Raw genomic sequence first — 139,474 nt, 5'->3', positions numbered from 1 at the left:
GTTTAAAGGTGTTAAGTTACACATGAAGTGAATCTAAGTAGCCAGATAGTTTCAGTAGGGAGACTCAGTAAGTCCTCTCTTACTGTGGTTAAGAAGACGTAACTCAGAAAGTGACTCTTGGTTCTCCATGGTTTGTCCCAGGTGTCCTCCTGATAGGTCGAACAGAGGACGGATTTGGTTTGATGTTTGGCGTCAACCATCTCGGTCACTTCCTGTTAACCAACTTGTTGCTGGATCGGCTGAAGGAGTGCGGACCAAGCAGGGTGGTGAATGTGTCGTCTGCGGCACACAACTGGGGAAGAGTCGACTTTGACTGTCTGAACACGCACAGAGATCTGAGAGTAGGAACAACAGGGTTAGACTGCTTTGGGATTTATGGCGACAGTAAGCTGTGCAACGCTCTCTTCACCCACGAGCTCGCCAAGAGACTGAAGGGAACCAAGGTCACTTGCTACTCCCTCCATCCAGGTAAGAACCAATCAAGCGTTGGTAAGCCAACTGAGTTTACCACAGTCAATTTTTAAATTGTGTGCAACTTTGTTAAAATGCAACTTTTTTGCAACTTCAAGAATTAGACCATAACAAGGCCTATTAAAACCTTTTCCACAACCAATGAGGCCTTTATCCTCCAGTCAGTTTGACTAACCTGATAAACCTCCATTGTCCTGGTAGGACTTTCTGGGTATTGGCACAGTTGAGTCTTTTAGCTAAAGCCATTGTTTGCACATAAACTGGGAAAGCCCAAAAACATCTAATTGTACGATTAGGAGAAAAACACAAAGCACTTTATACTAGAGCCAGATTCACTCATAAGTGACTTGCCTAGTGGAACATTGACATATGAGAGAAGAGAGATGCAATTGAACCTACAACTTTCAGGTTGCAAGACAACTACTCTCCCCACCGAGCCACAGTTAAGATTAAAACTTAAGAAGCTGCAGAAATTTCTGCTTAGTACTACTAGCTTCTGGGACCATTTTTTCTTTCCTATTATGATTTGCATGGATAATGCAACCAGGAGGGATCACAAGCCAGTGATTAGTTGTGCCGGTTCCAAGACTAGAAAAACGCAGAGGGTTGTGTCAGTGTGGACTGAGAAAGAAAAGGGTTCAAGTCGTTCCACCATGGTGTAGATGGAAAGAGAAATTGAGTAGGAGTCATCCTGAAAGAGGAGTTTGAAAGTAAAAAGTGTCAAACTAGACCGGCTGATGAGACAGAGCCTATATTTAAAGGTATGGTGATCAATGTTGTTAGTGGTTAATCCTTCCAAATAGAATATGAGAATCCCAAGAGTTGAGAGTGACAAGTGGTGCAGACTTTAACGAACTTGTTGGTTAAGGGAACAGGGGTCATGAGGAAGCAATGGGTAACCAGGACAGGAGCAAAGAGGGACAGAAGGTGGTGGACTTGGTGAACAGGACATAAAGTTATGTGACTCCAAAGCACAAATGTTCTGGAAACTCACCCTAAGACTCACCATCATTCTGTCCAGTTTCACTCATGCCTGGACTGTTCCAGAAACTACATTCATACAATAGCATGTTTCACAAAACACTTCCTGAAACAATTTCCGTGATGCATGCTCCTGCAGACCCCATGTCACTTCCATTTAAAGCACATATTATCTATTACATTTTAGAAAGTCACAGTTTCACATTATGTGCTGTGACAATTTGTGTTGGACAGAGAAAGCTGCATACTAGCTTCCCCATTACAGTGGTAAAATAAGTTAAGCTTATTGTTTCCCCTTGACTGTAAGACCAGGTAACCAAAAAGACTTTGTTCTCACAGGAAGCATCTTGACTGAACTGCAAAGGAACCAGAGCACAACTGTTCAACTGATACTAAAGAACATTGAAAGGTTTTTCTTCAAGACCCCGCTCCAGGGAAGCCAAACCACTCTGCACTGCGCCCTGCAGGAGGGCATCGAACACCTCAGTGGGGGCTATTTCTCCAACTGCACCGCAAAAAACGTCTACGCCAAGGCCAGGGACGATGCCGCCTCAAAGAAGCTGTGGGAGATCAGTGAGAGGTTCTGTGGCATCTAAAGCGTGTTTTAATCCTTTTTAACTAAAGTTACACATTTTACCTGAGATTTATTTTAAGCAGACTTTAAACCAAGCTCTCCACCAGTGTTTTGTTTCCTCTAGAGAGAGGAGCTCTTGAATGACATGAATGTAAACCGCTCACATTTAGAAGTCAAGCCAGCATCGGTTTTATTATCTGCACTTCCATTTGCCCTGTTAGGTGTGTATTGTACCAAGAGATTGTAAAGACAACTTTGTACAAATCTCGTCAGTTCCCTTGAAGCTACTTATCCTGGAAGAGTAAAAATAAAAGTTTTTAATCAACCTGTCTGTATATCTCATATTGACATTAAACAGATATGTACAGTGCAGGCTGATGATGAATGAGTAGCTGCATTGTCATTGACTATATAATTGCACGACCTGCAATTACAAAAATAAATCTGTTTCATCGCCAATTTTGAAAACATTCAAGTTTTTCAATACAATGTTCTCGCACATGGATAGGGTGGTCTTACAACTGTATTGAAATTAGTGTATTTTTTAAAAACTGCAATGGAAACACATGACATCATGAGTCATGTGATCAAGGAGGATGATAGCATGGCATGTTTTTTTTTTTTGGAGTGACTTGGCACATGAACAAACTCATCCACACGTGATTTTACTGCCACCACTTCCTGTTGTCTTCTTTGTCTTTTCGTCAGCAGTAACATTTGATTATTGGTCATACGGTTATCTCAAGACTAATGGGAGTTCTTTTTTAATTGCTGTATTTCCATTAAGCTAATTTATTTTCATAATTCCAACTTGCGCAAGTGTATGGTCAACAGGAACGCAACTTATGTTGGTCGTTGGCAAATTTAAAAACAACAAAAGCTTCACCTGTAGACATATTTTCATCTAACACACAAACAGACATAAAACAAACTGACCTAAAGTAACACAGGGAACTGAAATACTGGTTCAGCTAAATCGCATGGGCACAATAAGGGAAGACAACATGGCTGCCACATAAACAATGCAATAAACCCCCCAAAACACTCTCTGGTATGAAGCAATGAGGCCACCAGCAGTACTGCAGGAATCTCAGCCCTTAGTCAGGAAGAAGAAGCCAAAGCAGCCCAATAACTCAAAGACAGAGATATTATTACAACATAAAACTGAATTTTAACCTCACACTGTTGATATGTGTGCACTCCACATGGACAGTGTAAGCTGTAATGAAAGAAATAAATGTATTGTATAACAGTTCAAGTAGTGACAACAGAGTAAAACCAAGTTGTGGTGAGGTGTGGACCTCGCCCTGTGTGGCTCGCCGTCACCCTCAGAATGAAAATGTCACTTTTCAAAAAGTCATGCTTGTCTCTTCAATAAAGGTAAAAATACGTCAAGTATTTTTTGAGTTTCATGTCAAAACTAGATCAGGAGCATTCTGGCTTATCTGCTTGGTCTGTTTCTTGTCTCTTTTTGCTGCTCTTAGTCTGATTCATCCTCACTTATGAGCCTGTTTGCCATGGAGAAGCAACCAGGGGTCAACCAGGGGTCAACCAGAGGTCACCCAGAGGTCAACCAGAGGTCCTCCATGGCAAATAGGATCCTGACCTCAGTGGGACACTCAAAACCCTCCACCCATAAGGTGCCAGCCCACAGAGGGGAAAAAAAAATAATTTTGTTTTGTTTCTGAGTGAGGCGTACTGGTTGTTGTATTTTCATCATTTGTCATTTTGATCAAATTTAGTCAGCAAAGCCTAATACAAAAATAACTTATAGTACAAAAAATGTTGGCCAAAAAATATCTGAGACGACAATATAGAAGGTGTGCTACTGGCACTGTGGTTATGAATATGAATACAAAGGTTGGTGCAAGAAGAAATCACATTATAGCAGTTTGTTCGCCTTGAAGCATTCACACTAATAAAGAATAAAGAGAAACTGGAACTCAAAAGTGAAAAGGAAAATCAGAAAACGCTGCAGCTAGATTATTACTGGTTTACGTTCCAGACCAAGACCTGCTGTTCTCATCCTTTAAGATGACCGGACTAAAGGCTGATGTGGAAAAAACAACAGAGCAAAGTTGAACGATTATCCTCCTACCTGCCTAAATAAACACAGCTATTGTCAGCAGCTCAGGTGCGCCAATTTATCTTCAAACATGACACGGCACAGTGGAGGAAAGTGCATTGTGGGAAACTAGAATAAAACTCCTTCAGTCATTGCTGCATTTGTCATTATCTTTGGTATGAATGAGAGGATAGACGTGGTTCTCATTTGATCTGGGTAGGGGTTAAATGTGCTGACAATGTAGATGCATAAACCTCATACCTGACTACAAAAACTAACAAAAGTTTTCTAAAAATTCTCCATATTGGGCTACAGAGCACAAGAACAGAGATAATCAATGCTAAAGAGCTATAAATAATCTGGCATTGATCAGAAACTTGTTTGGAAATGAAGCAGTGGATGCGATCAGCTGCATGAAGTGGTCGTACCGCGTTTCATATTTTTAGGGAGCAATAATCTGGGACATGGGAGTGAACATGAATTAGCACTGTGTATCCAGTTAGGCTAACTAATAATCATGCACGTAGTTCAGCCATGAACATGAATTATTACCGTGTACGTGGTTCACCTATGAGTAAACTAACCTTTATGCTGCTTTTTGAAGATTGCACAACACTGCCAACAACCAGCAGCAGATTCTTTAAGCTGAGAGATACAAGCTTGTCTTTTCTATTAGGGTATTAGATAACTTTAATAATAAACTGTTAAACAAGCTAAAATTAGCGCCGTCATTCACAATAGACTCATGTCCATGAAATCAGATTAGATCATCTCAGTAGTAGTCATTATCTCCACTATTCTGGCATTTATATAATTTGTATTATTATTTGTTTATTTCATTCATTTACAGTTTAAAGAAAAAAATATCTTACAGTGGCTTGCAAAAGTTTTCATGAACTTTTCCATATTTTGTCACAGTTACAACCACAACCATGAATATGTTTGGTTGAAATTTTATGTGAACGACCAACACCAAGCCGAGTGCAACTGAACAGGCTTACAAAAGTATTAGCAGCCATCAGGCATTTTCTGAAGGCAACTGGTTGCACTCAGAGAAAATGGTTCTGAATAATTTTGCACAAACTTTTCAGGTTTTTTTTCATCTGTAAAAATGTTTTGAATCATGCATAATTTGTACATTTAGCCTCTCCTCACTCAAAAGTGAATTTGCAATTCTAAACGTTGTGTGGATGCATCTTTAAACACAAAACAGGAAGTGTTTATATCTAAAAATAAGAAAAAGAAAATCTTTGTAATAATACAGAACTCTACTGAATCAATGTACTTCACCATAAGTTGATAAGAAATGTTTTCAGTTCAATAACAAGTACAATAAAATTGGCAGTAAAATACCAAATAATATAATACCAATAAAAAACAAGATATACTTAATTTCAATTGCAGCAATTTCCCTAAAAACTCAATGCAATTAACTTAGTCGTTTTACAATGGTCACTTCACAGTCCATACCTAAGTCCAATTCAGATTTGCATTAAAAAAAATAAATTAAAAATGTGCGTCACTTTTCTTCCACTTCACACTTTTGGATTTGTGTTGGTCTGTCTCAGAGTTCTAATCAAAGATGCTGAGATTTGAAATTCTTCTAAAGTAAAATGTGAACAAATTCAAGGGGTGTGAAAACTTTTGTCTCACATACAGACATTGACTGTTGTTCCTGAACAAGCAGCTCCCCAAAGATAAGCAGTGACACTTTTTATCTCCTTCAAAGCTGAAATGTGAACTGCGTGTCACCGACTACAATTTCTACTCAAAGCTTTGGCTTGGATCAAAAACAAACAGGAAAAAAAAACACTTGAGTATTATAACAATAGAATGAAATTAAATATTGCTGCAATTTTACTCCCAACTTCTTCCAGTGTTTTTTTTTATAGTCCCAGACAACTGGAGCTGAGTTCAACTGTAGTGTTCTGGCATGATTCAACAAAACACACCCAGCATTATGGCAACAAGCAGCTTCGTGGGCCGGGCCACTCTTAAGAATTTCCGTTTTGTGCTCTGCTGCAATCTGATTACCTGGAAATCAAAGTCCAGCCCATTCAGGAAGAGGCTGTTTGTTGGAATAAGAGCCAGTGAACTCTGCAACGGCTCCCGCTGCTTCCTCAGTGCAGCTCCAAGGCAGCAACAATGTTCTACATTCTGCTGGTGCCGGGACTCGTCGTCCTCGCTTACGTTTTCCGTCAGGTTGTGGTAATAGGAAGGAGCTGCAAGAGCAACACAAAGCTGCATGGGAAAACTGTGATAGTTACCGGTGAGTAATGTTTCTGCTTTGTAGCGATGATGTGCGTTTGGTTTTTGACCGCTTTCCGCCTGCAGGCAGCAACACTGGCATAGGGAAGACCACGGCCATAGAGCTGGCCAAGAGAGGAGCCAGAGTGATCCTGGCCTGTCGCAGCAAGCAGAGAGGAGAAGCTGCTCTGCAGGACGTCAAGAGGGTGAGAGTCTGCTGGTCATGTCTTTGTTTCTCAGTGAAGCATGAAGCTGAACAATGAGGCAGGATTAGACTGAATATAGAGGGAGAGTTTAAATGACTTTAGTACTGGTCTGTACAACGGCGTATTAGGACCAATGTAGAGGTGGGGAAAAAAATTGTAAATTTCTGTTGAAATTGAGATTATGCTGCATTTTCTTGAAAAAAAATACTAAAAATCTCTGAGTTTGAAAAGTGGGAAATTTGTTAGAAAAAAATGTCATTTCAAAATGTTGACTTTGTTTGGCAGAAAGTTTTTAAAACATTCATTAAAAAGGTTTTATAAAATGCACATCCTCTAGGAAGGAATAAATAACACAGATATTCTCATATAAAATGGGCATATTAATCTATGTGCGTGTTGGTAGATCATGACTCATCATTTTAAAGGAGTTTTCTCAGACATTTAACTTGGTGACTTTTTAAAGTGAGCGTGAACAGTATGGTGAGATATAAAGTTGAACTGGGCCTCTAGACTCTCATAGTAAGTTCAAATCAGCCATTTCCCTGAACAGGAAATAGAGGAGTCTATTCAAAACTGTTCAATCCTAAATGGGCTAATCAGCCCACTTAAGCAAATTCACCCTGCCAGCGAACCACAGGATCGTAAAATTAGTCTTCAAAAACACCCAGATGTTATCACACAGCCCCAGGCTCTTGCTGCTGTTTATGTGAAATATCATTCCTGCACAAACAGAACTTGGTTGCTTCTCTGGCATAAACTGACCTTGCCAACGCCACCATCTTCTCTCATACAACGTCTCCAAAAGACTTTAGTGCATTTCTTCCGGCCTGGATGTCACTGGCCTCATCTACAGATGAGTGAGGACAAGGATTTATCGACATCGTGTCACGACTTTCAGGCTTCAAACACTGCAGAAGCTGCTATGTGGTGTTGGACTACCATGGTTGGTTACGGTGCGTCTTCTGCTAAGGAAAGCAGGACGTAATGGATACGATAAACATATGTTTTCGCTGAGACGAGGACCTTTGGATTTGACTGGTCTCACCCTTTTCTACCAATCCGTGTTAAATGCTTGGAAGATTCTCTCCTTCGAGAGAGAGAGAGAGAGAGACTGACTCAACAGCAAGAATGTGGGCTTTTGAAGAGCCTCCGTTTGAAACCAGTTTCTTCCCGTCACGGCTCCTCTCATCTGGTACTCTAAGACCTAAGATGAGGGAAGCAGGCTGTGTGAAGCTGGGTCATCTGATGCAGCTCTCTGTGGCCAGTCTAGTGGAGAATCTAGTGATACCGTCCAACAGACTCGTGTGGAGATTGAAAGAAGAAACCCGAGCCTCTCTGCCAGATTCCATCAGAGCTTTTGCTGTTAATAGTACTCTGTCTGACCAATAGGATGATGATTATGAGTATACGTTTCCTTCCCTAATTGTCTCTCCTGCAGTGGATCAGTGGCAGGATGAGCCAGAAATGTTGCTGTCTCTCCAAGATACACCTTTAAGTTGTTCTGAAGGCTGGGGAAGAAAGTTTTGTATAATGTCTGTGTGAAGGTGCTGAATTTACACTCTGGCAGAAGTGAGGGTGTCAAAGTGGCTTGAGTTCTTTGACTCCAGCTCTACCCAGAGAGGCTGTTGGCGGTCCCTGTATAAACCCCCCAGTGAGAAGCGGGTGGGTGACCTCCAGTGGAGGATTGCGCGTGGGGCCGTAGCTACACACAGGTACCTGGCACACCTTAATCCTGGCGTTAGTGTTTACTATTGTTATCGTTCTCAGGATGAAACATTGTCTCATTTATTTTTTGAATGTTTAAGATTGAATCCTCGTCTTGTTCTTTTAGGTCATTTGTTTGGTGGGTTTGGTGAAAAGTTTTCTAACTGTATTTTTTATTTATGGTCCACGGTATTGTACAAGAAAGAAATCTATTCATATTTTTTAAACTTTATTTCTGGGACTGCAGAACTGGCAATATGGTTGTGGAGAAAAAACTAAAAGAACGGCCATCAAACGGATGATGCTGGTGTTTTATTTCAGAGGCTGGTAATTGCTCGAATCCGTGTGGAGTTTGAGTTTTTCTTAAGTTGACACAGAATATTGATGTCTTTGTAAGCAGGTGGAGTATCAATGATGTTTTGTGTTCGGTTGATATGGCATCTTTAGTTTTTCCTTTCTGATTTTGTATTAACGTTTGTTTTATTGTCTGACATTTGGAGTGTGAAATAAAGGCAATTTTGAACTCAACTCTCTCTGGTATGTAGGCAGAGAAGTAAGAGTTGTTGCCAGATATTAGCTGACTTGTCAATGTCCGTTTCAGGAGAGCGGCAGCAACCAGGTGGTGTTCATGCAGCTGGACCTGGCTAGTCTTAAGTCGGTCCGCAGCTTTGCAGAGAACTTCCTGAAGACAGAACCCAGACTGGACATCCTGATCAACAATGCAGGTAGGAGTTCTGTCCTCAGCCTGTTGCAATTTCAGCAAAGCCATCAGTAAACCCGATACTTTATCTGCACTGTGTCACAAATTCACAGTTGACATGTCAATAATCAGAGCCGGGTAGAGAACCCAAAAATTGTAGCACCACTTCAACATATTTTTACTCACGAAAAGGTAACAAGTTTTTGTTAAAAAAAAAAGTTTAGTTATTGAGTAACTCATCAAATTATCAATCATTTAATATTTTAAAATTGCATCATCAGAAGGAGGGAATCAAAATATAAAGTTAGGCAGAATTTCTGTTTTTTTAGGGACCAAAAAGACAATAATTTATATAAGTAACAAAAAATAAAGTAAGGCCTCATCAGTGTCTTTCAATGTAAATCTTATGAAACTTTAACAGAAACTGCAGCTGTGTGTCTACGTAATGACTTTTTGGGATATTTTGCGACATCTAGGTTTATGGCAGAGTAAAGAATAAATGCATTAGTTAGTAAATGATCAATAAAATAAATGAATTCTTATCCAAGAGACCTGCGGTAATCCTGGAGGACCTGCAAGGATCCACAGAAATATTTTTATGGGACAAATTTTGTGTTATGCGTTCACCAAATATGACCCTAATGGAAAAGGAGCAAAAGAGTGGAATTATTTTTTTTTAAATTAAAACAATCATTAAAAAGTATAATTTCAAATGTGCCACAAGCAATGTGGACACAGAAAACATAAAAGCAGGAGTTGAACCTAAATCCACAGCATAGTTGGGATTTTTATCTTTAAGAAAATTTTAAAACCATGTATTCCCGTCCCTCCGTTTCATAATTACGCGGTGCTGTGTTTGGTCCTATCGAAAAATGACAACTGATATTAAATATCAACGTGGTTTGTCCTAGGCCTCTACATGATGGGCCGAACGGAGGACGGGTTCGGGATGATGTTTGGCGTCAACCATCTCGGTCACTTCCTGTTAACCAACTTGTTGCTGGACCGGCTGAAGGAGTGCGGACCGAGCAGGGTGGTGAATGTGTCGTCTACGGCGCACAACTGGGGAAGAGTCGACTTTGACTGTCTGAACACGCACAGAACTCTGCGGAAAGGGACGTCTATGTTGGACAGCTTCGGAATATACGGCGACAGTAAGCTGTGCAACGTTCTCTTCACCCACGAGCTCGCCAAGAGACTGAAGGGAACCAAGGTCACTTGCTACTCCCTCCATCCAGGTAAGAACCAATGCAAGCGGTTTGTGCTCACCACAAACGGTGGATCTCAAACGTTATGTCCACACTGCAGCCTGAAGTGACCCAAATACAATATTTTGTGAAATCGGATTTGTTTGGGGCGGTCGTTCATATTTCAAAATATGTGCGATTTGTAAGTGATCTTCAGTGTGAACTCCAAACGACCTGAAAGTGTCCCACATGCACAGTAGAGGGCGCAATAACGTCACACACACAGAGCGCGCTAAGCGTTTTGCCAACTGCCATGTAAAAGAAGAAGTAGTGCTCAGTGTGTGTGGAAGTAAATGTAGATGCTAATGATTCAGCACAGCTTGCGATTTTGAAGTTGTCGCCCGACCGGAGCCAGCAGGTTAAAGACTTGATCCGCGTTATCGTCGCCATGGTTGTTGTTTTTTTCCGCTTGGGCGTATTAGTATGCAGAATGTGGACATTTGTTGAGTATCACTGACGTTCAGGTCAGATAAATGCGACCCAACCGTACAGATATTTGAAAAGATCCAACAATTTTATGATTTTAATTTCACTCATTTAATGAAAAAACTGTAATTGCGAAATTGTGAGTGTTGTTTTTTTTACATTAGCAGAATGTATAAAAAAAGCACATTTCAGAACATTTGTAGATGAAATCCAGCTAATGTTTGCCATTGAAAACGCCACAGTTTGCGAAGGGATTACAAAGGACTGAAAGCATCTCACTGTACAAAAGTTATCAATCTGGAGAAAGATAGAAAATTTCACTGTAGTCTAGAGATGCCTTGGAACAGAAAATAATAATTTGGGACGGTGTGATAAACTGGGGATGTAAAAAAAAAAAAAAAAATTCTGGGATTAAGAGAACAAGATAGAAACCAGACAGTGAGATTGCCAAGACCTCAAGAGCAACCATGAGGGAGCTGCAGAAATTATGTTCAACGTGTAACAGCAGTCTGTTGTCATTTTTACACGTCTAGACAAATAAAGTTATAGGATAGAATCGTTTTTACATCAAGGAAAACATCCAGGCCAGACTAAAATCTCCTCAAACTTTGGCTGAGAATGTCTTTCAGTCTAATGAAACTAAGTTGAACTCTCAGGACTTTTTTTTTTTTTGGAACTGGGATTTCTGTCAAAGTGAATGAAGTTAATAATTCCAAATGTCAGTCGGTGTTGAACTCTGTCAGGCTAGAAATTCATTTGGCAGCATTGGAGCAAGTCGAAGAATACATTTTTTAAAAAAAGGGAAACTAAACTAAATCCAAAAGAAAATCACACACAAGTCCGCAGGCCATGTCCTGGCTTGTGGACATGGACGATGTGGAATGCAGATAAACTCATCCAGAAGAATAATAAGAGCAGCATCAGCTTACCAATGTGTCTCCTTCCCCGACTCGACTGTTTTATATTTGATAAGTGACATTCACAGTGTAGTGTACCAATTCCCTAGAGTAGAGTTATGCAGATTTTTAGTTTTAATGAAAGGAATGTAGAAGAACTGCCACGCCTCAGGTTATTCAGAGTTTTTAAAATATATACTCAATTTGTAATAAATTTGTTAAATATACACTTATACCAGAAAGTTGTGACAATGAATTGGAAAAGTCTTCGACTTGTTGCCATATCTGTCTTTTTTTTGGCAAACCTTCCAAACAAACCATGTTGTTCATTTTGCAGATTTTGTTTTGCCTCAAGTTAATCGTTTCTCACTCACTTGAACGATTTTCACTGCTTCCCAGTACTAAGAAGCAAAAGTGCTTGAAATTATACACTGTAGAACATGACCATACAGCTTCTAGCCACACAGGAATCAACAGCCTCAGTTGTTTACGTTGAAAGACCAGGTAACCACAAAAGACTTTGTGTTCTCACAGGGGGCATCAAGACTGAGCTGCAAAGGAACGCAGATGCGACCGTTCAGATGATTCTATCGAACCTTGGAAAGTTTTTCTTCAAGACCCCGCTCCAGGGAAGCCAAACCACTCTGCACTGCGCCCTGCAGGAGGGCATCGAACACCTCAGTGGGCGCTATTTCTCCAACTGCACCGCAAGAAGCGTCTACGCCAAGGCCAGGGACGATGCCGCCTCAAAGAAGCTGTGGGAAATTAGCGAGCGGTTCTGTGGCATCTAAAGAGTGTTTTGATCCTCTTTAACTAATGTTGTTCAAATAAAATCCATTATTTCTTAAAGAGTATGAATACGCCGTTATCGACATGTAATCCTTGCAAGATATCTTCTTTAACTCAAAGTTTAACTTACAATTCTTGAGGCCCATCATGCTGGCAAATCGCAGAATTCACTCTTTTGTATAATAGCAAAGGTGAAACTGTGAGTTTATTAGGACATGGATACATAAGAAAACACCAACAACCCATTTTCCATGATAGGCCAAGTTTATATATACAGCAATTTAAGCAGCTAAAGGGAGACAAGAATGGAATTAATATAAATCTGTCACATTTTGCAACTAAAGCATTATCTGCACATGTGCACACTGCTGAATGAGCCTTGTATTAAAGAGAACGTATAGAACGTATAAATCTCGATAATTCCTTTGGGACTACTGATCTTGGAAGAGTACCGCTGAATGAATCAACCTGTGTATATCTATAAGTTGGTGATGAACGGAGGTCGAATTTGCAAACTACAAGAATTTCCTGTTTTCAAAACAGATATACAAAACTTTCACTGTTAAAGGCATCGGCACACCTGCAGGCATAAAGTCGCAATCATTTAACAGTGAGCAGCATCTACTTATCAGATGGTAGTTAGGATTTATATAGGCCGTGTTGGTGAAAACTGGACATGTTAATCAGTTTACTTCTTCTCTACCCTTATTGGAAATGTATTGCAATTAAAAATGAATTCTTGAAAACCACAAACTGTGGCTTGTCCTTTGACACTTTCATATTCATTTGACATTTTTTCCAATGATAGGCAAGAGATCATCCCTAATTGGCCGACTGCTGCAATCCAATTCTTACAGTATTTCAATTTGTCTAGGCAACAGAAGCATTAAGGTTATTTTGCTAGTTCAAATATGAGGTAAGCTAATTTCTTAAAATTTAGAAAGACTTTTTAGATGTTCTCTGATGTCTTCTGGGGGGGAAAATCATTTTCTATTTAAATTAGAAAATAGATAAAATACTGTATATTCAGCTATCACATGCACAGCTAAAAAAAATTAACATGCTCATGTTTGGGACATTCCTGGCATGTACAGCGATGTTGTCCATGACTTTTGGGTTAGGTTAAAATTGTACCCAAGCAGACATTTCATCTGACATGTGAAAAGCAGATCAAAATTCATAGCAAGGTAAAGGCTTTTCTATTTGCCATTGTTCACAGATCAAGACACAAGCAGAAAATGTCTGAGGGAGCTAAAAAGATGCAACACTGACACTCATGTTATGTCCCAGAAATGTGTCAAGGAAAAAAGCAGGGGGGAGAAAAAGACCACCCAAGGCCTGCAGGCAGTCCTGAAACAACTTGAAGGACTCTAAGAGACAGGGATGAATCACTGCCACTGCAGATGAAGCCTGCAGTGTTGAACGCCTTAACTTTTCATTTCTGTGACAAATCTTGTCCGTTTCCATCTGGACCTGTGCCACACAGCTACTGCAAGAGGCAGAGTTCTAGGGTTCGTCCTGTTCGGGTCGCCAACCCATTACGGTGCAACACAATTTGACATTTCGAAAATAAATTTGCTAATTTAAACATGCCAATTTAAAAAAAAAAAAATTTAAATCCTTTTTCCAATAAAAAGTTTTTGCGCTAGGATGAGGTGTGTTTTTTTTTAACCATATCCAAATTAGTTTATTTGGCAAAATTGCAATGGAAAAAATTTGCTCTCATCACACGAGTCACATGATCAACAACTGGATGTTGCTACTGCAGCAAACCACGAGGAAGACGGCAACAGGAAGTAGATGGAGGATCATGGTATGGCGTGTTTTTATTGACTTGTTGCATTAATAAACTTATTCACATGTTACTTTAATTATGTTTCTTCGTTAACAGAAACAACGCAATAGCAAAATTGTGTTTTTCCAACATTAGTGGAATATCAGCGAAGTTTTGCACACATTTGCGATGGAAATGAAGCTACAGAGAATATAGAATCAGGCACACGCACACACAGCCAAGGTAAATGTAGACAGACGAATCAGCATAATGGTCATGTTTTTGGACTGTGGGCAGAAACCAGATTACTTAGAGAGAACTCCTGCATGAAAACTTCACGCAGAAAGACCCCAGAACCAAAGAACTAAAGCCTCTTCTCCACTGTCAAGTCTCAGCCTAGCCGGTTAATGTCTGGGTTGGTTCTACCCAAATCAGGTGCATCTCCGTTGGCAGTGTGTTCCTCACTATGTGGACGTGAACATAGGCAGGTACATGGGCAAACCAAAGAGCATGGTCGACACTCTAATGATGTCATTTTGAGCGCGTGCACTCGGGTGGAAAGTTTGTCTGATGTTCATTGCAGGTTGCCCCGTCCGGTTGACGATGTATGTTAGGAAGGTTTGAACCTCAAGGTCTGACCTTGGCATTATCGATTTGCAGCTCGTCTATTATTATGGCGAGGAATAAAAATGGTGGTTGTAAATTCATGGCTGGGCCAATCAAGGAACGCAGTCTGTTGCCAATCCAATCACTTGCACACTCTACCCTCGCTAGGTTAGACTAGTACCAATCCTGAGGTGGGTCCACAAAATGGGGAAGAACCAGTTAAAGCCACGCCCGTAGAGAAGCAGCTCTGCGTGCTGTAAAGCAACATTCCAACACTTTGTCATTCTTGACTAGCTAAAATACTAAATTATGATGATCAAATAGAATTAGATTAGATTAGCACACTCAAAACAGCTTCAACTACTAGTTAGGGTTTGTCCATCTGTCTCAGTTCAGTCAGACAGCAAGAAACGTCACCTGCTTTGTCTGCTGGTGGAGGCCAGAAGGTGGCGCCAGTTGATGCTGCCTCAGGGTTGCTGTGGCTACAGCGTAGCTTACTACCATCAGTGTGAGAATGTGTGTATGAATGGCTGAATGACTGATATGTAATGCAAGCTTTGGATCTTAGAGTCCTCTGACTTGATCAAGTGCTACACAAGTGCAGGCCATTTACATTTTTCTTTTTCTAAAGCACAATGTTTATCAACATTTAGATTGAATGTTATGTTTGAGATGCAAGTAAAACAGTTCATTTGGTAAAATAATCCCTTTTGAATGGGGATCAGGACAAACAGAGTAAACAAGCTGTAGTTTGAGGGGAAAAAAATGAATTAATAAAAAAAATTCCTCAAATTGAGCAGAACATGAAGTGGAAGGACCAGACTTTTTTCATGGTGAGGTACAGACCTATTCAGAAAGTCATTTTCACAACAAAAGTGCAGAAGTGTAAGGAATGAACATTTTGGTAACGGCTTAGAAAAATAAAACGTCAGGATGATTTATGGCTGAATCAGAAGCAGTATAGCAACATGGAGCATTTTTGGGATGGATTGTCTTAAAGCTCCGTGGAGATTTTCTGCAGCTCCTCGCCACTCAGTAACTCAATACTTGTGTAACCCGATAGCCTAGAGGGCTTAAATTGTAAAAGAACCTTCAGAAATGGGGCTTCGTCCTGAGACATTTAGAGCTTTATAGAGCAGCACTCCAAACGTTTCACCCAAACACACCGAAAGTCTGACAATGGCTTAGATTGGGTTTTCTCTCTTTTCTTTGGAGAGCCGCAGCAAAACTCTACAGGAGTCTCATTCATTAAACCCCGAGCCAACATCACATTATTATTTGAAGATGACAACAAGTCAGTGAACGTTGATCTGAAGAGAGCTGGAAGCTTTAAACCAACATTCAGGTAACGGGAACCAAAAATAAACTCATTTTAATATCCGACAATTTGGCTAAATACAAAACAGATTTTTCAAACGATCTCATTTAGTGATGGATGAAACTGTATGTTACAATATGATTCCCCACACTTTCTGAAGAGTTTTGTTCAGTTTCACAGGCTTTAGAATCAAGAAATCACTGAAATAGACGGTACATCAAAAAGCAACACATCACGCCTTGATATCAAAAAATTCAACAATGCATTTAGACTTCACAATTTTATTCAAACAAAGCCAAAAACTTGTCATAGAGATCATTTTTAGATGTAAATCAATAGCACAGTTGGCATCATTGGGGTACAAGACGGTACTTTCCAGATTGTACATATTCTGTGGAGTACAGAGTCTCAAAGCTTAAAGAAATGTTGTGTCATCCAGCTAGTTTTCCTGTTGCTACTTGCTTCTAATCTAAAACTTTAGAATTTTCTCCTCAGGTTTTAATCCTGCAACATTAAATGTCAAACAGATATTGCTGCTTCCGTTTGGTTGCCTTTATTATGCAACACTTATTCCATTGCTGGTGGGTGAAAAGAGTTTGGGTGTTCTAAACTCATCTAGATTTGTTGGCAATAAATCAACAGAATTTCTTCCCGTTATTATTATTTTTTGGTTTTGTCTAAACCCAACTGTATATTTTCTTTACAGGAGTTTGCATGTCGTGTTTTATTTCACTTTTGCGACATAACATGAAAAAAACAGGATCATTGTCTTGGGGGAAAAGTTGGAGATGATCTTGGTAAAAACGATCCTGCCAGAGCAAAAATAGCCCCTCAACGTTAGATCATGATTAATGCATGTCGGATCCATCCAACAACATTAAATGGGTTTTTGTTTTATTAATTACACTTCCTGGATTAGCTCATTAACATTTATTATTGTCAGTCGTTTTTCATCTAAAGTTTAATCCAATACCCAGTGACTAAATAAATTACATGTTCATCATGTCCAAGGGAATTTAAAATGAGGGGGAAAAAACTCAGACTGTAGTTTAAAGAAAGTTAGAGGAGCAGAGATTTTTTGCAGCTTGCAATGTCTGATCAAATATATATGTCTATTATATACATAGACTAAATTGTAAAGTTATGTGCTAACTCTGGAATTTTAAAAGACTAGCATTAAAAAATATAACAAAATAAATTCAATAAGAAATCATTTTCCAAATAAATGTTCTTCAATGTAAATTACATGTACGCAATACTTACAGTAGGTAATGTATATATTAAGCTAGAATATGTAGTATTTAGTGTATGTTAATTTGATTTCCAGCAGACAGAAAATAACTGAACACATTTTGCTCTTCATTCAGTGAAGTCATATACAGTCGGCAGAATATCCAAAAATTAACTCAAATCAGAGTAGCGATAATTTACAATAACATTAAATATGGTCTAGTAAAACTACTCCTAGAAATAAAAAAAAACATTTCCCAAAAAGTTACTGTAAATAAAACTAGCTACTTCGTACCTCAGAGAAAGCAATGTCCTCAGCCTGGTCACAGCCTCCTCTGTCGTCTGCATGGACACGTAGCTGGTCTTCCTCCCAGGTGTTTACCACGTTTGAGCCTCCTTTCTTCCAAACTTATTCCCAATCGGCATCCGAAAGTACCGGCAGTTTGCAGGCAGCGGTCTCGTGTAAACGTAGTGTGTGATTGTATCAATCCACCTAAAGTATAAAAGTTGATACTTAGACATGTTTAATCTGTGTTTGCTGCGTTAGAGAGCCGTTTCCATGTAAAAACAAATACTGGTCCTGAAGATGCAGGTAGAATTAACACAAAGCATTATGGGTTGTAGGAATAAGATGGATAACACCTTGCAAAAATAATCTTTTTTTAAAAAAAATAAAACCCTTTGTGATGAGGAAAAAATAAATATATATAATAAACAAGTTCTTATGTAGAAGCTGGTATGGATGAAAAAGCAACTAATGGGTACACAAGGATCCAAATTAACCTGGAGCTACTGTATATTGGAGCATAACAGGAAATGTATCATAATCATAACAGAAGTTGATATTTCACAAAATATGATTCATTTCTTCACGTGTGGAGCAAGATAAAAAGGCATTTCAAGATATGCTTGGCATCATTAAAAACTGTGTGCTAGCAGACTGACTCACATTTTTGTGTGGCAGCCGTATTGACTTCAGCTGCATTTGTGTGTTACAGTTCTTTTAAAACCCACTTGAGTTCAAGTAGATGTAGAGGAGAAACAGAAGGAGTGAATGTGTGCATTTAGATCGTCAAGATTATTTATTTAAAATAAATCAAAACACACGTAGCTTGGTGTGAGAAATATGTAAACTTGAATACAAACACGGAATTGGATTTAATTTGAAAGCAAACGTGCAGCACTGCACATGCAACTCTTTCCTCGCTCCCCACAGGCAGATCTGTTCACGGTTCTTCCTAATTATCGTGTTCACCATCACTCATCCGTTCCTTCACTTTGAAGTGCTGCTCTTGCTCTCCTCCAGATCTTTTCTTTTTTTTTTTCCCCTCTTTGCTTCTCCTCACTTCGTCGTCGCCACCGTCCCCCATTCAGCCACGCATTTGACCTAGATGCGTTCGCGCTTGTCACGCTGTAGTACAGTACACCCTGCAGGCAGCGGTAAACAAACCAGATGTTTATTTGTGGGAGCTAACACTGCTAGCGCTGGAACACAGATGGTGTTCAGGCTGAGGAGCAGATGGGAGAGAAGTTCAATAGTCTCGTTTTACCAGTGCTTCTTTTACTCGCTGCACATTTAACAAAAACCAGAGGCAGCAAAATGTCAAAGCGTTGCTAAATGTTTTCCCCTTGATTGTATAATTGTGCAAATTGCACTCTTGGAGTACCGTATTTTCCACACTATAAGGCGCACCTTCAACGAATGGCCTATTTTAAAACTTTTTTCACATATAAGGCGCACGGCATTATAAGGCGCATAGAATAGACGCTCCAGTAGAGGCTGGGGTTACATTATGCATCCATTAGATGGAACTGCGCTAAAGGGAACGTCAACAAAACAGTCAGATAGGTCATTAATAAATTACAAACCAGCGTTCTGAAAACTCTGTTCATTCCCAAAATGAATGAACAGCTGTTTTATTATTTCCCCGAGGTAAAGTCAGTGACGTGGTATTTTCGTGACACAGTTTATCTTTTAACAACAGCAAGGTATAACATATAGTGGAGGGGAACTTTTCCTCGATTCAACAAACACGTAAAAAACAGTCTGATACTGTTACGGTAAATCAAACGTTAGTGCAATCACAATATATATCCACTTCCGCACCATTGATTGGTTCATGTTAAATTCTCTGACTGCTGCTCTGTTCCCATGTTCTACTGCGTGACTGATCGCCTTGAGCTTAAACTCTGCGTCGTAATCGTGTCTCTTAATAGGAGCCATTTTGGGGTCTTTACACAAAACCCAGCATGCACCGCGCGCTTCTTCTTCTACGGGGGAAAATGAAGTCGGCGGCTGCTTACAGTAGTTGCGAGACCTGGTGTGGCTCAATATTGGTCCATATATAAGGGGCACCGGATTATAAGGCGCACCGGATTATAAGGCGCACTGTCGGCTTTTGAGAAAATTGAAGGTTTTTAGGTGAGCCTTATAGTGCGGAAAATACGGTAATTCTTATAGGACAGCCACTTCTGTGAAGGCTCAGATTTTTTGACGCGTTCTCCTTTCGCGGAAAATAGTCCTAACGTTGATTCACTTGGTTCCCAAAGTTTTCTCAACATTTCACCAGACTGACTGATGTCAGCGACTTTGTTTTGCAACTAGAGTATTCTCAAATTTCTGTTTGTGGGACATGCTATATGTGAGCAAGTATCAAATGTCATAAGTTGTGAGTTGTTTGACATGGCGTTGGTGGGACCTTTGTCAAAGAAATTTAGGAATACAATAAAGGAACTTCAAATGGTGTGTTTAACTCCAAGTTAAATATCTAACAGAAAACCTTAGTGGATTTGAATTTACTGATTTTTTTCCTCTACATTGATGTTAGGTTTAATAAACCAGAGGGACATTTAATCCCTTGTGGACTATTGTCACAGATTTGCATCAAACTGCTCCACAGCCAAAGTGGTGTATGAGTAGCACTAATGCCAGTTGTTTGGGTTTTGGTTTTCACATGTTTGTTTTCTGATATGTCATGATCAAGTTTTTCCTTTTCAGTTCATTCGTTTGTGTTTAGTTTCTTATTCTACAACGTCAGGTTCTAGTTGTGTATTTTAGTTAATTCTCTAGTGTTAGACTAGTTTTAACCTCCCTTTGTGTTTTCAATGGTAATCAGCCTCGTTCCCTCTGTTCAGTCGTCTCTCGTAGCTGTTTAACATTCCCCTGATTATTGAATACATGTCCTCTGTATTTAAGCTCACTGGTTTCCATAGTTCACTACTGGTCTCTTCCATTATGTCATGTCCTGTGTTTTCGTTCTGCTTCAAACACAACTTCTGACGGTTGATGCATATTCAACACACACTAAGGATCAAGTTGGAGGTAACTTGCTGCCATCTAGTGGCTGAAGTCTAATTATGCATTACTAAGCTAACTTGCATACTAAATATGCATCTTCAGTACACTCTCCACTTAAGACTATAAAAGACTCTTAGCATAATTGTATATAAACCAAAGCAGGAGAAAACATAAAGAGGATCAACATTTATTTCCCTGTTGCCCTAAATACATTTTTGTGGATTGTATCCTAATTTTTTTGTCCTTTTTTTATTATCTTTTCATTTTGTGCCAGAAATGAACACATAAAGACAGTCACCTTACCTCCAGCTGATCTTCTGAGGAAACTCAAAATGACACGACACTGCTGACATTTCCCTGAGGCACCAGGTGGTGGACACAGTCAGTGTTTTAACTCTGCGTCTGGACCGCCTGACCTCACGTACGCCTTTCGGTTTGTGTCTTGCGGAATCATTACCATCGCCGCCCGAGTCGCCACTTGTGCTAAAGTGAAGAGGTTAATAACTCTCCTCTCGCCATTGCATGTTTACACAACACAGACGTGTGTTGAAAGGCCCCCGTTGAGCCACCTGAAGGGCACGATGTAATACAGCTTGACTGACAGATGGCATTTGGAAGGGCCACCCAGGGAGGGGGAGGGGAGAGGATATGTGCAGCGGTCAGCGTAAAGGACGGGAGGCGATGAATCACCAAACACAAACACACCGAGACACGTGGCGGCATGCTAATGCTCATATTTAATAAGTCAACAATTAGCAACATTTCAGCTCCACGCTTTTACCGCGAGCGCCCTAATGAGAAGTTTTTTTAGAAGATAATTGAAGACCTCACATGAGGACAGCACAAGTGTGACTAAGCATGTCTGAGTGCATGCTAATTTACAGGGTTTCTACTGAGCTGCAAGCAAGTCCGTCTGAGACTGGCGCCTTCTTCACAATAGTTCAATTAAGAAAATGTAACAAACTTTTTAAAATGCAGCACTAATTGGCAACACCGAGGGGGAGCCGAATCAGGAAACCACTCACGCGCGATTAGCGCCATCCAAATGTGAGCAGATCGTACGAGAAACGAACAGATAAGGCTCAACTTAACCCTTCATCTCACTGCTTATTAATGTGATTACCCAACTTCTTCTACAAATGTTGGTATCCCATCATATATTTGCAAGACAACTGGCAAAATATGTGGATAATTTTTTGTTGCATACAACAGTGGATTTATTTTTTTTGGTAAATTCTTTGGATAGCAGCTCACGCTCAGTCAAACTGGTTGAAGACGTCTATCCTCTATTTTCAGGTCAAATTCTTAATTCAATTAGAGCTGGACATGCAACTTAAACTGGCAGGTTTGATTCCAGCTGGAGTTCGTCGAGCGGCAATTAGGTGCAGTACTTAGAGGAGCACCAGATGATCCCATCACTGCAAATGGTAAGCTTCAGGTAACAATGACCTTCAAACTCACCTTGTTTCAGTTCCTGGTTGATCAACTCTTCCTGATTCCAATTCCTCATCACCTCCTGCATCTCTGACGGTCCCTCTGGATTCCTTCCTCCAGTTTCTCTCTTGGACTGTGTAAACAACGACATGTTTGGCTAGAGTTTTAACATTTGCTGAATCTAAAAGTGACAACACCACATTGATGTATCAGGGCATTTGCATATGGAAGAGGAGTAAAGTTCTGCCAAACACTTTTAGATTAATCTCAGAAATTGTAGAAAAACAAGAAATTTTCTGAGCTTCAAAAGTTAAAAATTTGTGAGAAAAAAAAGGATTGAGTTTTAGAGCTTGAAATATTTCGATTTTTAAAGAATTTTAAAAAAGTTTAAAAATGTTACTTTTGAGAGTCAGAAGTTATTTTTTTCCCAGAAAACTTCTGAGATGCATCTCAAAATGTAAGTATTGTCTAGCAAACGGTCAACTTTTCAAGCTCTACGTTTTTTGGTGGGAATTTACTCTTTTCTTCCGTCTACAATGACCCTAATATGTCATCATACAAAACTCAAACTTATACATAAATCCGTTCCAGCAATGACATTTATACAGCTTTTATTTCAAAAACGTGTTAGAAAAGTTCCTCACCACATAAGCCTTTAAAATACTTTGTAAAAAAGTGTAGACAAAATCTATCTGGATTGTTCCAGAAATCTGCTAAAGTGGTTTCCAGTTTTGAATCGTCACCCGATTTGAGAACATAAATGGCAATAGACAGAAAGAAGGCATTTTCTGTGAGACATTCAAGCATTAAAATAATAGAAATATTGCATTTGGAACAGAAACAAAAAACACACAGTTGTGACTAGCAAAAGTAAAAAAAAAAACCCAGAATGATTCAGACATAAGGCCTTAAGCCCACCAGAAACTAATTCTGCCTAATCTGGCCCACACACATACGAGGGAAGAAAACAGCCTAATGACTTTCCAAAGTAAAGACAGTGTGCGACGAGAAAAGTGGGACAGAGACGAGAGACGAGACAGACTGCAGCTGAGATCTGAGGGAACTCCGGAAAGTGGAAGGGCGTGATAAGGAAAATAGGACTGATATCCAGTCACCAAAGTGACTGGATATCAGATTTAGGAGCGTGCAGGAGGAGCGTCAGGGGATGTAATGTGAATTCACCATCAGCCTCTTGACCTCCATAAACACACGCCACAGCGCTGACACGGGTATGGAAATCAAAGACATGTTTGACGCCGACGTTAGCAAAATAGAATAATTGAGACACAGAAGACGTCAATTTGTAACTTTTTAGATATTCATTTAATATTTTTTCAATCAAGTTTAAACATCTAACAATTTGCTAAAGTCCAAGTTGTAAACCTGAAAGAAATGGATGGAGGTAAACATTACTGGATTACATCATGTGACTTATGTAATGGCACAACTTATGCGCCATTACATTGAGTCATATGAACTGTGTGATGCTGTGATAGAACAAGTACATTGACAAAAAAAAAAAAAACACACGCACCACATCATTCTACCACTTTCTATCATCTTCTTTGTGGTTTGCACCAGTAGTAACTTCCGGATATTGATCGCGTGTGATTTGAAAAAATCAATAAAAATTTCCATTTGTTTTTCACTACGGCTGAAAAAAAACTCATGCTAGCGACAAATTAAATATAAAAAAAACACGAGTTTTTTTCAAAATCGGAGCGTCTCCATTAAGCAAATTTTTTCTTGCAGCTTCAATTTGTGCAATTTTATGGTTCATGAAAACCCAGCTTGTGTTCTTGCAATCTGCCTGACAGATCAATTTGAGGTGCTAATCTTCTTAAGAAGGCTTTATGGATTACATATTCATACAGATTCTGCCGTGTGACTTTTGGACTTTGGCCAAACAGAAATAGTTCAAATTTGACTTGAATCTCTGATTAATCGTGATAAAATCAAATGTGCCGTGGTTCCAAACCAGAACAAATGTTCCTTTCATTAACTCTTCAGAACACCACCAAAAAAAAGACAGGCAGAAGCATCTTCACACTTCAATTTGTGTTTTTAAGATTTTTTAAAATTAATTTGAAAAGTACTCATTTCATCATAAAAAAATGATGAAATGAGCTTAAAATTTTACTTTTGATTCCCAAAGCCAATTAGTGTAGTTTTTCAGCAGGAAGCAGTTGGGACCCTCAGATGATGTTATGCATAATATATTGGGAGTAAAATGTGTGAGCTCTGAATTGCTTTGATGTGTCTTTACGTTCAGTCTGAGCCACGATGCAGTGAATGCAGAATAAATCGAGATCTTATGTAGAAGCTATTTTTAATATCTTAAACTGGTTGAATATGATTTTTCTCAAACGGCGTTCAACTACAACACGACTAAACAGTTGAGTAAAATGGTTTACTAGCAAATGTTGCTGAAATAATTACAATTTTCCCTAAACAAATTATGTATCCTTTGAAAAAGATTTGTGAAAAGTTGATAGACTCTTGTATCACCTCCTGAGCAACTCTAGACTAATCTTACACCAATCACCCAGATTTGTATACTATGAAGACAAATTTATAAATTTATGATCATATTGGAGCTAAAAAATTATCATTTGTATGATTATTAAATGTTTTTTATTATAAAAAGAAAAGGAGGGCGCATGTGCCAACGTGTATGCAGATTGTTGCGGTTGCCCCTGCTTGTAATAACCATTGATTTCTTTTTGACCGTTACAAATAAATGTATTTACCGTTTAACACACGTATTAATTTATTTAGTCACATTTAAATCGCTTACAATATCACACATACATATTTTTCATAAATTTAATATCACTCAGATTAGTAAATATTTGCATTTACTAATTTTTAACACCTTGAATGGAGTAGCTTGTCAACAAATAAGGAATTTCCCCTTTTAACTCATATTCTGGTCAAACTATATTGAATTTGTTAGTATTTTGTCAAAAAAAATTAACAAAAACCACTTCAATCTGGAGAGACTCAGACAGAAAAAACAGCGATTAAAAAGGTTTATTGACATGCATGAATTTAAAGTTCTTTGGCGTTCGGGCCCCGGCTGAGGACATTGAGCTGTGAATTGCGATCAGCTCGGATGAGCATTCCCGATGTAGGTTAGGAATGTCATCCCCGGGACCCGACACTGGTGGTGGGGGTCGGTGAAGGATGGGAGCCTGAAAAGTGGAGGTGGAGAAGGGTTGAGCGCAGCTGGAAAGCGGAAGATGCCATGGATGGAGGTCCTTATCAACTGGGCCTTGGTCGGTGATTGGACGTGACGTGGCTTGGTCCAGCGTTGATAGGTCGGCGGTGATGAGCGGGACACGCCGACTGGATGATGCAGGTGGGGCTAAAGAGTCTTCCAGTTTGAATTTGCGCCTAGGCTTCATATCAAATTATAAGGGGGCCTCGTTACGCCACCGCCGTTCTATAGAACTTCGCTTTTAAAAATCCTAACCTATCTCTCGTCATATTTAAAATGTAAAAACAACCATGAGACAGTTGTCCCGGTGGTTGGATTCTGACGGACGATGATCTAAAGGACGGCGAAGTGCTGCTCGTCTCCTCTGCGTTTCAGTCGCATGCTTTCACAAAGCCTTCATTCTTCTACAAAGCGCTTGTCGACACAAAAACAGGGAAATGAAGAAAGAATGTAACTTAAGTTAAACCTTAAATTGTTGAGATTTTGCTTTTGTATAATGTGTGTGGGTTCATGTAAACTTAAATCAATGCATGTATGTGGGAGAAAAACAAAAAACATTCCACTAAACAGGTCACATTACCACATATTTAAGAGGCTGATGTATAATCGATCACACCGTCGGAAACCAGACAAGTGAACCGGTTCGACAGAGTGGCATCAGAGAATATGTGATGGCCGTTGATTTAAATCGGGGTCAGAGGAGAATACGAGACGGGAACGGAAAGATGTTCTTCAGCTGGGAGCTATGGGTAATCCTGAAGGGGAAGTGGGGACGACTTCCCACAGTACGGTACGTTCGCATGTTTCTTACATAAGCAAGGATTTCTGCATCATGGCTTTGCAACGTGTGTGTGGCAGCAGCTCCGGCCAGATTAATCAAAGACATGGACATTTTATTACTTTTGGAAATTGTCTAGGCCTCAAAACTAACTTCAAGAATTGAAATCTTGATGGAAAAAAATTGTAATCGTTTCAAGAAAAATATAGAAATGTTAAGGGGGGAAAAAAGTGTTTTGTGATTGAAATTAAAATGTTTTGAATAAAGTGGAGGTAATTATTTTTGTAGATGAAATGCTGAAACTGTGGCGTTCCTCCTGAGCAGTGTGCATCTATTTTGCTAAAGAGAAAATATATCTTTGCCGTCAACACTCGTCACGCCTAATCACATTCCTCTAGAGGCCGCTGAGGTGTATTATGCACCGTATCACAACACAAAGTTGTGAACTACAACAACTCTTGATGTCAAGATGCTGTAGTTCACCCATTTCCACCCCAGGTCCGTTTACCAGTTTCAGGACCCGACTAAAACCCCAGTGTTGTTACCTTGAGAAAAATTAGATTTGGTTAAATATAAAAACTCTAATGCCGAAAATGATCAAATGTTACACATCATCCAAACGGAACAGGTAGAGTTACATTCGCCGTCCAGCGCTGGGCTCCACTTAACTCACCTTAGGAGTGACACCAAGTTCAGCTTCATTTTCTCCTCATGCTGCTCCCTCTCTAAAGGTGTTGGCCTGCCTTACTCAAGTTTTTACGCGCGACTGTTGCCAGCCTTAAATGTTACGGTTATGTCAGCGTGCAGCCATGTGCATGTGAGCAGATAAAACAGATAGAGAGAAAACAAAGAGTCCTTTTGTGCATAACAGAGTGTCCCTGATTAATTTCTTGTAACATTTCTGGTTTATAAAGTCACAAGATTCATAGTTTCTTTCATGAAGGACATTTTAGTTCCATTGGTCTTTTTGTTCTTCACAATGTAGCGTCAAGGTTTTTTTCTATTGTATTCATGTTTGTCCTTAGCTTGATGTCCGTTAGCACATTAGCTCCACTTTACACCAAACAAACTTTTAGCCGCATAAAACAGTTGGGCTTTTTCCGAGTAGCAGATGTACAGTAGGGGCTCAACTACAAACTTTCTGAGGTTTATGCTAACACATCATCAGTCCTCCAACCCCTTCCTGGCCCAGGTTTAATATGTCCATAAAGCTCTTCCTTATTCATGCACTTATAAAATACAGTTATTCTATTATGGACTTTTATTTTATGTTACATATTTCAGTATTGTTATCTATTTTTAGTATCATTTATCTAAATCACCAAAAAAAAGTTTAGTAAAATAAAAATATGTAACTCATATTTCACTCATCGCTCTGGTCAGGCGTTTTCCCCCAGGCTCTGAAAACAGCAGTAATCAAACCACTTATAAAAAAGAACAATCTGGACAAATCACTAATGCAGAATTACAGGCCGACCTCTGACCTCCCATTCATCAGCAAAGTTATTGAAAAAGCTGTGTAAACAATTAACTAGCTTCCTAACTATAACCAACCTCTTTGACTCCTTCCAGTCTGGTTTCCATGGTTACCACAGCACAGAGACCGCCCTCGTAAAAGTCTTCAATAACATCCATATAAATACAGACTGTGGCAGAACCACAGTGCTGGTTCTGTTGGACCTCAGTGCAGCTTTTGACACTGTTGACCATGACATATTACTGAGTCGACTGGAGAGTTGGGTCGGACTCTCCGGTCCAGTGCTTAACTGGTTTGAATCCTACATAAAGAACAGGGATTTCTTTGTTTCAATTGAAAACTTTTCATCAAAGAGGTCAAAGGTCACATGTGGGGTACCCCAAGGTTCAATCCTAGGGCCCCTTTTATTCAATATTTATATGCTCCCACTAGCTCAGGTTATAACAGGAAATAATATTAGCTACCACAACTATGCAGATGACACAGCTCTACATTACGATGTCACCAGGTGACCTTTGACCCCATCCAATCACTGAACAGATGCTTAGAACAGATAAATGTGTGGATGTGCCAAAACTTTCTCCAGCTGAACAGAAACAAAACTGAAGTTATTATTTTTGGACCTAAAGAGGAACGATCTAGAGTTATAGATCTAGAGTCAATGCACAGCTTCAGTTATTACAACTGAAAACCAGCGATCAGCCCGAAACCTGGGAGTAGTGATGGACTCTGACCTGAACCTCCAGATCCACATAAAGACAGTTACAAAGTCGGCCTTCTATCACCTGAAGAACATTTCCAGGATTAAAGGACTAATGTCTCAGCAAGATCTAGAGAAACTCATCCATGCGTTCATCTTCAGTCGTATTGATTATTGCAACAGTGTCTTCACAGGTCTGTCCAACAAATCAATCAAACAGCTGCAGCTGATCCAGAATGCTGCTGCTAGCGTTCTCACTAAAACCAGGAAGATAGAGCACACCAGTTTTAAAGTCCTACACTGGCTCCCTGTGGCTCAAAGAATAGACTTTAAAATACTGTTGTTAGTTTATAAATCACTGAACGGCTTATCACCACAATACATTAAAGATCTGTTGTTGTTGTATCAACCTTCCAGACCTCTCAGGTCTTCTGGTTCTGGTTCTGCTCTGCATCCCCAGAACCAGAACCAAACGAGGAGAAGCAGCTTTCAGCATCTATGCACCACAAATTTGGAACAAACTTCCAGAAAACTGTAAAACAGCTGAAACACTGACTTTCTTTAAATCTCGACTAAAAACCCACCGGTTTAGGATTGTAATTGAAATGTAATCAATTACAAATTTATTGATGGAACTTGACTTAATGCTTTGTTTTGATTATTGATTCTATATTGCATTGTGTTTCTGTGTTTGTAATGATGTAAAGCACTTTGAAAATGTCTTGCTGCTGAAATGTGCTATACAAATAAAATTGGATTGATTGATTGATAGTGATCAACACATTTTCTGTAGTGAAAATATGAAATCTGAACAACAGTTTAAAAACTAAACTGTTACATTTCGTGTCTTTGTACTTGCCCATTTGTCAAGAATAGCATCAAATGAAATAGACGGTACCCATGTTCTAGTAGATTAAGTATTAAATAAGCACGTGCAAAAAGCATTTGGTAAAAAGTAAAGTACTCAAATACTGAGTTACTGATCATAATAGATGATTTAAAAATGTTGTATTCATGTCATACAGCCAAAAGTAAGTTCTGAGCAAATTCTGGTATTTTAAAGAGTAATATTAAAATATTTATGCAAATAAGAAGTTCTATATCACCCACAGAGGCCAGTGTTATGGGGGAACTTAAAAAAGAATGAAAAAAACAACAGAGCAATATTTCATTATTTAAGTCAACCAAAGAGTCAGCCTGTGTCTAGAACCGCCTGCTGGCTGCAGGTCTGTGTCTGAGGCCTTGGTTAGCATGTTTTCCCTTCATTCTTATAGCTTGATAGGAAGTCAGGTTATTAAATTAATTAAACAGCAAAATAATATTGACCACTGAGCACTGTATAAATATCAACATTTTTCTACACAGAAAGCCCTAACAAACTTTTTTAATGTGAGACAAATAAACAATATTTACTTTTCTATTATTAATCTACAGTAGTAAGTTATTTAAATGGTCATGTATATGATTTTGGCTAAAACCAGCACGAAAAACGTATCATCCAAACTCAACATCCTATGAAAATAATCAAACCATAATAGTCTACTAAAAGCACAATAGGAAACTTAATCTATCATAGAAAAATGTACGGTGTCGTCAACGAGACACTGATGTCTGGTTCTTCAGGTTCTGCACTTCCTTTGCTGATCCATTGTCTCACGTTTGTACTTCTGCCAGAGTTTTTGTTTCTAAAGGCCCCCACATACTGTGCACACTTCATGAACCGCACTGTCCGCGGATGGTTGGGTCTTCATACTCGAGCGTATGATTACCTAAAATTCTCTCATGAGAAATTTCTTTATTTTACACAATTCTAATGAGAACCAGCAAGTTTGATGAACTATTTGGGCGCCTAGCTCTATTTTTTTTCCTCCATCTGGGAAGCCTGAACTCACCTGTCAGTGCGGGACAGAGAATGGCAATCACATGTCGGTTCAACCCGCAAAGTCAGGAAGTCACTGCTTTATATATATATATATATATATATATATATATATATATGCATAATCATGCCAATGTTTAAGATTTGGCGTGTTTTGTTGACAACTTGACAGCTAAAACAAAAGACTGCTTATAGTGAGCGTTTTTTGGGTTTTTTGCCATCTTGCGCGTGTGACCTCATGTTGTAACGTGCCTACATAAAACTTTAAACGACAGCATGGTTTTCTTATGAACCAAAGTACACAAATATTACAGTAACAAATTACAGAGAATAAACCTAATCTTGTGTGCAAAGGCTGTCTTGCAGCGGGAATACACAGTATAATGCTACATTCACAAACAAGCGTTAGCATTGTCTGCTATGAGCTACCGGCTAACTGGCTAAACTTCATCTATTAACAAGAATAATGTGCGTAAATATCATTCACGAGCCTTGTAATAGTTAGGAAAGCCACATATAACATTACAGATAAGTTTTTGAGTCAACTCATACCTGAAAAGGGGAATAATTGAACAAATGAGCCACAGACACGTTCGTTCTCCTGCTGCAATGTGAACTGGCTGAGGAAGAAGCTCCATGCTCTTTACTATTGCTCACGAGCTCGCAGCCATCAATTTCAGGTAAGGGAACTATTACAAATAATAAAAAATTGAAACTAGCCTTTTAGGGTGTGCTGCTCCAGGTCCTGTTGGAATTTGCTCTATGTGGAAAGTGTGTTTAGGAAATATGTTGTCATATCTCCCAGGCTGTTTGCAGATTGTGTGTGTTTCAGTGTGCAGCTCTCAGATGTTTCTTTCCTCCAAGCTTCCTGTCAGGCTTGTTGCCCACAGGTGCAGCACATCAGGCTGATTAGATGACTGGCATAAAAGGAGCATCAGAGCCTGGAGAAGGCATCGTTTTGTTCTTTGACAGAGTAATAAACTGGCTCCCTGTCGCTCTGCTTTTCGTTGTTAACTTGTGACTTTTGCTTGCGCCTTCCTCCTCAGGTCAGCTCTACAGCTTTATCGTGTCCGAAATATTAATAATGTGTAAATTGTTAGGAAGTCTTCACCAAAACAACCTGTGCAACTTGAACAACATGAACCAAATATTAATTAAATAAAAATATAAAAATAGAAAGTTAAAACAATATAAGCTATTTAGAAATATCATTTATTCATCTACAATTTAATAATTTTAATATTGCTTTCTCAGTTGATGGGTCTTCTCTGAAAACTGAAATAATTTATTAGATATCAATGTTTATATTACCTTTATTGTGTTGGTGTTGTTTATGAAGGTAATAGAGCAGCAATTGTGCACTTATGAATGCCTTCAACAAAATATTGTAATTGTATCTTTATGCAATAACAATAAAGAATTTAACTACTTCACTTCAAATGAAATCAGTCTTCCATAAAACACATTTAAAGCTGCGTTGATATCCAACGCATGTTCGCTTCAAGTTCCAAAGGTCTGCCCACAAAACGCGCTTTGGTCGTCAGGTTTACGTTCAAACATGTGGAGTGTCGGACGCTCCACACAATTCAAACCACGCCACGCTAAACAAAACGCACCGCAACAATTCTCGACGCGATCCACATAGACTTTGATTATAAACCACAGGCGCCTGACAATCAAAACGCACCGTTTCTATTACCCACACAACTCCACTCCACTGAGCTTCCTGCCCCTGCTCTTAGTTTTCTGGACACCACCATGGTTTATAACTTTTTAATACTTGCCTGTCAATTCTCCCGTGTTGGCCGGGAAACTACGGTTTATTTTACCCACCTTTCCAGCCTGGCTCAAAAAAATAAAGGGAACACTTAAACAAAACAATATAACTCCAAGTAAATCAAACTTCTGTGAAATCAAACTGTCCACTTAGGAAGCAACACTGATTGACAATCAATTTCACCTGCTGTTGTGCAAATGGAACTTTGTACAGAACAAAGTATTCAATGAGAATATTTCTTTCATTCACATCTAGGATGTGTTATTTGAGTGTTCCCTTTATTTTTTTGAGATGTGTATTTTCCCGTGTTGCCCGCCTCCCTTCCATCTTACGTTGTTCGACCCCTGGTCAAACGCTTGCGTCTCCCTCCCACATTGCATACTTGACTTCTTCTGAAATACACACAAAAAGACACAATACATCTGATATCAACATAAATCTAGTTGTTGAAACACACAAACAGTTTCCCAAAAATACAAACAAGATCACCTGTTAAACATGTGAACATAACACTCAACAGTATTTACTATTTGTATTCCTGACATTACAATACAAAGATTCATTAATTTTGATGAAAATTTATAGTATATTATAAATCATCAGTCACTGTATAGAAACTATATTAGAAATCCGCCAATAGGGGTAAATATCACTCCACCAATGACAAACGTATCAATGAGAAAACAGAGTTCTCAGAGAAATAACTTGCATCACACAGAGAGCTAAAGATGATGAATAACTACACCAGTAATTTGCCAGTAGGGGTCAGTGTTACTCCACCAATGACAAAGAGATCGACGGAGAAACGTATATGGTTGTCTCTAAGTCATCATCATGCATCATCGGATTTCCACGTAACTTTTTATGATCGACTCTTGTGAACCTCCAAGGAGCCCAATTGCAATGAATTGTAAGTTGACTCCACTGCGCCCCCTAGGTTAATCCATCAGCTATATCTCCTCGCCGCATCAGCCGATCTGCACCAGATTGTTTGTGCGTCGTTGGGAAGCGTTGCCCTAACGCATCGATGCGTATCGCCTGGTGGACGGGTGGGGGAACTGCTCGAGAGCATCTGCGGTGGCTGGGGGGCGGCGGTGCCGGAACCCCCGCGGTGGCCAATAGGCCGGAGCGGCGCTGAGCTGCGAGAGCCGCTTGCAGCTTTAATTAGTGTTATATCTTCCTCTTTCCTGAAGTCGTCTATCGCAGTGAGTTCTTTGTGGAGATGTTCACTTTAGAGCGATCTGGAATAGCTTTGAAAGCCCACCAACTTCAACAAAGCTGTGCTGTGGACCTTATTTTATGAAAGCATAATTTAGCATAAAAACCCAACATAATGAAATGTCTTTTCATTCTCTCCTGCTGCTCTGGCAGACGGAGCGTGCCCAGAGACTGTCAGGAAGCTGTCAGTCAAACAAATGGAAGACTGTGTATTGTTTGCATGAGAGAGTAAATAAGATTGTCTGCACAATGCAGCGTGTTCTCGTGCTGCTCCACTGCGGACACATTCAACAAAATCTTGGCCGGCTTGATGTTGCGTTCGCCTGCCATGGAAACAACCTGTAGTTGCTCCACTCATGACTGATACTGTATTGATGGACTGAGATTGACTGCTAAATGGGCTGCAACATGGAAATTGAAGAAAGCAAACTGGAGTCTGTTCTCAGTGACCAGCACAAAGGTCACCCGCCTCACTGAATGTGTCCAACTGTGTGAGAAAATAACATTTTGAAACATTCATGTTTCAAAAGCAACTCTTAGCCTCAGAACGTCTAATAGGAACCTGCAAATACAGATATAGACAGATAGATTCTATATATATTTAGATTCTAAGTTAGAGATGAGGAATGTAAAACTTTCAGCCCATGTGAATAACAGTGGGGTGATTTGAAGTCAATCGTCGATTTGTGTAAATCTGTGCTCCGTGCTACACAGGACACTGAAATTACAAGCACCACTTTGGCCAAAGTTTTTATATCAGGGAACATTTCTGCTAACAAAGTGATCTGAAGTCTGCAAGACGCTCTGAAGGACGGGACTCTCTCTTCTCGCTTTGCTCCAGTTGGGTAAAATTGCTGCTGTGTTTCAGCTGCATCAAACAGGTCGGCGATAAAACTGAGATTTATTTGAACAGTTTAGTTAAAGGCAAAGCTGAGGAAATTCTTTCCCTCACTGACGAGCGCGTACAGAGGAACTAGACGTGACAGCAGGGAAGGAAAAAGGGTTTCAAAACAAGGGTGAGATTTCAATCTCTTTGGAGTGAAGTATCTAAAAGAAAATGAGACTTCAAAATAAGAGTTTTAAATGTATACATGATGAGGTGGAGAGCTTAAAACTCTTGAATGTATGTCCTACTTCACTTACCGTACCAAGTCATGCCTAGACAGCTCACTTTGTGAGCAAATACTACGGTGTTTTAAAACTGCAACAACACCCCTAATGTTTAAAACTTGAGGGACAAGTTACTCGTGAATGTAGACAACATGTTTTCACATCTCGGCCGAGCCCTGTTCAACGGATATCTGTATTTGCAATCTCCACCAGCTCTCCTTTAGAGACTACAGCTACCATCTGGAGCCATCCTCTCTGCTCCCAGAAAGAGTTCAGCTGAATACAAATGGAGGAGAGTAAAAGGTCTTGAAAGGTCAGCGATCCTATTAGAAGTTCTGAGGTGTACAGATGACGCCATTTGATGCATCCGCAGGCCAGCGGATTGACCAGGAGTTTCACCTGTAAAGATCTGACTGTCAAACACCAACCTGAGAAAATGATCATTTGTTTTTGAAGCCTAGCTCTTCCCACTCTGTGTCCCTATGTGTCATTTCAGTTTCAGGCAGCTGTTGAATTCATTTTGGAAACCAAGAAATCGGACGCAGAGTCGGCCAAATATCAACTGAATGATGCCGTACTGGGCAAACCTCACAGCTTGTGTTTTCCAAGGTCCTCTGCTCCTTTTCATGTCTTCAATATAGTTATATAAAATGCAACATACATTTTTATATACACATTTTTATGTTTATTAGTATAAAAGACAATTACCCCCGATACTGACGTAATGCAAGTAAACTTTTGAATAAAAAAAAAACTCAAAAAGAAAATCTCCAAAAACAAATGTTCTCGCTGAGTTTTCTGGCAAATGAAAATAGTTTTGGTTTTTCATTTTACCTACAAGAGAAAGTTTAGTTTGCTTTAACTTCAGACAGTGAGAAGAAAGAAAAAAGAAAAGTCTTTATGTTGGTTATGCAAATATCTCGTTTCAACTCCAGCAAAATATTGCCAGACTGTGAGTTGCAGATAATTTATCATTTGGATCTTGCATTTTCAAACAGGTCTCTGGAAATGTTGATGGAGGAAATGGAGAACGAGCCCCGCAGGAAACCTGGAGGCACAACAACACAGATCAGCCCTGATGGTGTTCAAAGTAAAGCCTGGCTTGTTGTCATGTGTGGCCAGAATCTGGCTGGCTCCAGCAGAAAACATTTACCAAGATGTCCAAGTACATTTTTTTTTTTCCATCCACATGGACCAACTGTTCGTGTCCAACAAATACAAAGACGTCGCGACGTCTGCAGATATTCTGAGAATGGCATTTCATATAACTATATTACATTTTTTTTGTTTACTTTTTAATAAGCCTGACTCTCTTTTGTTGTGCTGCTGTTGTGACTTTTTTTTCCTCTGTAATACACAAACCAACCTTCTTTAACGGGCCTTAAAACAACTTAAAAAGTTCACTTCGAGTCTTGTTTGTGTGTTCATTCCCCATCATTATACCCAAAAGAAAAATCCTGACACCATCTCTTGACAACTCTGTTTATTGTATAAACTGCCAGATTATTCTCACCATTTCTCCTGCAAATTTATCTTAATGGTACCGCGGCAGCGGGCCATTAATCAAATTCAGACAGAAAGGTTCCCGACAACAGCCAGGTGTGTACTGTAACGAGTCAGGATGGTATGTTGGGGCGTGCTGTGACATGTCCCTGTAGAGTGGAGGAGCTGGTTTCTCTCCGTACATCATTAGGACCCTGTTGGACCCTTTTAGGGTTTGAAATGAATCAGAGCAGATGAGGAAACATGAGGTGAATGAGAGCAGAGCGAAGAGAAGAGAGTGGAAGGAGAAAATGTTTCTTCGCAGAACTTTTCCATACTTCCCAGAAAGTGTTCCTCCAAACTCTGGCTTAGCGGGTTCACATGTTTCCTCATCTATGGCTCATAGATTTCAGCCACAATCCGTCACAGGGAGTGACAGGAGGGTATTTTCGCAGAACATTTTCTGAGCTGATGTCTGGAAATAAATGTAGGCTTGAAAGTCTTAAAGACAATCCCCAGTCTATTTTCCTCACATTTTCATTTAGTTTCTACTGCAGGTTCCTTTGGCAGAGCTGAACATTGTGCTCAGTCATCAAATCCTGCGTACTGAAACGTCCTTTAACAGAGCTTCATTAGACACCATTAATCAAAATGATCCATCAGTGTCCGATCCGGACAGTGTCTCTTTCTGTGTAGATTTTCCCCAACAAAATCTATTGTTTTCTCCGAGTTCAAAGGTCAATTGTGAGGTAGCCACTTCATAATCGTATTCAAAATATGGGTTTAGGGTGTGGACTTGAACATCTGTACCAAAGGTGGTGTAAATACATCACATAATTATGCTGATGAAAACTGTTTTCAGAAACCTGGGAGCAGTAATCAAAACCAGCTTTTGACTTTGTCCCGATAAAGCAGATTGTTGATTTTGGGAATTAATCATTTACTTCTTTATGATGTAATTGTAGGACACTCATAGACAGACATGTACAGGGTGGCTGTTATTTTGACTTCACAGCTGATCTGACTGCACTGGATGGTAGGAAGTCAGCAAAGAAAAAAAATGTCTGGATGCAATAAATTTAACATTACAAGAAATCCTTCAACCTAACAGATCTCAGGTTGACTTAGCCTAAATTGGTGTGGAAATATGTAAATCCACTCCCACTGCCATCTGAAAATCTGTGTGTAAAGAAATGTTGAGGGCCACGGATGATCTGGAGGCAGCTCAAACGCCGCCGTCATTCATCTTAATCCTGTTTGTCAGCCGGCTGGCGGAACTGTAATCAACTCGGATGAGTTTCAAAGGATAATTTCCAGCTGCTGACCTCAGACAGCCTGGAGTGGATCTAGCGCTGGAGCTTCTCCGCTGATCAGTGCTGATTGTACAGTGGCTGCTGCTGAGCCACATTTCTCCACAAATAATTACCTGTTTGCTGCTTGTAAAACAAATACATTAAAACATTACACTGTAGCTTAGAGATGTCAGAATGCAACCTGTGGGCAGAGATGACATGTATGTTCTGGAATTGATTGATTATAGTACAGTTTTTGCTTTGAATCAATATTTTTTTTTAGCTGAAAAAGCTTCATTCACTTTCTCCTGCTGCCATTGCTGAAACTACAGGCAAATTCTAAAACGGCGCAAAAGGTTTACGTCATTGTTGACAACTTCTCCTTATGTTTGCTGATTGGCCTGGTCGAAATTCTACCGGAGAGAATCCACTTCAATAGGAGAAATTCCAGATGGACCAGAGAAGGGAGATGAGAATTGAGTAGGAAAGCCGTGGCCATGCTAACCATGTTCAGAATCTAAAGCTGTGAAAACACGCAATTAAATAAACGCAGCAAAATATCAACACAGTCAAAAATTATATAATCAAAAAGGTTATTTAATAAAACAAGTAGGTACGTTTAAAACAAGGGGGGTGTGGCGTGTATTTGTTAGTTATTTGGGGTTGACATTCTTGACATTGGTTCAGCATCCTGACAGCCTGCGAGAAGAAGCTGCTGCCATGGTAACCGTCATGATGTAGCTGTCGTTCACAGCCAAAGTGTCCTAGAGTTTAAGGACGCAAACTGATTGTGGGACGTTCACCTTTAGCATTTTCAGGCTGAAAGCAGAATTTATGGCTCCATCAATCGAAGCAAGTCAAACAGGTCTATAAAAAGCAAAGCAGTCCCACTTCATCCCACTATCACCATGTTCTTATCAATGTGCTTGAGAGGTCCAGGGAATCATCGAGATGTCTTTCACCTTGAGACAGGTCTTCTTTTTGGCCAGCAGTGATTTTCACCTCGGATCTCTCCCATGGACGCCCAGATCCTCCTTATTGTTGCAGCTTTAACGCTTAACACACAGAGACAGATTTAGAAATAGAGACTGAAACCTTTACAGAGTTGCAGTGCTCTGTATTGTTCTGGGTTTTGTCACTTCCTTGATGAGTTGGGGATGCTCCCTGGAAGTAATTTGGCTCTGTGTGTTGCAATATTTTGAAATGCAGTCGATGCCAGTGACTTTTCTTGTATGTTTTTGAATTTTCATAGATCATGGGAAGGTATTTTGCTTATGAAAATCTTTTTTTTTTGCTTGTGGGGCAGCTTGTATTTAGGTGGTGTTCTAGAATATAAGTTATTTAATCAAAATTCAACACATTGGTTTTGGTGTGGCTAGTGAAATGTAGCAATCCTATAGTGGGAAACCCTTTTTTTTGGTGCAACAGCCTAACAGAAGCTAGTTCTCTGCTACTAGTCAATCAAAAATGACAGAAGATTTCTGATGTGATTCAATTCAGAAATACTTGAATTAAATTAAGTATTTAATTTTATTGTTCTGGGAGTCAACAGTTATCTTTCTATCCTTATATTGATGATATGTTTTATATTTGCAGGTGAACCATGTTATTACATCCATGGATTACGTCATTTTTGTCTAAATGTTGACCAGCAGACCAGAATGAAGCTACACTATAAATATAGATTGAAGTTAAAATTGACAGCTTTTGTAAGTGTGCTGCAGAGAGAGCCACTTGTATAAGCATGTCTTCCAGAGACGCTTCCGCTGCAAGGGCAGGCCAAGATGAGGAAAACATGACAATATGTGACTCATATTGCCAAGAGAGAATACCCTTCATTCTTTCTTTTGTGACTGGAGAAGAGAAAATGTCAGCCTGAGATTTGTTGTTTGACTAGTTTCTGCAACAACACAGCCAGAATGCACACCTGGAGGCTAAAGGTTTCTGAATCCCGTTCATCTGCTCGCAGGAGTGGTTTTATTTGATCACAAATGCTCGGAATGCGACTTCTCTTCAACAAAACTATATAAAACTAACGCTTGATAAATCCTTGACATTAACAGACAGACAGACAGAGTGAGTACTTCTTTTCCCAGGAGAATTGTTTCGGAGCAATTTTGTTTTCTTTTGTAACCATGTTTCAGTCTGGTAGCAATAGACCAAAATTACACTGCTGTCAACCTAAAGTAGAAATTCTTGATTTATGAAGCAAATGTTAACATGTTTGAGTTGAATAGCCTTTATATGGTGAATATCAGATACATATAAGCTAGTTTCTTCTGATTTCCCATCAGACTGTACGGAAGCCAAAAGCCGACATTTTTCACTTGTACTTTTTTCCCAATGGTTTTCTCAAGACAAGTTAATTTTCCACTTTCCACATTTTTCGCAATGGTCTTCTCCAAATAACAAGTGTATGTGTGTGTGTGTTAAATCTGATTTCATTCTTCAAATGCATGCTTGTGTTTTGTGAACTCAAGAAAACAAACATTCTTTTCTTCAAATTAACTCATTATTTCAAGAAAATCATTGGGAAGAACAAAAGTATATTTTCCACCCTGCTCATCATCTTCTAGTCAGGGTCATGACTTCCTGGATTCTGGACACAAACTGTTTAAACTTTTACCTTCATGTTGGCACTTAAAGGCACTATTTGTAAAAACCAACCAGAGGAAGTTTCTTCCCTCAGAATGTGTTAGTAATGAGGGAACATTCAAACTGAGATTTCTTGTCTTCTTTCATAATTTCCAAATTAAGATCCTTTCTATCTCTCACCAAATTTATATGTTTACATGCAATTTTATGAGTGGAACCAAAGTCAAATTCCCTGTTTGTGTTCACAAACTCAGCCAGCTTTCTCTCGATTCTGAAGACAGTTGGGAGAACGAACTTTTCAAACATGACTGCGAAGTCCTGAGCCTATTTCTCCCTGTGGTACCTGCTTGTAAAAATTATAGCATATTATTCGATTAACATAGTGGAACAAGTCATTAGCAGACTGAGTTGAGCGCTCAGACAGGAGTCTCAATCCCTTTACCATTTGCTAACATAATCTAAACTGATTAGCTCCGCATCCCGCTTCAAAGGCTTCGTGGCTGTGACAACACGGCGGCAGAATGCGTCCTGTCCCAGGCCAGCTTCTCATGTCACCGAAACCATCCATCCTCTTTGATCGATGACTTTCTCCACTCTCAGTCTTAGCTGTCATTTCCCTCGTGTTCGCCCAGCCTTACACCAGCGAACTGGACTGAAGCCCTAATGGAGATCTGTTGAGGATGAAGAGGTCATCACGTCCAGGTAGAAGACATTCAGCCAATGTCAGTAAGTTCCTAAGTTCAGTTGGTGCAGAAGGCATTTTCAGACCCTCTACTTTTAGTAGAACTGAACTTATACAGCGCTTTTCCAGTCGTTTTGACCACTCAAAGCGCTTTACACTAGAGTCACATTCACCCATTCACACTCACAAACACACACACATTTATACACCGATACGCAGATCGGTAGGCAATTTGGGGTTACGTGCCTTGCCCAGAGGCACATCGACATGTGGCAGGAGGAAGCTGGAATCGATCGCAAGACTACTACTTTACCATACAGCCACAGTGGCTGTCGCCCTAACCGACTCTGTTCGATTGGGGACCAAAGTTGCAACATTTGCTCCATATTCAGATGGTGCAGTTTGTTTTCACAATGCAGTGTGTCAAATGAACTATAACCTTTGAAGAACCTGTTTCCTACTTCACCAGTGGTAGTGCTGCACCAAGAATTACTGAAGGAAATGACACAAAAACCTTTACAAAGCACAACTTCCTTATTCATGAAATGTAAGCAAAAATGGAATAGCATCAGATTTGACCAGTTGTAGGATTTCTCTTTTGTCTTTGGCAAAAGACCACGAGCCATTTCTCATGGTACTGCTTGACTCTTGCATTTGTTTTGGTTGTGTTTTCCCAGAATGCCGTGCACTATAGTCCATTTCCTGCTTTTGAAGTGGTCTCCCGTCCGCTTGGCATTCACATTTGCATTCGAACCACACCAGACTTCAGCTTAACCAAACCGAGAACAAGGATTATAGGTGGACCACAGTTTGCTTTTTTGGAATTTGATTACGCGTTCCCAAATGAACCGGACGTTCTAGGCAAACTAGAGTTTTATTAAAAACGGACTAAACAGGGCTGGTATAAATGCAATGCACCCTACAATCCATGTCAATACTGCCTTTGTCATCAGTGTTGCAATATTAGTAAACTCAAGATTTCCTTCTTCTGAGTGGAAGTTCAGGGTAACCTCTTCTTCCTCTTTGTCAGTTTTAATAATCGCACTTATCGACTTGCCCCTGCTAACTGGACATGTTCAGTTGATGTTTGCTACTGCAACCAAACTCTGTCAGAGACATACTGTAGCATCAACAGGTGTGTCTTCAACATAAGAACATCTACTGGTGTGAACCTCATGCTTTTCCCCTCACTCCAAATAAGACAAGTCGTTTCATAACAATGGAACGTGTTTTCCATGGGACTGTAACTCAGATCTACAGTCCTTCCTTATTTCCATTCACAAACAGTCCCACAGAAAACATTCAACTTTTTAACTCTCTCTTTGAAGGATCTTCTAACTGAAAGGATCAATGTATCTGTTGGTGACTGACCAAAAAAAGACACACTGACATCATTCATGAATAATTTGCACAAAAGCTGTTGGTGATTCTTCTGATGCTTGGTCATCAGTTTTTGTAAGGACTGGCCGCCCTGGAAGCTACTAGGATGGCAGCGCTCCAATTATTTAATCTAATGTAATCTCGCCCAGACGCTGAGATGAAGAAGGCATGTTTTCCAATTAAAAATGTGCTGCAAGCTCTTTACACAGATATGACTGTGCACTTTGCTTGTTTCTCCCCAGCTGCCACCAGCTGGGGAGAAACAAGCAGTGATATGGAGAGATTCCTGGGGGAATGAGAGAGGCTATCAGTTCATAATACTGAAGTTTGCCAAATAATCGTTGTGTGGGATTAAGCAATAAGAAGTGAGGAGCAATAAGGCCCAGCAGCAAGTCAGAGTTTGTAACAACTTTAGAATAATTGCATGGTGGCTCATAAAAACAGTAGTGCAATACGGTGACATTTGAATATTTATGTACTTGGGACTTCTCTTAAAACGCTCATAGCTGCCTACTTTAATGATTCAAACCCAGATGTACATTAGTATGCACCAACACACAGTGGAAACCATCAAAGAACTACTGGATAAGCTATCTATAGTCCTTTCTTATTTCCATTCTTGGGGGTACAGCCAATCAGAGGCCAGGAAAAAAATATGGCGCTCCAGGATTGGCTGTTTGACAAATGGCAACCAATACCGTTTCATCTAGCTTTAGTTTTAGCTGTTTCAGCTTCCTAAGCTGCATTTTGTTTTAAATATTTTAGATGCATTCAATGAAAAAAAAAAAATCAGAATGACTTACAGTCATGTTCCACAAAAAAAATTAAATAAATACTGAACTGCAACTAGACGGCATCCACAGCATTTTTATTTTTGCTTTTTAATTCAGTGTAATCGATTTTTACTGTAAAATGTTCAACGGATGTTTATTTGATTCCAACTTTCAGAAATATAAAAACATATATGCTTAATATTTACCTGTTATTAGGTCGCACTTGATGATTGAAGTCCACCCTGGTTTTTCATTCAATTCATTATAAATCCAACAAATCTATATTTATAAAAATATGGTTGAAAAACAAAATACATTTACAAATGAAGCAAAATTCTTCATAACGTACTTTTCTTCATTTGGATTTTATTAGAAATTGAACCCATGTGTATCAGTTTACACAACACACTGACTAACCCTGCCATTCTAGGGCTGCAGGTTCTGAATCGTAACCATGAGTCTTTCTGCATGTCCTCCATAATCCTCCTCCCTCTGTCTCATCATTTTCTCCAAATTCATTGTCAGACTTTGAAATTTCATTTTTGAACTCCTCCCTCGGCGTAATTGCTATAAACTTCACTCTGTTCCCAAAATCGATTTCAAGGCGCTGTCAGCAGAGGAAAAACTCGGGCCATCTCGATCGATTGTGATAAGGAGCCGCCGTTGGTATAGCTATATTTACTGTGCACCGCCACCGGATGGTGGCTGGGAGAGAAAATGAGAAAAAGAAGATTGGCTCCCGTGAGACACTAGGCAAAACGTGCAGGACTCTGAGAGCACGAGTTGGTGTCGGTCAATGGGATTCAAGCTGATCTGTGACACTGTGGTGGAAACACAAAACTCACACATTAACGTCTACACCTATCCCACTTTTATTCAGGGTCCAGCAGAACCAAACACAGTGAGTGCATTCATATCCATACGTTAAAATTGTGCTCTTGTTTTAGAGAAGAAAACTAAATCGGCTGCTGCCATCTGGTGGACTCAATGGGGAACATTCCCGAGGCCCCAATAAAAGGCTTGTGTGACAAATTCTGCTTTAAATGCAGTCCTCCAGCTCACATTGGCTGAAGGCGGAACCATAATCATGTTGAGACGAAGGAGTTTATGTGAGGATGCTGAGTGAATTGAATCTGTTTTGTGAGGGCAGTGGGCGGACACGGGAGGCGATTTGAAACGGTCTAATTTAGGAAGCAGCTGCAGGACGAGAGCATACCGCCGTGCTGCCTGTGGTTCAATAAGTGGTTTACGATCCAAATTGCGCTCATCGATGGGTGAAGATGGCAGAGGAAACAGATGATATGAATATGACGGAAAGACGCAGGATGTGTGAAAACAGACATGAGAGAGAGAAAGAGAGAGAGAGAGAGGTGTGAGCAGATAGATAAATATGGGCTTGATGTGAGTGAAATGAGGCTCTACAATTTCAACATCTCACCAGGGTTAAGCTAATTTGAATTTGCAGTGGTTGAATGTGCTGGTAGAGTGGAACAACATGTGATCATACCTGAGAACCAACTGCTTTAAACATGAACATGGCTTTGCATTAGCATTTATAAAAACCTTCATCATTTTCATATTGGGTCACATTACAACCAAAAGCTTTAAAGTATTTTGCTGCGAATTTTTTTTTTTTTTTTGGACAAATCAAAACATAGATGAAGAGGAAAGAAAATGATACAATTTTTCAAGAGTTTAATAAAAAAATCCTAATTTTTATTTAAGAATCTTACATCTTACATCAAAATGTTGAATGTGCTTCAACATTTTGTTAAAGCACGGTTCTCTTCCAGCTTTACACCTATTTTTTTTAAAAAAGGGCAAACCGCTATTGAATTTTTTTTAGATGCATTTTTATATTTTTAATTTCCTGTGCCTTTTTAGTAAAATTTATTTTTACATTTTGTGTATCTACTGTATGTCAATTCATTCTGTGTCTATTTGTATTTTTCTAGTTTGACCAGTATTTTTCGTAGCATATTCATACTATAGTATTATATCACTGCACAGACGCTCCCGACCACTTGTCTTTTTTTCTTTCTAAGGTTCATAAGAAGGTCCATCTTATAGTTCCTTATACCATCGGAAATGAAAACAGCAGGATGTATTTTTTCCCTCTAATTTGGCGCCCTCTGGTGTATAAACTCGTTCAGCGCGTCTCAAACTGAGGTTGGGGGCGGCTCTGTGACGTCACGACGTTAAACCATTGACGCTCTCTCGCCCTCTGCTGCTTCTAGTTGTGGAGTTAGCAAAGCCAGCCCTCTTTTTCCGTGCAAACCACAGTGATTTCTTCAGGTATGTTAAAGAAATTATGCGTTTAATTTGTCGGCTTGCTGCTTCACGAGCCTCTCACTGCATTAGCTGCAGGCAGCCATTCATAAAAAGCAGCTCCAGGTATTAGCTAACTGCTAACTTTACTTGCTAATTCCTGCACGCCCCCCAACATACCACGCGCAAAACTCTTGTTTAAATTTGGACCGTTTTCTCTCTTTTCTCCTGTTTATGTCTTTGCGTTAAATATATTAATGGGAATAATAAGCGCGTTAAGACTTTGACAGCAGTTTGAGCAATTCGGCTTGAATAAAACGCTCCCTAATTAAACCTCGTCTGGTTTATTGTGCGCTGGAGAGTGACTGGGACGGTGGAAATTATACAAGCGGTGATGTGTTTGACAGATTTTTTGCATTGTTTGTTGTTGTAGCATTGCATGTGTTGCCTCACGCCGATTTATTTAGAATTGATGGTTGTGGAGCTGTTAGGATCAACACGTCACTGTGTGATTGGGATGGACAGAGGTTACCATAACTTTCCTGAGAATTCTCCTGCTTGTGTTACAGACAGGTGGGAGCTGCTCTTCACCAGCATGAACATGGAGATATTTAAAGCTGCATTAGCCCTCGTATTAACTTCAGTCACTCTGAAGTTAATAAGTGACTTCAGTCACTCTGAAGTTAATAAGTGACTTGCTATGGCATTTGTTCCAGGAAGTCTTACGGTGACAGCTAGCAAGTCATGTTCATGCTTCATACTGCATTAAATGAAACACGCGATAACTTCTAAAATATTATCATAAAAATAATTTAAAACCGTTCTGGACGACACAAAGTAATCTTGGATATCCGCATTAAGACCACTGTTTATGTTCTCTTCTGGGTAACAACATTCATTGCTGAGTCCGAATGAAGCTCCGTCACTTTACACCAGTAATTGGGCTCTTGCTCTCCAGTGACACATTCAGTCACTTTGTAATTACGTTTTTTTTTTCCTGCTGATGAGTCACATTCTTCCGGATTATTATTCAGAGGAAACTCGGTTATTAATAGGAATGGCCTTATTAGGATTTTTTTTCATTGCCCCAGAATCATTGAACATTAGAAATGTAACTACTCTGAGTCCCAGTCAAATGTTTAGTTAAAGGTAATAACATAATTGTATGCGTTTTAAATTGGGGATACACCGATATGAAATTTGGGGCCGATATCGATATCCGATAAATGAAGACATGGAGTGACCTCCCTGTCTGCAGGTCAGCGATGGCTCTCACACAGGTGTCCTCCAACAAGTGTGCCGGCGGCTTCCAGAAGGTGTTCAAACATGACAGGTGAGACAAACGACTGTCCTCACCTTTGGCCGAAAATTCAAATGTGTCTTAAAAAGTTGAGCTTCACAGATGTCTGTTAAATCCCTGCCTGTTTTCTCTCCACAGCACTGAGCTGAACTGTAAGATGAAGTTTGCCATTTATCTTCCCCCCAAGGCTGAAACGGACAAATGTCCCGTACTCTACTGGCTTTCTGGTGAGTCTCAGGCCAAAATATGGTGAAAGTCTTAAATTCATGTATCTAAACTGAAGGCCCTATGTATTCAGTTCATTTAAAAAAATGCAAGTTGGCCTTTATTACATCAACGTAGCACCTTTGAAAGGTTCTTTATCTCAGTGGTTTGTACTGTTGGACGTTTACCAATCGTTGGAGTATTTTGCAGATTGTGGAACGTGATGGAAACGTTCCTGAGGTGTGTTTTCTCTCTGCAGGCCTGACGTGCACCGAGCAGAACTTCATCACCAAAGCAGGCAGCCAGCTGGCTGCAGCCGAACACGGCATCATCATCGTGGCGCCGGACACCAGCCCACGTAAGACGACACTCGCCACACACTCAAAAACACACCACAGCGGGTTAGAAAGTGAGTCTGTGGAGCAAAGTGACGGCGTTCCTGCCTTCCTGCCTCAGGTGGCTGCGACATCGAAGGTGAAGATGAGAGCTGGGACTTTGGGACAGGAGCTGGTTTCTATGTCGACGCCACCCAGGATCCCTGGAAAACCAACTATCGCATGTACTCGTACGTCACAGAGGAGGTGCTCCGGATTCCTTCCACCATCTTACCACCAAACACTCACCTCTTCATCTTCCTGTCGTCTAAACCAACATCCGTGCTCCATTTCAGCTCCCGAAGCTCATCAACGCAAACTTCTCCACCTACCCGGACAGGATGTCCATCAGCGGGCACTCCATGGGTGGCCACGGGGCGCTCATCTGCGCCCTGAAGAATCCGGGAAAATACAAGGTAACTTCCTGTTTCTGCTCAGATAGGAAGTTGGATTGTGTTTGCTGTTCGACGTTGATTCCTCCTGACGTTTCCCCTCGCAGGCCGTGTCTGCGTTAGCTCCCATCTGTAACCCCATGCAGTGTCCCTGGGGGCAGAAGGCCTTCACGGGTTACCTGGGAGCCGACCGGTCCACGTGGGAGGTGGGAAACCCTGCGGCCTTCTGCTACAAAATAAGAGCATGTTTCAAAGGAGAATGCACTTCGTCTACAACGCTGCGTTTGTTTTCCAGGAGTATGACGCCACCGTGTTGGCAGCTTCCTACTTCGGCCCTCAGCTCGACATCCTCATCGACCAGGGTCGAGACGATCAGTTTCTGTCCGCCAGCCAGCTGCTGCCCGACAACCTGATCGCCGTCTGCTCAGAGAAGAAAATCCCCGTCGTCTTCAGACTACAGCCGGTCCGTCCCCAAAGCTTCACGACGCTTCAAATTCGCACAGATTTCCAATAACATTTTGATCTAAATCCCAACAGCATAATGCTGCAGGCACCATCAGTGGCTGGGAGGTTGAGATGTCTCAAATGCAACTATTAAGCTAAATTCAGTCATCATTTGCATGGACTTAGCAATTTTCACCCAATCATTGCAACTTGTCGACCAATCACCTTAATGTTCTCTGTGTTTTCTTCTTTTCTGACCAATCACTGCAGCTCTGCTGAATGTTGACTAATCCCCCAAGCCCTCTTCTAATTTAACTTCCTGTTTCACAATGTCTCTTGGAAGCCAAAGCTACGAAATTAAAGCATGTGACGCTTAACGCTAGCATTTGCAGATCATGTTAGCTCAATGATCAGCAATCTATGCTAGCATATCAACAAGAATACTAATGCTGTTATAAATCCTTTGCTACTTGATGCCAGGAATAAACCCAAATCCTTACTGTTGCTTTCCACGCATTTAAAAGTCGGGTTGGAGACTTTAGAGCAGAGGTCAGGTCATGTCAGAAATAGATATTATCCACATGGATTTCTTTTATCAAGGATTTTCTTCCCTGACTAGTGAAATGCCTGACTACCAGTCGTCCTGTCACATAACACAAAATGTATGCTTTCCTCTAATCAACGAGCATGTTTGTATAAAATGATTTCTTGCGTCATAAAGTCTTTTATTAATTTATTAATTAATTAATACTCCCGCAGGGCTACGACCACAGCTACTTCTTCATCTACTCGTTTATAAACGACCACATCAAGCATCACGCCAAGTACCTGAACGCCATGCCGCACTGCACCGCCACGCAAACATCAGTCCAAAGTGACCGGCCGCTCGGACCCGACGCCCAGCTACAGTAATGTCCTGGAACAAACTGAGGAAACGTTTAGACCTGACCGTGTGATGAATTACTCCACTCTGATTTCATTAGAGCTGAAAGTCTCGGTGAACAAGTGGGAATTCTTCGGAATAAAAACTATCATTACTCTTTTGCCTTTTTTAAGATCTTTTTTTTTTTTGTCTCCTCCAACAGCTTTGAGCTATTAGTAACGAAAAAAAACCTACAGCCAAGGGTTGACATTTCACTTTTTTTACACATGTGCTACAGTAAAAGAAGAAAAAGAATAGAAATGTTTGAAAATGTTACAAATTAAATCTGCCAGTGGAACTACTACTTATTTTTTACCAATACTAAAGGGGCAGCATTATCTAAAAATCATTTGGTTTTTTTTAGCTTTACATGTTTTGTTTTTCCCTAACCAAAAGCACTTCCCCTTTAAGAAATAACTTACTTAAAACAAGCTCCTGTATCTGTGAAAATCACACGTTTGTCGTGTTTTTTTCCCCAAGTGTAAGATATTTGCACTAAAAATTTAACAAAAATATTTGGTAGAATTTCTTTTTGCAGTGTAAATTCAAGAATATAAATATTTTGTTTTAGACCCAGATTTCTACAAACTGGTAAAGTTTTTAGAATATCCAAGAAATTTGAGTACAAAATATTTTCTTTGGAAATCAGGATTCCCATATAGTGTGGAATTTGGCTTCAGTATTTTCCAGGTCTGGCTACATATGGAAAAACAATGTTATATTTCCCAATCCTCATCACAGTTTCTAAATATTAAATTCCTCCTAAGAGTTCATCTTTCCTTTCATCCTCATATAGTTTCTTCTATCCCTCCTTCTTTCTGCTTTCATTTATTTCCTGAGTCCTTCATTTTTCTCCTTCCAGGTTTTCTCTTCTTTTTTCCTTCTGCCGTCCCTCAACTGTCGTAAAGTCTGACATAAATCACAAGTAAACTTTACTATTGTACATTTTGAAATGAATGTAAAGGACTATGATCCTTGGAAAAAAAAGATTTATTTTATGTAAACTCAGGAAAATGCTCACCCAGTAAACGGGTTTTATTTTTTGCATGTTCCAAAAACCTCCAACTCTGAAGTTAACTTCCTATTCAGCAATACGATAAAGGGCTATTTCACGTCTTTTCTGCTATGTGATCTGATTTAAATCAGTTCCATTTTAGTATAGATGCGGCTTCCTAGTTTTATTTAGCATTTGAGCAATCTCCATCCTCTGAAGTGACCTGGAGGTACACGAAACAAGTGAAATAGTCATTTTTAGACTTTTGAAGGAAACAAAATAAAATGCCGTTTTGTAAACCAGTAATTTACCACAAAGGAACAGGCTGAAGCCCAGGATTATTGTTGCTACACAACTCAATAAAAAATGAAAAGGAAGAACGTCAAGTTGTGATGCGACAAATCTGACCTAAACAATGAAATTTTAATATAAATCAAATCCTAAAAAGCAACTTATTTTTTAGAAATGGAGTTTCTTATTGCCCAAGAAGTGGAATAACATCAGATAATCAAACATTGATATTTTTTTGTTTTCCCTTAATTAACCATGTCTGAAAAGCAAATTTCATCCTGCTTCAAATTTTTCCAAGTCTTGATTTAACGGACTAATCGTTTCCCAATTCACCCGGCATTTGTGTCGTGTTTGTAAGGTGCAGCCAGTTCATAAAAGATGTGCTTTGTTTTGACATGTGAGGTCTTTACTGATAAAGTGATGAGAAATACAGTACAGTATATACAGTATTCACAGCAGTTAAGGCGACGTTACAGGGACATTTCATGCACGCTGTACATTTGACAAAAGTTCAAAGTGTTACAAGAGGGCACGTTTACATCGGAAGTTCAGCAAACCTGAAGAGAAGTCACAAAAAAATAATACATTTGCTCCCTGTCAGAAAAGTACAAAAACTGTGAGCATTAATACAAAAAGAAGAGACGTTTTAAGAAAACAAAAAAAAACAAAACTGCTCAACGTTCAGCAGGCACACACACATTGTGTTCACTGGCATCACTATTCTAACCTAAACTCAACCCAGATTTTTCTCATTGGCCAAAAATGAAGACTTACAAACACACAACTTTAAAGTGCAGAAACCCTCGGGGAAGCAGTCGGTTTGGTTTTATTGCTTTTTTTCCCCCTCCTGTCCCCTGAACCGCTGAGACTGGATGTGCACCGAACCGTGAAAAGACCCAAAACGAAGACTTTTATCGATCAGATCCCTTAGTATCAACCTGGACTTCCTGTTCCTGACCCCTGCAGCCGTGCCATGACATCGCCATGATCCGTTTGGGCAAAGTGAATCGTTTCGACGGGAATCTTAAATATCAGAAGTTTGAAACACGATTGGTAGCTCTCAGATTCATGGGAATACACTGATTTCTGTTCAGCCGAGCTGCCCGTAGTGTTGAAATACGCAAAAAACGATCATTTTCATACAACAAAAAAAAACCCAGCCTCTTTCAGGTGGAACATACAGTACGTAAAGTCTAAACTCTGCACATGGTGATAAATAATATGTACAGGTTATTCTACAACTTTAAAAAAAACATTTAACATGACAGAGGATGTTTGTTTTGGCAACTATTTAAATCCATCCAGTGGAATGGATTTTTTTTTGTCTAGTTTCTAAATTAAAATTCCTTATTTTACTGCTGAATCTGGAAGTGGCTAAAGCTTTGGAAACCAAGATGGAAAAAACAACAACACTGCAGTTCAAGAATGTTAAAAGTTTTTTTCTGGCTCTCCAGACAAGCTGGAAACATAAAGCAGACCATGTTTTGGTGGATGCTGTAAAGGGGCAGCTTTAGTTTTTAATTGATGTTAGGTTTCTACTAATTTAATCATTTTAATGCCACCTGCCAGGCAGGCTGCCTGCCTGTGGAGGGCGACCTTTCATTTCCATATGTTCTTCCTCTGGAACAAACAGCAGAAAAAGAGCTGCACCATAATCCAAATTGAGACCAAAAAGTTGGCCTTAATCTGAATATTAAGTATTTTTAAGACTGCAAACCGTCTAAATAAAATATCTGAACCACCACAACTCCAGAACTTACTCTTTTAAGCCTCTATTCGGTTGGGTGTTTTATTTATGTATTTTTTTACACTTTATTTTGAAGAGTAGGGAGAAATATGCTGCACTGCCAACACTCTTCTGTTGCTAGGTAAAGAAGACTGGACATTAGCTAGATTCACCGGTAAAACCGCAGCAAACAGAAAGGGGTGGGAAATTTCTTGCCGTCTTCCATGTTTTTTCAGCAAACAGTTGAGACAGAGGTGTTTTACCTCCCATTCAAAGTATTCTTAGAAGTTTGTCTGTTTTTCTGCAGCTCATGTGACCAAACCAGCCGATGAGATAAAAAGTTAACATAGTCAATATTGTCTTCTACACAAGCTCTAGTTAGGTTACCCCAAGATCACTGGGTCTCCTTAAAAGATAGAGTCTCTGAAAACATTTCTTAAAAATATAGTCACGTGTTTTCAGCAAAGTTGAGCTAATTGTCCAGGAAGGACACAAGGAACTCAATATTTGCCTCAGTTTCAACAGGTTGGCCATCCAGAGAAACTAGAATCACTTTGAGGTCATTTAAATAGTTCTATATCCTTAAGAAAATGAAAAATTAATAAATAATAAAGACTTTGTGCTATTCTGATTTAGTAATGTAATTATATTAGTTGTGTTACCACCTCCACGCCACTAGAGGCAGTAGCAAGCCCAGAAAGATCTAAGAAGCAGATTCAGAAGTACACAGAAAGATACAGAATTTGTTAAAAACCGTGAGCTGCGCTGAAGTAAATAAAAGAGAGAAGTTCAAAGACATGCCGAGAGTTCAACTTCTTCCTGAAGGTGACGATATATCACAAATATAAAAAAAATAACAATGGGAGATCGGGAATATAAGAAATAGCGCCCCCTTCACTTTCGGAGGACAATTGTCCCATTTCCAAATAAGGTATGAGACAGACAGTGGTCCATCCCCGCCCCTTCCTGTTTGCTGAAGCGAAGGCCTTCTCGGGAAAACAGCAAGAGTGCGAGACAGCAGACTACATGAACACTGAACATATTACAGCAAAGCCGCTTTGCTAGGCTAGTGATTCAGAAATGCTAACCAAGCTAATCGATAATATAAGATGTGAAAGCCTGTTTAAAATGAAAATGGCATGGAGACCGTAAATTATATTCTTTGTGCCCTTTTTATTCTTTATATTACAACTCTATCCAATGGTGGATATTATTGGTGCAAAACATTGAAACTGTTCGGTTCAGTTCGTTTCTATTGATAAGTGTCAGACCTCAAAAGAAGAGAAATTTTAAATAAGTGAATAAGGTAAAATATTACAGCTGAGCAGCAAGCAGAAGATGGCTGGTTCTAGAAGTGAAGGAATGTAAACACGAAAATCTTACCAAGTATTTTTGGCCTAGTTTTTAATGGAAATAAAAAAAAACTAGACCTTATTTCAATTACACTTGAAATAAGAAACTAACACACAATTAACTTTTCAGCTAGATACAGGGGCTTGTTTTAACTCAAGAATTTTTTAATATTCATAATAACTGGTTCCACTGGCAGACATTTTCACTTAGAACAAGACATTTTCCCAGTGCTATAAATGAAATAACCTGCCAGTGAAACTAGTCCTTCGATTAATATTAAGAAATTGACTCATATCTTGCTGAAAAGTAAGTGAACTAAGATATTTGTACTTGAAACTAAATTTTAAAAAAATACTTAAGATTTTGTGTTTTTGCAGACTGGTCCGCATATTTTCATCTGCGGTGAGATAGAAGTACGTCTTCGGTCCACCACAAAACTGTCCTGAAACGATGCCTGCGTTGAGCGAATAAAAAACAAAAGCTCAAGAAACAAAATTAAATCTGCATTAGGCGTGTTGTATGCAAGAAGAATGATGCTGAATGTTTTGAGAGTTTCTGTGTTTATATGTATTAGTTATGAGCGGCGTTTAGTCTCCGTCCAGACAAAAGGATGTGGTTCAAAGTTCAGGAGGTAAAACATCTTGTTCTCTTACTACAGAGTTCAATGTGGGCAACAGATTTTTTTCTGCCCCTTTAATGCATCCATTTTTGCCAGGTCTGCAGAGCAACATGATGCCAAAGGCCACACACACACACTTACACACACACTATAAATACTGTTGACGAAGCACGCTGGGTAATGAGGCATCAACAGTGCAGTAAACCTAGCCCACCCTGAATCACACAGTCTGTAATCTCACACAGCAACAACTCCAGCCTGAAACACACACACACACACACACAGAAAAAGCCTCTTCAGAGCAGTCAGCAGGCCAAAGGAATGTTTTGCTACATTAACTTGAATTTTGCTCTCCAGAGCTGTGAGAATCTGACTTTTTGTTCTGAGACGTTTTAAAACTCAAAATTATAATTATTTCAAAATGTCTTAAACCCCCCCCCCAAAAAAAACACTTCAGCAGTCCAGGCCTGAATGAGAGGCGCGATGATTAGCTCACTCCTCTACCTGTGTCCCAATGTCAGATATTCATGAGTCATCGAGTTTTAAGAAATCAATGACAGGCGGCGGCCCCTAGGGGGCAGACACAGAAATGTACAGTGCTGGAGCTTCTCCACATTTTGTCTTGTTACACCTTTTGTCAGTTTTTTTCTTATTAACGCCGTGTGTTTTGGCACAGTAAACAAACTGCATCTTACGGAAACACGTCAACGAGTCCATCTGTTCCATTTCCACTGGATCAATCGGTTAGCGAAGCACGAGAAAACGACGCAGAGAAAGTCAGATTAGTGTCCTCCAGACAGACAGTGACAGACACCCGCTTCAGAGACAGTCACAGGTAAACTTTAGATAATATACACACTTATACCCAAAATATATTAGAGAAAAATAGCTTTGGCCTATTTCTGTCTGACTCTATACAACAACTCAAGCCTCTGTTTTTTTTTTCAGCTTCTCTTTATATTATAAATATCTTCAGGTTTAAATAGAAGTAGATAAAAAGCCTTCTCCCTCTGTCATAAGACTTTAGTATTTTGGTTTGATTCTCTTCAGAGAAGTGAGAGCAAAAACATTTCAGCTACGAGCTCAGTAGAAAAACAACCAAATATATCTGTACACAGTCCCAAAAAAACAAAAAAAACAAAAACATTTTAAATGATGTGTGCATAGACAGCGGGATCACTGAGGCGACTAAAATATTCAGACTAATAGGCCAAAAAAGTCTAAATGTGTCCAAAAATGCTCAATAAAATTTAAAGTATCTTAAAACAATTTATGTTTAAAGCCAAAAGAAGGGATTAAAAAAAAAAAAAAAAAAAACGTCGGGAAAATTTTAAATACATTGATTTTTCAAGGGAAAAGAAAGAAAAAAATAATAAATAAATTTGCTATTTCATCCAAAAGCATTTGGTAAAAAATATCTCATTAAGAACAATACCAATTTCTGGATTTATCATCAAAAATAAAAAATAAAAAAAATAAAAAATTTGGCATTTCTTTATGGCTTTTCTCATAAAATAGCATAGTTGGTAACAGTACAGTGGACCCTGGTATTCATGGGGGTTAGAAACCACAGCTATCCATGAATAGTTGAACTATGTGAAAAAATTACAAAAACTATTAACACTGGCTGTTTTAATAGTTCAAATATTCAATATACCTTCGTCTACAATCTACATTAACACGAACAGTGAAAACCGTATTAGCTTTTCCGCAGAAGCTAACATCCAGCCTTCACTTTTTTGTTTATGCTAGGAGCATGTGGTGGTGAATTGTCGTAGGTAACTGGGAAAACCTGGAGTGGAGCTTTAGAGGTATGATAATTGTTCCTATTAATCTAGTGGAATGGATTCTTTCATGAAGCAATCGACCCTTTGCACGTGTCGCCATGCTATTCAGAAAGCAGCCCACTCCGCCATGACGGGAGTCAAATCAACATATGTGCACGTTAGCTCCTGCAAAGCTGATCAAAAATCAGACAATCGCAGCCTAATCCTGCTTTTATTTAGTTAATTTCACAGTAAAAAGGGTCACAATGGTCTGAAAACAGACCTGAATCCACAACAAACTTTTTGTCTGGAAACCTTTTGAGGAGGAAAGACGACAGCGATGGATAGTAGCGGCTAATCGTAAGGACTAGCAGCCCTTGATGTACTCACCGATGTGGAGCGAAAATTTTTTTGGAAGGTAAGAAAATTAATGTTAATACACCTCTTAAGGAAGTGAGATTAGTAAAATGTAATCTGTAGCTGCATTTCCATTGACATTTTGAAAATAAATGTGCCCAATAGAAACAGGGCAATTTCGATTTTCGATTAAAACGTTTTGCACTGGGAAGTAGGGCTGTATAATGAAATCGATTCTAAGATATTTATCGATTTTTCATCCGTGAGTATCGGTACATTAAACCATCGGGGTCCATAGGCTTATACCGTCTTTTTAACATGTCTGGTTTGTGACGGCGCAGCAGCAAGACTCCGCCTCCAACAGTCTCACTTCCCACTTGTGCTAAAAGTTCTCATTATAAACTTTTAATAAAAGTTTTGCACAGATTTGTAATGGAAATGCAGCTAATACTGTATTATGGAGAAGGTACTTGGCTAACCATGGTAACCATGGAGAAATGCCCCACCATCATATAGCCTACCATATACAAAAAAGGATATGGAAAAAGATACATGCTAACATCTAGAACTTTAGTCTGAAGTCTAAAAAATTTTGTCTTTTGTACACTTTAAGTTGTTTTATGGTGTAAAACAAACCATTGTTTATAAAGTGGTATGTCAATTCAAGCAAAGTCTGTGATTTGATCAAATCAACAAATACATCAGAAAGGCAAAGATATGGGTCGGTTTCTAAGCTCCCTATTTCAAACTTTTGTAAATACTGCTGCCTATGAGCCCCAAGTGTACTTCCACAGATAAACTAGCTCTGTGGAACCAGTAGGAGCCATAGAAATATAGAAACAAAAACCTGGGAAAACAATCACAATCACTCCTTTTGATACTCCTGTTCCTCCCTTCTGACGTCCGTCATGGCAGCTTTGCATGATTAGGTGACGTACTTGCAAAAGGTCAACAGAAACAGCACTGGGAGAAGTAATATTTAGTTATTAATTTTGGGAGGGTCCAAACAAATATTCTCTAAATGTGACTCACAACTGTTACGTCATCCATGATGGTTGTCCTGGATTGGCTACTGGCCAACATCCTTCTGGCTAATAAACATCTCTATGCTGAAGTATAGAACATAGCCTTGGAAAAATGTCTTTTCTTGCATGTTATGGGACAGAAAAACATGAAGTGGTAGTTTTACAAATTTGGGTGTAAAAATTGGTTTAAAATTTGTACTCTCATAAAAACACTGCTGTGCAAACACCAGCCAATATTGTGTCAAGTAGCATTGCACTAAGATATTTCAGCTTCTCAAGCTGCATTTTCTTTTCAATATTTGATAATATCTAACATTTTAGATATGTTCTGCAACAAAAACGCTACGAGGCGAATTTTCCACGAATAACTTGGAATTTACGTTCCACAGAAAAATCCACAAACACTGCGTGGCTCCACTGCATCCTCTCGATTTCTGTTTGTTTTTTGTGAAATTCTTTTCTCCTTTTCATAACTGTCACAATATTTTACAAAAATAGTGGGGACCAGCCAGTGTGAAGATTTTCTTAATCTAGTTTAAAACCTAAAAAATGTGGGGCTCTACGTCTGCCCTTTTAGCTGATCACAGTAAAGAAAAAAAAAAAAGGGATCCCAAACTCCTGATTTTTAGGGTTTAAAAAAAACAAAAAAAAAACACCTGCAGTGAGCCAAGACGCTCGATTCAGCGTTCCTCTTTCTGAGTTAGTAAATAATAAACCCACTCCAGACGGAATTGGTTCCCTTTCTGCACGCCGACGAGGGGGAATTCAAAGTGCTGCGATACTGCGAGCGATGCAGAGGTGAACCGCGGCGTCACGTCGTGCGGAGCGGCGTCGGTCCCGTTGCTCCGCTGCTCACACTAGCATGGGGGGTTTGGAGGAGGCCTCGTCCACCAGGGCCTGCACCGTGACGCACACCTTCACCAGGCCTTTCTCCTCCAGGATGTGGTGAGGCAGACACAGCTTGTCCTGGGAGGGACGGAGAGAGGGACGAGAAAGAGGGAGGGAGGGGGGAAAAAATGCAGGAGCAGATGCAGAGAGAGAGACACAATGCTAGTAAATATAAAACGTTTGAGGAGAATGTGTGAAAGTTTCCAGGGTCTGGTCTGCTGTTTTATGTAGGACCATAAAAAAGTATGTTTTTGCTTTTTTGTCACTTAATGTTTCATATCACATCATAATTAATTTTTTTTTACAATGTATCTACAAGATATTGTCCTCTAAAAATAGTAACTGGTTCGGCCTCCATAGCAACAACTGAGAACAAGAGTGATAAGAGAAAAAGATTATTCTCATAAAACTGACTTTATTCTCGTATCATTTTGACTATTTTTATAATGATTTTATTCTTGTGACACTATTCTCCTATTATTTCCATTATTCTCGTAGTAGTATGACTTTATTCTTATAATAACTACGCTGTCAAAACCAGTGTAATTATTGCGCATGGTTAAAAATTTTGGCCTTTACAACACAAAAGGAGGAATAAGTATAAAAAAAATAAAATTCCAGCCAACGTTGTTTCATTCTCAATTTTCTTTCTTTAGCCATACTTTATCCAGACTGGGAAAATGACTCAAACAAATTCTGTACTTTTCAAAACTGCATGCGAACGTCTACTTTCAAAGAATGTGTGCTTTTTTAAAAATATTCACTCGTATTCAGAGGAAAAATACAAATTTCAAATCAGCAGCAAATAGTTAAGCGTTAAACAGGAAGTAAAATCTGAACCTTCTTCTGTTTTAAATATCTGAATTACTATACTACTTTATTCAGATCATGATTGTGAACTTAAAAAGAAGAAGGAACAAAAACAACACCATGCTGTAAAACAGTAGAACATTTTAATTAAGATTATTATACTGTGAGAATCTCCTACCTACTTCTGGTGCTTGTCTCACTCCTGATCAGAACTCTGTCTGAACATAGTTTTAGAATTAAACACGTCGTCACTTAAAATAAATTTGCATTAAGTAATATTTCAAAGATTAAATGTCAACTCTGTACCCTGACTAGATTTAACCAAACCAAAAAATGTCTGAAATACATTCATGGTAACAAAATATAGTTGACTGGTTTGTAATGTTATAAATGTCAGTAAAAAAAAAAAAAAAAGCCTAAAGTTGCCAACTACTACAAAGTCCAGGGGTCACAGCACGGTGTTTACTTTTTAAAAACCGATAGAGTTTAATAAACAACATATTACACTGATATACTTTGATCCTAAAGCCAAAATAACAAATGGACCCTGTTAGAAAAAATTGCAACTGTCTCCAGCAGAGCTTCATGACGGTCCTAAATGACCGCTGGATGTTCAATGGACAACGGTTTTGTTCAATTGTTGTTTTTTTTATCGAAAATTTAAAAATTAAAAAAAAATAACTTTTCATTATTCATTTTCACACGAGGTTCAAAAAATGCAATATAGAGAAATTTTTTGTATTTTTTTTACATAATTCTCATATCAAAAATCAAACGCCTATAAAATTCAGCGATTGCTTCTGACACCAGAGCGGGACGGAGGGCGGAGCTTCACAGAGAATCAGAATTTAAAATGGAATGAGGTCATGGGGGCGTTTTATAAATGTTTAATTTTTGATGTGAGGATAAAGTCAAAAATACAAAGAACATCGATATGTTGTAGTTCTTTGAATTTCGCACGAGAATAAATAATGGAAAAAGTGTTTTTTTTTCTTTCAAGTTTTGATTCTCAACTGCAAAACGACTCAACAAAACGTTCATGGACCAGCAAGGTCCCACTACACACAACTTTAGCGTACAAATTCAAAAACAATCTGCTTATTGTAACACAATAAAGTGCATTTGGTGGCGGGTTGTTCACTGTTTCAGATGGACGCTATGGCAACAGTCGGTCCTGTTCCGCTTCTGTTCCAGTTTATTGCAAAGAGAAAAGAAAAGCGTAGAGGAAGTGGCTCATTCTGCTCCGTTTTCTTCATGTCATGTCTGCTGAAGGATGGCTTTGATTATTCCAGTCACAACAGACCTACTCTAACTCTCAGACGCGTGACAAAAAGGCATCGAAGACAAAGGGAATGATCTCACGGCTCGGATTTGTGTGGTGACAGAAAAAGGAGGGGCCTATAGGGGAGGGGGAGGAGCCTCGCCTGGAGGAAGGCGGAGCTCGTTGCTACGTCAGCTCGATCCAACTGTAGGCTATGAACAAGAGAACCAAGCAGAGGACGTGAACCAAGCTGGAGCCAATTACGTCCCAGATCTGCCAAGCGGGAGGCGGGGTTTGGGTAGTAACGGAGACCAATGAGCGAGTCTCTGAGGCCCTGCAGGGGGCGGGGCTTCTGGCTGGGATTGTCTTGTCGTGCTTCCTGTCCGGAGGGGTCGTGTCCAAGGCGATCAGGGCCAGAACGGTGGTGCGGACAGGGTGCAGACGGCACTGCGTGATGTCGTAGGGCGAACAAAGGGAAGACTGGCGCCCCCGACAGGAAGAGAGAGGCAATGCAATGGAGGTGGGTCAGACCAAAGAAAGAAAGAAAAAAAACAAGATGCAAGGTAATGGCAGAATGAAGAAACAAAAGCAAGTGAGTGAGTGAAAGACAAAAGAAAAGAAAATTGGATGTAAAGATTGAAGGAAATAAGGAGATGAGGGTTGAAGTCCAGATGTAAAAATGGACAGAAGAACAAAAAAGTACAAAAAGGGAAATGGACAAAGGGTTAAATGAAGACAAAAAGAAAGTAGGAGTTCACACACAAACGAGTAGAACCAAAACAAAACAAAGGAAAGAACAAAAGTGAAACAGAAAGAAAAAGAGCAAAAGAAAGGTGTGAGAAAGAAAGAGGAGAAAAGGGAAAGAAAGAAGAAAGAAGCAAAGAACGAAAGAGGAAAAGACAGGAAGATGGTGTGATCCAGCCGAAAGGTAAAGAAAGAAAAAAGAAAAGGCAGGAGATTAACCAATGGACGCAGAGTTCAAAAGTCACAAGTCTGAGCCGGCAGGGAGCAGAGGCAGGCAGGGGGTTACCACGGCAACCATCAGGGATGCTTACTGAGAGGATGCTCAAGTAATCCTGGTGACTGGTTGGCCCTCTCTCTCCCAGTAAGCAGCCCAGTAAGGGGGAGGGGAAGGCGGCTGATGGGAGGCCAGAGCACGGAGCGCAGTAAAGCGTTGGCAGTAAAAAGCATTCAGCAGCTTCCGCAAAGAGGCTCCAAGCTGTCAGCAAGCAGCGGCGGAGGTCAGAGGTCACACAGGTTAAAACAAAAGACACAACCAGAAGGTTTTTTTTCTTTATACAGAAAAAACGTAGAACATACTGACAAATAAAAGAGAATCATCGAGTAGAGAGAGAGAAAAAAACATGACAATAAAATAAGCACATCGATATGAAAGCAGGAACAAAGAAAACTAACAAAATTTCAATAACTGGACAATTTTCCTCAATGCGATAATTCCAGGAGATTTTGAACAAAATATGAAAATTGTTTTGCCACCAATGGGAAAAATTTGGATTTGCTACACCGTGTGGTAATTACTCATATAAAAAGGATTTCACTCTATGAGGTTTCTTACTGAAGAAACCTGAAACACTAACTTTTCCCCTCTGCATCGTCAATAAACTTATTCTAATTAGCGTCTCAAAAGCTCTAACAATACCTGACCTATGACCCCAAACAGTCACACCATGGCTTCCATCAATCATAGCGGGCAAGGATCATATCCCCAACTCCAACATCTCTCTGCCTGGCTTTCTAACTATACAGCCAGACAAGTTTAAAGAGGAGCGGCAAAAGCAAATGAGCTGGATTAGCAGAGCATGCTAACAATTGATGATGTCATCCAGGAAATGTCACTCTGAAGTATCATCTCTTCTGTCAGGAAATTGACCTGTTGGTGGACATCCTTCATACTCCACAATGATTGTTGAAGACACTCGGACGACATCTGTCGCAACATTTAATTTCACTTTTGGGGTAAATAAAGTATGTTTAAATATTAATATGCATCTGCCTCTTTAAGGTTGTGGTCAGCCTAATCTATTAATTAAAACACGGTTTGTCTCTTTAACTAAATGTTCCTGTAGCTTTCTTCGTTTCCTGTCTATAAACCGAGCTAAGTTAACAGCTAGCTGCTGGATTCAAGTTCATATCAAAAAATTGCAAAATTCTCTTTTAAGACTTGTTGCACATCAGAGTATGAATAGGATCCCTTCATACTGCAGGAGGTGTGTTTGTGTTAGTAGCTGCATTTCCATTACAAATGTGCGCAAATCTTTGTCAATATTACCCCTAATGACTGGGGAAAAAAAATATTTGCAATTTAATTCCATTAAATAAGAAACGCAATCAAAATCAAACGTGAATAAGTTTGTTCACGGATGATACGTAGTTAAAAACATCTTCCTCCTACAACTTCCTGTCGTATACATTGTCATTTCCGTCAGTAGTAACATCTGGTTGTTGATCACGTGAGTGTGTGCTGTGAAAAGAGTGTTTCCATTGCAGTTTTTGTGAAATAAGCGAATTTTGAAACAGCTGGGGGGGAGAGAATAAAAAATAAAACTAGCCTAATGCCAAAACTTTCCATCAAAAAACCTGACTTTTTCAAATGTGGCGTGTTTCTGTTAAGCATATTTATTTTCAGAATTCTAATTTGCGCAATTGTATCAATGGGAATGCAGCCAGTGTAATCACACACACACACACAGACATTTACACTGAGACTCACAGTAAAGCCGAACCAAATATCACAGTCAGCACAGGTTGACTACTGTTTGGGTCAAATCCCGTCAAGATGGAGGAAGCTAGAAGCTGAAGGCAGTGATGACAGCGTTGATGGTGACAGCGTTGATGATGTCAGCGTTACATGTTGATGTTAAATGACTCGATTTGAAGCGATCGGGACAAAGAGGAGGAAAATGAGAGAGGGTGGGGAGGAACCAGAGCTGAGAGACGGCTGAGTGGGTTCCCAGGTTTTTATATTGTTACAGAAACATGTACTGTATTCTGGAGAAAGTCATCGGCATTGTTGCACAAATCATGTGAGTTTTTATTGCAGGAGAGGAAATTATGCTTTTACATACGAGGAACCATCAGCCTTCCTCCCACTTCTGGTTCAGTATCCTGCAAAACTCCTAATTTGGATGATAAATCTATCAAATGTGTTGTTGCCTTTTAAATGGAAAATGTGTCTATTACTTTTCTTTCAAGCAAGATCTCTTTTGCAGGACACCTTTATATTTTCTTTTATATCTCAATAAAAAAAAAGTTGTCTTAGGGCGTTAGTCTGTTGAACTGAGGATGTTTTCATGTCCTGCTCCAAACTAACAGGATTAGGGATGCACTGATCCACTTTTTTCACTTCTGATACCGATACCAATATCTGAGGTCTAGCATACCGATCTGATATGAAAAACATCGCTGAATTGACTTAAAAAGTTTATTTAAATGTAATATTTTAATTTATTTACATAAATGTACTGGATTACAAATTTATTTAATAACTCTGCACCAGTCCAGCATACTTCAACACACCAATAGCTTCACAAGCCTGGTCAAACAGAGAAACAACTTTAATTTGTTCAGTCTGTGCAATTCTGAGTATAAAAGCCAATTTAAAATAATTAATAATAAAGAAACTGAAACTGACAAAAGCAATAGGTTGACTACCTTGGTCAAACATGGAAAAATAAACAGCAACAAATCTTTCAATGGTTCACAAAGTTTAATACTTGATCCAGAAATGTTTCAAAATCGGGGCAGATGTAGATATTAATCTGGGATCGGTGCATCTCTAAACAGAATATTGATAACTCCTGAGCCGTAAACCTTCCCTTCACAACGTTTTGGATGGAAACATGAAATCCGCCCCCAGCTCACAGAGAAACTCTTCACAGAAAAGCCCGTCTTACCTGCGGCACGCCTATTTTCCTGCAGGCGTCCAGGAAGTTCTCCACGTTCCGCCGGCACTTCGCCATGCTGAGCTTGGGCTGGAACGACAAGCGACAACAATCCGGGTGAGACGCCGCTCGGCTCGGCGGCCGGCGGATTTAAACGCCCCGGCGTTTGTAACACGTACCACGGCGGGGGAGGGGACATGGATGCTGGCGACGGAGCGCGGGCAAATGTGATTGGCCAGATGGCAGAGGACGACGCCGTCCATCAGAGACGAGCCCAGGTCTTCAGGGAGGACCACCTTCAGTCGGCTCTCGATGATCTGAGGAGGCAGGTTGGAAGGATAGAACTGAAAAAGGTCAAGGTTCATACACGTTTGCTTATTTTAACATTTCAGTCTTTACCACACCTACATTTCTAGATATTTCCTACTGTTTTATAACATTCAACAGATGCTTCACTGCTTGTTTGTTTTTTGTTGTTTTTTTAAGTGCAGCCCGGGGACCATTTCCAGCCATCCTTCAGAGGATGGAAACACGGTAAACTGATTCACATGTGGCTTTAATTGAGATTCTTATTTAATGGAAACACCTCTATTGGGAATTTGTGTGTGTTGGTTTTTTTTTTTGTAATTACCAGGAATATTGACAAAGTTTAGCACACTTTTGTAATAGAAACGGTGCTCCTGTCATGTGGGCTAACAAATGTAACCTTTTGTCCTCTGCATGTCCTTTTGCTATGTGAACACAGCGGTTCGTCCCACTGAGGTGAGTTTAGAGTTGTCTCACGTCTCTCAGCTGCTCCATGAGCTCCAGCTCCTCCCTCAGCTGCTCCATCTTCCTCCTCATGGTGAACTGGGGGTCCACGGACTCCATGCTCTTGTGGCTCCGCAGGAACACTGCAGCAACAACAGCGGGACAGCGGACACAGAGAGTAAACAGGCTGCTCACACGGTACCGGGCTAAAGGGACACAACGCTGAGGGGGATAATGGAGCCAGAGGAAGGGGTGGAAAGGACGCTGTCCTAAATCTGAAGTTAAGGGCAGATGATGGAAATGTCCAAGTTGATTAATCCTGGCGTCTAAAAGTGGAGTTAGATGAGCTGCTGCGGTTTGCTGAACATTGGAAGAGTTAGAAAACCACGACTCGGGGAAGGAGCAGTAGGAAGGAAGGGAAGACACAAGGAAGCAAGGAAAGAAGATAAAAACGAGAAAGAATACAAGGAAATAGGATCTGGGAGCCTGAATTTTGCATCACAGACAAGCAAAGCTGGTATGACAATAAAAAAAAAATCCTTGAATCCTTGAACACAAGTGAAGATACAAGGAAGGGAGGAAGGACACAAGAAAAAATGGGAAGAGAGATACAAAAAATAAAGGAAGGAAGGAAGGAAGCATACAAGAATGAAAGGGAAGGAGGATACAAAAAAGAAAGGGAGGAAGAAAACAGGGAAGAAAAGAAAAATGTTAAGTGAAGCTACACTGAAGGAGGAATGGCAAAAGGAAGGATGCAAAGTAGAGAGGATAGGAAGGCTAGAAGGAAGGAACGGAAGGCAATAGAAAGTTTCTCAAACACACTGATTAAGATCATTAAAGCAGGTTTCCATGTTTCTCTGCTGGTTCATCCAATATGCTGACCTGAAGCTCTGAGCTGCTGCCCGTCACTGTGTGGAGTGACTTCCACATTATTCACCTGAACTAAGCTTTTTATGTCAAATCCTATGAACAATCATCATCAGCATCCTTCAAGCAGTTTGAGTCACATTCAGGTAAAAGGTCAATTTCATTTCATATGAAGCTTTCGAAATGTTTTTCTACAACTAGAGGTGTTAAAACACTCAATAAAAATAAAACTAATCTTGACCTGCATCACTGAGCTGCTTTCAGAGCGGCGGCTGCATGCACACACCACAGCAATGTGGTCACACACACACACACGATCTCACTTCCTCCCAGCAGTCCCACTGACACAATTAAAAATGGCTGCCAGCCATAAAGCATGCAGAGTGCTTATATAAACGTGGCGTCGGAGGTCGGAGCGCCATCAGCTTGGACTTTGAGAGCAGAGTGGTCATGTGACTTCACCGCTGTAAACGGAACGAGAGGAACTCTGGGAAATCTGGGAATGTTTCTCAGAATCACCTGCTGCACGTTTTCATCACAGAATAAACGCAAATATGGCTTCCAGAATAGAAAGGCTGGCTGGCTGTACCCTCACTGAAGGCGTTTTATTTTTAATGATTATTATTTACTTCAAACAAACCAAAATAAATCCTCTAATTGAGCTGAACTCTTAGACAGTTTTCCCCCAAAATTCTTGCTACAAAAGAAAAACAATAATCCAATATATGATCAATGCAACGGCTTAAAACGATCAAAGGGTCGGACTGTGACTGAATTCAGGTTAATAAGGAGAAATGCGGAGGAATCTGGGCTTGAACAACGGGAGCGTTCCTGAGCTGAGTGTGAAACACGCTCGGCCTTTTCACAGATGCTGAATCAAAACACACACCCACACACGCATGAAACACCCACACACACTCTGAATGATTCACCTTCTGGCTGTCCCATTTTCTACACGTTGAAATCTCTACACTTCACTGCTGAAACTGAAGGCAGTCTAATTGCGTTCAGGTTCCCTGAACGGCCACAAGAGGGAGCAGCAGGTTCACTGCAGGGAGGGAGGATACAGGATGTGGAGCCGAGTTTTAGAAGGAAGATTCCTCTGCTGGGTTTACTTTAATAACTCCCATTATTAATCTGTATCAAATCATCTAATAAAACAATAAACAGACTACTACAGTGTTTTTGACTGGATGTGTTTTTAAAACAAAAGTAAAAGGTTTGAGATTAAAAACATACCCTCCGAGTGGTGACCATAAAAATGACCTCCTGGTATCCTTGCAGTGCTTCATGGGACGGTTTGATATTCCCAAAAAAACGTCCAGGACACAAAACTAAACTTTTGGAAAAAGTTCCAGTGAGGTTTTACATTAAAAACAAGATGAAACTTCACTTTGCTCTGTTTCTGCTTTCAGTAGGAAGAGCATCAGGAAACCACTCTGATTGGCTCCAGATAAGCTTTTATAGTAAAAACAACTGGAGTTAAAACCACTCTGCAATAGTGTGTGTAACAATAGTTACTAAAAAAAGAACATTGTGAGTGGGTGACATCAGCTCTCTCCTGTTGCTACATGCTGCTTCTCCCCTCAGTGCTGCTGCACGGCATTCTGGGAATCTGCTGACCTGCCTTCATCCAGCCCCCGTCAGCTGAAATGTGTGTATTACTGCGGTTTATGTTTCACTGTGAATTTTAAAAAGCTTGCTGTGAACGACGGGAGACGCAGAAAACACTTGGAGAAAGGTGTGTGTGCTTCCAGATCAGACGAATGTAAGTCTGAACTTTCCTTTATTTTCTCTCCCTTCACACATCAGCGGACAGATACGATCTGCACAATACCGCCCAACCGGCATTAAGAGAACAGTGTGTGTGTGTGTGTGTTTATTTCTACCCTGAGGTCGGTGAGATCTCAGTTTCCTACTGGTAGGAGAAAGCGCCGCCTGGGCTAAAGGTCACAGGTTCTGCTGATCTTTCTCCCGTTCTCTTTCTGCGTGTTCAATGCAGATCCGATGGCAGAGAGGTCACATGGACCTGTAACTGTTTACCAAAACCAAATGCAGGACTAATGAGGTCAGGAGCGCCGATGATGGCGAAATGATGTCACTCTGCCAGAGGCAGGAGGCAAGTACGGAGCGCTAGTCATAATCGTATCACACACACAGATAAGCTGCTTGTTATAAAAACTTTAGTTCCACACTGAACAGATCAGAGAGATAGTAAGGCAACAACTTTCAGAACCACTTTATTAATAAGCAGTTATTTATATTAATAATTAGCATTCCTCCCATGGCAACCATTCAGGTGTACAAAACGCCTGGGTGGACCAAGCTCCGCCTCCTCCTCCAAGCTTCCAGTTTCCAAGCTTCTGAGTTTCAGAGCAGCCCTCCCTCATGAGTGGGGGAGCCTTGTGAGTCCCCCCACTCTGCTCCTTCAGACTAGCCAGCCACAATTAGGAAACACCTGGTGATGTTTGTTAATTGCTAACTGCACATCTGCTGAGCTCATTATAGGAGCTACTTCTCAGTGAAACGCTGGTAAAAATGTTGTTAAAGGGTTAATAGAGGAGCCATGTTGGGATGACTTCCTGATGGCGGCGTTTCAGAAAGAGCAGGAGCTTCTTAAAGAGACAGAGGCCCAATTTCAAGGTGTTCAGCCAGGAAGCAAAATTCATATTTTATGTACACATCATTTTGATAAGAATTGAAGGTAATATAGTTACTTGGTAGTGCTATAAAATAGCACTATGTGTCTAGAAAACACAATACTGCCCCTTTAAATAGTCATCTGTTAATTTATCCCTGAGGACAAAACAGTACATGATGAGAATTCATAATCTGCAGCTAGAAATTGTTATTAGCAAACTAGCCTGTGAACATTTCGGAATAGATTCAGGACTGGTTGTGAGAGAAGCAACAACAATGAGTGAGCAACCACCTCCACAGCTCAGTGTTGCTGCCACATATTAGAGCCTTTTAAGGACCAGCAGAGCAACGTGCAGCTAACCTGTTAGCGCTAACACCGGCCGGGTTTTCTTCCCTACAAGTGACAAGTTGGCATACTTATTCACAAACCACTGAAATGTGCTATCAACTCTGATGAGAGTATTACATGCTTTTTAATCCGGATCCCAAATTTAATCTGGGCAGGACATGAGCAGAAATGCTTCTCACCCCTTCTAGACTTGAACCAAATTAGCTGATTTTTCTTGTAGCTTCTGACTGGCCCTCACAAAGACAGACAACACAAGCAGTCACTCTAACGCGGCTGGGATCCATCTGAAATGTTGGGACCCTGTTCCAGTGGAAGTAGGATGCTCCTTCCGGGACCATTATCCAACACTTCAAATATAGCAGCTAAAAATAGACAGGCACACACAAACACACCACTCATTCATGGCCTCTCTCTCGCTCTCTCTCTCTCCTCTCTATTGAATGCAGCACATAACAAGACACTCAAAGCTCAGGTTGGGCCCAGCTCAACTGAGCATATGCACTCACCGCAATCTGCCAGTCCAATTTCAGCATCTTACACAGCACATACAAAACAAGAGGTTTGCCATTTGGTAACAGTATGCACATACACCTCCACAAGATGGTGCCCGGTCACTCAGGATGATCTCGAGTGAGCGTGCAATACCTTGGGGGTACCATGAAGAACGAGAGCCGGAGGTGTTGCGTTCGGTCCATCCGAGAGTGAAACACTGAAACCTATATGAGCCAGATCCTCAGTCACCTATCTGTGGAGTCTCAGGGGTCGTAAGACGTAATACACCATCTACACCCACCTACAAACAACCAAACCTATCTATTCTGCACCATAACACCTACAAAATTATCAGAACCTGAAATACCTGTTTGGATCTCTCTCTTCTACTTTGATTTCTCCTTTCCCCCTCTTCCCCTCCATAAATATATATAAATGAAATAAATGACAAGAAAACAATTAATCTTTAAATTCAATAAATCTAAATAAAAATTGGGAATTTCCATTTAAAATGATTTTTATGACAACTTTCCCAAACACATGAACAAAAAATAATTAAAGAAAAATGAGTAATTTTAATCATTCCTAACTATATTCTCAACTAAATGATTATTCCCAACCAAAAATTCTTATTTCAAAATTTAGGAACTATTATAGATTTAATATGAACCTTATATATATATATGTGTGTGTGTGTGTGTGTGCGTGTGTGTGTGTATGTATTGCTTTTGGACATATACCTTTAAATCTTTAGCACGTACGTCACTGTTGAAGAGGACATATCAGAACACACGTCAGTATTAATGCTGTAAATTTGATAACACTAGTAAAATAGTTTACTTCACAACAATGGAATAACCTCGATGTCCACTGACAAAACTTGGACTATGCTACATAAAAAATAGAAGCCCGACCCACTTAAATGTCACGTAAGTGACATTTAACATCAACGTAACTGAACATGAGTAAACCCGGACAAAATCATAGCAAAACATTATGACATAACACCAACAAAGCGAATGTAAACACTTGCCAGAATGGACATGTCTGGAGCAAACTTGTAGTTATCTTGGGATGTTGGAGAAGGTAATATCAGGACGTCTCACCCCTGATACCCGGGATATTCGTCTCCTTCTCGTTAGCTCCGATAGCTTAGCCTCCTCGCGTTGTTTACACAGTAAAACAAAAGTCCGTTTTCCATCTTTTTACCGTTTCGGTTGTGTCATTAGACATTACATCCAATAACGCAGCAAGTTCGAACTATTGCTAATTATTTTAAGTAATTTAGATTCAAAAATTCAAAATATCTGTGAGACAGATTATGTTTATGGCCATACAAGATGGCGCTCATATCCCTACGCCTAGAGCAGTGACGTCACGTTCCAAAGCTCTATTGCGCTGCACGTGCTGCTACGTTCCCCCGCTTCCCCTCTTCCTCTCTCTCTCTCTCTCTCTTTTGCTCCAAACGGAAATTGACCGTTACTGTGTACACAACTAGAAACAAGCACTAGCGGAGATCCGACACAACATTCTGCTAAAGTTCAAAAACTTTTATTCAATCTTCAATCACGTAAGTAAAACCCTTACTTACCTTGGTTTAACGGTGATCAAAAGGAAACCAAATAAAGATATTTTCTAATTTAAACCGAAAGTACTAAACTAACAGACGTTAGCTTCCCCTCAACCCTTGTCCTGAGACTAAATTTTAATAAAACTAACTGGAAATTGGACATAGAACCCGGACCGAGAGTTGATCGCCTCGGGTTGCCGCTGCTGGTGAGGGCGTCTGGTGTTTTCACGGCTGAAACGTCCGCAGACCCAGCGGGCACCACTGAAGAGCGGGTTCTAAAATTTAGCCAATTAGTGACGTCTTAACACCGAGGCGGTTCTGCCGAACCGAGGTTAACAACGATATTAAAACAGTTAAATAAAATAGGTTAACTCGGAATAAACACCTTAATAATAATTAAACATTAATCAAAGATAATATATCCCTTTTAAAACAAACTCTTTTTACAATTACTTGGAACTTTCCGGTTATAGGAATGGAAAATTCAAACCAAATTCACACTGAACTCCATGTACAAAGGCAACAAATACAGAACACCAGAATATCAACTTTAAATTTGACCCCGGGTTCACAGGTACCTTCCACTTCTAACAATGTAACACTGGAAGAAGTGTTGAGAACCCCACTCAAACCTAAAGAAAATGGAGACCAGATCCCTTTCTGCCATCCATAACCATTATGGAAATAAGTTCACCAACTGGAGCCTTACACCCGTAAAACCAATACTGATTTTAGGAGATTCAAACCTTAATAAAATACCGACATTGACCAACTCAAACATACAATTTGACATTTATCCTGGAGCACAGTTTAAACATGCCAAACACATTCTTAGAAACACCAGGCCCTCTAATACAACCAAATCAATTATTTTAGCATTCGGTATTAACAACAATAACCACAAAGATCAATTAGCAATAGAAAAACTCCTCACTTCCCTCCTGAACATAACACAAGACACATTTCCATTTGCAGACATCTATATTCCACTTCTTAGCATTTCAGATGGACTAAATTTCATACATAAACAAAATCTTAATATGATCAACGAATCCATCACATCAGTTTGCGACAAATTACACCATCACATCATCAGACCTATTTCATGGACTTTCACATGGAAAAGGATAATATACATTGGACAAATACCACGGGACAAAGAGTTTGGGAACATTGGAATTATCATTTAAACTTACAAGGCACGTTTGGGACAAACGGTAAGACCAACTGCATAACACAAAGAAACAAATCTGGAACAACCAAAAACAGCAGGTTACAAACTAATCAACTGTATACCAAACATGGTATTCTCAACCTCTCCTCCACATTCCACCTGAAAGAACATCATATTAAACTACTTTCAAGGGGACTCTCTTTTGTTCCCACCACCTCCAAATTACCAAATGTGAGAGAACTCATGAACTTTCAATTACAACAGTACCACCGGAAAATCAAATTGGCAGACTTTTTCCACAATGGAACAACCAAAAATAAAGAACCAATTCCCTTTCTACACCCCTCTCAATGGGAACCACCAATCAATAAGGTCCATCCCCAAATAATTGAACTCATACAACAAGACAAAAGTGCTATTAGAAAAATTCCAATTGAACCTGAAAGAAGCAACCTGACCCCGGATGAAGAAGAGGCACTCATGGAAATCCAGAATCGACATTCCATTATTATTAAACCGGCGGACAAGGGCTCCACTATTGTCATTGTGGATAAAGAAGATTGCGCATTTGAAGCTATGAGGCAGCTTCAAGATAAGGAATTCTATAAACCATTGCAAGAGCCTATTTATCTTGAAACACAAAACCAAATTGTCCAACTACTCAAACAACTCCACAAGACGAAACACATTAATCATAAACAATTACTCTTTTTGATTGGCACAAACCTACCTAGACCTAGATATTTTTACCTTCTCCCAAAGATTCACAAAGAGACAGCAGAATGGACCAAACCAACTCAAATCCCAAAAGGTAGACCTATTGTGTCAGACTGCAGTAGTGAATCCTATGGCTCTGCACATTTAATCAACCATTATCTGAACCCCCTTTCAAACAAACACCCTAGTTATATTAGGGATACCAATGACTTTCTACAAAAAGTTAACACACATAACATCACAGAACTTATTCACTATGGATGTGGAAAGCTTATACACGAACATAGAGACATCCAGAGGCCTTGAAGCGGTCAGAGAGTATCTACAGGAAAATCCAGACCCGGCCCGACGAGATGATGTTATTCTGGAGCTCCTTAAAAGTAATCTGGAGAGAAATGATTTCCAATTTGACGATAAATGGTTTCTGCAAATTAAAGGAACAGCGATGGGTAAAAACAGCGCCGGCCTATGCTAATATTTACATGGCCAAATGGGAGAAAGAAGGCTTTCGAAAATGTAACAAATTACCGGAGGCCTATTATAGATATTTGGACGACGTCTGGCGTGTATGGAACCATAGTCGGGAAGATTTGGATCATTTCATAACGACATTAAATAATCATCACCCATCAATCAAAATCAAACCCACAATTGACTCTAAACAAGTAGTGTTTTTGGACACAATCATCTTTAAAGGTGATAATTTCCTGAAAACCGGTAAATTGGACCGCAAAATTCATTTCAAATCTACAGATTCACACCAACGTCTTCACAAACACAGCTTCCATCCCAAACATACATTCAAGGGCATTCTCAAGGCACAACTTATTAGATAAAACAGAATTTGTTCAAATATTGCAGACAGGGATGAGGCCACACAAACACTTTTTCAAGCCCTGAGGAAACAAAAATATCCAAGATCCCTCCTTCATAAAGTTAAACAAGAGATCTTTCACCCAAATAACACCAACATAAACAGGAACACAGACACAAATCTACATACAATTCCGCTCATAGGTCCATATTCACAATTCACTTTGAAAAGTCACAAGGTAATTAGAGACAACTTTGAACAACTACAACAGGAACTACCACAGGCCCAAAATTGGAGGATCATTTCGGCATACCAAAAAAATCCCAGTCACAAAGACCTCCTGGTCCGTGCAAATTTCAACCGGAGCCATAGACCCACTTGAACACACTACAAGCCGTACATTCGTAGTACAAGTAATTAACAAACGCTGGACCATTGCACAAAGGATCACTAGAAAACATGAAAACATAGTACATGTAATCTGGTGCAAGGTATGTAAGAAACAATATGTAGGAGAAACTGGTAATACATTGGTTAAACGGTTCAGTGCACACAACTCGAACATCAGATACAATAAAAAATCTGAAACCACAACAGTTCAACATTTTTGAACACATGGTTTGGACTCTATCAGGGCCAGACCGGTGGCACACAATCCTAATTGGACTAAACGGGAGAGATGGCTGCAGGAACAGCTGTGGATAAGGAGATTGGACACAACTAAACCAGAAGGCCTTAATGATAGAGGCTCTACTAGAGTGAATAACATTTAAGTTTCATATTTTCTAGATAATATATCTAGTCTTTCAACCCATTATATTCTCCATATTTTAAGTACCGGTAACCCCTTACAAATACATACATCTAATTAACACTCATTCTACACACACACACCCATTCAACACTCAATTGACACACACACTCTTCAATTCTCTCCAAACATAACCATCTTCCCTCATACTCCCTAACCCTAACTCCAACACTAATTTTATTTATCCTTAACTTAACCTTCCTCCCTCTCTCTCTCTCTCTCCTTTTCTCTCTCTCTCACACACCCACCTACACACACACACAAGATTAAAGGAGTGTCACAGTTTCCTAATATGGCCTGCAATGTCTCAGTGTGTGTGTATGACTGCTATGAGTAAGGCTTTAATAAAAAATAAAAAAAAACTCCTTCTGTTGCATTGATATGTACTGGAAATAAATAAAAAAAAAAACAAAGAAAAAAATCTTTTTTTAAAACCGAAGCTCAAAGTAAACATAAAATCGTGTTCTGTCAGTTTAAAAATAGTTTCTAAAGCCAACAGAGGATCGTATCCTGAGGTGTAACGAATCTTTCAGCTCACAGATTGTCATAAAAAGGCTTAAAGAAAATCTGTGTAAAATTGTACAGTCTGTCCAGCAGTTCTCTATTAAAATGCTAATTTTTTTTGTCTTGTATAGAAAATGAACCTTTGAAAAATTGTTTCAAAAGCTGCAGGAACCTACTTGCAGAAATTCCTTACTTACAGTAAATATGAGTAGGCTAAAATGAAGTTCAGATGGTTTTAGCTGGATTTTCCTGACTTTCAGCCCTGATTTGAATTCTTTGTTGCAATAAAACAGTTTGCAGAGAGGCTGCAAAGGATCCCAGTGGACAAAGGTATTAGTCAGGGGAAGACATAAGCATTAGATAAAGGAGGCATACTGCTATAAGTCTCATGGTGACGCGATGAAGTCACACGAGAACTATTTAGCTGGACGGCAAGACAGAAAAAGATGACATTTTAAAATAAATCTTTAAATTAATAAAATACAAATTAATAATAAATAACTTTTGGGAACCTGATTTCAACCAGAAAAATATAACAGTAGAGAAAAAAAATGTGGGCAGTGTTAGCGCTACCGCAGAAGCTGATATCTACAGTCTTCCTTATTTTCACTCTTGTGAGTACAGTGAACCCTCACTGTATCGGGGTTCACCTTTCACGGTCTCTCAGCTTCGAGGATTTGCATCGTGCGTTGTGTTCTGCATTCTGATTGGCTAAACAGTCTCTCCGCTTCTTCTCTACTTGTGTGTCAATAACTTTGCGGGTAATATGTACACGTACGTAAAACAGCTTGCCAAATTTCACATAATCGATGGTGGCATGTCGGTTTATAAGAATTCTTTTGCCCAGAAGAAAAAAGAGCGACAACAACAACCGATAACTATGTTCTTCTCTCGAACAAAAACACACCTGCACCGCGGGCTTTAGAAGACAAAAACGTGACAGAGCGAAGTCAGGAGGAGCAGTGAAATACAAGTGAATCACTATTTGTCCAACTGCACTTTGTATTTTTGTTCATAATCATTTTTTATCCCCGTTCTAATCCAATGACTCGGGTCGCGGTGCTGATCTCCGCAATTTGAAGCCTTCACTTTGTATTGATGATTAAAATTATTATTTTTCAGTATAGTAGTTATTTGTAAAAAAAAGAAAAACCGTTTATACGGTACTTTGTTAAAAAAATGCTTGGCCCTGTAAAAAATGTTTTGTTATTTGTTTTAAATGTATTATGGAGTATTTGATTGTACAATAATTGTTAAAAAAATAAAGGTTCCTACTTCGCGGATTTCGCTTATCACGAAAAACAAGGGATCACTGTACAACCAATTAGCAGCAAGGAAATTTAGAGGACGCTCCTGGATTGGCTGCTTTGCAAATACCAGTCAATGGCGTCTTAAATAGGTATTTTAGATATGAAACCGTGTTTTCCTTCAACTATTCTAGACATGCTGAACGAAAAAGTCTGCAAATGTTCCTGTTTACTAGACGTAAACGTAACGTTCCGAAGGAAAAATCTGCAAATACTCAACTGTGGATTAGAATTTACAGCAGCGCTTTTCCCCCTTGAATAGCTTCATGTCAAACTTAAATATCAGTTTGCTTTTGATTTTATTTACTTCAATAAAACACAGCATAAATAAGTAAAATAAATAGGATGTCTATGCCTTGTAGTCACATTTACCGCCAAGAAATAAAACGTTCAGAGATTTTATTGCAGCAATAAAAACAGAGATCTGTGTTTCTTCTTCTCCATCATCTGAACAAACTCTCACTGTCATCACTTAATGAGTTTCTAACACACACACACACCCACACGCACACACACACACACACACACAGAGAGAGCAAACCTAACGTTTACCACATGTCTCCACTAGTCAGCAGCTACCGCAGAACATGAACAGCTGGAGATGAAAGCAGATGTGGCAAAGCTGCTCTTTGATCAGAGTCGGCTTCGTACACACACGCGTACACGCCCACGCACCGAGGCGTCTAATGTGAAACAGCCCGCCGGGTGGGACGGGGACAGAAAATGGCGAAATCGAATGCAGTTTCACAGAACACAAGATCCGCAGGATTCATTTCATAGTTTTGTGTTTTTTTTTTGTTTTTTTTTGCAGACTCTAATATCCAGCATTTAGTCAAAGGAGCATTTTTAAGTACATCTCCAAACAGTTATCACAAGAACAACTACATGGAGCTCAGTCATTTCAATGTGTTAAATTGGAACCCAACTAGATCATTAAACTTGCTAATATCCATTCAGATTGTGGGAAATTAAGGAATGTAGAGGAATGTAGGCAATCTGTACGCTTGACTACGAAATCTCAACAGTCTGCAGAATGTGGGCTACTGATGTCCATCGAACGTGTTCACAGTACGCCTGAGTAAGAGGGAGCAGTTTCATGTTGTTCCACCATGACTCATAACTGCTTAAAAATAATTTGAAAGAAAGATCAGGGTGTAGAAAATGAGGAATTGCGCGGGAGGAAATTGTGGATAAAGGATGAACAGTGACGTCACTATTTGGAAGTATTTGGGATATTTAAAACAGCAGCAACAGCAAAAACAGTCAATAATTACTAGGCCTGTCACGATAACAAATTTTGCTGAACGATTAATTGTCTCAAAAATTATTGCGATAAACGATAATATTGTTTGAAGACCTTTTTACACTGATTTAATGGAAATGACGTAATAGTGCATGCGATTTCCTGCCAAAGATAGGTACACTTTATTTTCAAAAGAACACTAAACACTGAAACTGATAAACAAAACAACCAAAAACAAAAATAAAATGATTTCTCAGTCTCCATTAACAAAAAATGTACTTGAATAAAAACTAAACAACATAAAGCCAAAGTGGAAATAAATACTGCATTCAACCAAAAGAGTGCAGATTATGAAGTCTGTATATTATGTTGCCCTTCAGTAATAATTAGATTTAAATAGAGAAGACGGGCACATCGACTACCTGATGCAATAGTTCACACTACACGATTTTTTGCCCCTATTTTTCCCCTTAGACAATCTTAGAACGTTGGTGGTTCTAAGATTGTCGCTTACGATTTCGTAACCGATCATCCTGTATTGTTTGGTGTGTTACGGAAGATCAGGATACTCATAACGTGGATCACGGGAAGGTTTTGAGTTGATCTCGGCAGTAGGTGACAAACTGAACGCCGCCAGGACGATGAGACCAGAACTTCCTCTTCTGATGCGCTTATCAAAATATTCACTAAGATCCTAAACGTTTGTAGCTTCATTAAAGAATAATATATATTTTTTAAATCAACAAAACCTGTTAAAATTTATATTCTCAGTAATTATTGTTTCGACAAGGTGTTGCGCAATTCAGTGCGTTTCAGTTCCATTAACAAAAAAAAAGGCGACTCAAAAACAGACTGACTAGCAGAGCAGGAGTTTAAATTAGCTAATCAACCAATAATCGAGAAATAAATATCAAGCCTGGAAACTTGACATCGTAACGGACTGAATGTTACGTTTTTAACGTAATCGCTGCTCCGCGCGGGCCCGGGCGCAGGAGGGTTAGGTTTTCTATCACTTTATTATTTCTGCTATAACTGATGTACATTTGCATATAAAATAAGTCAATAGAGTTTAATTTACAATTTTTATGTCTTCGTGTCATGAGGTAGATCTCAGCCGGCTGGTGAGAGAAAAAGTAGATCTTGGTCTCAAAAAGTTTGAGCACCCTGTGGTAGATCATCGTTGCCCCTCTGATCTAAATCAGGGGTTTTCACCGACTGGGATCTTAACGCAGCCTGTTGAATGTGACAGGTAGCCAATCAGAAAGCGTGGATTCTCCTCAGTGTTTTCTGAGGTGAAATTACGGAGGGGAATCCGAAACAGCTGACACGGCGCAACCCGAAGTCCAGTGGACTTTGGAGATGATATGTGGAAACAACATTAATGTTTATTCAACATGTTGTGCAAAGAATATAGAAATGACAAGGGGAGGAGTTGGAGCGAAATTGCTACCGCAGTTGATAAACCCAGTAACTTTTCAGCTGTTCTTCGTTAACGTGTCATAAATAGGTTATAATGATTTTCATTCAGTCAGGACTTTACGCTGACACTAGCCACATGCATTGCAGGTAGATTGTAGTAAAGCGTTGATTAATGACTGGTTTTAAAATTAGTTAACCGAACTTGTAGCCATTATTTTGTGCCCATTGTTGGACACCACACGGCAGGAACGAACCCGATCGAACAGTTATACCTAGGATTTCTGTCGGCTAATGTGTGGTCTCTCAGGTTTTGAAAATGGGCCGACAATCGGCCGACAACTCTAAGATGGTGTAGTGTGCACTGGGCTTTACACTAAGGAAATGAGGAAGGGAGGATCAGTGGAGAGCACCGGAGTTGAGCCTTTTTTCATTCAGTGTCATCAACAGAAAGAGAAAACGGCTAGAAGAGACGATAATGCCGATAATTAAAATGACGTCGATAGTTTTAATTTATCTTATGATTAATTGATTTATCGTTTATCGCGACAGGCCTAAGAATCAATAATCAAAACACGACATTAATTCAGGTTCCATCAATAAATTCGTTTATCGCGACAGGCCCAATAATTACTAATATTGACTGATATGAAACGCTTAGATCATGATACGTATTTTAACCGTATCGCCACATCTTAATAGTACTTAAATGCTCTAGTAAACAAAGTATATACTGGAGCTCTTCGTTATGCTAATATGCTAAAAATGACCACCCTCGTAAATCGGATTTTGTTTAAAATAATTGGAGATTTTACTTTTCAGGCATATCGCCCAGCCCTATGAAAGCTACTGAGATATTCACTGAAAAAGTGAAGTTAGGGAATGGAAAAATGAACATCAAGCACATTTATACAGTTGTCTACTCAAAATATCAGCTATTAGAATAGGACATAAATAACCTTTGTTGTCCTAAAGTGGGGAAATTAATGTGTAAATCTGAATTCAGTGAAGAAGAGCACATTGGACCCGTCAGTCTAGATGTGTGTGAACTGACCAGTAAACAGGGAAAAAGTGTCTCACCCGGGCTGAGCATGCCTCCGTCGCCATGTCTACGATGTAGGGGTGAGGCCTGTGAGAGGAGGGAGGGGTCTAGACAGGAAGGAGGGGGTGAGCACGGCAGTGAGGGCGGGGCTACAACCACGAAGTGGGAAGTGATAACAGGAAGTGATGGCAGGACCGTGTGCAGTGAGAGAGGTGCCAAAGACGAGCACAGCAAGTTCATTCCACGTCAAAAAACACCCGAAAAATAAGAAAAAATAATAAAAAAATAAATCACCAAGTTCAGGGGGGGAAAAAAGGTCAAAGAGAAAATCAGTAAAGAATCAATGACAGAGTTATTGATTCAGAGGTTCAGGCAGATCAGAGTTGGGGATTTTTGGGGAGTTTAACACCAAAGACATGCGGGAGGAGCATAAAAAGGAGGAATAAGAATAAAAAAATGACACACAAAACACAAAGAGCACAAAACAAAAATAAAGATTAGTGGCATTTCACAATACACATCATTCTGACATGCTGTTAGCATCATGTTAGCTTTATTAGCGGTTAGCAGCACACTGACGTAAGCTAGCAAACTAAACTGTCAAAAAAAATTTAAATAAATAAATAAAGGGCGCAAAGCGCAAAATTCATCCTGACGGTACAGATAAAAGCAGACGGACCAGAACCACGAGGCTGGATTTGACTCGCCCGCACTAATCAGTCCAAACCTGGAACTACTCAGCCTAATTTTTAGCCTGAAACGCTTCTTCTTCTTCTTCTTTTTTGTTACAGCTCACCTGAGCGAGGTTTCAGCCCAAACGGTGGACTGGAGAGAGATGGAGGTCCCATGGTTGGAGATCGGTGTTCTTGCTGAAACAACAGAAATGACATCATCGCTTCAAATATTCAACCATCAGTAAAGTAACAGAATTGACACATAACGTTATCCAGCACATGGGAGCAGTTTCCTATATGACTCAGCAGAGATGAACTAAAAACAAAACAAAACACAGAAACACATACAGTTGTGCGATGAAGCTTTATCAACAGAATTTCACTGGTCAGAACTGCTACCTTATTCTCATAATTTTCTTTTTTTAGTGTGACCCTAACACTCTGTTGTAAAAACATCTCAAAAGGTAAAAATGAAATAGCGTGCTAAGCTAATGCTATATAGAAGATCCCAGTATTGGTGGTAATAAAGAGACCAAACTCCCCTGCAAATACCTAAAATCAGTAAATACTTTAATTTGTCTAAAATGATTACTAACTGCCTATTATAACAGTTTACACACCAAATATACCTGCACATCATGTATTAATACTCCCAGTGGAAATCGCATTAACACAACCGCAGAAGCTAACGTTCATGGCCTTCCTCATCTCTGCTCTAGGGATGCAGCCAATCAGCATCAAGGAAAATAAATCCAGGAATAATGTGGAGTTACATTCCACAGAACAAACCACAAATATGTGATTCACTGAGAAAACTTTGTCTCAATCTCATCAACCTAATATTGTATCGTTCTTTCCCATGTGCTGAACAGATTGTTACATAAATGTCCACTCAGGCTGACATTATTTTGCAAAGAGTGGGGGAAGAAATTCCATCAGCAGGATAGGAGTTCATTCAACTCCTATTGATTTGTCAGACGACAAACAGGAGCCAAAATTCTTCACATCTGTAAATCAAAAAAAAAAAAAAAACACTCCATGCTAACACGGAACACCCCGGCCGTCACTTTCTCCATGTTCGATAAAGAGCTTCATTCCTCCTGAAGTGAATCGCTTTGACCGGTGACGATGTGCAGCGAGACAGACATGTTTCTAATCCTCACATGTGCAACAAGCTGCCAGATGAAATGCGACATATGTGGAGAGGGGAAAAGCTCAGCCGGCAAACACAACACAGCTAACGGACTGCTGCCACGGTTACCTTCAGGGACATATGCCACTCATAGTCCCGGCACGCAAGCTGGGCCTCAAAGCGGGCCTTTTCTAGAATCATCCGCCTCTTCTTCTGGAACTCATAGCCTCCCTCCTCCATGCGCTGCCACAGGACGCACCCAAACGTTCAGGCGACAACTCGTAAATGTTTCTTACATTCTTATGGGCTTTACTCATAACCAACAACAAAGTTATATTCTGAACAAATATTTGGGTTTTCCAGGAAAAAAAAAAAGGAGGCTGCAGTTTGATAATGAGAATAAACGTAGAATGGAGAATGGTGACGTCTCTAAGTAGTAAGAATATTCAGCATTAACTATTACTCCTTTAAATAAATGGGAGATAGGAACCAGATAATTATTGTTCTAAGGATTTATATAATCACAACATAACCACAGTTAATAAGGTTTGGTTTCCTTGGAAACAGTATAAGATCTTACTGTCACTAGCTGCGTTTCAGGTTACAAATGTGCGGAAACTTTATCCATATTTCCCCAACTTAAAAAAACCAAACAAAACAAAATTCCATTAAAGAAGAAACACAATTATAATCACAAGTAAATAAGTTTGTAAATAAGCCATTGAAAACATCATCCTGCTCCCACTTCCTGTCGTCTTTATCGTCATTTCTGCCAGTAGTAATGTCCGGTTGTTGATCACGTGACCCTTTTTATACCAAAAAAGTGTTTCTGTTGCAGTTTTTGCGAAATACACTAATTTTGATACGGCCGAAAACGCGCCTCATTCTAGCGTCAAAGATTTTTTGCGTTTTATTTTTCTAAATTGCCGTGTTTCCATGAAGCAAATTTATTTTCATAATTCCAATTAGCGCAATTATTTTGTCAACGGAGATGCAAGGAGGATCTCCAGTCATAGTCACTCTTCCAACAAACCTGAAGTACCTTCTTCCTGTGTGACTCATGACCGTAATGACATGCTAACAGCTCAGAGATGATATTGCACAGTAAAATATCCTGAATGGCATTCAAATGTTAGCAAGCTCTGCTAATCCACCTCCTTTGCTTTTGCTTCTACTCTGTAAATCTCTGTCTGGTCGTATGGTTAGAAATCCGGGCAGAAAGACATTGGAGTCATAGATATGATGATTCTTTCTCTGTTCTTTGATTCAACCAAAGAAATCCTGAACAAATGTTTACAAAAAGAACAAATCAGAACCAACGTATGAGATCTGCTCCAACATGCAGCAGTAATGGCATCTTTGGTGACATCTAGTGGTAAAACTACAGAATGCAAAAAAAAAAAAAAAAGTCTAACCATGTGTTTCCCTGGCAGGGAAGTAGGAGAAAACAAACATGTTAGGTCCTTTAGAGTCAGCACTTGGGTTGTCCATTCTGGGCTACTGTAGGAACACTAAAACCAGGGTTATAAGCTCAAACTTTTGTGTTATGGAAATTACTTTTATTAAGAAAAACAGGAGCGATATTATAAATGTTTAATACTGGAGGCGACTGGTTGAGGCATTACTGTTTTATTCTGAAATGTAAACTCCTAAAACAGATTTCTAAAAAGAAACAAATCAAACTGATGATTCTGAAAAAAAAAATTCTACAACTATTTAAATGAGCACTTTGAATAACAAGTTTACACTTGGCAAACTTGACATTAAAAAACATCATCTGTCACTAAACTTAAGTATTATGTAGGATCATGTTATGCTGCCAGGTAGTGAAGGACAGTAGAGTAGCAAAGCTTGTCTGACTCTAAGATAGAAACGTTTTGGCAAACTGTACCTTTGATGTTGTGCTTCCCTCATCGCTGTCTTGTCCGCTGAGAAAAACAAAAAAAACAGACATAAGACAAAGAAACATCAGGATGTTCTGGGGTAAACAAAATAATATGTCTACAAATGACAATTTTTTCTAAATACTTAAAATATAACTTCCTCATTGCTGGGACTGATGTCTGTCTACATTGTGGAAACTTACTTGAACGACTCCTCCACGGTGACCATCTCCACCGGGTACAGCTGGACTTCAGACAGATCATCCTGCTCTGCGCTCCCTCTGAAACGTAAAGGTTAAACACCTGCCGTGTTACACCTGCCTACTGTAGCTGCTGCTGTTTACAAAATAAAAACTATAATAAAATTCTGTAAGAAGCCTGCAGGTTTCAGCAACTTAAATTTAAGACTTTCTAAGACCCCTATGAATGGAATTTAGGGCCTTTATTGTGACAGAAATATACAAAGATGTACTACTTGGGAACAGAAGTGAGCTAATGGCTAACATCCTCTGGCCAACTGGAGATTAATTTGAACTTGCTTTACTTTTGCTAGCTATCATGGGCATATTAGCAAGTAGTTACCAATAGCCACTAACTCCTTACCACAGGTCTTAAATTTAAGATCTATATTAAGGTCAATTAGCTGCTAATATATCCGTTTGTGGTATATTAGCAGCTAGTTACCAGTAGCCGCTACATCCTTGGAAAAGGGAAATTACCTAGAATATGCGAGATCAAATAGTCCTGCCATGACAAAATTTAAGGCCTATGATTAATGTTCTTAAAGCTACATTATTGTTTTTGGTGAATACAAGACATTTTAAGGCCTTAATTTTAGATGCATGAATTTAAGGCTTGTTAAGGCTGTGTGGACATCCTCTGGATGCTAAAGGGAAGTTAAATGACTCGTTAAATCAGAGGAGAACTGAAATAATCTCAGAGTCTCCGAGTTATAATTCCTGCTTTCTCACCTGCTGGGGTTCTGCAGCAGCTCCACCGCCTCCTGTAGCTGGTTAATCATGTCAATATGGAGCTCTGTGCCCCTCGAGACCTTTGACCTGTCCAAAAACACAAAACCGACACATAAGCAGAACATAACTGATGGAGTTAGCGAGGAGCGACTGCGGGACAGAATAAATGAAACAGGTGAATCTCCCCTGAAGAACCTACGTCTGCTCTATCTGCCAGTGTGAGTCTTCCTCTATCCTGAGGGGCTCTTCGAAGTCCGCTGCCGTTCGGCCCTGCACACACACACAAGCACACACACACACGTCAGCGCCAGCTGCACCCGTCACATGACACGCAGTTTCCTCAGAATTCAGAGACGCTAGCGCCGTCTCACCCGTACAATACAATGTCTGTTTTCTTCATCTGCTCTTTAAGATATTTGATTGATTTGGTGTCATTTAATGGAAAGGCTTTGGACAACTGGGAGAAGATTTAACAAAGATAAAATGAAATAAAATAAATCATTAAGGGATGTGTTGATGAGATAAGTTTTATATATATATTTTATCAGCCATAATTATAAAATTTAGCTTCTTTTTTTTTTCTTAATCCACTGAAAAATCTGATCTGAAGCAGTAAAAACTGGAACAAAAGCACAATTGTTGTTCAACAAAACTGACTCAAGATCCCAACTGGAAGTTCAGAAGTTATAGATTACTAATAGTCAGCTGATCAGCTGACTATTAGTAAGTACTATTAGTACTTAAAAAGTCAAATGTATGTTAAAAAGTGTTTCTGTTACCTTCTTTTAAATGGATTGCTAGAGATGAAAACAGCTGTGCCTTTTTCCACCGCTGAATAATGTACTTATATTAAAAGGTTGGGTCTTTCAAAATGTCTAGTGTGACATTATACCGCGGCGATAAAATATTAATTCATTTCAAGATACAGCTCCCCTCACGTCTTCTGAAAGGAAAGCCGTTCAGTCACCACGACGGCTCTACATAGCTCCCACCAGAGAACAGCATTATTGACGGAGCGAGGTCATTTCCTGCACCGCTGCGGCAGCAGGACCAGCAGCTCTGCGGCGGGACGCCTTGCCTTGATGTAGCTGATGAAGCGACTGCTGAGAGACGAGTCTCTGTAGCTCAGCGGGTCATTCAGGGCTTCCGTAGGACTCTCTTCTATCAGGCGCACCGAGTCGGAGTTTGGGTCGGCTGCAATGAAACGAATGTCAGAGTTCGGAACAGACGGGTTGATGTTTTAGAAAAGGGTTTGATGATTTTCGGAGGTGCTGCGTATACAGCAGGAAATGACCAGCTTAGAATTAAGAAACTTCACTGCGTGAGACGTACAAAGCTGGTTTTGACCAACCAGAAACACTGATATCACCAGATGCATTTGAAATGAGACAAAACTAACTTTTGTAACTTTTCAGCAAGGTATAGGATCTTGTTCTAGGTAAATAATTCCTTAATATTGACCAAACAAAACCTAGTTTAATTAATAGTTTTTTTTCTTATACCAAAACATTTTTTCCATATTATAACTTTGAAAATCTGCCAGTGGAACTAATACTTTTTTTAAAAATCAATATTAAGGAATTATTGACTTAAAACAAGCTCCTATATCTTGCTGAAGAGTTACTTTCAAGTTAATACACTAGAAATTAGGCAAAACTAAGATATTTGTAGTAGAGACTAGACAAAAAAATACTTTTTGTGTTTTTGCTTTTTACAGTTAATTTCCCTCAAAACGTTTCACATCTTGTCCAGGTTTGAATGTATTTTACTGGAATTTTATGTGACAGACTGTGATGGCCAAATCCATGGCCACACTCTGATGTCGGTATCTCTTTTTATGCACAGTTTATTTTTCATACAAACACAACAACACTTTAGTTTCAATAAAAACATTTATTAGTTGATTTGAATGCATTTGGTCTATTTGTTAGCGCGCACATTTAGTTAACATATGTATTTATATCAACTTAAAATTAATTTTGTTTGCTTAAGATTAATTCTGTTTGTTTTCCCACCGGTACTTACCTGCCTTGGAGTTACCAGACCAAGGATGGGGGCCAGGGCTCAGCAGGCTTAAACGCTGATTGGACCGAACCACTAGTTCCTGCTGGCAGGGGGAATTTGTTGTTTCTTTCTTTAGATAAGTTTTGTATTCAAGTAAATATTAATATTTAAAGTTTAATATTTTTGATTTTCAGTTTTGGGTCTTTAGTTTAGCCAAACTTAGCTGTACTGTTATTTGTTTTTGTGTTATTTGTAATTGTATTCTGTTTAGTTACCCCTATTGTGTCTTAATTGGTCTGATCAGCCAGTATATAAACCCCTGTATGTCATTTCTTTGTTAGGTCAGTTATGTTTGTTTGTGCAGCCAGTTTGTTTACATTTTTTGCCTGAGTTCAGTTTTGTTTCTTTGACCTCTTTTATGAGCTCAGTTTATTTTTGGGGCCTGCCATGCAAAGCAATGGCAGGAACCTATTGCTATTCTCCCAAGAAAAGTTTCTTTATTATTATTATTATTATTCTTTATTTTTCATCCGTAACCGTTAATGCGGCTCATACCGCTGCGTGCACACCTACAAAAGAGGTATCAAAACGTGCAGAAAATTCACGCCATTCCAGCTATTACTTTTGGTGGGATTCGGGATTAACATGGCGACATAATTCGCAAAAAACTACGAAAAAAACCCCATTATAATTCAATGGTACAAATCCTACACCCTAATACCCTACTGGCTAAAACGGAGAATTGTCTCCCCCAGCTGGCTCAAAAAGAGAATTGTCTAACCCAGCATCTCTAAAATAGAGATTAGGTTTATGTGGATACCAGCTCATAAAGATATAGCAGGAAATGAAATGGAAGATCATTTACCTAAGGTGTCCTTAAAACAAAGTAGAATTATGGAAATAAAGTATTGTAAGTCTGGAAAAAATATAATGAATTATTAAGAGCAACATCAAAGGAAACATGATATAGAGACATTTAAACTTAATAAGATATTAATTAAACACAAAATAAATAAAGCGGTTATTACATTTTGGAAGGTAACAGGATTATATGTAAGACTTTAGATTGGGGAGCGGTTAACTGAGTAACTGTTACACATGGAATTAGTTTGGAACTTTAAAATGAAGCATAATAATAATAGGCTTCTAAAGAATAAGTTACAGTTAAAAATTCCAGATATTTTGGGATATTCCTCTTCCTCTGAATATTTATGTTATTTCATAAAATTTCTTAAGAAAACTAAACTGATAGAAAGGATTTAGTGTTTTTTTTTTTTTTAAGTTGCGCCCTGATCCACACTCCATACCAGTAGGTGGCGGTAATGCACGCCCTGATCCACACTCCATACCAGTAGGTGGTGGTAATGCACACCATTAAGTTGCTTGCCAACCGCCATTAAAAACAAAAAGAAGAAGAAGAGCTTTCTCCTTCCGACTCTCCTTGGTTAAGGTAAGAAGTGTTTGTGTTCTGTCCATAAAATATACTATTTAATTTCATTACTATATTATTAGAACTGCTTACAGTTGTTAAATGTAATGTGTTCTTTAAGAAATGTGATCGATTTTAAAAGTTTGACTGCTGTGGGATATTTTGTTGTGGCTCTGATAGCGTAGCTGCTAGCTTGATGGAACCGCAATTTGTTCACATGTTAGCACTTTGCTAACTGGCTTTCGTGAAACCTGTTAGGCTATACAATCGCTGTTAACATCAATCTGATCAGCTGAAATAAGGCAATTTTGTTTTACCTCAACCTAGAGCTATTGTGACTTGCAGAAATTGTCACAAATAACCGGAACTAGCATATTAAGCTACTTCACTGACTCAGTTGCTTCGGATACAGATACTCTCAGCTGCCGTCTTGTGCCGACAGTGAAAAACAGCAGAACTACATAATATTAGCTTGGTATGATGTAAATTATAATTTTTGTTTGAATTACATAAAATAACTTCATGATCTGAGTTTTTTTCATTATGTTTGGCCTATCAATAATTTCAAATAATAAAACATAAAATATCTGGGTTTATTTTGTTCATCCGAACCAGAACCTCCAGGTTCTCCGTTGTAGAGTTTTACTGAAAATCAGCGGAGAAATATCTGTAGCGCAGCAGCTGCGGTACAGTCTGCCCACTAGAGTAGAACTGAACCGAACCAAACATGAACGTATTTCATCGCCTAACGAAAGACAAGGAAGCAAAGAGATTTCGGCTAAAGAAATCTGAACTTGATTACGTTGCGGATGCCAATTTGTAGCGTGACGACGCCGGGCACAAACCAGACGGGCGCGCCTTGGCAGGCCCCGGCTAAATTTCTTCAGAAATTTTGTTTTTCTAGTTTGTTATTTATAATCTTTGGGTTAAAATAAAAACCCTATTTTTCTAATATGTCCGGTGACTCCTCCTGTTTTAACTCGGTCCATCACACAGACCAACACAAAGTAATCTTGCATTATTGTTAAGTGAAGGAAATAAAAAATCTTTAAACAATGGGAATCATTTGAATCTATCCAATTAGTTCAGCCAATTAGTGCTGTGACTCTGTTAGCAAACTGTTAGCAAACATAAATTACCCAGAGAGCCCACTTCTTCCTCTCGTCAGCTCAGGGAATGTGACACTCCATCAGCTTAACCTAATTAAAGCTGATTGAAGTCTATTTAAACTGTGCGTCCTGGGAGCTGCTGCTGTTCTCCATTAGGGCTCGGATCGTCCCTACGATGTGAGCAACACACACCCAACACACACCCATGCCACCAGCTGGACCTCTGGTAGGGTCAGCGGAGAAACGGATGGTCTTTCTGTGACGTCAAACCAACTCAACAAGCTCTAAACACACACACAATCACTTTAGCTGAAGAGAGAAGATGAGGTTGGCACAGAATCTTCGCCTGACTAATGGAGAGACTCTGAACTCTCACCACATTCTACACAGTTAAGAGCTTCTTGATGAACTGCAGCTCACTGCGGTCCGAACACAACGAGGCAGACAAGCGATAAAGTTCGTCCTCTGACCCATCTGCTCGTTCATATCGTCTCTGTCATTAAGCCAAACAGCAGCTTTCATGAAGTTATCCAATTAGCACTTTGGGGTCTTGCGTTCAAGCAAACTTGCTATTTGATCAGCAAGTCCATTTCTGACTGGCTTCCATTAAAAAAAAGAAAAGAGATGAAGTGGCCTAGTCAAAATCTAGACTAAATCCAGACGCTGCAGTGGGACTATAAACAGGGTGTTCATGCTTGAAAACCCTCAAAAGCGTCAATGTCCCATAGAGAAGCATGCCAGAATTCAGAATATGGCGAAAACGCTTGACGGAAACTGCTGCCAAGGATGATTCCAGCGCGTTTCCAGAGTTTTCTCTTCATGAACTTACTCAAAAATTGTATTTTGCATTTAATTTTGGACGCCCTTAAACTAATATAACGCTTTTGTTTTCATGTCAGGATTCAGTTGTTTTTGTTAGGAGAATATCAGCAGCCTGGGGTTTCCCGTAGTGCATTATAAGCCTGGCGGGCCACCAGGCTTTACCAGCTTCCCCACCATTCTAAGTGTTGTTTGTTTAATTTAAGTATTTTTTTTTTACGTGCACCAGTAACAGTGACATTAAAAACAGATTATGCTCAGTTTCTAGTTAGTAGACTGTTGTTGAACTAACTATACGCCACACACTAATTGTGAAAACAGCCAAACTGAAATTCAAGGAGTTTCAAGAACTTCATCCGTACGAACCCTATTTTTTGTTTTTTTTGTTAGAATTTACTGTTTGTTGTTTTCGGGTGCAGCACTTTGGCCACTGACAGTTGTTCTTAAATGTGCTATATAAATAAATTTGGCTTGATTTAGTTTTGGACTTTGGCTAGATTAATTCAATTCTTTTGGCGAAGAGTGGGCGAGGAATTGGATTTAAACGTTGACTCACTGTTACTGCTTAAAAATTCACCCACAAAAAACATCCATGTAAGGAAAAGTAACTACCACCAACACCTTTCACCACAGCTGTGTGTTTATTTGATGGTAAAAAGTGTAGTTTTGGTTTCTTCAAACTATTGTCCCACAAGATTTTGGCAGACTTTAGTCAGAACTGGATGGTCTCACAACCTTATTTTTTTCTGTGCCACTCTCTTGACTGATACTTTTGTACAGTAAAAACCTCCTACTCTCTACAGCATCAAAAAATTGTCACAAAAAAAATCTTTATTTCCTCTTCATTGCAGTCATTTTAATTAATGGTAGATATGAACTCAAGAAGACCAAATGCTGAAATTTAAAGAAGTGATTATAATGCAACCATTGCATGCAGGCTGCGTGTGTTTGCCGGTTTAACTCCTACCTGTCAGGGAGCTGATGTGTTCGCTGGAGTCGTCTTTGCTGAGTCCCTCCTCTTCTGTAATGTTGCTCATCGGCACGTTGAGACTCAAACTGTCTTCGTCTGAAGGCTGCAGGAAGCAAAACGACCAAGAAAAACATTATTACCACGAATTGCAACACACGTCCTTCTCTTACTATGTCTAAAATCAGATGTCTTTCCCCCATACGGATTAAGAAACTATGGCATTATCGAGTATTTCATCAACACAGATTTCAGTTTTTCAATTATTAAACATCGGTATTTCCCTAAAACTGACGTCATCCAACCAGAAAACATGAACAGTTGTAAAATACGAAATGTGGCTAAATCCCCAGCATGAACAGCAGGTGAAGCCTGATTAAAGCAGGAGTCTAGACAGACGTGAGGATGAAACCATGGCGACACAAACGCATCACATACCTCGGTGGCAGACAGCCTCTTGTCTCCGTTGTCGCTGCCTACTCCTGAGTCGCTGTCCTGCTTCTTCTGTTGCTCCATGTCCTCCACACTGCACACAAATTACACAGGTTACACACCTGACACACACAAAGGAGTGTGTGTGCGACTGAGTAAGAGCGACACACAGAAGCAGAGGAAGATACCAACCCCTCCCTCTCTCGCTTCCTCCTCTCTCTCCTACAGGATTCTTTTTTTTTTTTTTTTACACAACTTAGGAAATAAACACTTAACTTGTTTCCTTATTTATTGTATTTTATGTTTTGGGATATAACAACACATTCATAAGAGATGATTAGATTTGATTACCGTTTAGTAAAGGTTTCACCCATCTCAAACTGTTTAAAGACTCTGGAATCAATGTACATCACTGAAGTCCAGGCTTGTTAGTTAATACTTTATAGGTTTTTTTAGGGTTTAATTATAAAAGTTTTTTTCAGATAGTGCAGCAGGTAGTTGAATAAGTCAGCAAAATCTTTTATGTGTGGATAAGAGAGTAAAGATCAACACAGATGTTCTCAGAGGCTTGCTTTTTTGACAAAAAAAAAAAAGATTTTGTCATTGAAAAATTCAAGATGGCCGCCATGGTTGTCAACAAAAGTGTATTTTTCCACTGAATTTGCCAATGTTAATAACAGATGAATACTTTTGGTATTTGGTTACATCAAACATAATAGAAATCTTATGAGATTTTTCAAGATGGCCACCATGGTTGTGATAGGATATTAACCTTTGCTCTAACTCACTAATTAAATGAATGTGTTTTATGTCAAATTATATCCTACATATTCTGAACTTGTGAAGTTGTGTATATTTTCTTGATCTTGTGTTTCCTTTTTCTTTTGAACACTTTTCAAAATGGCCACCATCGAGCTAATGGAGTAAATATGTTTGAATTAAAATCTGCAGCAGCCATTGCCAGTGGTGGGAACAGCTAATCAAAAAAAGATGAGCCTAACTTTTTTTGATTAGCTGTTTGCTAAACAAGTACCTTAGCTACGCGGTTGCTAAACACATAAAAAAAAAGTAGCAGAAGCTAATGCTAAACCGCTAAGCACATATAAAGGTAGCATAAACCAATGTTAAACACATTCAAATTTAGCAGAAGCTAATGAAAACAGATGATATGATGTTTCATAAAAATGGGGAACATTTATGGAAATAATTGGTTTAAAAAGCTCAAAAAACGGCGGCCATCTTGAAAAATGACAGTCATTCTGAGATTCCAGTTGGAATTATAAAGAATATACAACCTGAAGAGAGAGTGTGCTAATTTTTATGCTTATATCCAAACTTGAAAGATTTTTACAGTGATGCTGCACTGGAATCACAAAAAGCATTGAGGTTACTCTGTTTTTGTGTCTCCACAAACAGAAGTATAAGTAACCCCAAACTGTGATTTAATAAATCTCCTGTTCATTGAATGATTCTCAAGTTTTGCTGTAACGATTCATCGAATGATTCGATTACCTGGATCATTACAATTCCTCTAGGAATATTATCTTAAATCATGTTTTGCTATTTAGTCCAATTTATTTTACACCAAAAGGTGTTACAGTCTACAAGGGGCAACAAGGCAATTCCTCATTCAGAAAATAAGTTTTAGCTTTAGCTTTTGTTCCTTCTGGACTCAAGGCTAAAGAGTTGAATGAAAATACAGTATATGTGGAGACATTAAGGTTCTTTTTTTCTGTGCTCTATATTAGAACTGGATGTGGACCGTTTCTGGGTCAGTCCCTCACGCTCTTCTTCTTTTCTCCATCTTCAGCGGCAGAATATATCTGGGACTACCACGCCTTTAAGACTCTTCTAATCCTAAATAAACCAAGGGAAAATAAAAACTAAAAGAAAGACGGGGGATAATGGAAAACGTGAACAGAAACAGAATGCGTTTGCTCCACTGAGCATGACGGCACTTTTCTACACGAGAATAGAAACATTTTCTATTCTGGCCAAGTGTTTGGTGAAGCCGGACTCTTCACCGTCCTCTGAGAGCTGGGCTCACTTTCAGCTGAGAGGCCAGAAAGCCGACACAGGCTTTTCATCTCTTAAGCACTCCTGGCTCTTGTTCTCCCTCCTGGTTACTGCCCTTTGCTTAGTTTTGCTTCTCCCTTCGTTTCTTCCTGACCTTTCATCACGCTTTGTAACTTTCATTTTATTCTTGATTCCATCAGGTTTGCAATAAAGAACCGAGCCCTGAGGGTAGCAGTTAAATCGAGCCAGTTTTTAATGCACAAAAGCGACGTAAGCTTTTGTAACTAATTGGAATGTAATAAAATCTGTTTCCTGTTTCTTTAAACAAGTAAACTAAACTTAGACTTACTTCATTGTCACTGCACAAAGATACAATACTGAATCTGGTAACGAAATGTCGTGATTTAGCTTTTTGTTTTTATTTGCTACTGAAGTGATAAATCATGTAAATAAAGTACAAATGTGTGAAAAAGTGTCCTTGTAGAGATACGTTCATAATATCAATGCCAAGGTCTCCTGACCTTTGATCCCCAGGGTTGATGAAGCCTTCAAAAGTGATGAGCTACATTAGTTCGGTAGCTTGACTAGCTTAACTAGCTTAACTAGCAAACATCCCAGTTCCCTGTCCTGAAACACTATGAAAGATTTTTTTTTAAGTTTTTACATTTATTACATTCAACCAAGTCTCTTTTGTTCTTTTTTTTTAATTGTTCCCAAATTGATGTTCAGTTTCCCCTCACTGTCCTGTTTTTCCATCATTCAGCAGGTTTACTGTATCAACTTTAGCTGTTTTTGCCTTCTCCTCTTACTTCGCATCTATTTTACCTCCCTAATTCCATCACCCATTAATCACACAGCTAATATCTCAGGAGACGGGTTTTTGGCCTTCCTTCCAACTCAACCCGTGGGACAGCAGATAGTCTGATAGAGCCAGCAGGGAGACGCAGAACAAATCAGTTTCAGATGACTAATGGAGAGTTTGGCTACAAACTGGGGAGGTTTAGGTCACAGAAAGCTATTCTGATCCAATATTTCTGGAAATAAAATTGGTTGGGTGAACAAACTCCTCCCTAAGATCAGTAACTGTTAGCAATCAGTAGCACACTGCTGGCCGATGTTTAGAGTAACACGGAGCAGAAAGCTAAGGTCGTTGTTTCTCCCTACATCCAGTGGGTGGCGCAGGTTGCTACAATCGATAGCCACACAGACACACCTACTAGAAAGAAACAAACGCGCCCTTTACAACACTTTCATTCCAATACCTGAAAGGTTGCCAGGCAACGTTGCATTTTTGTTCCAGAAGCAAGCAGAGAATGTTTCGTAAGCAAGCAGAGACTATAGCTGGGTCCGAATTCAGGGTCTGCATCCTTCGAAGGACGGATTTGTAGTCCGATTACGTCATAGCGAGGCGACAAGGCCTGTCCGAATTCAAAGACTCCTTCAAATGCGTCCTTCTTTTCCCCAGATTTGAAGGATGGGTCCGGTGTATCCTTCACGGACCACCATATCCCATGATTTATTGCGGGTCCAAATCGAGCGTTCGGGCAAAGCGGTAATGGTGGTGAAGAGCGGCAAATTATTTTGCTATATTACACTTTAAGTGACACAACATGATGTTTTTAGGCGACTATGTGGCTTTGCATGTCTCAACTATCTGCTCGGTACATCAATACGTCATCTAATTGCAATGTTGCTCTGACATTTTCGGACATGTCTGCTCCCGCTGCATGAACAGCCAGCTCCCTTCGCCAGCTGTCAGCCGGCCAGGCGCTCCAGGTTCGGTGTACCGGGACAGAATGGCTGACTCCCGGCACATTGTTTGAAAAACTCCCGCTAGCTTTCCCCAGTGAGTGGAAGTTAACCCTTTGGAGCAGGGGTGGGCACTCCTGGTCCTCGAGGGCCGGTGTCCTGCAACTCTTAGATGTCTCCCTGGTCCAACACACCTGAATCCAACAGCTGAATCTCCTCCTAAGTGCAGTCAAGTTCTCCAGAGTCCTGTTAACGACCTCATTATTTGACTCAGGTGTGTTGAAGTAGAGATGCATCTAAAAGTTGCAGGACACCGGCCCTCGAGGACCAGGAGTGCCCACCCCTGCTTTGGAGTCTTGGGTCTAAATGGCCGTTTTGGTCTAATTTTGAATTTACCCTTATATTTTCACCATAAAAACTATTTACCTTACCTTGTTTGGTATCATTATTTTCAGAACATCCTAAACTTTGTGATTTTACAGTGTTTGTTTCATTTTGACAAAATTTATTATCACATTGGAGCAAAAAACACACACAGAAACATGACGTCATGCCCGCCACAGGGCGGGCATCGACCTCAATTAAACACTGATATTATTCAGACAGGTAATACCTAATTATAAAATGCTTGGTTTACTAAAGTATTTCATTTATTCCTCAGCAAATCGGTTTGATTGATTAAAGTTAAGATTTCAAACATACTGGTTTAATTTAACTGTAATGGTTCATCTGAGATCTGGAGAGTATTATATTTGAAAATGAATCATTTTTGCTTATATTTATTCCTGATAGAAATGTGTAATATAGATTTGAACATTTTAGAATCAAACTAACAGATTATTTTTTTTTCTTTGTTTTTTACTTTACTTTGCCTTTACTATAAAGGTAAAGAATAATACAGAAATCAGGAGTAATACATAGCTAAAAGACCAACTTTGGCTCCGTTGCTTTTTCTTTGCCACTCTCTGCTTCACGCCGTAAAGGTTGCTAGGCAACATAAGTTGCGCGAAGGTGGTGGGGGGTGAGAACAGTGGGTGGGGGCTAGACCTATCCGAATTCCCAGCTTTTCTCTTCCGGTCTTTGTTTATTTACGGCCTTCGAAGGACGCAGACCCTGAATTCGGACACAGCTCATGTCTGAGCATGAGAAGTTTTGAGTACAAACATTACAGGTATTGAGAAGGAAGACAAGAAATCCTGCTTTCAAAATGAAAATGTAAGCACAAGTATTAAAAGTTTTGAGAACAAAAGACATGAAATCCTGCTTTCAGATAAAAAATGTGTGCTCTTGGATTATGGCAGAAAACAACCCCCACACACTGGCACTATGAGGTGAAATAAAAAATAAAGACCCATTCCTACGACGGTCAGGAATTCTGTCCTGTCACTAATGTTAGTGTAGAGACGCTAGGAGAAGTGATGTGGTGACCGAAATCGAGTTTTTATTGAGAATAAAAGCTCAGGTCTTTATCTGATCAGTAAGCACAACATATTACCCAAGAACTGCGCTAACAACAAGAGTCTGTAGTGTACAGACTCTGTAGCCAAATGTAGCTAACTAAATTTTGTCCTTCTGGGCCAGGCCGGGGGATATGAGAAAAATCTAATATCCTGATATAATTTTGCTACATCACGATGCACAATATATGTCACAATATTCTTAAATGAGTTCCAATGTTATTTTAAACTATAGACTCCTTGCAGCATGATGTCACCGACGCCCCCATTTCCCTGCTAGACTTAAATGTATCACCCAGCCCTACTTCTGAGCTTTCCATCTTCATTTGTCATGAAATGAGCTGGATTTGGAAATGTCAAATCTTTGGCAATATAACTTAAGTTTAGGTCTAATTTCTCTAGGGAATCTCTATACATAGAGACATCTTTATACAGTTAGCAAAGCTAACTGTGCTAATGGTCAATAAAGGATGCTAGGGACAGTAAATAATTACAGAGTCTCCTTAAGACGATTTCTTCCTTTTACACACAATATGAGGTCAGTTGCTGCTAATAAAACTGATTTGAGATCGTTAACATCAATAAGGCCAACAAAAACATACATTGCATATCGTTAATTATAGTTCCTATAATCTTCAATTTTCTGGTTTCATAAAACCAGAAAATTGACAGAGAAAAATCTGAGTGCTGTTAAAAATGGTTCTTTTACCAATGCGGCCTTTGTGTGACAATGTGATACAGTGATGACATCACTAGTAGGCATGTCATCGACATTATGGATATTTATGTAGCTGAAGCATTAAAATGTTAATCTTTTGACCAACAATTCAGCGGTCTATCCTGAAATCCCAACTAATGGAAAATGTTAATATGCTGTTTAAATAGTTTGGATTCAGGTTATTCTTCTTTACCATGTAGTTTTTGCGCATTAACAGACATGCGAGGCGATTTTAGTACAGTGTAGTATTGCAGTTACGTTGCTGCAAGCTTCAATTATCCAGAAAGGCTCTCAAAAAACGACCGCATGAGTTTTCACATCTATCAGCGGACGGTTTGGGTAAATATCTGAGTTTTTCCAATTTAAGACAATATCTTGCAACCACTGGAATTGGGATGGAGGGCAGACATCTTTCCGTTTGAGGACGATTGCACAACAAGCAAGAAGCAATGCAAGCAGCCAGAGAAATGTTTAGGATGAGGTAAAACAGAGTTACCTTCTAGAACAATTTTAAAAAAAGGATTTTAACAGGTTTGGTTCTAATTTGACACTGAGTACATGAAAGAGAAAGAGTGGCTTAGAAAGTTTCACTATGATACAAAATGTCATACGCATGTTTGACATTTTGTTTCTCTTTAAGTATGACTAATCGTGGCTCTGTAAGACAGATGTTTTTCCACTGCTGTTTCTGTAACCCGATTTCTGATGGTTTGTCAACAGTAGAAATGAAGTCTGGAAGAAAACTCGTAGAGCCATCCAGTAAAAACAAAAAGCAAAAACAAACGTGAGAAGCACCTTGTAACTGGGTGATACTGCGGAAACATTCCCCTGTGCGACGTACCTGCCAGTGGAGGGGCGAGTGAAACTGAGTCGCTCCATGACGGGGAGGTACAGCGAGTCGGGCATCTTCTCGCTGCGACACGCCTCGATGCTCAGATACTTGAATATGTGGACTTTACCCTTGATGCAGATCTGCAGAAACAGAGAACAGAGGGTCTGATCAGCATGAGCTGAAGGACAACCGATCCAAGCCGGCGGTTAGTCATGCTTCAAGTAGCTGTGACCTTTCTTCATTCTTCGATGTACGGTAAAATCAAAATCAGATCCAGTGTTTTCACTGAACTGATAACTGTAACAAACCTTTATTAGAGCTCTGTTTTTGGTGTTTTGTTTTGTCACTTTGTTTTTCCGCTCTCCTTTACAGAAATTTAACATAACTCTAGGAAATTGGAGTAAAATTGTCACATCTAAAAAAAAACTCTATTGTATAAAAAGGCCCTTCACCAAACAGTATTTTTCATTATTAATAGATGAGAATATTATTCATTTTAGGTTTTAATATCTGTCAAAACTGTCACTATGTCCTGACAGTAGAATATGAGATCAATCTGTGAAAAAAGATAAAATAAAAAAATCAAGTTCCTCCTCCTCCCTGGTGTCCTACTGCCATCTGCAGAAATTGGTTGGAATCAACCAATCACAACCAAGAGGAGGGTCTTGGGCTGTCAATTAAACTTGTGTATGTGCTGCTTACACCCTTCCCGTTGCTCTCTGATATGCTATGGCTATTTCCCTACAGCGGAGCCTGCCATAAAGGCTAAGGCTGGTTAGCATGGCCATCAATGACCGAGGATAAACAGTTCTTCTGGAACAGAAAGACTTTTCTCTGCCATTAGCACAGCTACAGCAAACTGGCGACCTTGAGCAGCACCTAAACAAGAGTGATTGACAGCGTGTCTTACAGTTACAGCCTTAAGTTATCCTGAGTGTTCTCTGTGGCTTTGCTGCTAAAGGCCTGAAGGCTGGAAAACAAGCGGAAATCACTTTTCCTCACTCTGCTACATTCTCCTACTACTCTCCGATTCAGCATTTCATGTCATTTCAGCTTGAAACTTTAAGCTCTTTTCCTGTTTTTTTTCTTCCTTTTATAGAAGCTACATCTTGTCTGCCGATACGTTTTGCTGTAACTTCTTCCTAAGGAGCCAGACCTTCATGTTTCCATCTTTCTGTCTTTAACTTTATCTCTTTCCTAGGAAAATTGATTGAAGGAGGTATTTTTGAAACTGACTGTCTTTTGTACTCTTGTTTTTCATGGAATATATTTTACTGCTGGCTCGAACCTCATGCTTTGAGATTATTGTGTTTTTCTGAATTTTGCTTCGTTTCTTCTCTCTCCATTGTTGTCTCCTAAAAATTATTGTGACCTGTCCAAATTGCCACTAATCCAATAAAGATAAAGGGAGGAATATCAAATTTGCCTCTGGCGCTGCAGGACCTACCGTCCTGTCTGGCCAAGCTGCTAGGAAAAAGCACAGCAAACCTGTTGCAGTGCTCTGTGAACGTACCTGTGCAGGTGGACTCTGTAGCGGGTTGTTCTCTAACTGCAGCGACTGCAGCTGCCTCATCTTCCTGTAGCACACCGGGATGGTGGACACTTTGTTACACGAGAAGTCGAACTTCACCAGCGGGAGGTCGGCCAGGTCTGAGGGAGCACACAGAGAAACGCTAACGTCTGGGAACTCTTCAGCGTTCAGAGAAACAAGATTATTTCATTTCCAGGTTCATTTTTTTCCTCTCACAAGCAGCGAACTAAACGCTAAGCACACAACGGTTTGGCCGGAGGAAGCCTGCGACCCCCCTCAGCTCCTAAAGCGACGCCGGAATCATCCGCTTTAATCTGAGCGCATTAACCCTGGTGTAAGGGTGCGAATCAGAAACATCAGCTGCACCTATAAAACTTCCTGGAGGCGGCTCCGGCATAAAAACGTTTACCAGACCAATAAAACAACACATTTACTGAGAGCTAAAAATGTCCTGCTGAATTTTAGCTCAAATCACCAACATGTTTCCCACCAGAGAGAACAATAAAGCTGCTGTTCATTTCCAAAGAGGCTTGTAATCGCTGCAGCAGAGCGGCCCACTGCTCGTGTGAACGCCGGTGCTCGTTGCATCCCTCAAACCTACAAATTGTGCTCGACTCATGTTGGAGTTTAGAGTAAAACAAAGTGGAATTAGCAAAGTCAATGATGTCTAATTTGCGCAACTGTACTTTCATTGGAAAAGTTTGTTCACTCAGTCAGTCATTTAAAACAAAACACATGCTGCGCCGCCATCCAAGTGATTTTGTGATTGGAAGCTGGCAACAGCCTTCATTTTATTTGTCAATGTTTCTTCCTTCAGAATAAGAGTCACAATAACACGTTTTGCTGCACAATAAACTGCCCCAGAAATGATTGCAATAAATGATATCATTGTTGGACCATTTTCAACTAATAGTAATAATAATAATGCCTTATTTGTGCAAGAATGCCCACTTAAAGATGAAAAAACGTTAAATTCTAAAGAACATGTAAAACTGGAATTGTAAAACATTTCATTTTAAATATCCAAAATAAACAGACAAAGCAAGCGGAGCAACAATAATTACAATTGATTATGAAATAGCAGAAAACAGGGAAGAGTGGCAGGTTTTGCAAACCACCTGTTTTAGTAACAGGTGTCAAATGTCTGCAGCGTATCTCAAAACGCCAGCTTTCCATCGATATTAAAGGCGAGCGTCTCTTTATCGGCTGTTGTCCAAATGGAAGTGATTTTCATTTCTCATGCAATTATTACTTGTCTCAAATTTACAGCTTGTTAGAGTCCAATTAGATCTCGCTGCACCACTGATTTCAATGTCCATGCTCAGCTGGACCTCAGCGCTATAATCAAATGCCACGCCCCAGAGGTCGTTGAGGGAACACTGACATTGTCGCTTTCTTTTTGTCAATCTGAAATCTCAAAAATGATGTCTAGCCGTGTTTATTAAATTTATACAACAACCTCAGCCTGATATGACCGTTTGAGGACAGAAACCAGTCGAAGGAAACATTTTCTGCCAGAAAACCTGCTAAACCCGATGGCAGGGGCGCTGTTAAAGTAAACCAGCGGCCCATTGGGATTTTGTGTTAGAAAATGTTAAATGTTACAAAAACTCAAAAGTGCATGAACAGCCATCAAAATCTGGAAATAATAAGCAACGGGCTGAGACAGCACAATTGGTGCGTATCCCCTCACACCCAGTTCAAAGCGTCAACTATAAACCTAGCTTAATCTGTCTTTACAGTTACTAGCACAGTCTGGTAAAGACAAAGGTGTGTAAAAAAACACACCCTATCCGATTACTTAGATTACCTAGGCCCGCCAGGCTTATTATCCACTGGGGGAAACCGTGATTTCTATTCCAGACTCCAGCTGATGGTTCTCTTCATCTCAACCTCATGCTGGTGGTCCAAATTTCAGCCAAGCAGCTAATGAAATGATTGTTGCAGTAAAGATGTAAACATATTCCACAAATGATGAAATTCACACAACGTAAACAACCACGTCGCTGTGAGGTCAGTCAGGATGTTTAGTGGAAGGCGGAGAGAAGAGCGGTAATGGTTACCGTCAGCCTTAGTGCCACTAATCAAAACAATGTCAGTGTCATGATGAAGATTCCAGCCGTGAGGAGGAGGATTTTTCCACGGCTACTGCAGTTTAATCCTCACTTTGGGAGCCTCACTCCCAAACATTATGCTTTCGCCGCCCAGAGCTTGGCCGGGTTCTGAACAGTGCTGGTGGTCTCGCATCTCGGCAGGATATTAAACCCGAAAAAACTTCCCGTCTGGTCTGCGATGGATGAGGATGGCAGCAGTGAGGCGGAGGGGGGGGGCGCGGCTCAAGGCGTTCAGGTCGTAACACCGGGGCGAGCGCATATGTGCCCGGTTTGGAAACCGAAGCGGTAAATCCAAACAGAAGAGGGGGGAAGGGAGGCAGAGCAGAGTGAAACATCCAACAAACCGGCGGAGTCATTCATCATTCTGATCGACTATCTGCAGTCTGTCTGTGAAGGAGCCACAGCACAGACGGGGAACAAGACGTCCTCATGTTTCTGTGCCTAGTAAAGACTCTAATGAGACTTTCGCTTCTGAGATGTCTTTCGGTTTTCTGTTTGCTACAATAAAATATTCTACGCAGTAAAACAACCAGCAAAGCCGGCATGAGAAACAGAAGTAGAATACGTCACTCTTACGCTTTCTTTAAAGGTTCTTTCATGTGTCCGGGCTCATAAGCTACACTAAAAAGGGACACGATTATGTGTTTCCCAGACACATCAGTGACATTTCATAGCACAATCAAGTAACTATCTTACCTTTAGTTGTTACAAAAATGCTGTATATAGGCCTGTCACAATAATCAATGAATCAATTAATCACACGATAAATTAAAACAAACTCAATTTGTTTGAGTTGGCATGGTTTATTATTTATCTCTTTTTCTGTCTCTTTCTACCAAAGACTGGATGATAAAAGTCTTCAGTTTGGTGCTTCGATCTCAACTAGACCCTTTTTTGAAGGATAATTTTGTTTACAAAGACTTCACAAATTCATTTTATTTCTTCTTTTATTGATTTATTTTGGATATTTAAAGCATCTTCTGGTTCCAATGTTAAATGTTTATTAGAATTTAAAGTTTACTGATCTCTTAGGATGTTCTCTCGCATTATTATTATTTATTCATCATCATTATATTACTTAAAAATGGTCTCAACACAGCAATATAAATCGTAATAATTTCTAGAAGAATTTATTGTCCAGTAAAATTTGCTATTGTGACAGGCCTATGTATATATATCAAATATGATTTAAAACAATTTGACTGTAATTTAATGTCTTGAAATTGGGTCTCTGTCTCTTTAAGAAGCTCCTGCTCTTTCTGAAGTTATCACAACATGGCTCCTCTATGAACTTTAACAACAATTTTACCAGCATTTCACTGAGCATTAGCTCCTATAATGAGCTCATCAGATGTGAAGTTCCACCAGGTTTTTGCTAAGTGATGCCAGCTAGTCTGAAGGAGCTGAAAGTGCAGGGCTGAGGAGGAGCTCCGTCCTCGAAGGCGGAGCTAGGTCCACCCAGGCGTTTTGAACAGCTGAATGGCTGCCACGAGAGATTAAAGGATTTCTCAAACATGGAAGAATCAAGGCAACACTCCAGGTGTGTCTTTGATGAGGGAAAAGCATCATAAACCTCAAAAAAGTTAATTTTACATCATATTGCCCCTTTAAACGCTTACAAGTCTGATTCGATAACATCAACTTCTCGTCCACAAACTCTACAGAATCAGCTCAACTTCTTCCTTCTACTCAGATACCAACGGTCTCTTTTCCACTAAAAATGACACTATGAAGGATATTTACTGTAACTCAACCATGCTTCTAATTCTCTTGACCAAATAGGGTCAGTTCTGCCTGAGACTTCAGAATAACATTTGTAATCACTGGTGGATACTTCTTCTATACAGTTTATTAGAAACAATAGAGATTCTTTGGTTTTCTCCTGTCTGAGGGTCTTGCTGCGTTAGTTTGCTCAAATTCGGGACGTTTTAAGTGAAAGTCAAAGACTCGACAGCCAGAATGCTAATCTGAGTTTCCCCAGATGATTTCTGGAGAAGTGCGGTTCTCTTGGTGTCACCAAGCAGATTGAGACCTTTGAAAACCCGAGGGTGAGCCGCGGTCACGCTGGGGGTTCGGTGTATTTTAGGAAGCTAAGACGGGTGTGGCAGAGCATACGGACACTCTGTGGTCTAAAAGGAGCCCGTCGCCTCCGACATTACAGCCGCAGTTTAAACACACACGGGGAGAAAGACAGAGCGGCCGGGGCGGAAAACATCGCCTCGCACAGACAGGGAACAGACTCACCTTCCGGCAGGACGCAGAGGAGATTTCGCCGCACGTTAAGTTCCCGCAGCGCTTTGAGTCGGCCGATGTGCCGGGGGAGGGCCGTGATCTCGTTACAGCTGATGTCCTGCGGCACATAAAACAGCATTACATTTACAACATCCTCAGAGATTTGACAAATGTTTTTTTTTTTAAGTAGAATATTTAAAAATACCAGGTAATATCATGAACAGTTTAACACAAGGTTCATTTTCATATTGAGCTGACTAAAGAGACTTAAAACATTCAAGTAAATTCTCAAGTAAGAGTAAAAAAAGAGTATTTGGTAAAAAGGTAACTAAGAAACCAAAAGAATTTATCATTTAATATTTAAAAATTACTTCAGACTTACCAAACTACAAAGTTATGTGGAAATGTTGGTATTTGAAAGGCCAAATTGAATATAAGTCATAAAAAACATAATAAAAAAAAAACCGCTTTGACATTGGAAGATATTTTAAATATCCCAAAAAAAATGTAAACATTTTAAACTTTAATTTATTGCTTTTGGTTTTATTTTTACAACCAAAAACATTGTGATTACAATTAATTGGTTAATCAATTGCTTATTTAGGTTTAGTGAGATTACTCACAGTGGCTGGAGTCCTACTTCATAATAAAATCACCCAGGAAAAAGTAAAAAGTACAGCGCAGTAAAAAATGCTGCTAAATGTACACTATTCCAAAACGTCACTCATGTAAATGTGACTCTGGATTTATTGTGTCAAATTAGCATGTACTCCACCTCATTCATTTGAATGAAATTTGCATCAAAACATGGAATTTCATTCTTTTCTTTTTTTCTATAGATGTCAACCACTAGACGGGCTTTCCTTTCATGTGTCGTCGTGTCCAGTCGGAACTGATCAACGTCTGAATACGTCAGAACTTAGAAACAAGCTGAAATCAGTATCGACCAGGAAAGGCCTAATCAGCGCATCTCTAGTCTCAAACAATCTCAGGACTGAACTGAAATCGGTACGAGGATGAGTGAGTCTCACCAGCTCCATGAGGCTGTGCAGCTGCCCGATGGTCTCCGGCAGGCTCACCAGTTTGTTGTTGCTGGCGTTGAGGACCCTCAGAGGCAAACCGCAGAGGCACGACGGCAGAGAGCCCAGCTGGTTCCGACTGCAGCCCAAATATCACACACACACACACACACACACACACACACACACACACACACACACATATCACTGACACCGAGGAAAACTATCAAAAATCATTTGTATGTGGATTGGATAAAAATCATGAGGGAAATTTAAATAGTTTGTAGAAAAAAACAAACTATAAAAAGAACAGCTAAATTATTGGGGATGTGGTGATAGATGCAGACACAAAGTTTTGACAATATTTTGGGGACAACTAAGAATAATTTGTTTTGTTTTATTGTCACACGTAGAGCAAAGTGTTTCACAAATGACAAGCTAAGTTTAATCAGTGGGTTAAACGTGTGTAGTTAGCTTAGGATATTCATTATAAACTGTGTAGTTTATTGTTCGCAGGAAATCCCAAATCAGATGCAAACATTAGCATTGCTAACAGATAGCAAGTCCTGGTTTTCGAGTATTTTGCTGTTTTCTATGGCAGCTCAGCGAAGAAGTAAATTCTGTTACGACCTTTTTCATTTTAGCCCACCAGGCCAGGTGTAGTTCATCTTAAATGGGGTCATTTAGAAGCACCGGTGACACTTAGCTAGGTCAATAATTGACTCGTTGAGCTGGATTGTGAGGGGGTACCGACCAACTACACCATCCCTGCACCTGCCCGCTGGCTTCAAATACTATTATTTCCAAATGATGATGCTCGTGCACCTTCAAAATTTTTGGACCTTTTGATGTTTTTTTAACACAAAAACACGGTGAGCCGCTGGTTGACTGGCCTTGCACCTCTTAGCTTAGCAGGTCATCTTGGGGACACTCTGAACAACTTTAAAATCTTAAAATGAGAAACTTTATTTTTATAACCAGTTACTGCTCATTCAACTAGTTCTTTAGCTCTAGCAGTTTTCTACCCAGAACCCAGTATTCAGCCACAAAATCCATCTAATTAAAGACTTCTTCAACAAAAAGAACAAAATGGGGCGATTTAAGAGCTATTTCCTTTCACACTTCAAAATAAGAGTTTTAGGCATAGATAATAACAGGTTCAAATCCACACCGTTACTTCTGTTCTTCTCACAGTTGGTCAAGCAGAGGAAGTATTTCACATTTTCTTCTACAGTTTCCACATGTGAAGCACTTTAACAATCCTCCAGTGATATATACTGTATATACCTAGTAGTAAAAGAGCCGTGTGGAACAGTTTCTAAAAGTCAAAAACTAAAACAAAACCACACACATGACCTACAAAATAGTACACGCCGAGATGCAGATACTGACACACACACACACACACACACACACCCACACACACGCACACACACACCTTCATCACACACTGTGAAACCTCACATGAGTCAGCTCTAAAAAAACCCTAAAAAAACAACAAAAAATAGCCCTTCGAAAACCAGTCGGCCACAACAGGCACTCACTTTAGATCAGTTTTTAACACTGATCTTTCTAATTTCAGATTGTTCTCCTATCAACGTGTGTAATAAATTGACTGAGTTGAATTGATCTGGTGTAAAGCACTGCTAGCCAAAGATGCTAAAAATACAGATTTCTAGAAAGGAAAAAGGAAAAAAATCAAAGTAGGTTTTATTTTTGCCTGTCTATGTGTACTCAAGCGTAATGAGTCAAACACAGCCTTCCTGTCAGTGTTTCGGACATGCACAGTTTTAATCTCTGCCAGGGCCTCAGAAAATCCCCTTTGTTTTCCCCCCCAAATTCCACTTTTTCTGTTTCAATTTCTCTGAATACCATTTTAACCATATTTTTTAACCCAAAAAGTACATCATTACGATGCGAATGAAAACAATTGAACAAATCAATAGCCAGAGGTCAACATTTCCTGTTATTCTGTACCACAAATAGAACAGGCTGCTGTGGTTCAGCAGAACTTTGGCTTTGAAAGGTGTTAAAATGTGTTTAGCCCTCATGTTTGTAAAGAGCTCAAACATTATGAGGAGAACTAAGAATGTCATTTTTTTACATAAAAGAAAAACTCCCCTTTAAAAATGATGAAGAGTTGAACTCTACACCAAAACACTCATCACATGAAGAAAGAAAAGACCAAAGAATACTGATTCATTTAACTATTTAAAAGTTAGCAGACGTGTTTAGCTGCAGCTAGCTAGCTGGCGTCTCTACGTTTCTGAGTAGTCATCATATCTTTGTTGCTCCTCCAATAAACCAGGTTTTCTCCTATCTAAAACTGGCTCTAAGCTTCAGGAGCTTTCTTGGGAAGATGTTGGTGTTTCAGAGCGTCTTTTTCATTATGGCTGACTCTGTGTAGAGAGGCGAGCCAAGAGCCCGGTGTAACTAGGCAACGGCATAGCTTCTGCTTAAACAGGGACCTGCGTACCTGAGGTTCAACGATGTGAGCGACTGCAGGGTGATGATGCTGTCTGGGATGGTCCTGATGCAGTTATGGTACAAGTTTAGTGTCTCCAAGGCGACCAGGTGGCAGACCTCTGAGGGGATGTCGCTCAGCCGGTTCTTTGAGAGGTCTGCAAAAAAATTAAAAAAGGAGACATTTAAATAAAGGAAAGAAAAAAAACAAAAGCAAGAGAGGATGGATTTTATTGGGATATCTAGAAATGTTGTTACTATAGACATGTTGCATGTTATTGTTTACATCTGGAAATTTCACTGATGCGGATGTAAACAACGCTGGAGGGTAAAAGGGCTATTGTTTTACTTGCCCTCTGTTACAGTCGCGCTGTCGGGGTAGAACAATTCCTTTAACAAAACGAAACCTGGAGATGCCGGTATTATTAATTTAGTAAAATGCGCCAAAAAAAGGGAAAATAAAGCAGGAAAACCATTTAAGAATAACTCAAAAACACTCTTCTTCTTTTTTATACCCTATGCACTGACCAGTTGCCATAGCAATCGACAACAATGCCTCTTATGTATCAGGATTCACACACAAACATTTCCCAAACAAAGAACAGAGCATTCAGTTTGTCAGAGTATCATGTTTTCAGGCTTGATGTCTATTCTGCGATAATTAATAAGTGAGTGTTGTGCTAGATTAGCTGCCGCTGCTATTAGCTAATTAACACAGCGGTGGTTGATTGGTTTATTTAAACATCTGCTCTACTGATGATCTGCCAGAGAGTTGCTGTGTTGATTGCCCCTTTTGTTTTCAACTGAGCCGAGACATCAAATACCGCAGCACATTTAAATATTAAGGTGGTCAGAGTCAAGCTAGCACAATTGACCCACTTCCCTCTTCCTCGCTATTTTTTTATCTATTAAAACTTTTAACCAACTTGTTGAATGTGATACCCTTGGACCTTGTTATCTAGTTGCCATAGTGTTGACAATTAGTAGCAAAGCACTGCGTCCCTTTTTCTTTTATAAATGATCAGACATTAAGATTTAGCATGTTACGTTGACCATTTCAGAGCCCGACACCAGGCAGCTGGGGGCGAGACCTTGTGTGTGTGACGTCACTTTACAACGCAGCAATTTGTTTTTTTCCTCCAAGACTTTAAAAGGTGGAACTGAATGGGTTCTTCTAAAAACAGTCGGAGTTTCCACAGAAGATGTTGGTTTCTCAGGAAACTGCAGCTGAGATTTGTTTGCAGCACACTTGTCTCTCTGCATATTCCTCAGCTAAAGCGCAGCAGGTTCTCTGTCGGTGTGAATACTTCACACAGCATGTCAGCTAGTCTGTGATGACAACCCGGGAGCGGAAGAGCATCTCCTTTAGTGACAGACAGCTACTGTATGAGCCTGCAGCTGCTGAGTCCTGGAAGTGAACCCCTCCTCACTTTAACAACAACCGGCTATTTGCTGTTGGTAATTACAGGGTGTGGATGTTTGAAGTGCTTTGCTCTGACATCTAGGTTAGCTATATGTTCGCAGAATCGATTGCTTCTTTCTGAACTTGCCCCTCGTTAGCGTGTCGCGTCGCCGCCGCTCTGCAGCCTGACGCAGTCGGCCGCAGGGAAAGGCAGCTCCGATCAGCCTCTAATAAAGTTACTTTATGACCGCTTTAATGAGAGACGAAAATAAACCGGGGGTCATTCATTCATCTGGAATCTGGGCTCTACATAAAAAAAATAAAATTTTAAAGTGATGCAGAACACAGTATGTGGTGGGACAGACTGAGTCCAACATGGTAGTAAAAGGGTTCCTACATAAAATGTTATGGGAACAATTACAGACGTTTCCAGAAACGTCATGCTGATTTTACAACAATAATAAATATAAGCAGGGGGGCGAGTGAAAGAGAAATTATATATATATTTAAAAAAAAGATTAGGAAGTTTGAAGAAAAGGAGAATATGGTATTAAAAACTAAAAGACAGAGCAAAGTATTTGCAGGAATTAGGCGCCACAGCCGCCTGCAAATAACTGAAACCCATGAATACTGGAGGCCACCTCCCACAATGCTTCAAACACCAAATATACACTAATATGATTTAATACACACAGTGGAGACAGTCTTAGCTCTACTAGAGCTAGAAGCTACAGTTTTCCTTATTTCCCTGTGAGGGAACAGCCAATCAGTGCCAAGGAAAAACAATGCTGTTGTTTGACTGTAAAATCCAGCCAATAGTTGATTATCAAGTAGAATCGTGTTTAGGTATTTCAGCGTTTTTCTTGAACATTCTATTAAAAAAATAAATAAAATAGGCTAATTTCTGCAAATAACTTGGAGTGACACGTTCCACAGAAAAGTCTGAAGAGAGACTTAGAGGCTTTTAAGAGATTAGCAAAACCTTTAGTTCCAACAGCTCTCAGTGCACTATGGGACGTTTTGCCTGTTCCCAATATAAATAATTAATGGCTGCTCCCAGAAGAAAAGCAGGAAAGCTGCTTTAAGATCTTTATGAATACTGTTCATAAATTCAAACAAGAATCAGATCAAATTCAGCAGTTCAGAGTTTTCAGTCGTACCCCAGCGAGAGCAAATCTGTGATCTATGATTCGTGGAAGTCAGTATGTGTCAAAAGAAAAAAAACAAAGTGCAGGAGCCGGCTGCTCCAGGCCAGGACCGGTGACATCACGTCCTGCGCAGCGCGGCAGCGACGGTATCGACTTTACTTATCAGCGGGCGCCAAATAAGGCAGAGAAATGTCAGTCGGCATTGTTCTGCCGAGGTTCAGCGCTCAGCCTCTCCGCAAACCCATTTTGTTTTCTTCTTCCCAGACTGGAAGAGAGAGAGAGAGAGAGAGAGAGAGAGAGGGACGAGAGTTCAGTTCCTCTGGAGGCAGCCGTCGTGGATGCGGTGGGATTTATGTTTGTGTTGAGGGTTTAAGAGAGAGTGTCCGAGTGCAATCGTGCGTGAACTTTGAGACAAAGACTGAGCCGTGCGTTAATTTTTTTTTTCCCCAGTCATGATTGTTATTCGTTCTGGCGCTTCAGAGTCAGGAGGGAAAGAGAAAGGGCATCAGTGCTGCAGGGTGCTCCCCCGACCAGCAGGGGCGTGCCGCGGGGTGGGGAGCCAGAATTGCCCCTGGATGTTATCATGTAGGAGGAAAAAAATATATATCAAGAAAACTCTCTGCAGGTCGTCTGACTGCGCAGGCTAGCATGTGGAGCTTTTTTTTTTATTTGTATAAAACTAACACTACGGCAACAACGGTGCGGGGACGGGAAGTGCTATTTAAAACGAGATGAATGAGGAACAAAGAGCGTGTCAGATCTGTTTTCATTCAAGCTGCTGTAAAACACACACCGGCGTGCAGCCATCGCTGTCGGGAGTGTGTGTCTGCAGACGCCACAAACGCTGCAGTGACCTGGAGAAGCAGGCGAATTAAGGACCTTCCATCTCCCAGACACACTTCTGTCGGAAAAGCTTCGTTGCACGATGTCGTGAGAAGGTCGGCTGGCCTCGGGTCAGTTACCCATCAGGCCCCTCTTCACTGCTGAGGCATTCCCTCCTTGTTCTCCTGTTTAAACTTGCAGGGTGAGATGGCAGCAGAGATAAAAAAAAAACAAACCCAGAATGAACACCTTCCTGGAGACACACAGAGCCCAGGTCCTCCGGTTCCCACGGTGCTCACACACGTAAATGCCCAGCCAAGCAATCTGGTTTTCATGCCAGCAGCTTAGAAACAGTGACTGTTGAAGCTACATCTCCCTCTTTAACGTAACCTAAAGCCAGCCTTGAATCCTTCTTTCATTAGATATTCAGGTTGTGTGTCAAAGAAAAGAAAATATATATATACCAACAAATATTGACTGAATTCTGTAAAGAAATGTACACTTAATATTTTACAGGTATCTTCAGGTTTCAGCCAGTCCAGTTTAAGACTTTTAAAGACCTTTTTAAATGCCTCCTTGAATGAAATTTAAGACCATAAACACAAAAAGGAAGGCCTGGCTTTATTGCAATCAGGCATAGGGGTCTCCATACGACTCCTGGCAGCAGCAAATGCTTCTCACTCTGCAAATGCCTCTGTACTCACAATCTGGCCAGATGAGACCAAAGTAGAGACGTTTGGCCATAATGGCACCAACATGTTAGGCGACATCCAAACAAAGCACGTCGGCACGAAACTCTAACCAATTTCCAGCCACAGTGTTGGAAGTTTTACTGCCTGAGAACCTTGATAGACTTTGAACTGATTGAGTAACAAAGTTTTCTAGAGTAAAATCAGGCCAGCCTCCGGTAGGTTTGCGAGTGCCTACGTGAGACTGTAGGTTCATCCAGCCACTTTTTGCAGAAATTATGAAAATAGAGAACAGCTAAACTTATATATATTTTTTAGTGGAAGTAGACTGATGATGTAAACACAAACAGGGCCTCCCCGTATGAGGTAAGGCGTGGGACTTCCTGGGTTATTAACAGTACTCTCCCCTCGTCTGTGAAACAGGAAACAACCTTATCGTGGTAATGAGACGTCAGCGCTTTGCTGCCAAGGTGAACGCTTAAGACCACTTGAAGCTGAAGGAGACGAAGCTGGAAAAGGGAGCAGCATGTAGTGTAGAGAACATGCATCTCTTGGATAATTTCCGATCTGCCTACAAATTCTGTACTGGACTGAGATGGGGACTTTAACTTTGTTTGTCCTTGAGACACTTTGTAAACACTTTGAATTCTGACTGTGCGCTTAGCAAATTGTCCATTTGGAAGACCAATCTGTGCCCAAGCTTTAACTTCCTGGTTGATGTCTGTAAGTGCTGCATGAGCTCAGTTCATTTATCATCTAAAAAGGATATTCTGTATTTGTTGGGGTTTTTTTACTTTCCGTCTTTGCGATTAAGTGGAAGGATTTTCAAAATTTAATACATAAATTATTGATAAAGAGAAAAAGCTCTTTATCTGTGGAGAAGATCTGAGTTTCACTTTGGTTTACATCAACTTTGAGTTCAATTGTCAACTAACACAAAGTTTAATGGGTTGGGCTTTTTTTGTCCCTAAAGAGAAATCAGGAGTAGAAAGAAAATTGAAAATCGTCCGCAGAATTTATGACTGGCGGATCTGTCCAATAAGATTTTGGGGAAAAGACTCGGTAAAAGCAGAAAGAGATGATTGAGAAAACTCCATCACACGCCACTGTTTGTATTGCATGCCTCTGTTTTTACATTTAGTATCTGTACATTTGGGACGTGATGCAACAGATTTCATTCTATGCCTCTTGGAACATTTTCTCATTAGTCAAAATCACATAAAAGACCGAAGACTATGACATTGACTTCCAAAGAAAAGGAAAACAAATCTTTCTCCTTGCTCTTCAATAAAACAGAGTGGCTCACAACAAGAAATGTGCAGATTAGTAGACAGCAGAGAAGAATGCAGATGTGTTTTCCTTTGCTCTCCAGGTCAGATGTTCCAAGTAATCCACGTTCTTGTGTTAGTTGTAGAAGATATTTCAACCAGGCATGTTGCGGCCTGCAGGCTGACAGGAAACGGCAGCATATCTGCGGTTTGTTGGGAGATGAAGTTGTAACTCTTGTCTTCCTGCAGATCACCTCGTGACCTCGGTGAAACCACACTTAGTGTGTTGCTTGGTGTACAAAGGACAGTGGAATGTGGAGGCAGAGCTGCTCAGACGCAAGAATGCCTTCCTGCCCACTGATTAACACAGAGCTCAGTCATCTAACAGGACGGCGGCAGGGCAAGCAGAGCACAGACTGGATGGAAGAGTAATTATAATGCTGCTGGCCTTTTACCGTTATTAATACGTCGGTCGGCACATTTGGAGTCAGGCTGCAATGTAATCAAATCTAAACCAGTTGTAGTTCTCTGCAAAACAACTGAACGATTAATCGGATTAATCACGAGGAACTTTGTATTTTTATGATGTAAAGCACTTTGGTGTTGAAATGTGCTATACAAATAAACTGGATTTATTGGATCAATTATTCAAATATTTGTCAACTAATTGAGTAATTGATTAACTGGAGTAAACAGATTCTAATTAAACAACATATTCAGAGCAGTAATTAAACCCAAACTAACACTCTCTCTCTCTTCATAAACAAAAATACAAAATTCAAATAAACCGCCTCAACAGTTTTAATATTTTATCAACATTAACAAAAAAATTATGAAATACCTTGAAAAGCACAAACAAAACGCAATTTCAACTATTTCAAATATAGATTAAAAATAAACGACAACGATCTTCATTTAAAGTATAAATTCATCCATTCCAGCAATTCAACAATATATAATTCAATATCATATTATCCTGATGTTTTCCCTTTTAACGTCAAAAGAACCTTAAAATAAAATCCTACAATAGATCAAGAAATAATATTGAATTACTGGAATGGATGAATTTATACTTTAAACAAAGATTGCTATTTTTTGTTCTATTGTCGTTTTTGTAATATTTGTAAAAGTATGATTTTACTGCAGCGTTTGTGAGGAAGAATAGACAACTGAATTGCAGTTCTCTTAAAAAAAAAGACAATCGTAAAAGTCTCTTTAGTTTGCCTGCCAGTTACTCTCTGTATTAGTTGCCTGTGGATGACTCAGTGTCGAAGTTTCAGGTAGTTGTGTTGCTGAGAGCAGCAAATCTCACACATTACTTTAATCTCTAGACAAAACACTTTGTCTTGTCTAGCCCTTCCATGCATGAATTATGATCCTTTGTGTCAGAATTTTTTTTCCATTTAAAAAAAAAAAAATTCTTAAAGCATAAAAAAAGGTAGGAAAATTTTTTTGTAAAAATATATATATTTTTTTTTTTTATGTGATCAACTGTAATTTTGTCCAAATACAAAGTTGTTATTTGAAAAATACATCAGTAGTATTGTTCCTTAGGGGTTATCTGATGTGACAATATTTCTTTTACTTGCAAGAGTCGTCTACAGTAGAAGGAGGGACCGGGTCGGTTCTCATGCTTTTTTGTCTGTCGGCCATATTGTATTTAACAAAAATAATTTCTTGCATTTGCAGCTGATGGCCAGTAGTTGATGGTATATTTTATGATGCATTAGTGTCCACTTCAGTGGTCTGTGTGCATTTATAACATAAAAATCCACAGGAAGCACAAGAAAATGGCTTTTAGATAGCTGTCCACTGTAGTGACCACTCTGCATGAAAGGGCTAGAATCCAACATGTTCCAGTATGAATGAGCTGCGGCTGCTGCCGTCTTCGGATGTTATTACGTACCGTTACGTATCCGAGCCTCTGTGTTTTCCAGGTACAAAATGGTTGCATGTACCACAGTACTGAAAATGAGTCAATTCATACCAGTCAGAGAACATTTCACCTCTCCTCCCCCTGACTTTCTGCAATCATTATTCATACTGACTTTTCAAGCAACACCACGCAGAGATTATGGGTTGAGCCTTCAAAAGGGAAGGGAGGCTGCATGAGTCGGAAAACGTTACTAACTAAAAAGGGTTACAAAATAGACAGGTGGAAAATGCTAAATTCATAATATAAAAAAGGGTTGTTGTTTTTTTAGGACAATTACATTGTTAATGAGATCATTTAGAAACAAAATATAATATGTAGAGTAAATCTGATTAATTGACCAACTTGATTTTAGGCTTTCATGACTTCATGAAAGACTATTTCTAAACATATTTGAACAATTTGAACACCTGTGTCACCTACAGTTGACACTTAATGAGTATGTTGACATATTCAGGACACGATGTAGACTGTTTCACCTCACAATGCAAAGATATTAAAAATTTGTCAGATACCGTTGTCGATAGCCGACGTTGCTGGTTTGGTCAATACTTTTATACGTGTATTTCTCTGTTCTTTTGACACCGTGAAAAAATTACCACACTATCGCCGTTGCTTCTCTACAATCTTGTGCTGCATCACTGTGACTGTCACATGCAAAAACCACAGGATCAACACCCTCCACTCCCCTTCCTGAGACGTAAAAAAGATGAAAATGAACACTAGCTACTTATGCCAGGCCAATACCATGTCAATACCATATACTAAAATCTGGCTAACATCAGGTGATACCGATGTTAATGTCAATTTATAATACTTTCTTAGTTTTGCCAAACACAAAAAACTTGATTTTGACATTAAAACCATCTGATTCTGAGACATCAGTAACTTTGGACGTTCCAGGTAAAATTCTGACTTTAGCGGCTGAGACAGATGATTTTTCAAAAGTAGGAACCTAAAATCCAGAGATCAGACTGTAAGCAAAAGGCATCATTAAATCACTGCCAGAACCTGTGACAAAAAGTTCAACTAATGAATATTTTTCACATACATACACTGATGTCTTCAATATTCAGCCACTGTCTTTTTTTCTGTCAATTCAGCAAACTCTGCCTAAAGACCAGACCTTGAAGCTAATCGTACACATACACTCACTGTGAGAGTGTGTGCTGCAGCTGCATCCTCTGATTGGGCAGGAAGGGGTCCTCCCAGCATTACACCACACACACACACACATAACAAAACTAATACCCAAGAATGAGCAATACCAGTAAAGAAACACTGAGCACTCATGGAACCCAAAATCTGGATGAGGAGAGAGAAATCTGGAAAAAAAATAACTAAGGGATTAGAAAGGTAGCTTTGTGGTCAACCCTGAGTTCATCTGGATGCTAAAAAGAAAGAACAGGCATTTTCAGGAGCTGTTCTGGACACAAACAGCAAAGCAGATAGAAACTACAATATACTTATTACTTGGATCCATCTATCATCAATGAGAGATGAAAGATGGAGGGAAAGTCAGATGAACGGTTCTACGAATGGCTAGATGTTCAAATGGATTGACAGTTGGATGGTTGGATCGGAGGATAGATGGATGTCTTGATGGACAGACAGATGGGCAAAAGGATGAATGGATGGGCAGAGAGATGGTTGAACGGACAGACAGATAAAAGGATGGATGGACAAAAGCCTGATAAGATGGATGGATGGATGGAACGATTGATGGATGGATGGATGGAACGATCGATGGATGATGGACAAATGGACAAAGGATGGAAAACAGATGGCTGGATGAATTCTTTGTGCCATCAGACAGCATAGTGATTGACCAGAGCTGCTTGTTTTTGATAATTCATAAAGTTATGCATGTTGACATTGGGATGGGGGGGGCAGCAAATCCTGAATAACCAGAATCAAAATTCCAAACTTTCCTGACTCTAAGACGGAGAAGGAACCCTGATTAATGCTGTCATGCCTTTCCACCAACCAACATGCATTTTAATGCTAAACAGGCCTTCATAGTGAAACATATAAATGTGTGTTTAGCGGAGTAGGTTTTCTATTTTTTTCTTTGGGAAGCAGCTCTCAGACACACACAGTAGGCTCAGGATGCTGTAGAAGCCATGGGGAGAAAAAGAATAAGTTGCCGACTCAGACTGACTTTCTGCTGATGAGGATGATGATGGAAACCGACTGAGTCACCAATGCTGTCAGCTTTCAGTGCTGATGACAGCAAAGTCCTAAACAGACCACCGCTATGCACCTCTCCCCCAACAAACACACACACACACACACCCCAAACCAACCCACTATGCATCTCATTCAAGTACAAACCCAGGCTCAATTGAATCCACCCTCAAAAACAAACGTTTTGCTCAAAAATGTTTGTTTTGCAACGTTAAATGTTGCAAATAAATCCCATATTAAAGCTTTTTTTTAATTACATTCTAAAGTAGCTTAAATAAAATTTCCCATAAATAAATTGGATAAACGTAAAAACATGTTTAAACCAACCAATAACTGCTGCCTGTTTAAAACTATTATAACAGGAAGGAAGGAAGAACAGTGGCAGAAAAGATTGATCAGAAGTAAACGAGCCGAAAGGAACTAAAGAACCAAAAAGGAAACAAAATCTAAAGTAAAGCCAGCATGATGGCACAGACTGAAGTTGCCGTGACAACCGTGTGAGACTTTCTGCATGGATGCGGAGTGTGATTGTGCATGCTTCGGCGGCTGCACAAGTATGTGGCCAAATGTGTGCGTCTTTCATTTTTGCTGTCGGACTGAGAAAACGGTGGATTTAGTTTGTTTCCAGTTCTAAAAATAGATGCAGTGTGTGTTTATTATGCGTGTCTGCGTGTGTGTGTGTTATGTTGGAATGGCTCGGTCCCCCCCACAGGAATTCTACGCGACCCATTTCTCAACTCGCGTCCATCTGCCAAAACCCCGCAACCGCACGGCTAAAAATATAAGTCAAGTTAAAGCTCCTCGAATTGGCTTTATAAGGTCTGGTTACGAGAGCAAAAGACAGATTTCTGATTTATCTGAGTGTAACTGAAACATCGTCATAAGCAAAGGTAATTTCAGTTTTTTCTCTGTCTTCAAAAAATCTTACAGAATGGCTTACTGAAGCAAAAATAAAAAGGATGGCAGCCATTTATCAGAAATTACCAGAAAATGTAAAGCTTTTTTTCTCTCTTTTTTCTAAAGAGAAAAATAGTAAATTAACTAAGTTTAAGGAAGCATTAGTGTTGCTACAATTTGTGTTTCCATCCATCAGTAATCCAATAAGCAGAGCTCAGAAACAGGGAGAAGGACACACACCTCCAAGTTGCACCCAAGGTAGGCTGTGCTGGTTGCTGTGAGACGTAAGCAAGACTGGAGTTTGTCAAGCTGCTATTTGATCATGTACGTGTCAGGCTGTCAAAGAAAAGCAAACGTTCTTCCTCTGACTTCACTTTAAATGCCCTAGTAATGACGAAAATAGATAATGTTGTGTCTCCTTTCCACAGAACAGTGTTGTTGTCTGAGCAATCAGATTTTGTATTGTGAACTATATCTACAAAAAAATAAAAAAAAATCAATAACAAACCAAACCTTGGATCTTTAGTGTTTTACCACTAATCCCAACCAAAAGTTTGCTAAGAAAAAAAAATACAACAATCGTGGTTCTAAGTTTATGCATCAAGTAAAGAAGAATTTCTGTGACAGAAATATGAAACACCCTTTAAAGTAGTCTTCCTTTTCTTCATGTATGGATGAAGATTAAAACAAACCATCATGTAATAAAACTCTATCAACAACCACAAAAAGTCCTCATCAAATTCTAAAGGGTAGGAATAGTTTGTGTTTCGGTTTGCCCCCTACATCCCGTCTCCTTCTCTCTGGGTATCTGGGTTTTGTTCTCCAGGACAACCGGCAAGAACTGCCTCTTATGTAACGGTGGTTGGAGTGAAGTGAACATCCACCCACATCAGCTTCACCCAGAGACCAACAAAGATCCGCGTACAAAACAACTAACGGACACACACGAGCAAATATTTCCCTCTCCTTCCGCCACAAAACAGAAACGATTTTCATTTGTTGTCCTTTCATTTACATGAGACGCAGTGGGGAGGAATGCTTCTCCACTGGCTGACGTGTCCCACTATTCTGCCTGCTTGGGAGGAAAAGTGGGACGAGAGGAGAACGCACAGGAAGATCAGTCTGACACTTGTGTGTGTGTGTGCAGAAAAGAAACAAATGTGCAAGTACTCACTCACACACAATGTGCTGTGGCTCCATAAGGTTACGTAATGACATTATTGCTTAGATAAAACAGAAATGGTTATGTTGGTCGCAGCTTTGCAAAAGAGCAACCAAGAAATGTATTCCATGGTTGAATCGATTAATCGTGATTAATTGTGATCCCAATTGTGATTCCAAATAGTTGTGATTAATCCTATTAATTGTGATTAACTGGATTAATCACGATTATTGAATTAATCATGATTAATCAATTATTGAAATAATCATCAACTAATTTAGTAAACAATTAATCGCAAAAAAGGCCATTTCCTGAAAGCAGAACTCCATATTTACAGCAGTAATTAAGCCAAAACTGTACTAAAAATACATTCATATTGCATTTACGATAAAATCACCTTTTTTCTGCAAATATGTTTCAACCAAAACTCCTCAGGTGGCGGTTTTACCTTCACCTGGTTCAGATTTACAGAAAGAGTTATTCTACGTTGTTGTATTTTCCAGAAGAAAAGTTTCATGTTCTTATTTAAAAAATGAATTCATTTATTTATTTGGACTTGAAGATTCCAAATAAATCTGCCAAAATCAACCTATCCTCCCTTTTGACTTGGTAATATTCCAAATACGTTTTACTTCAACCTCCATCAAACTCATTCAACGAGCATTGAGTGATATACAACAAAACAAATCAAAATCAGTCTCAACATCAGTGGTTCTCAAATGGGGGTACGCGTACCCCTGGGGGTACGTGGAGGTACTGCAGGGGGTATGTGAAGCTTTTCAAAATATCTTTAAAAAATCAGTAGGCTCCTCATAATAAGTCTTGGGAAAAATTAGTTTGTAAAAAGTTCGATAAAATATAAATGTGTGTTCATGCACTGAATTATTATTTATGTATATATTTAATTTTGTACCATTACAGAGACCAATATAAATTAGCAGCGTTTTGCATATTTTAGTTTTGACTGGTTTTATACCTTCCTGGTGGTCACCGTCTTCTGTTTTTCTTTTTTGTTTAACCTTGCAATGTTTGCAATATGGATGTATTTGTCAGGTTCACTGATATAAGTTGTTTGGCTTTAATAAATCAGACAGTGATTTTACAGCACTGTACCTCTTTTTTATTCCAAAAATGTTTTGCCCGTGTCAGGGGGTACTTGACAAAAAATATATTTTTAAGGGGGTACATCACTGAAAAAAGTTTGAGAACCACTGCTCTACATCATTAGCAAATGTGTGTATAATTATATTAGGCCTGTTCAATTTATTACGAATTAAGGATGCACCAATACAAAAATCTGGGCTCGTAACGCTATTCGATAGTAACACTACTGCTGTGGTCAATAACTAATATTTACACATATTATTTAAAAAAGAAAATAAATAAAAAGACCACACCACACACTTGATGACAAGATTAAAATAAACATGTTCATATCAGCCCAGTTTTATTTATGAGACCAAATCTGAAATATGCTCAAGCTAATGGTGACATCAAAGTGTTCACCGATAATCAATCAATCAATCAAATTTTATTTGTATGGCACATTTCAGCAGCAAGGCATTTCAAAGTGCTTTACATCATAACAAACACAGAAACACAAAGCAACACAGAATCACCAATCAAAACACGACATTAATTCAGGTTCCATCAATAAATTTGTAATTGATTACGTTTCAAATACAATCCTGAACAGGTGGGTTTTTAGTCGAGTTTGCATCCATAAAAGGTTTACCTCTTACACTCCTACTGTGTTATATGGAACAAAATACCTGTTGCTATTTTTATTCCCGCTCACGCTCAAAATCACACAGTTTAAAACAATGTAAACAGCATTTTAATGGGCCTCTGGCACAAGGCTCCGTACACCTCTTTCACTCCGCCGTCCCTCACGGATTTGTTTGTGCAATTCTATGGTACCTGTTAGTGTCTAGAATTTACAGGGTTTGTGTAACGCGCAGTGACCCTCAGTCTCTCGCCGTTTTTCTTCCGGCACTTGGCTCCGTACAACTCTCACAGAATTTCGCTCTGGGACTCCGCCGTCCCTCACGGATTTTTGTGCAATTCTATGGTATCACCATTGCATGAATTGATAACATCATGAGGATCCAGTTTATATACTATACATGAACTGACAAACAGTCTAATGAATGGAACTGAATGATTTTGAGCTTGACCTGTTTCTGAAACTGGAATATCCAATCTTGTCCTGATCTGTTTTTTGAAAAATAAGTAAGACAGAGCCAAAATCCTTATATTATTACATTTATCTGCAATTAATTTAAAGATTTTATACACTTATCTTTTTGTTTTAGCTCAGAGAAATTCTTCCTTGTTTTGCTGTATGCTATGTAACATAGACTAAAATCCCTATAATCTGGTGGAATTTGAAATAGTGTGCTTGTAAGGATCTCAGGTGTTTTTCATTTGCTCTGACACATCAACAAAAAGCTGTAGTGTGTCAGTGTGTGTGTGAGGGCGTGTGTGTGTGTGTGTGGGTAAGGGCATAATAGTCTATGGAAGGGAAGAGTGGGGGTATAACTGCCTGTCTGACCCAGTGACCAGCAGACAGTCACGGATTAGCAGTACAGTGGATTTGCAGAGTTGGGGGTGATGACTGTTGGGGGGCGTAGTAATACAGATAAAAACTGATCTACAGATCAAAAACTGCAACAAAAATCAAAGCTGGACTTCCAGAGAAAAAGACATCTATATTACTATATTTATTTTTTTTACTTCTCAAAGATCGTAACCTGACCTTCCCTCCTTGCAGTCAATACACTTTCAAGTTTGATTCTGTGTTAACACTTCTCAAGAAGTGAAACGAAATAATAAAAGTGATGATGTTAAAATAATATTTATGCTACCAGAGTTATAGCAGAAGACAACAGTCTCTACAAAACCTGAGTTTGTTGTTCATATCACTTTGGCAAGTAAATCTGGTCACAAAGCACAGCAGTGAGAAAATCCCAGTAGTTTTTCCAGTTTGCAGCTATAACAGCTGAATTTGATGTGATGTCTTTGGAGGGTCCAACTTCCAAGGAATGGGGCCGGCAGGATTAGGGCCCCGTAGAAAGAAAAATCCCCCAAAAATTCCTTCCACTTAACTCCTATCCATACTTTGGACTAGAAATGTTGACAATGCTAACAGGGGAGCGTACAAGCTCTAAAAATGAAGCACATCAGTAAATATGGCATCCTGAACAATTACTGTAGGTCCAAACATCAAGATACAGTCTCACAACTTCAAAGTCTGATAGTCTGGTAGACTCGGATTGAGCAGAGACCAAAACTTGCGACATTTGTTCCAGTTTCAGCTGCTGTGGTTCTCTCTCACACTGCACTGTGTCCAATGAACCAAATCCTGTGAGCAACCTGTTCCCCTCCTGGCCTGTGGTGGAGCTGCACCAAGAACCACTGAAGGAAGCAACACCAGAGCTCAACTTCCTTCTTGATGAAATATAAACACAAATGGTGTCAGATTTTAGCGGTTGTCAGATTTCTGTTGTCACTGGTAGAAAACCAGGAGCCGTTTCTAGCACTAGAGCTAATCTCTCGAGCCTGTTATGGTTGTATTTACCCAGAATGCCCTGCACTGTAGTCACTATTTTGCAGATGCATTATGAAAAGATCAGTAACTTTATGCAATTAAGTAGCAGTTAAGTTTCCATGTAAAATCCAGGACAACGCAGAGGGTCCACTGTATACTCATGAAATGATACATAATGTGAAATGGGATATAAAAAATTTTAAAAGTAATATTCTTCACCAGGTATAATCTAATTAAACAAGAAAGGCATTCAAAAACTTAAAACAGGCAAAAATGTGTGAATGCGATACAGACGGTTGTGGTGCAGTGATTTGGAGAAAGTGTTATTTCTGCCAGGAAAAATAAGAAGACAAACCTTCGATCAAACTAAAAAGAGGTGATGATGAACAGATAATAAAAAAAATAAAGATAAAAAAAGGGAACACTGAGGGGGAAAAAGGAAGTCAGTTGGCAGAGACATTAACAGGATTAGAGGGGGGTAGTTTCCTCAAACTGGCAACCCACCAGGCATACTGATGACACAGTCACTCACACAATCATCATCAAATGCAACAACAAACCCCCACTGCTGACCCACATCTCTCTCTGCTGTCAGCAATTCACTGCAATGGTGTGCGGGGGTGTGTGCGCGCGTGTGTGTGTGTGTGTGGTCGCTGGCATGGCTGCGGGGGATGGCATGCCAACTAACCACCACCCTACTCCTATTAAACACAACACACACACGTCAGAGCCCTGCCACAGGGAGTCACAAACATAAATGTGGCTCTACAGTAAATCTTGTGGGTGTCGTCTTTAAAATTCAGCATATTTCCTCTGAGGAGGGAAAAAAAAACAGGAAACTGGAAGGAAGGAACACGATAAGAAGAGTGATTTAAATGTGGAGATGTGCTTCCTTAATGCAAGAAGAGCATCACTCAGAGAAGAAGAAAAAACCCAGAACAAAATATACAAAATATGTTGTACGTTAATATTAATCCTATTAATATTATGTTGCTGTAAAAATGTTGCTAGAAGAAAAAAAGGGAGTTGTTAGAGGGAGGAAAACTAAGAAGTTTGAGGTTAGAATGGCCTAGTCCAGGGGTCAGCAGTTTTTTCAGTTCAAAGAGCCACTTTTAGCCTTGCTGCTACAAAATAAAACTCGTCGAGAACCACAACAAACGATTTTCTACAAGCGTACAGCATAAACTCTTATTGTGAAAGCTAACTAAAGTATACTAACATTTATTTCTATTTTCTGATTTTATTAAAAATGAGTCCTCTATTCCAAAAGGAAAAAATGTAGGTAGAATGAGATGAGACCTTTCTATCAATATGGAAATATTTAAAATGACCATTTCAAGTTACATAATGGTCACGACATAATAATACAAGTACAACCTTTCAAAGATCAGTGTGTTATCCTTTAAACCCGGAAAATACTTTAAATATCCAAAATAAACAAACAAAGAAATGAAAAAAACAAATACAATGAAGCATGAAGTCTCTGTAAAGTTTTTCCTTCAAAATAAAAGGGTTGAGACCAAAACACCAGACTGAAGATTTTTGTGATTCAGTCTTTGGTAGAACGAGAAAAGAAAAAAAATGAATTATTTATTTTTAAATCAACAAATTATCCAGCTCACTTTAACTGGCTGACGTGATCATGGGATTAATGGATTTATTGCTTATTGTGACAGGCTTAGCAACTTGAAAAGGTAAAAATTACAGATCTAAACACTTGCAGATGTAACTGCAAATATAAATAAATATAAACACACCATTTATTTTCCCTTTTAAATAAAAAAAATCCTTCTACTTAACTCCTATCCATACTTTGGACTGTACCAGTCCAATAAGTATAATCCTTATAAAGTACAGAGCTAATGTGGATTTCAAGAGAAGATAAATGTAGTAGATAAAAGCAAAGCAAAAAAAAAAAAAAACGCACAAAAACCCCACCAGTGCTCTAAAAGGTCAGCTGCAGGTTACAGACGGGCTACCTCTCTAACACGTTGATGCTTCAGTTTGCAAAGGCGATAGCTGAACTCCTGCTTTGCTTATTTGCATTTGTTTGCCCTCAGATCAGCAGCAGCTTCTGTTTCCAACCAGAGGCAGCAACGCAACGACCATAACATCTGCAAACCGGGTACGACGACACAACGAAACACACCCTCAACAAGTGAGCTGAAACCCACGGCAGCAGCCTCCCGCTCAGAAGCAAACGTGTTCATATTCCTGTTCAGTCCCATCACACACACAAAACACCATCACAGTGGGATTTAGCCTCAGTCGGTGGGTGCAGGTGATGAGTTTAAAGGGGGGCACATTATGCTCCATGAGGATTAAAGCAGCAGCTTTGATCAATCTGTACGTGGATTTATTCCGTCGTGTGTGTGTGTGTGTGTGTGTACCTATTTATGTATGCTGTGGTGTGCTTCATGGTGAATTAGGGTAAGCTTGAAGCACAGGGATATGGAGAGCATGTGTGTTTATCACAGTGAACCAGTTAAGGATACGGTTGTGTATCTGGTTGCTAACATGGTGCCAAAAGCATGGAAGTGAGGACAGAGAGATGTGTGTGTGTGTGTGTGTGTGTGTGTGTGTGTGTGTTTTGGCGGGGAGTCTGGCCTACTTTGGTGGGATTGGAGACAGTCTGTGTTTATTTATTGAAGGGGATGCAGCATCTATGAGGGCACACTTCTACATTTTGGAATTTCATCCTGTTTTACAGTTTTGTCACAAATGTAGACTACTAAACACGTCAACACCTTTTTTCTTTCTTGTCCAGTTCATGACCCGCTGTCTCTTTAAACGCCTAGAAAGATCTGTCTGCATGCAACCAGGAAGAGCCGCAACAGGAAAACCACAACGTTCCAACAGTCCCCGTGTTGCACTGAATCATGGAGAAAGTGAAATAAAGTGTTGATTTGTTTTCCCAGTAAAAGTAATCCTGTAAGTTAGAACCAGACAAGTGAGAAATCTATGATTGTTACACCTGACAGTCTAAACTCCATCCAATTGGGGGCCTAAATTGTGTCATTTCTTACATTTTCGCGTTCATACTGCACTGTGTCAAACAAAACCAAACACTGAAGATTTTAGAACACTGTTTTAAGAAAACTGTTCCCCTCCTCGCCTGTGGGGGCACTGTGCCAAGAACCACTGAAGGACACAACACGACAACCTCAGAACAACTTCCTTCTTAACAAAATGTAAGCAAGAATAAAATGACGTCAGATTTTAGTGGTGGTAGGATTTCTATTTTTGTCATTGTCAAAAGATCACGAGCCATTTCTCCCACTAGCGCAAGACACGCACGTTTGTTTAGTTTGTATTTACCCATAATGCCTTGCACTGTAGTCCACTTCTGTCAGCTTGGCATTCTGATATGTATTTGAACCGCGCCAGATAAGAAAGTTGGCTGGACGATAAAACTGTTCCAGGACTTATCACGATAAACAATATTGTTGTTTTGTGACCATTTTCAAGTAATATTGAATTATGGATTCTGGCATAATCCAGGTGATAATCAATCACCTGGGTTCTACAGGATCCTGTGCCAGGTGTGAACTGTAGCTCAGTCTTTACATCTGTGGGTTTTCTCCAATAATGCAGCAATACATGTGAAAGAAGTCTGATGTGTGCTTGGTTCATCGGTATTTCTGCTCCACAGAGCAACTGGAGAGAGACTGGCTGGTCTTTGCAAAGAGTAAGACCTAATTTAAGCCCAAACACAAAAGATTTGACTTCACCACATCACTGCCGCTGCCATAATGACACACGTAAACATAGGCCGAATATGAAAGCAGAGATCCACTGATGGAAAAGTTCAAAACATGTAATGTTGCGTATGATGACATCATTGTCACGGTGTGAATGTGTGAAGCCTGACGACTAGAGCTGCTATCAGGTATAGAGTTGTTGAGCATCTCCTCCAGGTGAACACTGAGGTATTTGTACTCAACCATCTCCACTCCTCCTGTGAATGAAATGGTGTCTGACGTAACTGTGTTTCTTTTGAAATTTACAATAATCCCCTTTGTTTATGCGCAAAGTGCTCCTCCAGCTCCCTGGGCTCACTACAGAGTCAAGACCGTCGTAGACTGAGGCAAGCATGAAAAATAAAACGGGGCCAATTTTTCTGCACCGACTGCAAATTCAAAAACTTTACTATACTTTAACTATACGTTAACTTTACACCAATTTCCACAAAATCCTAAGATTCCATCTTGTTTTATTTTTTTTCAAACCCAATATCATGTGAACTGGGTGTGTTGTTACACCCAAGTGCAATTTACACAAAATCAAAACTATTAGGAGTTTAATGACGGGGGCCAAAAATCTTTAATTGAAAGTACTCAAGGGTCGCCAAATTTTCTTTTTTTTCTTAACAAAAACTACAAAGCCTTTAGTAGTAGTTCAATTTATGTATAAAAAGTCTAATTTCTGTAAAGAATTAGAAATAAACATTATGATTTGGCAAAAAACAAAAATAAGTGTTTTGCGTGTTGATCCAGCTAAAAAAACAAATAAACATCAACCATATTTTTAATTTTTGGTGTGTGTGTGTGTTTGATTATCTCTACAGATATTTATGACAATAACTAGAGCATGATATTGCTTAACCTTTATTTCGCCAAGTTTAATTAAAGGGCTTGCCAGAGTTGGCTTTCTCATGAATATCACTGGATGTTTGTGGTCCTACATATTATTAAATTAAAAGCAAAACATAGCTGATAACATGTTAATGCTCTTTTTATTTCAATTAGATTTTAATTTACAACATCTTTGAAAGGCCTCACCTTTTTACTGTGCATCTCCGTCAAGTGTCTGAGGTGGCAAAAATCTATTTTGTATTTGCAGTTGAGGACAACAGTGAGCGCCTCAGCTTAAAGACATCCATCCATCCAACTAGTTGAATTCAGACAACAGACTAGGCTAGTTCAAGCCAAGTGTTTTTTTGAGTTTTTATGTGTGAAATTGTGACTTTCAAATCACAGCCTTCCAAGTCTGGGTTCATTTAAGTTCGCAAATAAGAGCACTCTGTCTGTTAGTCTTTTTAAACATCTTTCACCTCACATAAAAATAACTCCTCTGGGTCTAACTGGAGGAATATCCTCTCATGGGAAAGTCAGAACATGAATCGTTCAGTACCTCCCAGGCCCTAAGGATAACATTACTCCTGCAGAAAATGATTACTACTGTGACTAAACATGGCATGCTAAATATACAAATTAGCTAAAGTTGCATAGCTACAGTTAAATTTAAAAGCAGATTAGCATAGAGGCTCTTTCGGTTCCCATCGTTGATGTGCATAAATGACGATGAGGCTGCTGTGATCCCGATGCCAGACCTGCTCGATGAAAAGCGTGTTTGGCTGGCCTGAGCTGCAGATCTTTGGTGTGTCTGACAGGAAGACATCTGCGCTGTAGACCCCTGAAAACAATGAGATGGGGAGCGGCCATTTCCTGTCACTTGACGGGGGGGAGTGGGCCAGAATCTTGGCCTTCACCTCATTTTTTTTCTACTCATCTGTGATAAATAGGACAAGGGCATATTTATGACACTCCAAATCACCATGAGTGCCATTAGCGTTGATCCAAGATAAACATTCTTGGTTTTAATCAAATTCCTTCTGTAATTTTGACTGGAAAGACGAATAGTAAAGACAGGAAAAACACTTTCAGCCATCCGACGAAATAATTTTCCGTCTTCATTTGCTGTAATGTTACAGATGGATTCGGCACTTTAGTCCGTTCGGTCTGACAGGACTTCTCAGGTTTCGTCTCTTCTTCATCCAGATGAGATCACATCTGTCTGGTGTCTCTGTAGCTGTTCTCTCCTCTGAGGAAAAGCCATTACCCGCTCCATTAGCCGCTCCTTCAGCGGCTTCATTCGCTATGCATGAGCCGCCGACCCTCCCCCCGCTTACAGGCCCTAGGAGCACAAATCAATAGGAAGAGGTTTAAGGTGACGATGAAATCAACAGGGACCGCTACAGATCATCATCATGAGGTCACAGGTCAAGGTCAGGCAACACGTCCCAACTCACACTGCATGCTAAGGGAAAACCTCCAGCAGTCGGTATTTTCTTACAGACTATAAATTGTACCCACAAGCAGAACAAAGCAGTTGGGTTACAGCGCAGCTACAGGGCTGGTGAAACGTTTAGATACACGTACAAAGTCTAAATCCCTAGTAACTTTGGCTCTACATTGTTTTACATTTTAAAAAGTGTTTCGTCATGCCACCTGCACCCTCAAAATGTACCCTACCAATATCCTGACAACGAGATCAAGTTGCTTCTGAAACATTCTCAATGAAACATTAATCAACATTCTGATGTGTAACGATGGCACTTGACAAAATCTAGCGATTCAATTATTGACTGGGTGTTCTATGACTTTGTATTTTTGCGGTTTTATGATGTAAAGAAACAACTGCCTTACAAATAAACTTGATTGATTGATTAATCAATTGATTGATTTTGGCCCTATAAATGTCATTTTAATCTCCGATGACTAAAAAAGAATCTATATGAACGTCATCTTGTGCCCCTAATTCTTCCAATTATAGAGGTTGGTGACTTGGAAAAACAACAGCTCAAATCCAACCTTACAGGTTCCAAATGAGGGTCTAACCTTTTCACCGGCGCTGTACGAGGAAGTGAGTTACCAAGGGTGTTCGTTTCCGTGCCAGCTGTCATTACATTCAGGTGTGGCGGGAACTCTGAAGCGGATAGCCCCTCCTCTATCCAACGCATTCCTTAAACTCCACCGCTTCCTGTGTCCGCGCACGTCTGTGTGCAGGGAAAAGGAAGGGAAGGACGAGCGGTGTGGCAGAAGAAGTGAGGGTGGTGAACTCATGGGAGGATTATCCGCCTCAGGCGCACATTGGGCGTCTGTCCATACAGATGAAAAACACAAAGTGTTGACATCTTACTGCTTCTGTCCAACACCACTAACTGCTGGTTGTAGGTTTATGATGCCGTATGACTGAGTGAACTAAAAAGGACCAGAATGCAACTGAATCACTTCTGTCACTGGATTATTGCCAGTGAGCACTGCTATCAGTTCCACTTTTTTATTTTGTCTCACCCTTCAAGATCGTTAACATACTTTCAACCAATGAAGATGCACTACCCCAGTTGAAATGGTAGTTGAAATGAACAATGTTCAGATGTAAATGATACTAAAAAAACAAACAAAAAAAACAGAACTCAATTATACTTCAAACAGATATAAACCAGCGTATTTCTGTCTCTTTTCTGAATGCATTCTCAATGGATCAGACTGTCATCTACACTGTAAGATTTTTTTGTATAAGCCACAGATATGCTCACACTCAAAATAGCAAGTGGTGCACCGATAAATGGGCCTTAAGTTTGGGTGATCAATGATTGGCCGATACTTATATCGGCCAAACCAAATTCATCCATCGATCTTCCCCACCTCTACAAAGGTCTACAAATCAGTCACTGCCCCATTTTGCTCTGCCAGGAGAGATGCACCACCAGGGTAACGTCTAGTATGTAGTATGTCGTTAACAATAGGCACCCCACTGTTACAAACGTAGCAACTTTGTCATAAAAAAAATAATCGGTATTAGCAAGTCAGGGTTTGTAATCAGCAAGACAATTGGTGCACCCCTAACACCAAACGCTTTTACAGTAGCTTCATTTGTTCCTGGGGTAATTTATGTGCATCAGCATGACAAATGGTACTACACAAATAAACACAATACACTACGGAAGTATGAAAAGACCAGAAAACCTTTAACTGGACTCGAGAATCTTCCCAGTGTTTTAGGTGCCTGTGAACTCTACTGAGCTGTCCCACAGACAGACAAAACAGATATTGCCTCTATCAACACATACACACACTGTAATGACACTGTGTCCAATGAAAAACTGCCAAACTCTGCAGAAGTGTGTATTGTATTGTCTGGGGCTGCGAATGTGGTGGGACACAGACTGCCGGCTGTACTAATGGGAACACACACACACACACACACACACACACTCACATGGTCTCCAAAATGACACAAAAACAAACACACTTTAACACTGTAAATAACTACTGACTGCTCAGAGGAACTGACAGTAATAACATATCGTACATATGACTGAACAGCAGGCGACCCTGTTAACTGAAAATCATCTGGTAGTTTCTGTTTCCATTCCTCTGCAGCAGCTCTGGGAAGGAATGATTTGCAGGTGAAGTGGATGTAAAGTGGATTTCAGAGGAACGACTGGTCGAACACGGCATCTGCAAACTAGTCTGCTGAATTTGTAAAATCTGGAGGGAAAATGCAGAGATGACTGTAATCTTTGTCGAAACAAACAGCTGATCTGAGCTCACAGTGCATTTAGGGCTCACCTCCCAAATGGAATGTAAAACGAGTCAAACTTAGCTCCAGGGAACCTACGGCAGCTGATTTGTTAGAATGAATAACTAGCTCTGAAGTCCAGATCATTTTCAACTCTGGGGTTTATGTGTTCCCAAAAATATTAAAAGTGTAAGAATGTTTAGCAGAAATAGACAACAAGACTAAAACTAATTCATAAAGTGGTGTTTTCCTGAAGATGGTTATCTGGCAGACTGAATCATTGGACTTCCCCAGAACTCTCCTGTTTACATGATAATCTGAGCAGCGTGGCAGTTGCTCCTGCGCTGATACCACATGTGGGAGCTGACTTACCGGTCGGGTAGCTTTTGGGAATCACATCCCTACACCTCTCTGTTCCTGGGCACCACTGATACCTTCTAGTTCAAGAGTTTCTGGCAACTCCGAAGCCTCAGGGCCTCCAGACTGCCTACCCACTAACACTTTATGTCACTAAACTGGGTTTACATCTGCTAATGACATGATACTACATGTGCATCCCCACCAGCCCTGCTTGGTTCATTTTATTCAAACTCTAGTTTGTTTGTCTAGAAAGTCTGGTTCATTTGGGGAGGTGTGAATGTAATTCAACTCTGATGCTGACCACAACATAGATCTCTGGTCCCTCTAAAGGTCCATGTCTAAGTTTAGTTGAAGTGAATTCTGGAGTAGTTTGAATGTCAACGCTAAGCGGGCTGGAGGTCGCTCCGAAAGCAGGAAGCGGACCACCACAAAGGGCATTCTGGGTAAATACCAGCTAAACAAATGCAAGAGTCTAACGCTGGCTTGATCGTTGTCTTTTACCAACAACAAAAGAGAACTCCAACAACATCTTAAATCCGACGCCACTCCATTTTTGTTTCCATTTTGTGAAGAAGGAAGTTGTGCTCAGTGTCTTCTTCTGAGGTTTTTGTGTCATTTCCTTCAGCGGTTCTTGGTGCAGCGCCCCCACAGATGAGGAGGTGAACAGGTTTTTCAAAGGATTTTATTTGTTTGACATAGTGCAGTGTGCAAGTGAACCACAGCAGCGCTGCAACTGAAATAAGTCTACCAGACTTTCAGGTGGGAAAAAGGCCCAGTTTTTCCATACCCAACCCATTTCGTGACAAAAAACAGGCAATTTGAGGTTTTCGTGATGTCAAAAACTGGTTTTCTGAAGAGGTTTGATCGTTTAGGTTCCAAATATAGTCGGGTGTTTTGGTTGGGAGCAGAACGTCCGCTTTCTAAGTACAAGTAATGCTCCTCCAACAGACATGAAGGGATTTCCATGTTTTCTCCATCTCAAGACCTCAATTTTTCATGATGAAAGTCCAGTGCATTTAGGGCAAGAGAGCAAGCCTTTCTACACACTCTGATCCCTCTGATGGCCCAGCATCCTACACTGCTGAAAGAACCACTTAGACAAGGAATTACACTAGGAAAGCTTTGTCAAGCTGCACAGTATGAAAATCACATCTGAAAATGTCTCTTTAATTAATGTTTTCAAGATTTTTTTTACAGCTCTAGACTAATGTTTTGCAGTAGCTGCACTTTGTGTTTATCTTTTTTCTTAGGTGCACTAGCAGAAAAGCAAGGTGCAACCAAATTTGACAGACATCGCATTTAATATTGCAGTTTTACAGGTTAACTTTTTTTTAAACCACTGTAAATTAAAACAGTATTGACTTGTAAATGATTAACAGTCTAGTAAACATACAGTTCTTTATTTTAACTGTACAAGACAGGTAGCTTACTGAAAAAGGGCTTAAAGTAATTTAATGAGCCAAATGTTGTTACTTTTTTAAAACCTTTTTTAGAATAGCAGTTTTGACAGGAAACAGTTGAGCAGTGTATTCATGTCAGCATGTAATGCATTTTATGGATGCGTTGTGTTTTTTCAGTGTTTCAATTCAAAATGCATCAGAACCAGGGAGCCGTTTCTAAGTGGTCCATTTGCATATATTTTGTTAAGAAGTGAACTCAGACATTGGGCCGAGTGGCAGCATGAGAACCAGAGTGATTTTTGTTTTTTCTCACATATATATACACAAGTTCACATAAGTCTCACAGCGCTCAGGTTAGAGGCACAAATATAACCCCATAAATATCATCAGTGTAATACGGCGCAACCAGACGGGGTGTTTAATTTATGAGCACAACTGTGAGAAATATAAGGAAGTTTGACCATCTGACTAGAAAAGGGCGTGATGCCCATGTCTGCACAGAACCTGAGAGGTTGATGCCTAGCTATCAGAGTGCTGGCAAAAAATGTTTGGACGGTTCGGAGCTTAAGTTGAAGAAAAAGATTCCAATCTTTCTTTTCATTTTCTTGCTTCATCCCCTGACAAGCCTAGCCTAGGCTGGCCTTCTCGCCTCAGTCTGTTTGGCCTCATGTGAGACTTTCAGTGTTGGACACTTAACCTTTAAACTTTTTCTCCAATGAACTCTTTTTTTTCGTTTGCACTTTTGAGAAAATAGGTCGCATTCACGACCAAATTGGTAATTCTTTGATGTTTTTTTCTTAAATAACAATAATAAAAAAATTTTAAAAAAAATCAAAGAATTACTCAAAATACACACGGTGGGCGAGTGGACGCGTAATGCGATGTGCAGTATACTCAAATACGACGCATGTCTAAAATGCATTTTAAAATTGATTTTTGAGCATTCTGAATCGATTCAGTAATCCCATGATTAGGAATTTCAATTCTTTATAGAATTACGTTTTTTCTGCTCCTCTAGCATCAGCCAATGTCAGTCATGTTTTAAAAACTGAGATGATATTAAACACGGTAACTGTGTAAAAAGGTAAAATACAACATTTTAGCCTTTAACCTAATTTTTACCCAATTACCGATCTACCCATATCGGTTATTGGGTATCGGTTACCCAATAACCGATATGGGTAAATCAGTTATTGGCTGTAACAGCAATACTGGATAATGACACCAAGTTTTCATATGGTGTTTTCCTAGTAATTATAATTTATATAAAGAAATAGGCCAAACAGCAGCTAAACAAAGACGTTATATCTCCTCTTTTTTTCCTACAGTTTATTTTCACACTTCCTTTCAGTTTTGACCACCTAGCCACCACACAAAGCTTGTTCAGAGTAAAAACCCACCTTCAGCTAATCAGAAGGACTCAGTGGGAGGAACGTTTAAAGTTGCCAGCTCTACTTCGTGTTTCCAGACAAGCTGAGGCTTGTGTTGCTGCTGACAGTTGCATGCATGAGCTGCATCGTCTTCTCTGCTCACTAAAGTTGAACTCTATACATGTAGGTCTGTGAGTACGAGTCCCCTCCAACCCCACGTGTCCGTCGGTCACGGTGACTCACTCTGCTCTTTCTCTGCTAATTTTGTTTCGTCGGCGGGTGCGTGGGGTGAGAGGAGGGGGGGTTGGTCTCAGTTGCCATGTGATCAGAGATTTTCACTCATTTTTCTCAGGCCTCGCTTCAAGTCGCATACCTTTTCTTTCCTGTTTAGGTGTGAGTTACACCAAGCCTGCGAGCGTCTGCGCCCTGGAGGCTGCAGAAGTCTGCTTGGCGACATGTTTCCCTGCTCAGCTTTCCCATCGGTTTGTGAGAAATGAGGCATCACAAGATGCTGGACGACGGCTTGTGGGGGCGGGGGGAGATCCGGATCAGGCCTCGCTGCAGGGAAGCTTCCTGCAAGCAAATCTTGGCACTTAGGTCAGTAATTACAGTGCGGTCTGATCCGGAGTTAAGACTCCGTAATTAAAAACAAAAAACAACAAAGCAATGCATTCTTTGCTGCAGCTGAAAACAAGCAAATATCAGATGAAAATTTGCTGCACAAAGCCGACACGTAAAAAATTCTAACCAAGACAACGACCCGGTTAAGCTATAAAAACACAGTCGACACGTTCTCACCCGCTTTACTTCAACTCCCCACGTCTCCATCCTGTTTCTGTTATTAGCCGTGACGGTCTTACGTAAGCCGCGCTTCGTTTCAGAGCGCCGAGATAAAGTCAGAGCCGCTCCACAGCTGATGACGGCGCGGTCCGCGCAGCTCTGAGAGGAGTGGACCGCATCCAGGGGAGGAGAGGAATTTCATTTTGTCTTGCTTCTCGGAAAAGCAACATCTGTTTTTAAATTCAACTAGAATGTGTGTGGGTTTTTTTGTTTTGCTTTTTTTTTTTTTTTTTTTTTTTTTAATTCCTGTGAGGAGTTTTTGACCAGGATTGCAACAAATCGGCGTTATGGGACATGTTGCAGGAAATGTTGAAGCAGCTAAGATTTTTAAAGGGCAATGTTGTGACTGAGCTGTTGCAGGTTTTTTCCTTCCCCCATTCTTTACAGGCTCTGCTTTGCAGAAAAAGAATGAGGAAGCAGGACCTGCTTTGTTGAGTTAATCTTGAGAAAAGTTATTTCTGCTCGCTAGTTACTAGATGAAGCTAAATTCAGTTATAAAAATAAAGACAAAAGAAAAACATTATTGATGCTGATGGCAGTGTAGGGAGGATTTCCTGTAGCAGTCTGTATCACAGTAATTTCTGCAGAAGCCTCTAACTCGAGATTAGTAATTTTCGTCTTTGCACATTAATCCCGGCTCACCAGCACATAGGCCTGTCACAATCACAAATTCTGCAGGACGATAAATTGTCCCAGAAGTTACTGCGATAAACATTAATATTGTTGTTTTCGGACTATTTTCAAGTAATATGAAGGTAAAGGCATAATAATTCAATTAGAGGGTCTCAATATTCAATAAACTTTAAATTCCATTGAATGCTTAACACTGAATCTGGGAGATATTTTAAATATCCAAAATAAATTAATAAAAACAACAAATAAAATGAATTATGGCGTTCTTATAAATAAAATGGTCCTACAATACAAATAACAGTGTAGTTGAGACCGAAGCACCAGACTGAAGACTTTTGTCATTCAGGTTTCAGGAGAAACAGAAAGAGAGAAAAAAGGTAAACAACTATGCAAATGGATATGCTTGAATTTGTTTCCATTTATCATGTGATTAATTGATTTATTGCTTATTGTGACAGGCCTACCAACACATAAGATCGGGTGACATGGACTTAAAGTTTTATTTGATATGATGTAAAGCCCTTTGAAATGCCTTGCTGCTGAAATGTGCTATACAAATAAAATTTGATTGATTGCAACATGTTGTTGTACTATTGCAAAAATGCTAAAAGTGATAACAACTATTTATTACTCCTTTTTTTGGTAACAGTCTGGTTATGACTGTGTGTCACACCAATTATAACCCCTCCAACACGAACACTGCTCCAGGAAAACATTCCCATGTGCAATACTTTACTTTAGTCGCATATAAAAAAGTCTGATTTGTGACACTAAACTGCGCACAGTAACCGCATTTAATCATTTTTTTAAACTTATTGATATCTATTAATATTCTCATTGAAATGAATTGTATATGTTTAAAAAATGTCAACACAGATGATTTTGAAGGATTTAAACAGAATTAAATGGAATTTATCATGACAACAACAAACTGAAATTCATATGATAGATGTATCACGTTAAATGATAAATCATATGATAAATGCCCATTCCTACCAACACAGTGCCCTTTGACCCCAAAGATCACACCAGTAACCCCTCGAGGCTGATCCAATACAAAACAAGTGTCTCAATGGCACTAAACATATGGAATGGTTTAGAACAAAGCATATTCATGTGTCAGAACGGCCTAGTCAAAGTCCAGAACTAAATCCAGTTGCGAGTCTGTGGCGAGATGCAAAAGGACGTTTTGCCTAAAATCTCAGTTGTTTTGCAAAATTTTCACTAATTTAAAGTGATGAGAAAAATAACATGGATGAGTTCAAAAAGGTGTGAATATCTTTCACAAGGCTAAATATGTAGAGATGCAGCGATCCGATACTAATATCAGTATCGGAAAAAAATTCTAGATTAGTTATCGGTGGCAATGTGCCCAATTTGAAACAAACGATTTTCTTTAAATGCAGCAAACCATTTGAAAGAAGAAGGTTTGTTGCAGTTTATTTTTTTACACTTTTGACCAAAGTAGCCCTGACTAAAACCTATTGTTTTAGTCAGTTTCCTTGTTATTTGTTTTACATTGGATGTTGGACCAAACTTGTGAAGCAATGGGTGGATTTAAGTGTGCTTTTCTTGTGCAGAGGTATCCAACAAACATGCAATTCAACACATGTATGTCTGTTGAAAAAAAAAAGAAACATTTTAGTTTCGAACCGATTTTTTTCTGCATCAGATCAGTATCAGCCGATGAACCTCAGACATCGATATTGGGAGTGAGAAAAGTGGGTCGGTGCGTCCCTTCAAATATATCTGAATATGAAGCTGGAGACACGTCTTCAGGATCAACGGGAGCAGCTTTGCAGAAAAAATGCAACTAATAATTTTTTGGGGAGAACTGCTTGGTACACGTGAACTTGTGCACAGAAGCAGCTGTTTTCAGAACAATCTGACGCTGTGTGGGTCCCTGATGCCTCCCGTGCTTGTTTACAACTGGACATGGACAAAAAAAAAAAAAAGGAAGGAAGTGGAGGGGATTTCCACTCAAGGCCCGCTGTTAGCAACCAGTGCCCACGTCCACTGCTGTTTTGCATAAACCTTCTGCAGGACCTTCAGTCATTTCACCACGAGGTCATTAATTACGAGGCTTAAATCGGTGTGTTGACTCATTGGACAACTGCAAAAGTTGCAAATGCACATAGGACCAAAACACACACGCCTTCTATCTCTCCTTGCAGCTTCAGGTGTAAACATGTCTGGGTTCATTATGAATAACGGAAACGTCACCGCAGCAAGTAAAGCAGCAAACGGTTTTCTCCAGCGCCGCAGTCCTGCTACTAGTGGCACCTCTCGGGACCCTTTCACTTCAGAAACAACAACGCGGAGAGCACCGTACCTGCCTCCACCGTATCGCTCAGGTCGTGGTTGGCCGCGGTCCGGGGAAACTCCTTCAGCTTGCGGCAGCTGAGGTTCAGCACACCGCTGGCCGCCGCCTCCTCCAGCGCGCGCTCCAAGCCCCGGTTGGGAGGCAGGTTCGCGCAGCCGACGTGAGGCTGGTTAGACGGGGGAGATCCGAGCTGGGCGAGGGGAGGGCGAGCCGACTCCGGTCCCAACGTCGCCATAATCTTCCGCTTCTCCGCCACGCGTGCGTCCGGTGATATACAGGTGGGAAGCGCGGATTCGACTTCCCCAAAGCCTGCCGTGCCGTGCACTGTCGCGCGGTGAGATTCCCAACAAACGGCGCCGCGTCTTCCTCTCAGTGTGCCCGTTGCGTCAAGATTTGCGGATACGAGAAGAGAGCGACATCCGGTGCCGACCTTCAAAATAAAACTCTGCCGTCAAGCAGTTAATTTGTGGCCAACAGTTCTGAAATAATGTGCCGTTTCAAAAATGTAAAAGCAAGACAATTGACAATGTTGTCTAGGTTTGCTGGCGCATAAAATGACTTGTTTCATACACGTTCAGCACTATGTCAGAGAATTGATGTTTCTCCTAACTTTGACAAGTTCTGGTATTCCTCTTGTACCTTCTAAAGGTGCAAACACGTCAGACCAAATATTTATTTACTCACACAACAGGTTCTATTTTGAAGACAAACTACTTTTAGGTTTAAATTGGAATTATATTGATTTACTCATTGCGGCTGCGCAGTTGACCTTCCATCGCCTCAAAAGCGGAACTGAAGCTGAAGTTACTTGGTAAACAGCGACCTCTGCTGGTCAAAAGGTATGAAGCTCTTCGGACAGCTACCGAAAATATGATAGAAAAAATAAATGAAAATTAAAGTATACAAAATAAGTGTGGTGTCGCAAAACCACCATCACCACTAATGATAATATTATTGCCATAATAATAAAAATAATAACAATATAAAGTAAATGTGTACAATAAACAAAATAAGTACCATAAAACTGTAATTACGCAATTGCATTTTAATTGAGTAAATAAATACAATATTTATTTTGTATTAATAAATATTTTGTATTTATTAATACAAAATAATTAATAATATTTAACTTGAGACAAAAATTTCTAAAACTTGACCAGAAACAGTGCTATAAATATCAACAAAAAGGGAGTACAACACTGAGTAAATAAGGGTAAATTACCCAATCAAAACTGGGTTCTTGTGTTTCAATAATAACAATTAGTAATCCTAGCAGAGTTTTAGCTCAATAGCCAAGTATTACCAACAATACGTACTTGGAAAGATGTTGACTCTAAGCATCTTTCTTTTTTGCTCCAGATTTACCAGATTAATTGTTGTAAGATTTAGTTCACAATATTGCAAGTGGTCAAAAGTGACCATGTAAGTGGAATACTTGAATTTTCAACTCTTTACCTTTTTGTCTCATGTTAATTTAACATGAACAGTACCTTTGAGATTCCAAATTTCACTTTTGAGAGAGTTCTGGCCAAGACAACAGCATAAAAGTTCCATGTTAAAAACAAAGAAGATAATAAATGTTTATGGATATGGTAGACAATGATTAAACCATTTGGCTGTTAGTTTGGAGGAGTCAAAGTGAAACTTTGAAACTTATAAACATAGTACCGGCTGTCAAGCATATATGAATACAACAGATTTTGATTAGAGAGATATTTATTCAACTCCAATATATTGTGATCATTCAGTGTCAGTCACTATATGTTACAAAGCTGAAGATTTCCGGATCTTTAAATTAAGTCACATCCAACTTACCAGTGATCCAGTTCCAAAAGCTTTACATTTGTGGGTTTGCTAACTGTTGAGTTTAGGGCCCACTATTAGCAGAACAGACCAACATCACTGTATGTCTCTGCCATATTTATTGAAACATTAAAGATAATTTTCACAAACATATTGTAATGTGGAGTCTATGTAATGTTGGATGATATGAAAACCACCAGAAATACAAGTAAACATGTTAGTATGTCAATGTTCTCTTATCTTTTAAGTACATGGCAGCCATGTTGGATTTGGAGGTTGGGGTTGGTGAGAAACCTTGCATTTTTAAAGTGTAAATCACAACCTGATTACGGTTAATTTTTCTGACATGAAACTTAAAAGTACCAGTTTACAGAACAACAATCTTGCTATTTGGTTATAGGTTTGTTCGCCTGCTACTAAAGTTTACAAAGATAATTAACATATTTACAATTGTTGTCTTTTGCCAAGCTAATAGCTACTTTTGTCTTTTTTCGATTGTGGCAGCATGTCTATCATATGATAAAAGGGGAAAAAGGGGTGACGAATTAGCCACGCTATATACTAACCCGTTTAGCTTAGCTGAGTCGCTTAGTCGCGATGTTCAACAATAAGCTTATAGGTGTAGCTTATAGATGGGCTGCATCTATAAGCTGTAGCCCATTCAGCTTACAGATAAATGGAGCCTAATTATTTAAATGCTTTTAAATTAAATGTATATATATATTTCTAAATGGTTTCAAGTTTTTGTACCCATAGCTATAAAAAGCTTTGTTTGTACCAACTTCCCTGAGCATATTTCAGTTTCTACTCACTGTGTTAGCGTTAATGTTTGTCTTTGTGCCACTAATGTTTTCCTCCTGCCTCAGCGCATAGGCAAAGCAAGTTATTACATTGGTAGTTTTAACTCT

At 39.7% G+C, this 139,474-nt stretch overlaps 4 protein-coding genes across 9 annotated transcripts in view; 3 read left to right on the top strand and 1 right to left on the bottom strand.

Annotated features, from left to right (window-relative positions):
* The window catches only part of LOC102224784 (dehydrogenase/reductase SDR family member 13-like), a 4,228-nt gene extending 1,877 nt beyond the window's left edge, over positions 1–2,351 (top strand). Inside the window, exons 4-5 of the mRNA XM_023336366.1 lie at positions 142–468; positions 1,792–2,351. Coding sequence (XP_023192134.1) covers positions 142–468; positions 1,792–2,048 — 584 coding nt within the window. The 3' untranslated portion in view covers positions 2,049–2,351. The remainder of the gene's footprint in view (positions 1–141; positions 469–1,791) is intronic.
* A 3,810-nt stretch (positions 2,352–6,161) lies between these two features.
* On the top strand, positions 6,162–13,055 carry LOC102224364 (dehydrogenase/reductase SDR family member 13-like). Its single transcript, XM_005813309.3, has 5 exons — positions 6,162–6,360; positions 6,426–6,544; positions 8,850–8,973; positions 9,860–10,186; positions 12,052–13,055. The coding sequence occupies exons 1-5, from the start codon at positions 6,237–6,239 to the stop codon at positions 12,306–12,308; spliced, it is 951 nt and encodes a 316-aa protein (XP_005813366.1). The 5' UTR covers positions 6,162–6,236; the 3' UTR covers positions 12,309–13,055.
* Positions 13,056–44,528: 31,473 nt separating this feature from the next.
* esd (esterase D) lies at positions 44,529–48,361 on the top strand. Its single transcript, XM_005813308.3, has 9 exons — positions 44,529–44,624; positions 45,856–45,930; positions 46,036–46,124; positions 46,361–46,459; positions 46,558–46,682; positions 46,772–46,891; positions 46,975–47,073; positions 47,163–47,330; positions 48,071–48,361. Exons 2-9 carry the CDS (start codon positions 45,863–45,865, stop codon positions 48,221–48,223), a joined length of 921 nt encoding a protein of 306 aa, XP_005813365.1. The 5' UTR covers positions 44,529–44,624; positions 45,856–45,862; the 3' UTR covers positions 48,224–48,361.
* A 6,212-nt stretch (positions 48,362–54,573) lies between these two features.
* On the bottom strand, positions 54,574–137,145 carry lrch1 (leucine rich repeats and calponin homology domain containing 1). 6 transcript variants are annotated; one of them, XM_023337042.1, is made up of 20 exons: positions 136,773–137,145; positions 106,486–106,630; positions 104,022–104,148; positions 103,003–103,108; positions 98,627–98,763; positions 97,123–97,253; positions 90,348–90,435; positions 89,910–90,015; positions 84,660–84,775; positions 83,781–83,851; positions 83,582–83,668; positions 82,814–82,891; positions 82,619–82,655; positions 80,857–80,970; positions 79,718–79,790; positions 78,960–79,070; positions 64,009–64,118; positions 63,405–63,542; positions 63,238–63,315; positions 54,574–57,330 (listed from the first exon to the last, which is right to left on the bottom strand). In XM_023337042.1, exons 1-20 carry the CDS (start codon positions 136,996–136,998, stop codon positions 57,217–57,219), a joined length of 2,193 nt encoding a protein of 730 aa, XP_023192810.1. In that variant the 5' UTR covers positions 136,999–137,145; the 3' UTR covers positions 54,574–57,216. The 6 variants fall into 6 exon arrangements, with proteins under 6 accessions (XP_023192810.1, XP_023192812.1, XP_023192806.1 ...); XM_023337038.1 differs by lacking the exon at positions 54,574–57,330 and adding an exon at positions 58,189–59,803; XM_023337044.1 differs by lacking the exon at positions 78,960–79,070.
* Positions 137,146–139,474: the final 2,329 nt, after the last annotated feature.

This window comes from Xiphophorus maculatus, chromosome 7 (genome assembly GCF_002775205.1).
Source record: "Xiphophorus maculatus strain JP 163 A chromosome 7, X_maculatus-5.0-male, whole genome shotgun sequence".
NCBI classification, from domain to species: Eukaryota; Metazoa; Chordata; class Actinopteri; order Cyprinodontiformes; family Poeciliidae; genus Xiphophorus; species Xiphophorus maculatus.
Note: the sequence above shows the minus strand (reverse complement) of the source record. Positions and strands in the feature narration are given on the sequence as shown.

What these genes read in the sequence shown, in the direction of transcription:
- LOC102224364 (XM_005813309.3), top strand. Translation starts at nt 6,237, where the DNA reads ATGTTCTACATTCTGCTGGTGCCGGGACTCGTCGTCCTCGCTTACGTT. An exon ending in CTCTGCAGGACGTCAAGAGG is followed by an intron (nt 6,545 to 8,849) that starts GTGAGAGTCTGC and finishes TGTCCGTTTCAG; the next exon opens with GAGAGCGGCAGCAACCAGGT. An exon ending in TTGCTACTCCCTCCATCCAG is followed by an intron (nt 10,187 to 12,051) that starts GTAAGAACCAAT and finishes GTGTTCTCACAG; the next exon opens with GGGGCATCAAGACTGAGCTG.
- esd (XM_005813308.3), top strand. Translation starts at nt 45,863, where the DNA reads ATGGCTCTCACACAGGTGTCCTCCAACAAGTGTGCCGGCGGCTTCCAG. An exon ending in AGAATCCGGGAAAATACAAG is followed by an intron (nt 46,892 to 46,974) that starts GTAACTTCCTGT and finishes TTCCCCTCGCAG; the next exon opens with GCCGTGTCTGCGTTAGCTCC. An exon ending in CCGACCGGTCCACGTGGGAG is followed by an intron (nt 47,074 to 47,162) that starts GTGGGAAACCCT and finishes TTTGTTTTCCAG; the next exon opens with GAGTATGACGCCACCGTGTT.
- lrch1 (XM_023337038.1), bottom strand. Translation starts at nt 136,998, where the DNA reads ATGGCGACGTTGGGACCGGAGTCGGCTCGCCCTCCCCTCGCCCAGCTC. An exon ending in CTCACATCGTTGAACCTCAG is followed by an intron (nt 104,149 to 106,485) that starts GTACGCAGGTCC and finishes TTTGGGCTGCAG; the next exon opens with TCGGAACCAGCTGGGCTCTC. An exon ending in GCTTCATCAGCTACATCAAG is followed by an intron (nt 83,852 to 84,659) that starts GCAAGGCGTCCC and finishes GTGTGTGTGCAG; the next exon opens with GGCCGAACGGCAGCGGACTT.